We start from the raw sequence: 144,179 nt of genomic DNA, 5'->3' as shown, positions 1-144,179 counted from the left end.
CCTGGTCCTTGTTCTCTTATTCTCCTCATGTTCCGTGCTAATCCTTCTTTCCAATGGAGAATCAAGCTTCCTTTCGCTGTCTCTTCCCTGTGCCAGCAGACCCAGATCACTGTGGCCTGCTGCAGCACTTCCCTCTTCCATCCCTCTCCCGGGGATCTTCTCTTTCTCACACTCTGTCCTTCTACATCCTCACTCATTGACTGAATCAAAGACTGACTGACTGACTCGTGTTCCAAGCAGGGAGCTACCAAGGGGTGCTATGCTACACTCCAAGCAGGGAGCCGCCGAAGGTGCTTTGCTACACTACTTTGCCGTGTGGTGTGCAGGTGTTGGAGTGTGGTCAGGTGTCTCCACCTTACCTGGATAGTGGGGTACCACACCTCAGGAGGAGGTGCAGTTCCTCTGTGGTGACTGAACCCTCAGGGGCGCCACATACCCCCCGTTAAACACAGCACATCCGCGGGCTGCAAGAAAACAGAAGTTGACAAATACAGGAACATACAAAAAATTTTGTAATGCAAAACAAACAGTTCTTTTCTAATCTTCTCAATATGAGAGGCGCTGTCTCTTGAACGTTGCAAACAATTTTAACTACAGTCACTATCTTTAAAAAATATGCTACCTAATTTAAAGTGCTATTTCAAGCATTATCACTTCTCCTTACACATTTTTTACTTTCTTTTATTAACCCTAAGTGACAACCGTGGATGCCTGGTTCGTCTCCTGCATTTCTCAAATCTTCATCTTTATTCACATCTCTTTATTAAAACATTCCTATCTGTCATTGATACTAACTAGAGTCTATATGAAAGCTATTCTCTATTAATACTGTCATAAGGCACATTATAAAATACTTCACAATAATTCCTGTAAGTGCTGGACACCGCTCACAGCCAGGATCTCTTTCAGTGTCCTTAGGATGGAGCCATGCTCCGCGATGAGGTAGTTTTTATTTATAAAAGACCTATGTAAAACCAAGAAACGGCACCTAAGGTGGTGAAAACTATTTACAAACACAGTTCTGGATCATTCAGTGTTCATGATCTCTGCAGTTCCATGAAAAATATGCTGCCAACTCAACTAGGTAAAAACTTGTAAAACCAAAGTAAACATATAACAAAAGAAGGCACAACGGTGCAAATACCCTCCTGGGTAACAAAGTTAATGGAATGTTTCTTTATTGGGGATCCCCTCCTGGGGTACTGGAAGCTGGTTTTCTTGGCTGCAGCTACCCTGGAAGATGCTCTGGGTGTCTTCATCCTGTTGCTGGCGGTCCACAAATTGCAGGTACTCCTTTTCTCCTGGTCAGGGATGGGTTGCCACTGGCTCAGTTGGAATGGCAGCGATGGACATAGCTACCGGTACTGAGTGCGCATCAGCTGTTGCAGGTGGTATTTCTGCTGCCAACAAGTCAGCAAGGGCTGTAGTCAGTACCGATAGATGCTACTCTGCAATCCCAAGTGGTACCACAGTTGGCGGTACTACGGCCGGTTGTTGTGGGCTGGATGCCATTGGAGTGCCACCATTCGTGGTTTGAGTAATCACCAGGCCATTTCTGTCCACAGGCACAGCTCCTAGTAACAGGATCATGGCAGGGGTAGTGACCATACCTGGTGCTTCCTGGTGATGTTCTGACTCCTGCTTAGGTACCGGAGTGGACTGATGAACGGCCGGTAGTTGCATCCGTGTCGGCACAGGACAGGGGCATGCCGGTAAAAGCCTGCGCGGTCGCGCTAGAGCCGGGCTGGGACTCAGCTCCTGTCCCACAGCCTCCGGAACCCTCATGTACCTTCTCCTGACAGGCCGCATCCAGTGACAGCACCGACCTGGAGGTGGTGGCGGGCACTGTAAAGGGTGTCGCAGCGGCCGTATGCTCCGCGGTTTTTGCCTGGGGGAGGATGGCTTCTCCCCGCCATTTTCCTCTGACCTGCGTGCTCCTTCCATCATGGCATCTTGTCCTTCTTCTTCCTGTCTCTGCTCTTTTCCCGCCACTGGCTTCCGCTCCTCTTTCTGGGGGCGGCGTCTTCTTCCTACTCCTCCATACCATGCCAGTATATGAACCCCTCGAGGGGTGGGCCATATTGCTGTCGCATAGAAGTTCAGACAGGGGAGGCCCAGGACAGTTCGCGGTCTTTTCTTAGGACCACCCATGTTGTCACGCCCTTCTTCTCCGCGCTGGTGGCCATTTTTAGCATTCATTTCACAGTCTATCAAATTGGGTCTTTTGCACATTTCCACAAACTTTTTAAGTCCAATAAATTGTAGGTACACAGAACCCGATGGCATCGGGTCTTGTCATCCTGTTCGTGACACCAAAAATGGGTCGCCCTCACACCCAGGGCTGTGGGGTACTCGGTACTGGGCCCGATGAGCTTCAATGGAAGATGTCACAGCAGCTGGGACCCGGCTTGTGGCCCTGGGCGCCCATTGTAAAAGGGGAATGTTTCAGTGTGCTTATGGTGGTGAAAGTTTATAAGTTATTCGTGACGCCACCTATGGTGTTCGGCAATAGAGATGTAAGCCGATGCTGCAGACAGATCCTCTGGGACAGATGGTGTGGTGCAGCAGTGATGTTATAGCCCTCCACAGGCAGGGCTGTAGTCTCAGGGCAGTGTAGGTGAAGTGATACTTAGATGGTGTAGTGTCAGGCGCAAGGGATGTAGCAGTGCTGGGCAGGTTGACGCAGGAATAAGTGGAGGACACCAGGGCATGTAGTTCCAAAGCTTTACTCACAGTTTGTTGCAGGTACAGGTGCCCAAATCCGTGCCGTGTCCTCCGGGTCAGGAGCTCAGCCAACTTCCAGGCAAGATGAGGTACTCTTTCCAACACTCCGCCAACATATGTGCCTTTTCTGAACGTCTCCGCTTATAGCACCTTTGAATGAAGTACTCCTAGTACTGAGTTACACTGGAGTTCCTCTTGTCAGATGTTCCTATGAACTCTACTTGTACGGCAGACAGCTGTAGCCTGCTTCGGGGACTCCTTGCTACTAAGTCCCGACTCACCAATATGTTGCTGTTGTGCCCCCAAGTCTTGTGTGGGAATAAAGTGGTCACTACTTCTATTCCTCCGGTGTCTGCTGCAGGACCATTAGTATCCGTACAACCTCGGGGACCGGACCCCGGCCTTGCGCTTAGAACTTGAAAAGGGTTCTCCTCTAACCCTGGTCCTTGTTCTCTTATTCTCCTCATGTTCCGCGCTAATCCTTCTTTCCAATGGAGAATCAAGCTTCCTTTCGCTGTCTCTTCCCTGTGCCAGCAGACCCAGATGACTGTGGCCTGCTGCAGCACTTCCCTCTTCCATCCCTCTCCCGGGGATCTTCTCTTTCTCACACTCTGTCCTTCTACATCCTCACTCATTGACTGAATCAAAGACTGACTGACTCAACTCTTCCCGCTCTTTTGGTGCAAACTAAACTCCACCCACCTCCCAGCACGTTTCGTGTTCCAAGCAGGGAGCCACCAAGGGGTGCTATGCTTCACTCCAAGCAGGGAGCCGCCGAAGGTGCTTTGCTACATTACTTTGTGGTGTGGGGTGCAGGTGTTGGAGTGTGGTCAGGTGTCTCCACCTTACCTGGATAGTGGGGTACCACACCTCAGGAGGAGGTGCAGTACCTCTGTGATGACTGAACCCTCAGGGGCACCACAGAGAGGCACATAATCCAAGCTGCTTGAGGTCTAGTGTGAAGTTTCCACAATCAGTGATGGTTTGGGGAGCCATGTCATCTGCTGGTGTAGGTCCACTGTGTTTTATCAAGACAAAATTCATCGCAGCCGTCTACCAGGAAATTTTAGATCACTTCATGCTTCCCTCTGCTGTCAAGCTTTTTGGTGATGAAAATTTAATTCTCCAGCAGGACCTAGTACTTGTCCACACTGCCAAAAGTACCTATACCTGGTTTAAAAACAATAGTATCAATGTACTTAATTGGCCAGCAAACTCATCTGACTTTTATCCCATAAAGAATATATGGGGTATTGTCAAGAGGAAGATGAGAGACACCAGACCCAACAATGCAGTCGAGCTGAAGGCTACTATCAAAGCAACCTGGACTTCCATAACATCTCAGCAGTGCCACAGGCTGATCGCCTCCTGTTAGGGCACATAAGATGCGTGTGTTCCCATCTTAATTGTCTCGTGCCAAATTGTATGTGAGAGGTTTACGGCTATATAAATCACAAGGACACAATGAGTCGTGTTTCAAATGAAATCTGAGTTTATGGGCTGAAATGCAAAGTATTTATAGAGAAAAACAAGGTGTTTGTCCGCATATTACCTAATTACCTTATCTACAGCTTATGGCTAATGGTGCTGATTCCTGTGGGAAATGACAGGTGTGGAGTCTGATACTCCCTAGAACAGTTTCCATTAATTCTAGATAAGCTCTATAGATTAATCATGTCAGAGTCTAGTGAAGGTTAGCTTATAGGCAGGCATAAATTAAAGAACATATAAGCACTTCATTTAATACAGTTTCAGCAAAAGCCTCTATCTTGGATGTAAACGTCCATATTTTGTTTGTATATCTTCATAATCATCCTTAAAAGTTCCCCCTTTGGAGATATGCAAAAATCAAAACCCTAATCTCGTTGAGCCTATCGATCTGTCTTTCCATCATCATCTTCTTAAGGCATGGAGCTATGCAGCATAGAATTAAGGCTAATATCAAAACATATAAAATAGCTATTGTAAATTATTTGGGTCAATAAGTTCCTTTTGTGGCATCCCAAGTGTATTCTGTAAACTGCTGCTGATTATAGTATAGGTAGCTTATCCATTTTGCATTCTTGCCTATCCTAATCAAGGGAATGATGGATTCAACTCCAACTGATATCTTGTTTTTGGCTTTGAAGGTATGATGGATTCAAATCCAACTGATATCTTTTGGCTTTGAATTCAGGTACTCTCTGTGGGACTCCAATAACATCTATGTTTCTTAACCAAAATTTACCCATTTTGTCACAATTCCCCTCCCTTCCAAGTTCGGCACTTGAGCCTAATACATATAACCCTTGGTCAGTCTCTGAGAGATTGTCAATGGTGAGGTACAGAACTATCCATCCCTCCTTTGGGGCGATGAGTGTTAGGGTTGGGGTGTATTGAACCCGGAAGGCCCATCTCGCTCTTTAAGGGGGCTTTGGACAGGGTCATGCGGGTTAATAGGCTGGTTCCCCATTTGTCTCTGCATTGCAGGGCCTGGACTGGTTGATATCCCCAGTCACCGTCATCAGTATGCCACCCAACAAGTGACCAATCCTCACAGTTTAAACCTTCCCCTGTTTTAGTTGTGGTGACACAGATGAATTGTGTACCTAACCAGATATCGAACTGTGCCATGGGGCCTGGGAATTCTACTATGAGGCAATAGTCAAATTGATATATTACTCTTGGAGTAGAGACATTACATCAGGTCACTATACCCTCCTCATGAGTGACTGCCCCCTGTTGACTGGCTGTCCTTGGACTAGATAAAGGATAAGTGTTAGATTCCTTTCTAATGATCTTTTTACTCTTAAGGCCCGTCACACACAACGATCTCGCTAGCGAGATCGCTGATTTTGTGTGTGACGGGGATCAGCGACCGGCCCCCCTGCCGGGTATCGCTGATCGTGCTTGATCGGCCTGGGCCAATCTTGATTGCTGGTCTCCCGCTGGCCAGCATGCATCGCTGCATGTGGCAGCGAGAGACCAGCGACGCTGGACGCTGGTTTCTAATGTAAACATCAGGTATCCAGGAGCCGTGGCTCTTGGATACCTGCTGTTTACCCTGGAAAACGGCGTACACGCCGGTTTCCAAGGTAAACAGCGGATATCCAAGAGCCGCGACTCCTGGATACCCGATGTTTACATTAGAAACCAGCTTGCTCGCTGGTCCTAATCACTGGAGGGGCTGTCTAACGATGTCCCAGCGATCCCATCCATGTCGGATCGTTGGTGGATCACTGGGACATCTGTTGTGAGTTCATTCTCTGGTTCACCAGTTGTGAGTTCTCCTTCCAGACTCCCTCTGGTGGTAACAGGAGGTAGTGAGGCTGATTTGATCGGTGGAGATCTGCCACCTGAGAATGAGGATGACGATTGGACCTTAGGAATCTCAGATTGGATTTAAGACAGCCGACGCCCTATTCAGTTGCTGGTGATTCCTTCTGGCTTGTCAGCTCTTGGTTTTCAGCTCTGCTCCCGTCATCTAAAGCTAAGTTTTTCTGCTAATGTTCCCACTTGATTTTGTTGGTCTATTCAGTTTTTTGTGTGGTCAGCCAGCCCTGGCTGGGGGCTGTGCTGAATGTCCACTCTTATGTATTAGTATTTTGCCAATTTGCTTTTTGTCCCTTACTAGTTTGGTCTCTTTTTGCTCTGTCTCAGAATATTTCAGAGTACTGATATAGTGGGAGAAGTCTAGTGACTTCAGGGTTAATTTTGCTATCAGAAGTGTTGGACATTATTTTTGTAGGGTTTTTTGCAGGTTGCAGACAGTGTCTTTCCTTTCCTTTCTAGTTAGCTTGGGCCCCATCGTTTGCTCAGCCTATTTTCCAGCCTGTGTTTGTGCTTTTATCTTGTTTCACCGTCAATACATGTGTGGGGGCTATCTATTCCTTTGGGGTCGGCTCTGGGGCAGTTAGATTTCCCCTTTTCATTCTTCAGGCTTATTTAGTCCTCCGGCTGTGATGAAGTGTCTAGGAACATTGTAGGTACGCTCCACGGCTGCTGCTAGTTGTGTGGTAGGATCAGGGATCTGCAATCTGCATAGTTACCAACCTTTCTGGTTTTCTGTGACTTAGCTTATTTTGCTTTTTTCTCCTCGGTGACCCATTCATAGCAGACATCGTTATGTGTAACGGGGCCTTTAGACCTGTGACGGGGACAAGGGGGCATCCTCTATATCTGGAGGAAAGAAGGTTTAAGCATACTCACAGATGCGGATTCTTTACTGTAAGAGCAGTGAGACTATGGAATTCTCTGTCATATGATGTTGCAATGAGTGATTCCCTACTAAAATTTAAGAAGGGACTGGGTGCCTTTCTTGAAAAGTATAATATTACAGGTTATTTACACTAGTCTCCATGATATTGCGTTGATCCAGGGAGCTGGTCTGATCGTCGTATGTGGAGTCGGGAAGGAATTTTTTTCCCCAATATGAAGCTTACTGTTTGCCACATGGTTTTTTTTGCCTTCCTCTGGATCAACATATTAGGGCAAGTTAGGTAGCATATGGGTTGAACTAGATGGACTTAAAGTCTTCCTTCAACCTTAATAACTATGTTACTATGTTAGATGGATGAAGAGTGACTGCTGCCACTGGCTTCTGGATCTATCATCTCCTTGCAGTGGGAAGCGTGGATCCATGGACTGCTGTGGTAGTAGACAGGACTTGGAACGGGCTGTCATCTGAAGGCTTATGGGTACAGCTGTTGAAACTTTTGGTGGTGAGGACCCAGTCATTGGGCAGGATCTGGTGGGCTCCTTCTTGGTCCTCAGAATCTGGGATGGATGAAAGATGAGAACATATTTTAGTCACATGATTTAGTTAACAAACTTAGTCGGCATATGGACAATTATAGTGGGAAAGTATAATCCTAAACTGTGAGTATTTACAAATACTTGCTGGACCTCGCTACCATGTAAATTGTTTTTTCTTTGTAAGCTTATTCAGGACCATATTTTCTGTGTTCTTTATCTTTAAAGGTACTGTCACACTTAGCGATGCACCAGCGATCTCGACCAGCAATATGACGCTGTCAGGATCGCTGGTGCATCGCTAAGTGGTCGCTAGTGAGCTGCCACACAGGCAGATCTCACCAGCGACATCGCAGGGGTCGGGGGTCGCTACTTACCTGTCACACTAGGCAATCCTGCGTCCTCCCGCCCGGCTCCACGCTCGTCGCTCGTCTCTCCACAGGAAGCGCCGCAGGAAGCTGACGACAAGAAACAGTCCAGCCTGTACTCGCGCGATCAGCGATAAGCAGCGGGGGAGAGGGTCAGAGGTAAGTATCACACACAACAATATCGCTAGCAATATCGCTATAACGTCACAAGTTATAGCGATATTGCTAGAGATATCGCTTAGTGTGACAGGCCCTTAAGGCTCATTCAGAGGTCCGTGGCAATCGGTTCATGCACTTACCACTAATGCATGAACGTGACAGCTCCATATATTCCTATGACGCTGTAGTGGTTGTGTCTGGAGACCCAAGTGCAGTCCATGCACTACGTTCTGATCTCAGACTAATTTGCATGGATGTGTGAAAGGATCTACCTCACTAATGGATGTCAAGTCATACCTCTCTACTATGCAAACACATTTTAATAACTGGGTAACTTTAATGGTGGGACACCCACCATTGCACTGTCAAGGGGAACCACAGTGCAAATTAAAAGGGATGTCCACTACTAGTAAAACCCCTTCTTAAACTAAATGTTCAGCTCCTATAAAATAATAAAGCCTATACTCACCTCCCATGCTGGTGCCATTCCTCCCTGGTGCTGTGATGCGGTGTTATGATGCCGGCACCCAATCAGCACTGGCTCCATTGTCTCAGTCTTCGAACAAACTGAACATGAAGAGGAAACCAGGGCTGCAGTTGATCCTGGACATCCTCTTTATTTCAGGTTGTCTGCAGGCAGAGACCATGACACCAGCACTTATTGAGCACCTGGCATCACGTGTCAGACAACCGCATCATAGCACCAGGACCGTGAGTGCCGACATCACTTGAATGGAGCAGGTTTGGAGCTGGCATAACATTTAGTTTGAGAAGGGGTTGTCCTAGTTGTGGACAACACCTTTACGTTGGAGACACATCAATCAATCTGTCATGGTAGGACATATACACTTGTTCTCAAAAGTTTACGTACCCCGGCAGAATTTTTGCTTTCTTGGCCTTTTTTCATAGAATATGAATGATAACACCATAACTTTCTCCACACATGGCTAGTCGTTGGGTGAAGCCATTTATTGTCAAACTACTGTGTTTTCTCTATTTAAATCATAACGACAACCCAAAACATCCAAATGACCCTGATCAAAAGTTAAGATACCACGGTGATTTTGGCCTGATAATATGCACAGAAGTTGATACAAATGGGTTTGGGTGGGTACTAAACGTAACATTCTCACCTGTGACCTGTTTGGTTGCAATCAGTGTGTGCATAAAAACTGAGTGAGTTTCTGGGATCCAAACAGACTCTTGCATCTTTCATCTTCTGGATTGTGAGAATTATCAATGGATCTTCGGGAATAGGCAGCTTAACTGTTTAAAACAGGAAAGGGATACAAAAATACATCCAGGGAATTGATAATACTAGTCAGCAGTTTTCAAACTGTGATTAACAAATGGAAAATCAGGGGCTCTGTAAAAACAAAACCATGGTGAGGTCGACCAACAAAAATTTTGTCCACAACTGCTAGGAAAATTGTTCAGGATGCAAAGAAAAACCCACAAATAACATCAGCTGAAATACTGGACTCTCTGAAAACTAGCTGTGTGGCTGTTTCAAGATGTACAATAAGGAGGCACTTGGAGAAATATGGGCTGCATGGTCGAGTTGCCAGAAGAAAGCCATTACTGCGCAAATGCCAGTATCTCGCCTAAAATACTCAAAACAGCATAGAGACAAGCCTCAAAACTTCTGGAACAAGGTAATTTGGAGTGATGAGACCAAAATTGAACTTTTTGGCCACAACCATAAACATTACATTTAGAGAAAGGTCAACCAGGCCTATTATGAAAGAACACCATTCCTACAGTAAAGCACTTAAAGATTAGAGATGAGCGACTTTACCTTTATTCGGGTCGAGTCGAGTTTCATGAAACCCGATTTTCTCAAAAGTCGGGTCGAACGAAATAGGCCGATTATCGTGAAAAGTCGAAGGCCGACTGAAACACGAAACCCAATGCAAGTCAATGGGGAAGCAAAGTCGGCAGGGAGTGGAGGACAGGAAACACACCTACAGTGGCCATTTGAATGCCAAAAACATCAATTTTTATTACTGAAGCTTGTCAACCTTAATTTACTTCATAATAATAGTTACGCACTGAAAAATGGGGGTTATTTGGCTAAAGTTGTGGGGGGGTAGGGCTGACTCCAGGTTTTCATGTGCCCTGGGCCAAAGAGCGCCCCTTTAACACCACATACCACAACTCATGATGTTCCGATACGGCAGAGAAATAGCGGTATAGTACAATGAAAAATACTTCACTTTTTTACATTTCATGACTGATATCGATATTAAATTCTCCAATAGCTCCAAAAACGGACAGTATATTACGCCATACAGTATTATGGCCACCGCATAGTGCACTATACAGAGTAATGAGGCCCATATATTTCTCCATACAGAATCATTGGTCCCATATAATGTTTGATACAGTATATGATGAGCTCCACATAATGCTACAGTATATTTTGGTCCCCATGGATGAAGCTCCACTGTCTTATGGGCAAAAATAATGCTCCATATATAATGGGCCTCATTTCTAATGCTCCAGTGTATAATGGGCCCTGTACATGCTGCTCCAGTGTCTGATGTCCACCTTTGGAATGCTCCAGTGTATAATGGGCCCTGTAAATGCTGCTCCAGTGTCTGATGTCCACCTTTGGAATGCTCCAGTGTATGGTGGGCACTATATATCATTCTCCAGAGTATAGTGCTACCCAAAAATTGCTGTCCCAACATTGAAAACAATTAAATAAGTCTCCTCGCTAGGGAATCCCTGTACTAGTCTGGACTTCTCGTCGTCCCCATCTTCCATCTCACTGCACTTGGCTGTTTAGGCAGAGGGCATACAGACGTGATGTCATTGCGCTCTCTGATCAGAATATCACTGTCAGGACACACGGAAGATGTTATGGCGGTGGAGCAGGGAGAGGTAAGTATTTCAACTTTGCAAGTGCTGTGATCCGGAGCAAGCAGGGGGGCCCACTCATTGGCGACGGCACTGGCACAGGGCCCCTCATAGTACGGCGGTGTGTGGCGGTGTGTCTGATGGCTGGTGGGGGTGGGCCCGAGCCCTCCCTCCTCCCACCGGCAGAGACACTTTTGCGTACTATGAGGGGCCCTATGCCAGAGCCGTCGCCCATGAGTATGCCCCCCCACCTGCTCAAGGAACCTGCACTTTCATCTGCACCTTCCTGTTTGTCACCATATAAGGTGGTATAGTATGCGGGAAGGGGAACCTGAGTTTACTCAGGGTCAGATTCTGGCTGTGTAGAGTGTGAGGGGAATGTAGTGGTCTTGGTCAATGTACCAGCAGAATCATCTAGCAGTGGCTGGGCATCAGTGCACTTGTGGTGTCCCCAGGAGTACGGTCGCCACAGTACCTTCCTCCTAGGGAGTGTGATGTCACGCTTGGGAGCAACAAAGGATCTCTCTAGCAGTTAAACCAACACACAACACATTTCCCACTCCAGGCCAGCAGGGAGACCTCTGAACCTGACTGCTGAGGAGCTGCTCTCTGTGGTCGGGAGGAGGTAAGTTAGGGCAATCTGTGCAGGGAAGGGGAAGTGTGTGGACGTGAGAAGGGGAGCTGGAGGATGAGCAGAGTTAAGGCTCACTTCTAGCTGGAGCGCATGGTCCAGATTCCGGTCTCCGAGTTTGTAGGGACACTGACGTTCCTGCAGCTGAAACCGGAGGAAGTAGCAGCTGTAAATGCTCTGTACCCAACTAAGACTCGGAGGCCCCAGCATCGACGTGTTGGAGCCAGATGGAAAAGGCTATGGCTGCCTGCCATACGAGAAAGTTCCAAAAGAGAGTCAACAGGGGGAACTTCATTGAACTCAGCACTGCGAGTACCTCAGATAAGCGCTAGAACGGAGGCTGTTATGAGCTCATTTTCTCCTTCACCTTTGATGTCCGATGAACTCCCTCTGCTGGTGAAAGGAGGTAGTGAAATTGATTTGGATGGGAAAAACCTGTCATCTGAACAGGTGGAGTGTGATTGGACATCCGGAATCTCTGAGAGGATATAAGGCCGCCGACGCCCTGCTAGGTTGCTGGTGATCCTCTCTGCTCTGAGCTCTGGCCTCCAGTTTAGTCCTGTCTACTAAAGCTAAGTTTTTGCTCTGATATTGTTCCATGAGATTTTGTCTGGTTTACTTAGTGTTTGTGTTCAGCCAGCCCTGGTTAGGACTGGCTGAACTCCATTTTTGTCTCTGATCAGTTGATCTCTTTGCTCTGTTTTCAGAATATACCTGAGTGCTGATATAGTGATTTTGAAGTCTAGTGACTTCAGGGCTTTTTCTATCAGACGTGTTGGACATTATTTTTTGGCAGGGTTTTTGCATGATTGCAGACAGTTGCTTTTCTTTCCTGTCCTATCTAGTTAGTGAGGGCCCCATTGTTTGCTCAGCCTGTCTTTCTGTCTGTGTTTTCATCTGTTTTCACCGTCAATACATGTTGGGGGCTGTCTATTGCTTTGGGGTCTGCTCTGGGGCAGTTTAGATTTCCCCTTTCTTTCTTTAGGTTTATTTAGTTCTTCGGCTGTGAACGAGGTGTCTAGGACCACCGTAGGAACACCCCACGGCTACTGTTAGTTGTTGTGAATAGGTTCAGGGGTCTGCAATCCGCTAGCTACCAACTTCTCCGGTTTTCTGGACTTAGCTTGTATTTTTGTTTTTTTCCTCCTCCGGTGACTCATTCATAACAGGAGGCCACACTACCTATCTGCAGAGAGAGAATTCCAAATTGGCTTCCAGGCTGACCAACTCCTTCTCCATCTGTACTCTCGGTCCTGGACGGCACTTACCAAGTACAGGTAAAGGAACTGCACGACTGTGTCTGCCATCTTTCTCCTGCGTCTGGCACACGGCTCTGCTACATCCTGCACTAGACACCATCTACCAACTCTTTCATCTGCAATGCGACTACGGCCCTACCTGTGCAGGGCTTCTACATCTTAGCTGCACCACAACATCTGTCCCAGAGAAGCGACACTGCAGCGCTGGTCAATCTAATCAGAAACCACAGGTGGCGTCACGTATCATTCACCTATAAACGTAATTCACCCCTTTGCATGGATGCCCAGGGCCACGGAACGGGTCACCACCACCGTGACACATCCCTGTGAGACACCGGCTCGGTACCGATTAACCCCACTGCCCTGGCTGGCCACCCACACTCTGTGTCAGATTCAACTTGGACTTGGGAATTCACAATTTGACTTGATAACCCAGGCATGGTATGATAGAAAGAGCTACATGGACTAATGTGAAGTGTGGCCTGCTGCATCATTCACTTTTAGTGGGGGTGAAGCACACAAGGAAAGGGGTTCTTCCTGACCAGGAGCCAGCACTTGACGACTCAGTGCTTGCATTTTTTTGAAACTTCAGAAGAGGAGGGCATATTTGCTGGAGTCTGTTTCGGCAATGTAAGCCAAAACCAGTTCCTCATGCTCCGCCTTTAAAAGCGGTTAACATACTCCCAGAAAAGGTAGCCTTCCAGGCGTTCCGGAGCCAGACCATGATGCAGGCTCAACACCTCCTGCCTTAGCTGCTATTGTGCTTTTTCCACTACCAGCAGATGCACCAGCTGCCCCCCCTCGCCCACGTCCGCGGCCTCTTCCACCAAACTTCAAAATTTTGCAGAAAATAGACCCAAAATAATATCAGATATATGGCACTGTATCAGAAGCGTAAAGCTCTATTCAGTCAAAGGATAATTGTCAATCTCCCTATATATTCCATCAGTCACACAGAGACGCTCACAGGCTCAGTATGGATTAGACAAGAATATAAAAATTAGACAAAGTGTACATTATCATCAGATAGCAGGTATATATAGTATAGTTTAAACATTCTAAATCTCCGTAGATAGTTGAGGAGGCACACACAGACACTCTCAGGCTCAGTATTGGATTACAACACAATCTAAAAAGCTGTAAAACGGTAATGAATCTCAAGAGTACAGCTGTACACAGTGTCGGTGTCATTGTTGTCAATCTTAGTATTTATTTCCACAGTCAGAAAATAACTCTCACTTGGTCAGTTTAGATTAGACCAGAATATAACAAGCAGTAAATGGTTAATGTATCACAAGCGTAGAGCTGTATACAGTGTTGGGGTAATTTTTAAATGTACATCTAAATTGCAGGAGTAACCGATAGACACTCACACGCTCAGGATGGATCATACCACAATATAACAAGAAGATCCGCAAGAAATAATCACACATGTGGGACAAAGTTACAGGTGTCAATGATACACTTAGAGTGTTGGTTGGAGGAGGACTTCCTGGCAGAAAGGGTACAGTATCACCAGATACCAGGTATATATAGCATAGCTTAAACATTAACAATGTACCTCTATATATCAGGAGTAGTGTTGAGCCACACCGCTAGTGTTTTGGTTCGTCGCACAGGAGGCAATTTCGTCCAATGTTCGTCGAACGTTAGACAAACACCATCGAGCCCCATTGAAAACAATGGCAGACAAACAAAAACACATACAAACACATAGAAAACAATTACAAAACACCTTGAAAGGTGTCCCAAAGTAGACAAAATGCTCAGAAGACAAAAATAACATATGGAAAAGGGCAGCTACATTTAGAAAAGAGGTGGAGGAGTAAAAGGGGGAGGTGGAGGAGACACAGATATAGGCTTGTCATGCCCTTATGATGTCAAGAAAGACTGGAATAAAAATGTAAAATACAAACACAAAAAAAAAAAATTTCTGAAATCGAACACGATCATATACCGTCGGACTTCCCAACAATAAATTATGCCAACTGCCGATCGGGCGGCGTTATTACCACGAAGCTCCAAAACAGCGTCCATGAAGGCAAAATGTTTGGTTTCCAGGGGCAGTATGATTGCAAAGCTGAACCTTAAAGGAATGTCCAAAAGGGCACCACCAGGAGTGGAGCCTTTGGCTTAATTGGACTCCACCCGGGAAACCACAACTATACAAGTTACAGAAAAGATGGACAGATTGCAAGCTTTGTCGATTCTGTGTGTGGTATGTCCGGTTGTAGTTGTGCTAGCGATTTCTCAGCTTTATTCCGTTAACGACCGAGACTCCGGCATGCCCCCGCGGTACGCGTCAAGCTTACTAGAGGGATACGTGAGGCTCTGGCACGCGAGATCGAGCAATAACAGGTCTATCATGCCCTTAGATGTCCGGGGTTGCATGCGCTCTACACTGAAAGGACCAGCTTTTGTCGCTTACAGGTGCAGATAACCCGCTGAACACTGTTAGTGATGGGGATCTGGGATTCCAATTATTCCCCGCGAACGATGATTTCCCAGTAAGTGCAGGTCAACCGCAATTCCGCAATTAGGCCTAACCGGCATTCCTGAAAAAATGAAAAAATTACATGTCCAAACCACAGGTGCTGTAGCTTGCTTAACAGCTCGGCAGCCGTTCTCAGGCCCAGTATGGATTCGACAACATTGTAGAAAGTTGATAAAGGGTACAGTTTCACCGGATAACACATATATGTAGCATGGTTTACACATTATAAACCTATGTCTACCTATGTCTATAGATCAGGAGGCTGGCTCAGATGGTCTCAGGCCCAGTATGGATTAGACGTGATTGGACAATGTGACAAAGGTTACCGTATCACTGGATAACAGGTATGTATAGCATAGTTTACACATTAAAAATATATGTCTATAGATCAGGAGGCAGACTCAGACGTTCTGAGGTCCAGTATGGATTTGACCAGATTGTAAAAAGTTGAGACAGGGTACATTATCACTGGATAGCAGGTATATATAGCATAGTTTAAACATTTAAAATCTCCGAGTTCTCAGTATGGATTAGACAACAATCTAAAAAGTAGAAAAAAGGAAATGTATTTGAAGCGTACACCAGTATACACTTTTGGTGGTATTTTTAAATCTTCATATATATTTCTGTCTCAGGAAGACAGTCCAGCCTCTCCGCAATAGGAAATGAGATCCATACAATTACTGACATAAAGTCTAGTGATAGCAGAAATCTAGGAATTACTAATCAACTTCCATCACAATTCTCAGAGGCGATGCTGACCCTAAATTAATTTGTGTGTGGAGACAGCGGAAACATTTCTTTGTGAGGAAAGTGTTGCTGTATCGCAGTACCGTTGATCCCATCGCCGTTACTCATCTCCAACAAATTTTGATCACAGGGAGAGATGTAAACATGGTGCTCACTGCCTATCATGATCTGTCACGTAACTTTGGAATGCAAAAGACAGAAGCCACAGACCGTAGGCAATTCTATGGGATTGGCATGAGAGGGCACATTTAAAAATGTGCGCCGGAATGTCACACGTCTGTGAGTAGGAAAACTGTGAAAGCTGATGATGAACCACCACTGCTTGTCATTGTGAGTCGACGTCCATAAGAAAAGGAAGCCATTGATCATCTGAAGCTAGACCCTGGCCAGCGGGAAAGGGCATAGCTGTCTTAACCATCATCTATCAGTTCGACAAATTTGTAGTGGCAGTCCCAGTGAAGGATTTGACAGCCCAGAATACACAGCGGAGGAGCAGGGAGAGGTAAATATTACAAATGCTGTGGCCTTACCCAAGCAAGGGGGGCACACTCGTGGGCGTCGGTAATGGCACTGGGCCCCTCATAGTACGACGGTGTGTCTCACGGCAGGTGTGCACCCCCACCATCAGAGACACTTGATTGCACTATGAGGGACCCTGTGCAAGTGCCCGCGCCCAAGAGTCGGCCTACCCACATGTCCAGGGCAACGGCACTCGCACGGTTGCGTGCGCTAAGTGGTGACCCCATCCATGGGGGGGAGGCAGCCCAGTTAGGGAGGTTTACAAAATGGCATATGTTGATGTGGGACATTCAGCTGCTGCTAAAGGCGAAATTAGTCAAGTCCGATGAAGAGGAGGACCAAAGCAAGCCATTTTTCTGGCAACCTATGTGTCATCAGGGTAAGGTGGGACAAAATCCATGGAAACCCATGCATGGTTCATTTTAATAAAGGTTAGATAATCCACATTTTGGGTTGACAGACGGGTCCTTTTTTCTGTCAGGATTGATCCAGCTGCGCTGAAGACTCTTTCCGATAGCACACTTGCAGCTGGGCAAGCGAGCTCCTGTAAGGCATATTGTGCCAATTCAGGCCAGGTGTCCAGTTTAGCGGCCCAATAGTCAAATGGGAATGACCTGTGAGGGAGAACATTGATATGGGACGAGAAGTAGTTTGTAACCATAGTTGACAACTGATGTCTCCTGTCACTTTGAAACGATGCAGTATTACCAGTCGTATGAGCGGGACTTGAAAAAACAGTCCACAACATGGTCATGAAACCCCTGTCTCCAATGCCACTTCTGATGTGTGCACCACAAACCTCTTCCAAGCTGCCCCCAGCCCCTACGGCTCGTGTGAGAACCATCACCGCTGCTGTGTGCTGGGAATGCCTCAACCAACCGGTTTACCAGAGTTGCTTGTTTGTTAGCCAATATTAGCTCTAGATGCTCCTGTTGCATTATGTTTTGGAATTTACCTTTATAGCTTGGATCCAGGATGCTGGCCAACCAGTAGTCGTCATCGTTCATCATTTTGGGAATGCGGGGGTCCCTTTTTAGGATCTGCAAGGCATAATCTGACATGTGGGCCAATGTTCCCGGTGTCAATGATGCACTGCGAGTGCTGGGTGGAGGAGCACTTTCTGGCAAATCCACATCCCTCCAGTCATGCACAAACCCTGTATCAGACCTTGCCACGCCAACATTTTCTCTTGCCCCACGAGAAGCATCCTCCTCCCCTAAATAATTATCCCCATCATCATCCTCCTCCTCCTCTTCCTCTTCTTCCTCCACCTCATCCAGGAGAGGTCCCAGAGCAGACAATGGCTGCCTGTCATCAAGGCTTCCCTCCTCCTCTTCCTCCTCATCAACCTCAGCTGCAGATGCCTGCTCCTTAATGTGCGTCAACGTTTGCATGAGCAGATGCAAAAGTGGGATGCTCATGCTTATGATGGCATCGTCTGTGCTTACCAGCCGTGTGCATTCCTCAAAACACTGAAGGACTTTACAGAGGTCTTTCAGCTTCGACCACCGCACACCTGTCAACTCCATGTCTGCGCTCAAAGTGCCTGCCCGTGTATCCTCCCGCAATTGCATTATGGCCTGCCTCTGTTCGCACAGCCGCTCAACCATGTGCAGGGTGGAGTTCCACCTTGTTGCAACGTCGATAATTAGGCGGTGCATGGGAAGGTGGAGCAATCGCTGCAGCTTCTGCATACGACTGGAGTGTTGCGGCGACCGGCGGATGTGCGAGCACAGTCTTTGAACCGTATGGAGCAGGCCTGTTAACTCTGGATAATTATTGAGGAAGCACTGCACCACCAGGTTCAACGTGTGAGCCAAGCAAGGTATGTGTCTGAGTTTTGAAAGGGCTATGGCTGCCACAAAATTCCGGCCGTTATCACTAACTACCGTGCTTGCCTCAAGATGTAGACTGCCCAGCCATGACTCAGTTTGTTGCTGAAAGTAGTCAGCCAGTACCTCCGCGGTGTGTCTGCCGCCCAAACACATCATCTTCAACACAGCCTGCTGACGCTTTCCACTAGCTGATCGATAGGGGGACACCTCGTGTGCAACACTGGCAGCTGCGGATGGAGTTCTCGTGCGACTGCGCTCTGTGGACGAGCTTTCGCTTCTGGAGGAGGAGGAAGAAGAGGGTCGAACGCCTACAGCCAACTGTTTCCTATACCGTGGGCTAGGCAGCACTGTCCCACCACCGCTGTCCCTTGTGGACCCTGCATTCACCATATTAACCCAGTTTGCAGTGATGGACACGTAAAGGCCCTTGCCATGCCTATTGGACCATGCATCAGTTGTGAGGTGCACCTTTCCACTCACTGATTGCTTGAGTGCATGCACAATGCGGTCTTTCACATGAAGGTGGAGGGCTGGGATGGCTTTGAGAGAAAAGATGTGGCGACTGGGTAGGTCATAGCATGGTACTGCGTAGGCCATGAGTTCACGGAAAGCTGCGCTTTCAACCAAGTGATAGGGCATCATCTCTAACGAGATTAGTTTGGCAATGTGGGCGTTCAAACCTTGTGTACGCAGATGAGAGGATGAGTACTTTCTTGTCCTACTCATAGTCTCTGGTAGGGTGAGCTGGACTTGAGAGCTGCATATGGTGGAACTAGCGGTGGACATGGCGGACTGTGAGAGGGTTGATGATGGTGATGGATTTGGTGTTCTTTCTGATGGCTTAGATTCAGTCTTTCGTTGATATAACATTGTGATTCCCTGACTGCTTTGGGCTCGCGACGACACCTCAACATTTACTGCTGGTGGTGTGTTAATCAGTGGGCTTACAGTGGGGGAAACAATGTAGCATTGCTGACTACCTTCTTTGGGAGCAGTTGCACATGTGGTATGTGAGGTTTTGTAGTCCGTCCACGCTTGCAAGTGCATGGTGGTTCAATGTCTCAGCGTGCAACTGGTATTCAAATTTCTCAGATTTTGCCCTCGGCTAAAGGTCTTTGTGCACTTCTTACAGATAACCTTTGCCTGATCATTAGAATTTTGTTCAAAAAAGTGCCACACTGCACTCTTCCTACTATGGAAGACCTTTTGAGGCCTTGCACGCTGTGCTATTTTGACCGTCTGGCCAAGCTGTCCTGCAACTCTTTTGGTTTTTGTAACCCGTTTTTGGACTGCTCCGGGCCTGCCAGAAAACAGCTGTTGCGATGTCGATGCCTGCTCCGGATGCTCCTCCTCCTCTTCTGAACTATTGGCAGCGGCACCCTCTTCCCCCAATGGATGCCAATCTGGGTCAACAACTGGGTCATCCATCACCTCCTCTTCAATGTCATGTGCACCTTCCTCTGTGTCACCGTGTCTGGTGGTATAGAATGCGGGAAGGGGCACCTGAGTTTCATCAGGGTCAGATTCTGGCTCAGTACACTGCGAGGACAATGTAGTGCTCTGAGTGAATGTACCAGCAGATAAATCTAGCAGTGGCTGTGCATCAGTGCACTCCATGTCAGATTCATCTTGGCCTGGGTAATTCACGATTTGACTTGATAACCCAGGCATGGTATGTGAAAACAGCTCCATGGAGTAATCTGTAGTGTGGCCTGCCGCATCCTTCAATTTTGGTTGGGGTGAAGGACACAAGGAAAGGTGTGGTTCATGACCATGTACCTCCAATGACGACTCAGTGCTTTTATTTTTTAAAACTTCAGAAGAGGAGGCGATAAAGCTGGAGGCTGAGTCAGCAATGAAAGCCAAAACTTGTTCCTGAAGCTCCGGCTTTAAAAGCGGTTTACCTACTCCCAGAAATGGGAGCCTTCGAGGCCTTGTGGAGCCAGACAATGACGCAGGCTCAACACCTCCTGCATTTGGTGCTATTTTGCTTTTGCCACTACCAGCAGATCCACCACCAACACCATCATTACCATCTGGCAACCCACTTCCACGAACTCTTCCACCACATTTCCTCATTTTTGGGGAAAATGAACCCAAAATACCACCAACTATATGGTACTGTAAAACAAGGTGCAAGGTGTATATAGTAGTGGGGATTATTTGAATCTCTCTACAGACTTCAGGACACAGTTGGATTCTGTCAGGCCCTGTGTATTTTACACTTCAAAGTTAGAGGCAGATTCTGGATGGTGTAAAAAGGTGTATAGAGGACTGGGGAGAAATGGAATCTCTCTACAGACTTCAGGACACAGTTGTATTCTGTCAGGCCCTGTATATATTACACCTCAAATTAACAGGCTGATTCTGGATGATGTAAAAGAGGTGTATAGAGGACTGGGGAGAAATGGAATCTCTCTACAGACTTCAGGACACAGTTGGATTCTGTCAGGCCCTGGGTATATTACACCTCAATTTAACAGGCTGATTCTGGATGGGGTAAAAGAGGTGTATAGAGGACTGGGGAGAAATGGAATCTCTCTACAGACTTCAGGACTCCGTTGGAGTCTGTCAGGCCCTGTGTTTTTTACACCTCAAAGTAGAGTTGAGCGAAACGGGTTGAAAAAATTTAAAAGTCGCCGAATTTTGCCAAAGTCGGGTTTCATGAAATGATACCCGACCTTAGCGTGAGGTCGGCCACAAGGTCGGCGACCATCGCGCCAAAGTCCTGTCCTGGTGAGTTACTGATCATTCATTTTTTCACACACCGTACAGCGGTGTACGCTCCTCCCACAGTACCGTGTACCGGCTGTTATCAAGGCCAAATTGAAGCTATCTTTGTGTGACTCTGTATGGAAAAGCCGAGGAGTTTGTCCGTTCTTACAGACCTACACTCTAGGGAGATTACAATTCTGCCCAATTCTATATACACCTTGTAGTTAGTCATACACTAGGCAATTTCTGCCTGTCACATTGCGGTGTAATCTCTACTGGGCCTGAGACAATAGTTCAGCATCCTCCAATCTACAGTGAGATTCAAATTCTCACCAATACTCTATACAGCTTCTGTCTTCTCATACACCAGCCAATTTCTGCCTGTCACATTGCGGTGTAATCTCTACTGGGCCTGAGACAACAGTTCAGCGTCCTCCAATCTACAATGAGATTCAAATTCTCACCAATACTATGTACAGCTTCTGCCTTCTCATACACCAGCCAATTTCTGCCTGTCACATTGCGGTGTAATCTCTACTGGGCCTGAGACAATAGTTCAGCATCCTCCAATCTACAGTGAGATTCAAATTCTCACCAATACTCTATACAGCTTCTGTCTTCTCATACACCAGCCAATTTCTGCCTGTCACATTGCGGTGTAATCTCTACTGGGCCTGAGACAATAGTTCAGGGTCCTCCAATCTACAGTGAGAATCAAATTCTCACCAATACTCTATAGACCCGTTACCTTGTTTTACAGTACCATATAGCTGTTGTTATTTTGGGTACCTCTTTCAAAAAAATGAAGAAGTATGGTGGAAGAGGCCGTGGAAGTGGGCGGGGGTTGCCAGCTGGTCCTGAAGGTGGTGTTGGTGGTGCTGCTTCTGCTGGTTGTGGCAAAAACACAATAGCACCTAAGGCAGGAGGTGGTGAGCTGGCATCATTGTCTGGCTCCACAAGGCCTCGTAGGCTCCCTTTTCTGGGAGTAGGTAAACCGCTTTACAAGCCGGAGCTTCAGGAAAAAGTTTTGGCTTACATTGCTGACACAGCCTCCAGCTCTAACGCCTCCTCTTCTGAAGTTTCAAAAAATAAAAGCACTGCGTTGTCAGTGGAGGCTCCTGGTCAGGAACAACACCTTTCCTTGTGTACTTCACCCCTACCAAAAGTGAAGGATGCGGCAGGCTACTCTACAGATTACTCCATGTAGCTCTTTTCAAATACCATGCCTGGGTTATCAAGTCAAATCGTGAATTTCCCAGTCCAAGATGAATCTGACATGGAGTGCACTGATGCACAGCCACTGCTAGATTTATCTGCAGGTACATTCACTCAGAGCACTACATTGTCCTCGCAGTGTACAGAGCCAGAATCTGACCCTGATGAAACTCAGGTGCCCCTTCCCACATACTATACCACCAGACACGGTGACACAGAGGATGGTGCACATGACTTTGAAGAGGAGGTGATGGATGACCCAGTTGTTGACCCAGATTGGCATCCATTGGGGGAAGAGGGTGGCGCTGCCAATAGCCCAGAAGAGGAGGAGCATCCGCAGCAGGCATCGACATCGCAACAGCTGTTATCTGGCAGGCCCGGAGCAGTCCAAAAATGGGTTTCAAAAACCAAAAGAGTTGCAGGACAGCTTGGCCAGATGGTCAAAATAGCACAGCGTGCAAGGCCTCATAATGTCTTCCATAGTAGGAAGAGTGCAGTGTGGCACTTTTTTGAACAAAATCCTAATGATCAGGCAAAGGTTATCTGTAAGAAGTGCACAAAGACCTTTAGCCGAGGGAAAAATCTTAGAAATTGGAATACCAGTTGCATGCTTAGACATTGAACCACCATGCACTTGCAAGCGTGGACAGACTACCAAACCTCACGTACCACATGTGCAACTGCTCCCAAAGAAGGTAGTGAGCAATGCTACATTGTTTCCCCCACTGTAAGCCCACCGGTTAGCACACCAACAGCAGCAAATTTTGAGGTGTCGTCGCAAGGCCAAAGCAGTCAGGGAATCACAATGTTATATCAATGAAAGACTGAATCTAGGTCATCAGAAAGAACATCAACTCCATCACCATCATCAACCCTCTCTCAGTCCGCCATGTCCACCGCTAGTTCCACCGTATGCAGCTCTCAAGTCCAGCTCACCTTACCAGAGACTATGAGTAGGACAAGAAAGTACTCATCCTTTCATACACTGGGTTTGAACGCCAACATTGCCAAACTAATCTCGTTAGAGATGATGCCCTACCGGTTGGTTGAAAGCGCAGCTACCTACCCAGTCGCCACTTCTTTTCTCGCGAAGCCATCCCAGCCCTCCACCTTCATGTGAAAGACCGCATTGTCCATGCACTCAAGCAATCAGTGAGTGGACAGGTGCACCTCACAACTGATGCATGGTCCAGTAGGCATGGCCAGGGCCGTTACGTGTCCATGACTGCACACTGGGTTAATGTGGTGGATGCAGGGTCCACAGGGGACAGCGGTGGTGGGACAGTGCTGCCTAGCCCACGGTATAGAAAACAGTGGGCTGTAGGCGTTCGACCCTCCTCCTCCTCCAGAAGCGAAAGCTCATCCACAGAGCGTAGTCGCACGAGCACTCCATCCGCAGTTGACAGTGTTGCACACGAGGTGTCCCCCTATCGATCAGCTAGTGGAAAGCATCAGCAGGCTGTGTTGCAGATGATGTGTTTGGGCGACAGACACACCGCGGAGGTACTGGCCGACTACTTTCAGCGACAAACTGAGTCATGGCTGGGCAGTCTACATCTTCAGGCAGGCAAGGTAGTTAGTGATAACGGCCGGAATTTTGTGGCTGCCATAGCCCTCTCAAAACTCAGACACATACCTTGCTTGGCTCACACCTTGAGGCTGTGTGCACACGATGCAGATATCCAGCGGATCCGCAGCGGATTTTACCATGCAGAAGAGTTGCATATCCGCATTGTGATGTACAGTACCATTAACAGCAATGAAAAAAAAAACCGCTGTGCAGACGCTGCAGATTTTTCCGCGCGTTTTTCCTGCGTTGCAAAATCTGCAGCATGTTACTTCTTTTGTGCGGTTTTCCACCTCCCCTGTCTCCAAATCCGCAGGGAGGAATCCGCAGTGGAAAACCGCACAAAAACCGCAAGAAAACGGCAGGAAAAATGGAAGAAATCCGCAGGAAAAATGCAGGACATTTGACATGCGGATTTCTTGGATTCTGCGCGGAAAAATCCGCAGGGCTAAAAAGTCCGTCTGCACTCAGCCTGAACCTCGTGGTGCAGTGCTTCCTCAATAATTATCCGGAGTTAACAGGCTTGCTCCATAAGGTTCGAAGACTGTGCTCGCAGATCCGCCGGTCGCCGGTACACTCCAGTCGTATGCAGAATCTGCAGCGATTGCTCCACCTTCCCAAGCACCGCCTAATTATCGACGTTGCAACAAGGTGGAACTCCACCCTGCACATGGTTGAGCGGCTGTGCGAACAGAGGCAGCCCATAACGCATTTGTGGGAGGATACACGGGCAGGTACTTTGAGGGCAAACATGGAGTTGACAGGTGTGCAGTGGTCGAAGCTGAAAGACCTCTGTAAAGTCCTTCAGTGTTTTGAGGAATGCACACGGCTGGTAAGGGCAGACGATGTCATCATAAGCATGAGCATCCCACTTATGCGTCTGCTCATGCAAACTTTGACACAGATTAAGGAGCAGGCGTCTGCAGCCGAGGTAGATGAGGAGGAAGAGGAGGAGGGAAGCCTTGATGACAGTCAGCCATTGTGTGCTCCAGGACCTCTCCTGGACGAGGTGGAGGAAGAAGAGGAAGAGGAGGAGGAGGAGGATGATGATGGGGATGATTATTTAGGGGAGGAGGATGCTTCTCATGGGTCAAGAGAAAATGTTGGCGTTGCAAGGTCTGGTATAGGGTTTGTGCGTGACTGGAGGGATGTGAATTTGCCAGAAAGTGCTCCTCCACCCAGCACTCATTGACACCGGGAACATTAGCTCACATGTCAGATTATGCCTTGCAGATCCTAAAAAGGGACCCCCACTTTGCCAAAATGATGAACGATGACTACTGGTTGGCCAGCATCCTGGATCCAAGCTATAAAGGCAAATTCCATAACATAATGCCACAGGAGAACCTTGACCTAATATTGGCTAACAAACAAGCAACTATGGTAAACCGGTTGGTTGAGGCATTCCCAGCACACAGCAGCGGTGATGGTTCTCACACAAGCCGTAGGGGCCGGGGGCAGCTTGGACGAGGTGTTGGTGGTGCACACATCAGAAGTGGCGTTGGACACAGGGGTTTCATGACCATGTTGTGGACTGATTTTTCAAGTCCCGCTCACACGACTGATAATACTGCATCGATTGAAAGTGACAGGAGACAGCAGTTGTCAACTATGGTTACAAGCTACTTCTCATCCCATATCGATGTTCTCCCTCACAGGTCATTCCCATTTGACTATTGGGCCGCTAAACTGGACACCTTGCCTGAATTGGCACAATGTGCCTTACAGGAGTTCGCTTGCCCAGCTGCAAGTGTGCTATCAGAAAGAGTCTTCAGTGCAGCTGGATCAATCCTGACAGAAAAAGAACCCGTCTGTCGACCCAAAATGTGGATGATCTAACCTTCATTAAAATGAACCATGCATGGGTTTCCAAGGATTTTGTCCCACCTTACCATGATGACACATAGGTTGCCAGAAAAATGGCTTGCTTTGGTCCTCCTCTTCCTTGGACTTGACCAATTTTGCCTTTAGCAGCAGCTGAATGTCCCAGATCAACATATGCCATTTTGTAATCCTCCCTAACTGGGCTGCCTCCCCCCATGGCTGGGGTCACCACCTAGCGCACACAACCGTGCGAGTGCCGTTGCCCTGGACTGGTGGGTAGGCCGACTCTTGGGCGCGGGCACTGGCACAGGGTCCCTCATAGTGCAATCAAGTGTCTCTGACGGTGGGGGTGCACACCCGCCGTCAGACACACCGCCGTACTATGAGGGGCCCAGTGCCAGTACCGACACCCATGAGTGTGCCCCCCTTGCTTGGGCAGGGCCACAGCAATTGCAATGTTTACCTCTCCCTGATCCTCCGCTGTGTAGTCTGGGCTGTCAAATCCTTCACTGGGACTGCCACTACAAATTTGTTGAACTGATAGATGATGGTTAAGACGTAGCTATGCCCTGTCCCGCTGGCTGGGCTCTAGCTTCAGATGATCAATGGCTTCCATTTCTTATGGACGTCGACTCACAATGACATGCAGTGGTGGTTTATCATCAGCTTTCACGGTTTTCCTACTCACAGTCATGTGACATTCCGGCGCACATTTTTAATTGTGCCCTCTCATGCCAATCCCTGTGGCTTCTGTCTTTTGCACTCCAAAGTTATGTGACAGATCATGATAGGCAGTGAGCAACATGTTTACGTCTCTCCCTGTGATCAAAATTTGATGGAGATGATTAACGGTGATGGGCTCAATGGTACTGCCATACAGCAACACCTTCTTCACAAAGTTATGTTTTCGCTGTCTCCATACATAAATTAATTGAGGGTCAGCATCGCCTCTGAGAATTGTAACGGAGGTTTTTTTTTCCGTGATTATTAATTCCTAGATTTCTGCAATCACTAGACTTTATGTCAGTAATTGTATGCATCTCATTTCCTATTGCGGAGAGGCTGGACTGTCTTACTGAGACAGAAATATATATGAAGATTTAAAAATACCACCAAAAGTGTATACTGGTGTACGCTTCAAAAACATTTCCTTTTTTCTACTTTTTAGATTGCTGTGTAATCCATACTGAGAACACGGAGATTTTAAATGTTTAAACTATGCTATATATACACACCTGCTATCCAGTGATAATGTACCCTTTCTCACCTTTGTCCAATCACGTCTAATCCATACTGGGCCTGAGACCATCTGAGCCTGCCTCCTGATCTAAAGACATAGGTTTTTAATGTGTAAACTATGCTACATATATACGTGTTATCCGGTGAAACTGTACCCTTTATCAACTTTCTGCAATGTTGTCGAATCCATACTGGGCCTGAGAACGGCTGCAGAGCTGTTAAGCAAGCTACAGCACCTGTGGTTTGGACACGTATTTTTTTCATTTTGTCAGGAATGCCGGTTAGGCCTAATTCCGTAATTACGGTTGACCTGCACTTACTGGGAAATCATCGTTCACGGGGAATAATTGGAATCCCAGATCCCCATCATTAACGGTGTTCAGCGGGTTATCAGCACCTGTAAGCGACAAAAGCTGATCCTTTCAGTGTAGCGCACATGCAGCCCCGGACATCTAAGGGCATGATAGACCTGTTATTGCTCGATCTCGCGTGCCAGAACCTCGCGTATCCCTCTAGTAAGCTTGACGCGTACCGCGGGGGCATGCCAGAGTCTCGGTCGTTAACGGAATAAAGCTGAGAAATCGCTAGCACAACTACAACCGGACATACCACACCACACACAGAATCGACAAAGCTTGCAATCTGTCCATCTTTTCTGTAGCTTGTATAGTTGTGGTTTCCCGGGTGGAGTCCAATTAAGCCACAGGCTCCACTCCTGGTGGTGCCCTTTTGGACATTTCTTTAAGGTTCAGCTTTGCAATCATAAAGCTCCCGGAAACCAAACAGTTTGCCTTCATGGATGCAGTTTGGAGGTTCGTGGGAATAACGCCGCCCCATCGGCAGTGGGTTTTGGTTTGTATTTTACATTTTTATTCCAGTCTTTCTTGACTTCATAAGGGCATGACAAGCCTATATCTGTGTCTCCTCCACATCCTCCTTTTACCCCTCCACCTCTTTCTAAATGTAGTTGCCCTTTTCCATATGTTATTTTTGTCTTCTGAGCATTTTGTCTGCTTTGAGACACCTTTAAAGGTGTTTTGCAATTGTTTTCTATGTGTTTGTATGTGTTTGTGTTTGCCTGCTATTGTTTTCAATGGGGTTCGACGGTGTTCTTCGAACATTCGACGAACATTCAACGAACTTGCCTCCTGTGCGACCAACCAAAACACTAGCGGGGTGGCTCAACACTACTCCTGATATATAGAAGTACATTGTTAATGTTTAAACTATGCTATATGTACCTGGTATCTGGTGATACTGTACCCTTTCTGCCAGGAAGTCCTCCTCCAACCAACACTCTAAGTGTATCATTGACCCCTGGAACATTGTCCCACATGTGTGATTATTTCTTGCGGATCTTCTTGTTATATTGTGGTGTGATCCATCCTGAGCGTGTGAGTGTCTATGGGTTAATCCTGCAATTTAGATGTACATTTAAAAATTACCCCCACACTGTATACAGTTCTACGCTTGGGATACATTACCCATTTACTGCTTGTTATATTCTGGTCTAATCCAAACTGACCAAGTGAGAGTTATTTTCTGACTGTGGAAATAAATACTGAGATTGACAACAATGACACCTACACTGTGTACAGCTGTACTCTTGAGATCCATTACCGTTTTACGGCTTTTTAGATTGTGTTGTAATCCAATACTGAGCCTGAGAGTGTCTGTGTGTGCCTCCTCAAATATCTACGGAGATTTAGAATGTTTAAACTATACTATATATACCTGCTATCTGATGATAATGTACACTTTGTCTAATTTTTATATTCTTGTCTAATCCATACTGAGCCTGTGAGCGTCTCTGTGTGACTGATGGAATATATAGGGAGATTGACAATTATCCTTTGACTGAATAGAGCTGTATGCTTCTGATACAGTGCCATATATCTGATGTTATTTTGGGTCTATTTTCTGCAAAATTTTGAAGTTTGATGGAAGAGGCCGCGGATGCGGGCGTGGGGGGGCCAGCTGTTGCTGATGGTGGTGGTGCATCTGCTGGTAGTGGTAAAAGCACAATAGCAGCTAAGGCAGGAGGTGTTGAGCCTGCATCATGGTCTGGCTCCGGAACGCCTGGAAGGCTACCTTTTCTGGGAGTAGGTTAACCGCTTTTAAAGGCGGAGCATGAGGAACTGGTTTTGGCTTACATTGCCGAAACAGACTCCAGCAAATATGCCCTCCTCTTCTGAAGTTTCTAAAAATGCAAGCACTGAGTCGTCAAGTGCTGGCTCCTGGTCAGGAAGAACCCCTTTCCTTGTGTCCTTCACCCCCACCAAAAGTGAATGATGCAGCAGGCCACACTTCACATTAGTCCACGTAGCTCTTTCTATCATACCATGGTGAATGATACGTGATACCACCTGTGGTTTCTGATTAGATTGACCAGCGCTGCAGTGTCGCTTCTCTGGGACAGATGTTATGGTGCAGCTAAGATGTAGAAGCCCTGCACAGGTAGGGCCATAGTCGCAGGGCAGATGAAAGAGTTGGTAGATGGTGTCTAGTGCAGGATGTAGGTGAGCCGTGCGCCAGGCGCAGGAGAAAGATGACAGACACAGTCGTGCAGTTCCTTTACCTGTACTTGGTAAGTGTCGACCAGTTCCCAGAGTACAGATGGAGAAGGAGTTGGTCAGCCTGGAAACCAATTTGGAATTCTCTCTCTGCAGATAGGTAGTGTGGCCTCTGTTCTAGCGCTTATCTGAGGTACTCGCAGTGCTGAGTTCAATGAAGTTCCCCCTGTTGACTCTCTTTTGGAACTTTCTCGAATGGCAGGCAGCTGTAGCCTTTTCCTTCTGGCTCCCACACGTCGATGCCGGGGCCTCCGAGCCTTAGTTGGGTACAGAGCATTTACAGCTGCTACTTCCTCTGGTTTCTGCTGCAGGAACGTCAGTGTCCTTACAAATTCGGAGACCGGAATCTGGACCATGCGTTCCAGCTAGGAGTAAGCCTTAACTCTGCTCATCCTCCAGCTCCCCTTCTCATGTCCACACACTTCCTCTTCCCTGCACAGAGTGCCCTAACTTACCTCCTCCCGACCACAGAGAGCAGCTCCTCAGCAGTCAGGTTCAGAGGTCTCCCTGCTGGCCTGGAGTGGGAAATGTGTTGTGTGTTGGTTGAACTGCTAGAGAGATCATTCGTTGCTCCCAAGCATGACATCACACTCCCTAGGAGGAAGGTAATGCCACTGTGGCGACCGTACTCCTGGGGACACCGCAGTGCACTGATGCCCAGCCACTGCTAGATGATTCTGCTGGTACATTGACCCAGACCACTACATTCTCCTCACACTCTACACAGCCAGAATCTGACCCTGAGGAAACTCGGGTTCCCCTTCCCGCATACTATACCACCTTACAAGGTGACAAAGAGGAAGGTGCAGATGAAAGTGCAGGTTCCTTGAGCAGGTGGGGGGCATACTCATGGGCGACGGCACTGGCATAGGGCCCCTCATAGTATGCAAAAGTGTCTCTGCCGGTGGGAGGAGGGAGGGCCCGGGCCCACCCCTACCAGCCGTCAGACACACCGCCACACACCGCCTTACTATGAGGGGCCCTGTGCCAGTGCCATCGCCAATGAGTGGGCCCCCCTGCTTGCTCCGGATCACAGCACTTGCAAAGTTGAAATACTTACCTCTCCCTGCTCCACCGCCATAACATCTTCTGTGTGTCCTGACAGTGATATTCTGATCAGAGAGCGCAATGACATCACGTCTGCACGCCCTCTACCTAAACAGCCAAGTGCAGTGAGATGGAAGATGGGGACGACAAGGAGTCCAGACTAGTACAGGGATTCCCTAGCGAGGAGACTTATTTAATTGTTTTCAATGTTGGGACAGCAATTTTTGGGTAGCACTATAATTTGGAGAATGATATATGGGGCCCACCATACACTGGAGCATTCCAAAGGTGGACATCAGACACTGGAGCAGCATTTACAGGGCCCATTATACACTGGAGCATTAGAAATGGGGCCCATTATATATGGAGCATTATTTTTGCTCATATGACAGTGGAGCTTCATCCATGGGGACTAAAATATACCGTAGCATTATGTGGAGCTCATCATATACTGTTTCAAACATTATATGGGACCAATGATTCTGTATGGAGAAATATATGGGCCTCATTACTCTGTATAGCGCACTATGCGGTGGCCATAATACTGTATGGAGTAATATACTGTCCATTTTTGGAGCTATTGGAGAATTTAACCCTCCGTCAGGAACAATATTCGCACTAACTCGTAATGGAACAATGTGCCTGTCAAGCGCAGGCTACAAAAATGCCTAGAATATCTAATTTTCTCAATTTCAGTGATCTAAAAGTGATCAGAGACTTTCATAGGGATGTAATAAAAGAGACTACACATTATCAGGTGCAAAACAAACCCATTTACTCAACATAAAAGTAAGAACTTTGATATACACAAATTTCAAAACTCCTGAGAAGTACACTTTCATTTGTAAGAAAATCTGCCTTATTTATATGAAATATCCACAAACCTTTCTCTATCAATTCACAAAACAAGCTAAATAAACAATAGTAATGACTAAAAACATTACATACCATTCTTATAAAGTGTGATGTGTTCGGGACCAATGAGCCTGAGAAGCCAGCACAGCTATATCTTCCTTCCTGAAGCTCTGCAGACCAACTGTGGTATCAGGTTTCACACAGCAGCTAGAGCCAGGAGACTATCTAGAGGGAGGGGGTTTCCTGAAAATCTGGTGAGAAGGGAGAAATGAAAGTAGAAGAGCTGCGCCTGTCAGATCCATTGTTCCTGACGGAGGGTTAAAATCGTTATCAGTCATGAGATGTAAAAAGTGAAGTATTTTTCATTGTACTATACAGCTATTTCTCTACCGTATCGGAGCATCATTAGTTGTGGTATGTGTTAAAGGGGTGCTCTTTTGCCCAGGGCACATGAAAACCTGGAGCCAGCCCTACCACTCCACGACTTTAGCCAAATAACCACCAGTTTTCAATGCGTAACTATTATTATGAAGTAAATTAAGGTTGACAAACTTAAGTAATAAAAATTGATTTTTTTGCCATTCAAATGGGCACTGTAGGTATATTTAATGTCCTCCACTCCCTGCCGACTTAGCTTCCCCATTGACTTGCATTGGGTTTCGTGTTTCAGTCGGCCTTCGACTTTTCACGATAATCGGCCGATTTCTTTCGACCCGACTTTTGAGAAAGTCGGGTTTCATGAAACCCGACTCGACCCGAAAAAAGGCAAAGTCACTCATCTCTACCTCAAAGTAACAGGCTGATTCTGCATGGTGTAAAAAAGGTGTATAGAGGACTGGGGAGAAATGGAATCTCTCTACAGACTTCAGGACACAGTTGGATTCTGTCAGGCCCTGGGAATATTACACCTCAAATTAACAGGCTGATTCTGGATTGTGTAAAAGAGGTGTATAGAGGACTGGGGAGAAATGGAATCTCTCTGCAGACTTCAGGACACAGTTGGATTCTGTCAGGCCCTGTGTATATTACACCTCAAAGTAACAGGCTGATTCTGGATGGTGTGAAAAAAGGTGTATAGAGGACTGGGGAGAAATGTAATCTCTCTATAGACTTCAGGACACAGTTGGATTCAGTCAGGCCCTAGGTATATTACACCGCAAATTAACAGGCTGATTCAGGATTGTTATGAGTTCATTTTCCCCTTCACCATTGAGGTCTGATGAACTCCCTCTTCTGGTGAAGGAAGGTAGTGAGGCTGATTACCAAGCACCTGAGCTGGGAGAGGATGACTGGGCGACGGGGATCTCTGACTGATATAAGGCAGCCAACGCCCTTCTGCCTCGCTGGTGATTTCTCTGTGGAATTCTAGGAGACCAGTCTGATTCCTGCTCCTCAAAAGCTAAGTTCTCTGTTTTGCCTTTTTGCATTTGTGTTTTGGTTTTAGTTTGCCTTGCTTTTCTGGATTCTGCTATTCCCTGGTGGGGTGAGCTGAATTCCTTTTTGTCGGTTTGCTCTGTCTTCAGTAAATACCTGAGTACTGACATAGTCTTTTTGAAGCCTAGCGTCTTCAGGGCCTTTTTCCCTGTCAGTCTGTTGGCTCTTATTTTGATAGGGTTTTTCGCAGATTGCAGACAGCAGCCTTCCTATCCTGTCCTATCTAGTTAGCTTGGGCCCCATCATTTGCTCAGTATATCTTTCTATCTGTGTTAGTGTTTTTTCTTCTTGCTTCACCGTCATTATATGTTGGGGGCTGCCTATTGCTTTGGGGTCTGCTCTGGGGCAGTTTAGATTTCCCTTTCTGTCTTTAGGCTAGGCAGTTCTCCGGCTGTGATCGAGGGGTCTAGGGCATAGTAGGATCCCCCCACGGCTACTGCTAGTTGTTGTTGATAGGTTCAGGGGTCTGCAATCCGATAGCTGCCAACTTCTCTGGTTTTCTGGACTTAGCTAGTATTTCTGTTTTTGCCTCCTACGGTGACTCATTCATAACAGAATCACCAGCCTTACGCAGATCCTAGGGTACTCAATAGCAGGAAAGAATTAAAAAAAAAAAAAAAAAAGTGTGTATATTTTTTCCTCTATATCTCTGAGGCCGTAGGGGGAATTTTTTTTTCTCTCAATGGAGATAAAGCAATTGTCTGATCGTGTGGAGCAGCTCCCTGTGGAAGTGCGGGGAATTTCCGCCTATCTTGCTCATTCACATGCTGCTGAACCAAAGATCCCTACTCCTGATGTGTTTTTTGGGGATCGGTCTAAATTTTTGAATTTCAAAAATAATTGTAAATTATTTTTTGCCTTGAAGCCTAACTCGTCAGGGAGCTCCGCGCAGCAGGTTAAAATTGTCATCTCTTTGCTGTGTGGCGATCCCCAGGATTGGGCGTTTTCTTTGAAACCTGATGATCCTAGTCTGACTAATGTGAACGCATTTTTTCAAGCCTTGGAGTTGTTGTATGACGAACCTAATGCTATTGATCAGGCTGAAAAGACCCTGTTGGCATTGAGCCAGGGTCGAGATTCTGCAGAATGGTACTGTCAAAAATTCCGAAAGTGGGCGGTCCTTACTGCCTGGAATGATAATGCCTTGGCAGCTCTCTTTCGGAAGGGTTTGTCAGAAGCCGTAAAAGATACTATGGTGGGATTTCCTGTTCCCTCTGGTCTGGACGATTCTATGTCATTAGCCATTCAGGTTGATCGGCGTTTACGTGAACGCAGGACTGCACGAGAGGTGTGGCCACCTGTTGAACAAGTGTCTGAATCTATGCAATGTGATAGAGTTTTTTCCAGGGAGCAACGTCAGGAGTTCAGAAAGCGTAATAAGCTGTGGTTTTTTTGTGGAGATGCCTCGCATATTATTTCTGTCTGTCCTAAACGAGAGAAACGTTTTGCACACACGTTTTCTGTGGGTGGTGTTCAACCTAAGTTTCTTCTGGCAATTACTCTGATCTGCTCCCTGTCCACATTTTCTGCCAAGGCTTTTGTGGATTCGGGAGCAGCCCTGAACCTAATGGACTTGGATTTTGCTAAACGTTGTGGATTTCCTATGACACCTCTGCGGATGCCTATCCCTTTGACGGGGATTGATGCTACGCCTTTGGCGAAAAATAAACCTCAGTTTTGGACCCAGGTGGTAATGCGGGTCGCCCCAAACCATCAAGAAAATTGCAGATTTTTGGTGTTGCATAATTTGCATGATACCATTGTTCTGGGGTTTCCCTGGTTGCAAATTCATAATCCAGTTTTGGACTGGAAATCTGTGTCTGTGGTGAGTTGGGGTTGTCGGTGTGCACTTAGTGAGGCTCCGGTTTTTTCCACCTCTCCTCAGTTGCATGATGTTCATGACTATTTGGCGGACTTTTATGATGTATTTAGTGAGAATGAGTCTGCGTCTTTGCCTCCTCATAGGAGTTATGACTGTGCAATTGAACTGAGCCCGGGGTGTAAATTTCCCAAGGGTCGGCTCTTCAATTTATCTGTACCCGAGCATGAGGCTATGCGATCCTATATTAAGGAGGCGTTGGAGAAGGGTCATATTAGACCATCCTCTTCACCATTAGGTGCTGGTTTTTTTTTTCGTGGCCAAAAAGTATGGTTCATTAAGGCCTTGTATTGATTATCGTGCCCTCAACAAAATTACTATTAAATATCAGTATCCGTTACCCCTGATTTCGGATCTATTCTCCAGAGTTAAAGGTGCTTGCTGGTTTACCAAGCTTGACCTCAGGGGGCGTATAATCTTATCCGCATTAAGCATGGGGATGAATGGAAGACGGCGTTTAATACTCCAGAGGGACATTTTGAGTACCTGGTGATGCCTTTTGGGCTCACTAATGCCCCTTCTGTCTTCCATTGCTTCATGAACGACATTTTCCGAGACTTTGTGGATAAATTTTTGATTATCTATCTGGATGATATTTTGATCTTCTCCAAGGATTGGGATTCTCATGTGAAACATGTTCTAACGGTGTTCCAGATCTTGAGGGAGAATTCCCTGTATGTCAAAGGATCGAAATGCCTTTTTGGGGTACAGAGGATTTCATTTTTGGGATTTATTTTGTCTCCGTCAACTATTGAAATGGATCCAGCCAAGGTACAGGCCATTTATGATTGGGTTCAGCCCACTTCTTTGAAGGCCCTTCAGAAGTTTTTGGGTTTTGCTAATTTTTATCGGAAATTTATAGCAAAATTTTCTAATATTGCCAAGCCATTGACTGATCTGACTAAGAAGGGTGCTGATGTGTTGAATTGGTCTCCGGAGGCTGTTTCTTCCTTTCAGGAGCTGAAGCGAAGATTCACTTCTTCCCCGGTTTTGCGGCAACCTGATGTCTCACTCCCATTCCAGGTAGAGGTGGACGCTTCTGAGATTGGTGCAGGAGCTGTTTTGTCCCAAAAGGATCCTGTAACATCTAAAATGAATCCCTGTGCTTTCTTTTCCCGAAAGTTCTCTCCATCTGAACGTAACTATGATGTGGGGAATCGGGAACTGTTGGCCATGAAATGGGCATTTGAGGAGTGGAGACATTGGTTGGAGGGAGCTAAACATCAAGTCGTGGTCCTCACTGACCACAAGAATTTGATTTACCTGGAGTCAGCCAAACGCTTGAACCCTAGACAGGCTAGATGGGCCTTGTTTTTTTACACGTTTTGATTTTGTGGTCTCTTTTCTTCCTGGCACTAAGAATGTCAAGGCTGACGCTCTTTCTAGGAGCTTCTTTGCTGATTCTCCTGTGGTGACCAAGCCTGCTACCATCTTAGGCGAAGGGGTAGTTCTTTCTGCCATCTCACCCGATTTGAGACGTGCTCTGGAAGAGTTCCAGGAGGACAAACCTGAGCGTTGTCCCAGTGGAAAGTTGTATGTTCCTGACCAGTGGAAGAAGAGAGTGATGTCTGAAGTTCATTGCTCTGCATTGGCTGGTCATCCAGGTATTTTTGGTACTAGAGATCTGGTGAGTCGGTCTTTTTGGTGGCCCGTCTTGTCTCGTGATGTCAGGAATTTTGTACAGTCCTGTGGGACTTGCTCCCGGTCTAAACCTTGTTCTCGCTCTATTGGGTTGTTGATGCCTTTGCCGGTCCCCAGGAGGCCATGGACCCATATTTCAATGGATTTCATCTCTGATATGCCTGTCTCTCAGAGAATGACTGTTATTTGGGTGATTTGTGATAGGTTCTCTAAGATGGTTCATCTTGTACCACTCCCTAAGTTGCCATCTTCTTCTGAGTTGGTGCCCCTGTTTTTGCAACAGGTGGTTCGCTTGCACGGGATTCCTGAGAACATCGTATCTGACAGAGGTGTTCAGTTTGTGTCTAGATTTTGGAGGACGTTCCGTTCCAAGCTGGGAATTCAGTTGTCCTTCTCCTCTGCTTTTCACCCTCAGACCAATGGGCAGACGGAGAGAACAAACCAGACCTTGGAGTCGTATTTGAGATGTTTTATTTCCGCTTATCAGGATGATTGGGTTTCATATTTGCCCTTGGCTGAATTTGCTTTTAATAATAGAGCTAGTTCTGCCACTTTGATGTCACCTTTTTTTTGTAACTTTGGGTTTCATTCTCGATTTTCTTCAGGGCAGGTGGAGCCTTCTGCCTGCCAAGGTGTTGACACTGTGGTGGAGAGAATGCACCAGATCTGGGACCAAGTGGTGGATAAGTTATCTCTCTCCCAGGAAAAGGCCCAGCGGTTTTCCAACCGACATAGGACCGTTGGTCCCCAGTTTAAGGTGGGTGATATGGTTTGGCTATCATCAAAAAATATCACTATGAAGGTAGCTTCTCCTAAGTTTAAGCCTAGATTTATTGGGCCTTACAAGATTTTGGAGATCATTAATCCGGTCTCTTTTCGGTTGTCTCTTCCTGTCACATTTAAAATCCATAATGTGTTTCATAAGTCCTTGTTGAAGAGGTTTGTTGAACCAGTAGTTCCTGGGGTGGCACCTCCAGACCCTGTATTGGTTGAAGGTAACATGGAATATGAGGTAGAGAAGATACTGGATTCCCGTCTGGCTAGGCGGAGACTCCAGTATTTGGTTAAGTGGAAGGGTTATGGTCAGGAGGATAATTTCTGGGTCTCTGACTGATGTTCATGCCAAAAGATTGGTGCGTGCCTTTCATCGGGCTCACCCTGATCGCCCTGGTGGCGTGGATGAGGGTTCTGTGACCCCTCCTCAAGGGGGAGGTACTGTTGTGAGTTCATTTTCCCCTTCACCATTGAGGTCTGATGAACTCCCTCTTCTGGTGAAGGAAGGTAGTGAGGCTGATTACCAAGCACCTGAGCTCGGAGAGGATGACTGGGCGACGGGGATCTCTGACTGGATATAAGGCAGCCGACGCCCTTCTGCCTCGCTGGTGATTTCTCTGTGGAATTCTAGGAGACCAGTCTGATTCCTGCTCCTCAAAAGCTAAGTTTTCTGCTTTGCCTTTTTGCATTTGTGTTTTGGTTTTAGTTTGCCTTGCTTTTCTGGATTCTGCCATTCCCTGCTGGGGTGAGCTGAATTCCTTTTTGTCGGTTTGCTCTGTCTTCAGAAAATACCTGAGTACTGACATAGTCTTTTTGAAGCCTAGCGTCTTCAGGGCCTTTTTCCCTGTCAGTCTGTTGGCTCTTATTTTGATAGGGTTTTTCGCGGATTGCAGACAGCAGCCTTCCTATCCTGTCCTATCTAGTTAGCTTGGGCCCCATCATTTGCTCAGTCTATCTTTCTATCTGTGTTAGTGTTTTTTCTTCTTGCTTTACCGTCATATGTTGGGGGCTGCCTATTGCTTTGGGGTCTGCTCTGGGGCAGTTTAGATTTCCCATTCTGTCTTTAGGCTAGGCAGTTCTCCGGCTGTGATCGAGGGGTCTAGGGCATCGTAGGATCCCCCCACGGTTACTGCTAGTTGTTGTTGATAGGTTCAGGGGTCTGCAATCCGATAGCTGCCAACTTCTCTGGTTTTCTGGACTTAGCTAGCATTTCTGTTTTTGCCTCCTATGGTGACTCATTCATAACACTGGATGGTGTAAAAATAAAAGAGGTGTATAGAGGACTGGGGAGAAATGGAATCTCTCTACAGACTTCAGGACACAGTTGGATTCTGTCAGGCCCTGTGCATTTTACACCTCAAAGTTACAGGTTGATTCTGGATGGTGTAAAAAAGGTGTATAGAGGACTGGGGAGAAATGGAATCTCTCTACAGACTTCAGGACACAGTTGGATTCTGTCAAGCCCTGTGTATATTACACCTCAAAGTAACAGGCTGATTCTGGATGGTGTAAAAAAGGTGTATAGAGGACTGGGGAAAAATGTTTTCTCTCTACAGACTTCAGGACACAGTTGGATTCTGTCAGGCCCTGTGTATATTACACCTCAAAGTAACAGGCTGATTCTGGATGGTGTAAAAAAGGTGTATAGAGGACTGGGGAGAAATGGAATCTCTCTATAGACTTCAGGACACAGTTGGATTCTGTCAGGCCCTGTGTATATTACACCTCAAAGTAACAGGCTGATTCTGGATGGTGTAAAAAAGGTGTATAGAGGACTGGGGAGAAATGGAATCTCTCTATAGACTTCAGGACACAGTTGTATTCTGTCAGGCCCTGTGTATTTTACACCTCAAAGTAACAGGCTGATTCTGGATGGTGTAAAAGAGGTGTATAGAGGACTGGGGAGAAATGAAATCTCTCTAAAGACTTCAGGACACAGTTGGATTCTGTCAGGCCCTGTGTATTATTACACTGCAATGTGACAGGCAGAAATTGACTAGTGTATGACAAACTACAACGTGTATATAGAATTGGGCAGAATTGGAATCTCCCTAGAGTGTAGGTCTGTAAGAACGGACAAACTCCTCGGCTTTTTCTTACAGAGTCACACACAGATTGTCAAGCTCCGTGTTTTTGTATACAGAATGACACATGCTGTCTCTCTCTAGTTTTGAATGTAATCAAACAGCAGATATACAAAACTGTTTGAAAAACGGACAAAACTCTAAGGTGTAGGTCTGTAAGAACGGACAAACGCCTCGGCTTTTCCTTACAGAGTCACACACAGCTTCAATTTGGCCGTGATAACAGCCGGTCCACGGTACTGTGTGAGGAGCGTACACGTACACCGCTGTACGGTGTGTGTATGTAAAATTGTCAAGCTCCGTGTTTTTGTAAACGGACTGACACACGCTCTCTCTAGTTTTGAACGTAATCAAACAGCAAATATACGAAACTGTTTGAAAACGGACAAAACTCTGAGGTGTAGGTCTGTAAGAACGGACAAACTCCTCGGCTTTTCCTTACAGAGTCACACACAGATGGCTTCAATTTGGTCGTGATAACAGCCGGTACACGGTACTGTGTGAGGAGCGTACACCGCTGTACGGTGTGTGAAAAAATGAACGCTCAGTACCTCACCAGGACAAAACAATAAAATTTGGATTGCTTTTAAAAAAGCAGTTTGAACACCAGTGTGCACACAGCAATGCAGGTAGCCTTAAAAGGCAGCCTAATCACCACCAGCGCTGCTGCACAAAAGCAAAAATCTTCACCTTTCACTGCACACTAACTACAGTGAAAAGCGCTATCAGCAGAAGCATTTTTTTTTTTTTGGCCTTCCTAACGCTCTCCCTACACAATCCGCAGCAGCAGCAGTAGCAGCTCTCCCTATTGTGAGATCAACATAAGTAACATGGCGGTCAGCGTGCACGCCCTTTTATAGCCCCTGTGACGCCACACAAAGCAAGCCAATCACTTGTATGCCCTTCTCAAAGATGGTGGTGACCGCTGCCTGTGTCATCACGTTGCCCACAGTGTCCGTTCTTCCTGATTGGCTGAAAAAGGGAGCTAAAGAATCTTTTGAAACGCGACTTTGGTGTGATGGTCGCCGACCTCACGCTAAGGTTGGATTTCGTTTCATGAAACCCGACTTTGGCAAAAGTCGGCGACTTTTGAATTTTTTCAACTCGTTTCGCTCAACTCTAGTAAAGATGATATTTTGAGGATGTGTAAGCTACAAAGGCACAGGAAACTTGGTCAAAGTTAATGGAAAGATGAATGCAGCACGTTATCAGGAGATATTTGAGGCAAATTTGCAATCATCAGCCCAGAAGCTGCATGTGGTACGTTCTTGGACGTTCCAACGTGACAACGATCCAATAAACGATGCCAAGTCGACCTGTCATTGGCTACAGCAGAATAAAGTGAAGGTTCTGGAGTGACCATCTCAGTCTCCTGACCAAAATATCATTGAGCCACTGTGGGGAGATCTCAAGTGTGCAAATCATGCTAGACAGCCCATGAATTTACAGGAACTGGAAGCTTTTTGCCAAGAAGATTGGGCAGCTTTAGCATCAGAAAAAATAAAGAACCTCATCCACAACTACCACAAAAGACTTCAAGCTGTCATTGATGTTAGAGGGGGCAATACACAGTATTTAGAAATGGGGTATGTGAACTTTTGATCAGGGTCATTTGGATGTTTTGGATTGTCATGATTTAAAAAGAGTAAACACAGTAGCTTGACAATAAATGGCTTCACCCAACCACTAACCATGAGTGGAAAAAAAGTTTTGGTGTTATCATTCATATTGTCTGAAAAAAGGCCAAGAAAGTAAACTTTTGAGCACAACTGTACATAAGCAAAACATTATAGGTTGCAAATACCCTTTGTGAGATAGTGAGGGGAATTATATGCGAGGGCCATTATGTATCAAATAGAATGTGTTTAGAAGTATATTGCACCCGCTGGAGTGCATTGTCATTTCAGGTACAGCTGTGGTTGCAATGCAAAATTAAAGTGGGGACTTGGTAAAGTTATTTGACTATGTCAGATTTAGGATAACCTGACATGGGCTTTTATTTTTGGAGAGACCTATATGGTTAGTAGTGGAGCAAATCCTTCCCTCCACTCTGGATTTTAGGAGTGGTTGATGTCCATGATTTCCATTTAAACTTTCAGTTTAGCTTTGGGTATATCAGTGTGTTGTTTGTGAGCATCTGAATTGGGAGCAGCTTTATACAGTACAGGTCTGTGTGAAGACTGAACACAGACCAAAGAAGGCAGCACAACTGATGCACCCACTAGTGATACAGTGATGCAGTCGCCCACAGCAATGGCTTTAATATGGACTGTATTGGATGACCCAACTGCGATCCGGAGGATAATGTTTGACTTTAATTTGTGAGTATGAAAATAAGCACTTTTAAGCTGAAGTAACTTTGGTCTCTGCCTCTTTACCGCACCGCTGCATTACAACTTTTATGATGGAAATAAACTCCCTTACTGCCCTGTATCAGTGTGTTAGTTCTGATAAAACAGCACCAACAATTATAATAATTATATCCTGCTTAACCTAGAGACTACATGAGGTCACACCATTGATAGCTGTTGAATAAATAATGAATATTTTAACCATCATCGCCTTTATCCCTGCCTCTTAATAATTTATGTGTATGGCCTGCAATCAGTAGGGAAGGTATCTGCTCTCACAAAATCTTGGGTTGGAAAATGCATTTCTCTCTGTGCAGTCTACTAATAATTAAAATATAGAAAAATTCTCTTTTCCTTTGAATTCTCTGTATAGCACTTAAAAGTCTGCTAGACACCTTTGAATACAGCATGACATTCTAAAAAGTGACACTTTGAGGATCTAACTTTTATTTACAGTTCGAATGGCAAACTTAATTAAAACAAAAACAAAACATTATTTTAATGTTAATGCAACAAGTATTACAACAGAAACAATATTTAAAATTTAAACTTTATGCATATTTACATTTGCAGCTAAAATGCTCTTTTTATTTTTGCACAAATCGTGTACAGATATTATAATAAATATTCTGTATTATAAAATTCTGTTCTCCTGTCCAGTAGTCACTTTCATGTTTGGTTCCCCTTTGAGATCATAAAATAGAAATAAAATGTTCCAGTACAGGATTCATTCATCTGAATGGGAATTGAAGTATCTTAAAATGTCTTCCATGTTCCATTCCATCTGCTCTCCATACTTTAACTGAATCAAAAGACATAGCATGTTATTTTAACGTTTTTTTGTCTCAACCCAAAAAATGGATAGCAACTGTATCCTTTTATTGACATTAAAGTCTCATATACTGTATCACCTCACTAACTGAACTGTTCTCAATTCTTCCTTGCTATATTTTCTTCAGAATCCTCGTCCATTCTATGATTTGTTCCCACATACTGCATGCGCTCAGCACTGTTATCTGGACATACAGTATACAGTTACTGACTGATGAACAGTTCCTACAGTTTTTTGTGAATACCCTTTTTTATTATAAAAGTGGCTGGATTGTACACTACAGGCACTTTAGATGTTTAACCTTTTATGTTATCCTTACTTTCTTACACACTCCTCAACAATGAAATTACAACACAAATAAGGAGGAGCCATGGGATTATGAACATGACAGGATCAGCAGACATTTTAATGATATGCTAACAATAAAATAAATGGAAATAAAAATTTCAAAACATTAATTTAGTTTGCATTGCATATGAATACCTCACGTAGAAATATATGCACTTATCATAGAATCATAGAATTGTAAAATGTTGTAGTTGGAAGGGACCACAAGGGTCATCGTGTTCAACCCCCTGCTCAATGCAGGATTCACTAAACCATCTCAGACAGATGTCTGTCCAGCCTCTGTTTGAAGACTTCCATTGAAGGAGAACTCACAACCTTTTGTGGCATCCTTTTATACTCATTGATCACCCTTACTGTCAAATTTTTTTTTCTAATATCTGATCTGTATCTTCTCTCTTTCAGTTTCATTCCATTTCTTCTCATGTTTCCATGTGAAAATAAGGATGATCCCTCTACACTGTGACATCCCTTCAGAAATTTGTAGACAGCTATTAAGTCTCCACTTAGCCTTCTTTTTTGCAAGATAAACATGCCCAGATCTTTTAACTGTTCCTCGTAGGACATACTTTGCAGTCCACTTACTATCCTGGTAGCTCTTCTCTGAACTTGATGCAGTTTTTCAATGCCTTTTTTAAAATATGGTGTCCAGAACTGGACACAGTATTCCAGGTGAGGCCTGACCAAAGAGGAGTAGAAGGGGATAATTAATTTATGTGATCTAGACTATATGGTACATCCTAGAACTGCGTTTGCTTTTTTTGCTGCTGCATCACACTGGTGACTTATGTGCAGTCTGTGATCTATTAGTATACCCAAGTATTTTTCACACGTGCTGTTATTCAGTTCAGTTACTCCCATTCTATAGATATAACTTTAGTTTCTGCTGCCCAGATGTAGAATCTTGCACTTACATGGATTTGCTGCTATCAGTGAGGTTAATAATGGTTATCTGAGGAATTTTCTGCTGCATTTAAAGCACTTAAACAAACATAATAAAAATTCACTGCTGGAAGCTCCTTTTGCAATTGCTAACCAATAAAATCCAAGATTTACTTGATTGGAGGCAAGACCAGAGATGTTGCAGGCCTCAGTAGCACATTTAGGTCATGCAAACTGCTCATAGTAGTATGAGCAACATATGGCGGGCACTGTCATGTTGAGAGATGGCTCCTGGGTCACTTTAGAGAAATAGTCATACCTTTTGATTCCACCTCTAAATCAGTATAATTCTAAGATGTTAGATTGCGTAGAATGAGGACTAGAGAGGTCCAGTTAACCCCTCTCTGACATCGGGCATAAATTTCCAGAGGTGAGCCCACATCCTTCCCAGCACATGTCAGCTGCTTTGAACAGTTGACATGTGCCCGGAACAGTCGTGGGTCGAATCGCGATCCACCCGTGGCTATTAACCCATTAAATGCCTCTGTCAAACTTTGACAGCAGTATTTAACATGCACTTTCAGCAATCATGCTGGAAATCCACCCACCGGTAACCCCCATCATGTGATCGCGGATCACCGATGGGTTGGCATGACAACCGAACCTGCACTTTCATCTGCAGCTTCGTCTTTGTCACCGTGTAAGATGGAACTGTATATGGGAAGGGTAACCTGAGTTTCATCAGGGTCAGATTCAGGCCGTGTAGCGTGCGAGGGGAATGTAGTGGCCTGCGTCAATGTACCAGCAGATTCATCGAGCAGTGGCTGGGCATCAGTGCACTTATGTCGCCCCCAGGAGTACGGTCGCCACAGTGGCATTACCTTCCTCCTAGGGAGTGTGATGTCATGCTTGGGAGCAACGAAGGATCTCTCTAGCAGGTTAACTGATTGGGCGGCGTTATTCCCACGAGTCATGACCCTCCAAACAGCGTTCATGAAGGCAAAGTGTTTGTTTTACGTGGGCAGTATGGTTGCAAAGCTGAACCTTAAAGGAATGTCCAGAAGGGCACCACCAGGAGTGGAGCCTACAGTTAAATTCGACTCCACCTGTGAAACCTCAACCATGCCAGCTACAGAAAAGATGCACACATTGCAAGCTTAATTCCGTTAACGAACGAGACTCCGTCATGCCCCGCGGTCCGAGCCCGGCTTACTAGAGGGACACGTGAGGCTCTGGCACATGAGATTGGCCAATAACTGGTGTGTCATGCCCTTACATGTCCGTGGCTGCATGTGCGCTACACTGAAAAGGCCAGCGTTTGTCGCTTACAGGTGCAGATAACCCGCTGAACAACGTTAGTGATGGGGATCACTGATTACAATTATTACCCGCGAACGATGATTTCCCAGTAAGTGCAGGTCAACCGCAGTTCCGGAATTAGGCCTAACCGTCATTCCTGAAAAAATGAAAAACTTACGTGTGCAAACCACAGGTGCTGTAGCTTGCTTAACAGCTCGCCAGCCGTTCTCATGCCCAGTATGGATTACGCGTGATTGCACAAAGGTGAGAAAGGGTACCGTATTCCCGGATAACATGTATGGATAGCGTACACATTCAAAATATATGTCAATACATCAGGAGGCAGGCTCAGACGGTGTTAGGCCCAGTATGGATTGCACAAAGGTGAGAAAGGGTACTGTATTCCCGGATAACATATTTTGAATGTGTACGCTATCCATACATGTTATCCGGGAATACAGTACCCTTTCTCACCTTTGTGCAATCACGTGCAATCCATACTGGGCCTAACACCGTCTGAGCCTGCCTCCTGATGTATTGACATATATTTTGAATGTGTACGCTATCCATACATGTCAATACATCAGGAGGCAGGCTCAGACGGTGTTAGGCCCAGTATGGATTGCACGTGATTGCACAAAGGTGAGAAAGGGTACCGTATCCCCGGATAACATGTATGGATAGCGTACACATTCAAAATATATGTCTATATATCAGGAGGCAGGCTCAGACGGTGTCAGGCACAGTATGGATTTGACGGCCCAGATTACACAGCGGAGAAGCAGGGAGAGGTAAAGATTGCAAATGCTGGGGCCCTGCCCAAGCAAGGGGGGCCCACTCGTGGGCGTCGGTACTGGCACTGGGCCCCTCATAGTACGGCGGTGTGTCTGGTGGCGGGTGTGCACCACCACCGTCAGAGACACTTGATTGCACTATGAGGGACCCTGTGCCAGTGCCCGCGCCCAAGAGTCGGCCTACCCACCTGTCCAGGGCAATGGCACTCGCACGGTGTCGTGCGCTAGGTGGTGATCCCGGCCATGGGGGGGGGAGACAGCACAGTTAGGGAGTTTTAGAAAGTGGCATATGTTGATGTTGGACATTCAGCTGATGCAAAAGGTGAAATAGGTCAAGTCCCAGGAAGAGGTGGACCAAAGCAAGCCATTTTTCTGTCACCCTATGTGTCATCAGGGGAAGGTGGGACAAAATCCTTGGAAACCCATGCATGGTTCATTTTAATGAAGGTTAGATCATCCACATTTTGGGTTGACAGAAGGGTCCTTTTTTCTGTCAGGATTGATCCAGCTGCACTGAAGACTCATTCCGATAGCACACTTGCAGCTGGGCAAGAGAGCTCCTGTAAGGTATATTGTGCCAATTCAGGCCAGGTGTCCAGTTTAGCGGCCCAATAGTCAAAGGGGAATGACCTGTGTGGGAGAACATCGATATGGGAGGAAAAGTAGTTTGTAACCATAGTTGACAACTGCTGTCTCCTGTCACTTTCCATCGATGCAGTATTACCAGTTGTGTGAGCGGTACTTGAAAAATCAGTCCACAACATTGTCATGAAACCCCTGCCTCCAACGCCACTTCTGCTGTGTGCACCATGAACACCTCTGCCAAGCTGCCCCTGGCCCGTACGGCTCGTGTGAGAACCATCACCGCTGCTGTGTGCTGGGAATGCCTCAAGCAACCGATTTACCAGAGTTGCTTGTTTATTAGCCAATATTAGGTCAAGGTTCTCCTGTGGCATGATGTTTTGTAATTTTTGCCTTCATAGCATGGATCCAGGATGCTGCCCAACCAGTAGTCGTCATCGTTCATCATTTTGGCAATGCGGGGGTCCCTTTTTAGGATCTGCAAGGCATAATCTGACATGTGGGCCAATGTTCCCGGTGTCAATGATGCACTGCGAGTGCTGGTTGGAGGAGCACTTTCTGGCAAATCCACATCCCTCCAGTCACGCACAAACCCTGTACCAGACCTTGCCACGCCAATATTTTCACTTGCCCCACGAGATTCATCTTCCTCCCCTAAGTAATCATCCCCATCATCATCCTCCTCCTCTTCTTCCTCCACCTCGTCCAGGAGAGGTCCCTGAGCAGACAATGGCTGAATGTCATCAAGGATTCCCTCCTCCTCTTCCTCCTCATCAACATTGGCTGCAGACGCCTGCTCCTTAAGGTGCGTCAAAGTTTGCATGAGCAGACGCATAAGTGGGATGCTCATGCTTAGGATCGCGTCGTCTGCGCTTACCAGCCGTGTGCATTCCTCAAGACACTGAAGGACTTTACAGAGGTCTTTCAGCTTCGACCACTGCACACCTGTCAACTCCATGTCTGCTCTCAAAGTGCCTGGCCGTGTATCCTCCCACAAAAGCATTATGGCCTGCCTCTGCTCGCACAGCCGCTCCACCATGTGCAGGGTGGAGTTCCACCTTGTTGCAATGTCGATAATGAGGCGGTGGTTGGGAAGGTGGAGCAATCGCAGCTTCTGCATACGAACGGAGTGTACAGGCGACCGGCGGATGTGCGCGCACAGTCTTTGCACCTTCTGGAGCAGGGCTGTTAACTCCGGATAATTTTTGAGGAAGCACTGCACCACCAGGTTCAAGGTGTGAGCCAAGCAAGGTATGTGGCGGAGTTTTGAAAGGGCTCTGGCTGCCACAAAATTACGGCCGTTATCACTAACTACCTTGCCTGCCTCAAGATGTACACTGCCCAGCCATGACTCAGTTTGTCGCTTCAAGTACTCGGCCAGCACCTCGGCGGTGTGTCTGTCGCCCAAACACATCATCTGCAACACAGCCTGCTGACGCTTTCCACTAGCTGCTCGATAGGGGGACACCTCATGTGCAACAGTGGCAGCTGCAGATGGAGTGCTCGTACGACTGCGCTCTGTGGACGAGCTTTCGCTTCTGGAGGAGGAGGAGGGTCGAACGCCTACAGCCAACTGTTTCCTATACCGTGGGCTAGGCAGCACTGTCCCACCACCGCTGTCCCCTGTGGACCCTGCATCCACCACATTAACCCAGTTTGCAGTGATGGACACGTAACGGCCCTGGCCATGCCGACTGGACCATGCATCAGTTGTGAGGTGCACCTTTCCACTCACTGACTGCTTGAGTGCATGGACAATGCTGTCTTTTACATGATGGTGGAGGGCTGGGATGGCTTTGCGAGAGAAGAAGTGGCGACTGGGTAGGTCATAGCGTGGTACTGCATAGGCCATGAGTTCGCGGAAAGCTGCGCTTTCCACCAACCGATAGGGCATCATCTCAAACGAGATTAGTTTGGCAATGTGGGCTTTCAAACCCAGTGTACGCGGATGAGAGACTGAGTACTTTCTTGACCTACTCATAGTGTCTTGAAGGGTGAGCTGGACTTGAGAGCTGCATATGGTGGAAGTAGCGGTGGACAGGGCGGACTGAGAGAGGGTTGATAATGGTGATGGAGTTGGTGTTCTTTCTGATGGCCAAGATTCAGTATTTCGTTGATATAACAGTGGGATTCCCTGACTGCTGTGGCCTTCCAACGACACCTCAACATTTGCTGCTGTGCTAACCGGTGGGCTTACAGTGGGGGAAACAATGTAGCGTTGCTGACTACCTTCTTTGTGATCAGTTGCACATGTGGCACTTGAGGTTTGGTGTTGTGTCCACGCTTGCAAGTGCATGGTGGTTAAATGTCTAAGCATGCAACTGGTATTCAAATTTTTCAGATTTTTCCCTAGGCTAAAGGTCTTTGCGCACTTCTTACAGATAACCTTGGCCTGATCATGAGGATTTTGTTCAAAAAAGTGCCACACTGCACTCTTCCTACTTTGGCAGACATTTTGCGGCCTAGCACGCTGTGATCTTTTGACCCTCTGGACAAGCTGTCCAGCAACTCTTTTGATTTCTGGAACCTGTCTTTGGAGTGCTCCGGGCCTGCCAGATAACAGCTGTTGCGATGTCGATGTCTGCTGTGGATGCTCCTCATCTGAGCTATTGGAAGCAGCACCCTCTTCCCCCAATGGATGCCAATCTGGGTCAACAACTGGGTCATCCATCACCTCCTCTTCAATGTCATGTGCACCTTCCTCTGTGTCACCGTGTATGGTGGTATAGTGTGCGGGAAGGGGCACCTGAGTCTCATCAGGGTCAGAATCTGGCTCTGTACACTGCGAGGACAATGTAGTGCTCTGAGTTTATGTACCAGCAGAATCATCTATCAGCGGCTGTGCATCAGTGCACTCCATGTCAGATTCATCTTGGCCTGGGTAATTCACCATTTCACTTGATAATCCAGGCATGGTATGTGAAAACAGCTCCATGGAGTAATCAGTAGTATGGCCTGCGTCATCCTTCAATCTTGGTTGGGGTGAGGGACACAAGGAAAGGTGTGGTTCATGAACATGAGCCTCCAATGATGACTCAGTGCTTTTACTTTTTACAACTTCAGAAGAGGAGGCGATAGAGCTGGAGGCTGAGTCAGCAATGTAAGACAAAACTTTTTCCTGATGCTCTGGCTTTAAAAGCGGTTTGCCAACTCCTAGAAAACTAATCCTTCGAAGCCTTATGGAGCCAGACGATGACGAAGGCTCAACACCTCCTGCATTCGGTCCTATTTTGCTCTTGCCACTACCATCAGATCCACCACCAACACCATCATTACCAGCTGCCAACCCCCGCCCAATTCCATGGCCTCTTCCACTAGCCTTCCTCATTTTTTGTAGAAATGTAGACAAAATCCAACAAACTATATAGTAATGTAAAACAAGGTACAAGGTGTCTATAGGACAGGGGAGATTTTGAATTTCTGCACACACTAGTGGACACTGGACACTTTTGGATTGTGTGAGGCCCACTGAATATCAGAGCGCTATGTCACAGGCTCGATGGCACAGGTGTGAAAAAAGTGACTACAGGATAAGGGAGATTTTGAATTTCTGCTCACACTAGTGGACACTGGACACTTTTGGATTGTGTGAGGCCCACTGAATATCAGAGCGCTATGTCACAGGCTCGATGGCACAGGTGTGAAAAAAGTGACTACAAGATCACAGAGATTTTGAATTTCTGCACACACTAGTGGACACTGGACACTTTTGGATTGTGTGAGGCCCACTGAATATCAGAACGCTATGTCACAGGCTCGATGGCACAGGTGTGAAAAAAGTGACTACAGAATCACAGAGATTTTGAATTTCTGCACACACTAGTGGACACTGGACACTTTTGGATTGTGTGAGGCCCACTGAATATCAGAGCGCTATGTCACAGGCTCGATGGCACAGGTGTGAAAAAAGTGACTACAGGATCACAGAGATTTTGAATTTCTGCTCACACTGGTGGACACTGGACACTTTTGGATTGTGTGAGGCCCACTGAATATCACAGCGCTATGTCACAGGCTCGATGGCACAGGTGTGAAAAAAGTGACTACAGGATAAGGGAGATTTTGAATTTCTGCACACACTAGTGGACACTGGACACTTTTGGATTGTGTGAGGCCCACTGAATATCACAGCGCTATGTCACAGGCTCGATGGCACAGGTGTGAAAAAAGTGACTACAGGATAAGGGAGATTTTGAATTTCTGCACACACTAGTGGACACTGGACACTTTTGGATTGTGTGAGGCCCACTGAATATCAGAGCGCTATGTCACAGACAGAAATTGGCTAGTGTATCACAAACTACAAGGTGTATGTAGAATTGTTCAGAATAGGAATCTCCCTAGAGTGTAGGTCTGTAAGAACGGAACAAGTCCTCCACTTATCCTTCCACAGTGACACACAGATAGCTTCACTGTGGCTGTGATAACAGCCGTTACACGGTACTGAGAGGAGCGTGCACGTACACGGCTGTCCGGTGTACGTAAAATTGTCAAGCTCCGTGTTTTTTAAGTATACGGACTGACACACGCTGTCTCTCTATAGTTTTCAATGTGATCAAACAGCAAATATATTTAACTGTTTGAAAGCTAGACAAAACTAGTAGGTGCAGGTCTGTAAGAATGGAACATGTCCTCGACTTATTCTCACAGAGTGACACACAGATAGCTTCACTGTGGCTGTGATAACAGCCATTACACGGTACTGTGTGAGGAGCGTACACCGCTGTATGGTGTGAAAAAATGCACGTTCAGTACCTCAGCAGGACAAAACAAAAAATTGGGATTGCTTTTAAAAAAGCAGTTTGCAGAGCAGTGGGTAAACAGCAATGCAGCTCTCAGTAAGCCTTAGAAGGCAGCCTAACAACCAACACCGCTGATCCACCACAATATAGCCTCCCCTTGCACTGCACACACAGTGACTGGTGTGTTGTACAGGCCAAATCGCTAGCAGCAGAAGCAGTTTTTTTTTTTTCTTCTTCCCTGCCTAACGCTCTCCCTACAGAATCAGCAGCAGCAACCTCTCCCTATGCTAAGATCGGCAGAAGTAAGATGGCGGTCGGCGTGCACGCCCTTTTATAACCCCTTTGACGCCCATCAAAGCAAGCCAATCACTTGCATGCCCTTCTGAAAGATGGTGGTGACCCCTGCCTATGTCATCACGTTGCCCACAGTGTCCGTGGATCCCGATTGGCTGAAAAAGAGCGCAAAACAAACTTTTGAAACGCGACTTTGGCACGTAAGTCGCCGACCTCGTGGCCGACCTCATCCTAGGGTCGGGTTTCGTTTCATGAAACCCGACTTTGCCAAAAGTCAGCGACTTTTGAAATTTTTCGACCCGTTTCGCTCAACTCTAGTAAGAAGCTAAAAAGTGATAGTGTTGGCCCCCTTAAAAATGGTCTGGGTGAAATGGTGGATGAGGATGGGGAAAAAGCCAATATGCTAAATGACTTTTTTTCAACAGTATTTACACAAGAAAATCCCATGAAGGATAACATGATCAGGGATAAAAATTCTCCATTAAATGTCACCTGCTTAACCCAGCAGGAAGTACGGCGGCGTCTAAAAATCACTAAAATTGACAAATGCCCGGGCCGGATGGGATACACCCCTGAGTACTGCAGGAATTAAGCACAGTCATAGAAAGACCATTATTTTTAATCTTTAAAGATTCCATAATAACAGGGTCTGTGCCACAGGACTGGCGTATAGCAAATGTGGTGCCAATATTCAAAAAGGGGACAAAAACTGAACTTGGAAATTATAGGCCAGTAAGTTTAACCTCAACTCTGGGTAAAATCCTAGAGGGTTTTCTAAGAGATACTATACTGGAGTATCTGGAGAAGAATAACCTCATGACTAGTGTTGAGCATTCCGATACCGCAAGTATAGGGTATCGGCCGATATTCGCTGTATCGGAATTCGGATACCGAGTACCGATATTTTTTCAACATCAGATACCGGATTCGGAAGTCCTCATAATGCAATGAACCACTGTTGTGGCTGTGATTGGCTGCTGAAATGATGTCATCATGATGCGCGGTCTGTGCGCATCTTGATGCGCGGTCTGTGCCGACTGCGGGGGGTCTGTACGGGCCTCTCAGGGGTCTGTGCAGGCCTGTCGGGGGCCTGTGCCGGCTGCCGGTGGTCTGTACGGGCCTCTCGGGGGCCTGTGCCGGCTGCCGGTTGTCTGTTCAGGCCTCTCGGGGGCCTGTGCCGGCTGCCGGTTGTCTGTACAGGCCTGTCGGGGGCCTGTGCCAGCTGCCGGTGGTCTGTACGGGTCTCTCGGGGACCTGTGCCGGCTGTCGGGGGCCTGTGCCGGCTGTCGGTGGTCTGTGCCGGCTGCCGGGGGCCTGTGTTGGCCTACCGGGGGTCTTGTGTGTGCAGGCATCGTCCGATGGGACTACAAGTAGTAGTCCCATCATCCGGCTAATGTGTTGAATGTAAAAAAAACAAAAAACACATACTACATACATGCTACATATATACTACATTCATACAACATACATACTACATACATACTTCATATATACTACATTCATGCATACTACATACATACTACATATATACTACATTCATACAACATACATACATGCTACATATATACTACATTCATACAACATACATACTGCATACTACATACATACTACATATATACTACATTCATAGAACATGCATACTACATACTACATACATACTACATATATACTACATTCATACAACATACATACTACATACATGCTACATATATACTACATTCAAACAACATACATACATACTACATATATACTACATTCATACAACATACATACAACATACATAGTACATACTACATTCATACAACATGCTACATATATACACAACATACATACATGCTACATATATACTACATTCATACAACATACATACTACATATATACTACATTCATACAACATACATACTACATATATACTACATTCATACAACATACATACTACATATATACTACATTCATACAACATACATACATCATACTACATATATACTACATTCATACAACATACATACTACATATATACTTCATTCATACAACATACATACATACTACATACATATTTCATATATACTACATTCATACAACATACATACTATATACATGCTACATATATACTACATTCATACAACATACATACTGCATACTACATACATACTACATTCATACAACATACATACTACATATATACTACATTCATAGAACATGCATACTACATACATACTACATATATAATACATTCATACAACATACATACTACATACATGCTACATATATACTACATTCAAACAACATACATACTACATATATACTACATTCATACAACATACATACATACTGCATGCTACATACATACAACATACATACAACATACATAGTACATACTACATTCATACAACATGCTACATATATACACAACATACATATATACTACATTCATACAACATACATACTACATATATACTACATTCATACAACATACATACATACTACATATATACTACATTCATACAACATACATACATCATACTACATATATACTACATTCATACAACATACATACATACTTCATTCATACAACATACATACTACATACATATTTCATATATACTACATTCATACAACATACATACTATATACATGCTACATATATACTACATTCATACAACATACATATACTACATACATGCTACATATATAAATACTACATTCATACAACATACATACTACATATATACTGCATTCATACAACATACATACTACATATGTACACTACATTCATACAATATACATACATACTACATACATGCTACATATATACTACATTCATATAACATGCATACATGCTACATATATACTACATTCATACAACATACATACTACATACAATACATTCAGACCAGGGAGACTATTTTTTTTACAGTGGCGGAGGAATACAGTGCGGATGGATACCTACCTCCCGTCACTGGATTCCTGGAGCCCCATAGAGAGCAGTCGCATCAGCTGATGCTGCTGTTCTCCACGGAAGATCAGCGTGGGACATGTGTGGATTTCTGAGGATCAGGGAGTATTTTGTTTGTTATTTTCATATTTTTCCACAGATGACACTGGCTTTGGGGAACAAAGTGACAAGTATTGGTGAGTATGTACTCTATGTTATATGTACTGTATGTCTATGTATGTATTGTATGTATGTTGTGTGTCTGTAGCATGTTGTATGTATGTAGTATGTATGTATTGTATGAATGTATTGTATGCAGTATGTATGTAGTATGTATGAAGTATGTATGTAGTATGTCTGTAGCATGTTGCATGTATGTATGTAGTATGTATGTACTATGTATGTATGTAGCATGTATGTAGCATGTATGTATGTAGTATACATGTAGTATGTAGTATGTATGTTGTATGAATGTAGTGTACATGTAGCATATGTAGTATGTATGTTGTATGAATGTAGTATGTATGTAGTATATATGCATGTTGTATGAATGTAGTATATATGTAGTATGTATGTATGTTGTATGAATGTAGTATATATGTAGCATGTATATAGTATGTATGCTGTATGAATGTAGTATGTATGTATGTATGTATGCTGTATGAATGTAGTATATATGTAGCAAGTATGTAGTATGTATGTATGTTGTATGAATGTAATACGTCATACATACATGCTACATATATATTACATTCATACAACATACATACATACTACATACTTGCTACATATATACTACATTCATACAGCATACATACATGCTACATATATACTACATTCATACAACACATATATACTACATACATACGTCATACATACATGCTACATATATATGTATGTAGTATATATGTGTTGTATGAATGTAGTATATATGTAGCATGTATGTATGCTGTATGAATGTAGTATAATGTAGCATGTATATAGTATGTATGTATGCTGTATGAATGTAGTATATATGTAGTATGTATGTAGTATGTTTTTTTTTTTTTACATTCAACACATTAGCCGGATGATGGGACTACTACTGTCCCATCATTGGCTAATGTATTAATCACTGTCATTGTAGCAGGCATCGCCTGATGGGACTTGTAGTCCCATCGGACGATGCCTGCACACACACAAGACCCCCGGCAGGCCCGCACAGACCACCGGCAGCTGGCACAGGCCCCCGGCACAGGCCCCCGAGAATCCCGTACAGACAACCGGCAGCCGGCACAGGCCCCCAGAGGCCCGCACAGACCACCGGCAGCCGGCACAGGCCCCCGGCAGCTGGCACAGGCCCCCGAGTGGCCTGTACAGACCACCGGCATTTGGCACAGGCCCCCCAACAGCCGACACAGGCACCCGAGAGGCCCGTACAGACCACCGGCAGCCGGCACAGGCCCCCGGCAGCCAGCACAGACCACCGAGAGGCCCGTACAGACCACCGACAGCCAGTACAGGCCCCTGAGAGGCCCGTACATAACACCGGCAGCCGGCACAGACCACCCACAGCCGGCACAGGCCCCCGAGAGGCCTGTACAGACCACCGGCAGCTGGCACAGGCCCCCGGCAGCCGGCACAGACCCCCGGAGAGGCCCGTACAGACCACCGGCAGCCGGTACAGGCCCCCCGACAGTTGGCACAGACCACCACCTGCAGCCGGCACAGGCCCCCGACAGTCGGCACAGACCCCCGCGAGGCCTGCACAGAGCCCGCCCGCACACACAGACACGCACAGTGTCCGCCCACACTCTTCCCCCCTCCCAAACAGGATGTACAAGGCAAGAAAGGGTTTTTTTTAATTTATTTCTGTCCCATTGACTTGAATGGGACTTCTGAGATCGGAATCGGCGATACCCGATACTTTTTTCATATTGGCCGATCCAATCCGATCCAATATTTTTCAATATCAGATGGTATCGCTCAACATTACTCATGACCCAATATCAACATGGATTTACAAGGGACCGTTCCTGTCAGACTAATCTTATAAGCTTTTATGAAGAGGTAAGTTCCGGACTGGACCAAGGGAATGCAATGGACGTGGTTTACATGGACTTTTCAAAAGCTTTTGATACAGTGCCACACAAAAGGTTGATACATAAAATGAGAACAATGGGGGTAGGGGAAAATATGTGTAGGTGGGTTATGAGCTGGCTCAGGGATAGGAAACAAAGGGTGGTTATTAATGGAGCACACTCAGACTGGGTCACGGTTAGCAGTGGGGTACCACAGGGGTCAGTTTTGGGCCCGCTTCTTTTTAACATATTTATTAATGACCTTGTAGGGGGCATAGAGAGTAGAATTTCAATATTTGCAGATGACACTAAACTCTGCAGGGTAATCAATACAGAGGAGGACAATTTTATATTACAGGAGGATTTATGAAAACTAGAAGCTTGGGCGGATAAATGGCAAATGAGCTTTAACCCCTTCCTGACATCCAACGTACTATCCCGTCCATGGGACCCGGGCCCCTATGCCCATGGATGGGATAGTACGTCTACCGCGATCAGCGGCGCCCACGTGGTGAGCGCCGCTGATCGCGGCCGGGTGTCAGCTGATTATCACAGCTGACACCCGGCACAATGTGTCAGGGGCGGTCACGGACCGCCCCCGACACGTTAACCCCTTGCACAACGCGATCAAACATGATCGCGGTGTACCGGGAGTTAAAGGGAAGCATCGGCAGGGAGGGGGCTCCCTCCGTGCTTCCCTGAGCCCCCCACAGCAGCGCAATGTGCAGCGCTGCTGCGGGGGGCTCCTTTCCTCCAGGCCCCCGAATCCAAGATGGCGACGGGGGCCTTCGGGGGCCTGGAGGAAGCTGGCTTCCTCAGTGCCTGCAAAGCGCAGGCAAGAGGAAGTCTTCTTCAATGCCTGTGACAGATTGCTGATCTGTCACAGTGATCTGTGATGTGACAGATCAGCCATCTGTCACAGGACAGTGATGTCCCACCTGGGACTATGTAATAAAGTAAAAAAAAAATAAAAAAAAGTGTAAAAATATCGCCAAATAAAATTAGTAAAAAAAAAAAAAAAATATTCCCCAATAAATTCATTTTTTGAAAATAAAAAAAACCCAAAACAATAAAAGTACACATATTAGGTATCACCGCGTCCGTAACGACCCGCCCTATAAAACTGTCCCATTAGTTAACCCCTTTAGCGAACCCCTTAAAAAAATAAAAAACGAAGCAAAAAATAATGATTTATTATCATACCGCCAAACAAAAAGTGTAATAACGCACGATCAAAAAGATGCATATAAATATCCATGGTACCGCTGAAAACGTCATCTTGTCTCGCAAAAAACAAGCCGCCAAACAGCATCATCAGCGAAAAAATAAAAAAGTTATAGCTCACAGAATAAAGCGATATAAAATAGTTTTCATTGCATAAAACCGACAAAACATAAAAAAACGACCTAAATGAGGTATCACTGTAACCGTAGTGACCCGAAGAATAAAACCGATTTATCAATTTTACCGCACGCGGAACGGTGTAAACGCACTCCCCCAAAAGAAATTCATGAAACACTGGTTTTTGTTCATTATGCGTCCCAAAAATCGGAATAAAACGCGATCAAAAAATGTCACGTGCCCAAAAATTGTACCAATAAAAACGTCAACTCGTCCCGCAAAAAATAGGACGTCACATGACTCGGTGGGTCAAAATACGGAAAGATTATAGCTCTCAATATGTGGTGATGCAAAAACTATTTTTACAATAAAAAGCGTCTTTTAGCGTGCGACAGCCGCCAAACATAAAAACCGCCATAAATAGTAAATCAAACCCCCCGTTATCACCCCCTTAGTTAGGGAAAAATAATAAAATTAAAAAAATGTATTTATTTCCACTTTTCCATTAGGGTTAGGGTTAGGGCTAGGGGTGTGTTGGGGTTCGGGTTGGAGTTAGAATTGGGGGTTTCCACTGTTTGGGCACATCAGGGGCTCTCCAAATGCAACATTGCGTCTGATCTCAATTCCAGCCAATTCTGAGTTGAAAAAGTCATATGGTGCTCCTTCCCTTCCAAGCTCTGCCATGCGCCCAAACAGTGTTTTACCCCCACATGTAGGGTATCAGCATACTCAGGTCAAATTTCAAAACAATTTTTGGGGTCCAATTTCTCCTGTTACCCTTAGGAAAATAAAAAATTGGGGGCAAAAATATCATTTTTGTGGAAAAAAATGATTTTTTTATTTTCACATCCGAGCGTTATAAACTTCTGTGAAGCACTTGGGGGTTCAAAGTGCTCACCACACACCTAGATAAGTTCCGTGGGGGGGTCTAGTGTCCAAAATGGGGTCACTTGTGGGGAGTTTCAATAGTTTAGGTACATCAGGGGCTCTCCAAACGCACATGACACCCGCAGACCATTCCATCAAAGTCTGCATTCCAAAATGGCACTGCTTCTCTTCCGAGCCCCGACGTGTGTCCATACAGTAGTTTTCTCCCACATATGGGGTGTCAGTGCACTCATGACAAATTGGACAACAACTTTTGGGGTTCAATTTCTCCTGTTACCCATGGGAAAATAAAAAAATTGGGGAATAATTGATCATGTTTGTGGAAAAAATACGATTTTTTTATTTTCATGCCCTGGCATTATAAACTTCTGTGAAGCCCTTGGGGGTTCAAAGTGCTCACCTCACATCTAGATAAGTTCCTTAGGGGGTCTAGTTTTCAAAATGGGGTCATTTGTGGGGGGTTTCCACTGTTTAGGTACATTAGGGGCTCTCCAAAGGCAACATGACACCCGCAGACCATTCCATCAATGTCTGCATTCCAAAACGTCACTACTTCCCTTCCGATCCCCGACGTGTGCCCATACAGTAGTTTTCTCCCACATATGGGGTATCAGCATACTCAAGACAAATTGGACAACAACTTCTGGGGTCCAATTTCTCCTGTTACCCTTGGAAAAATAAAAAAAATGGTGACTAAAAGATCATGTTTGTGGAAAAAATACGAATTTTTTATATTCACGCCCGGGCGTTATAAACTTCTGTGAAGCACTGGGGGGTTCAAAGTGCTCACCACACATCTAGATAAGTTCCTTAGGGGGTCTAGTTTCCAAAATGGTGTCATTTGTGGGGGGTTTCCACTGTTTTGGTACATCAGGGGTTTTCCAATCGCGACATGATGTCCGATCTCAATTCCAGCCAAAAACGTCAAATGGCGCTGCTTCCCTTCCGAGCTCTGCCATGCGCCCAAATAGTGGTTTACCCCCACATGTGGGGTATCAGCATACTCAGGACAAATTGCACAATAACTTTTAGGGTCCTGTTACCCTTGGGAAAATAAAAATTGGGGTGGTCTAGTTTCTGAATTCCAGCCAATTTTGCATTGAAAAAGTCAAACGGCGCTCCTTCCATTCTGAGCTCTGCCATGCGCCGAAACAGTCGTTCCCCCCCACAAATCAGGTATCAGCGTACTCCGGATAAATTGCACAATAACTTTTGCAGTCCAATTTCTCCTGTTACCCTTGGTAACATAAAAAAAATTGAACCTGAAGTATTTTTTTTGTGAAAAAAAGTTAGATGTTCATTTTTTTTTTAAATATTCAAAAAAATTCCTGTGACGCACCTAAAGGGTTAATAAACTTCTTGAATGTGGTTTTGAGCACCTTAAGGGGTGCAGTTTTTAGAATGGTGGCACTTTTGGGTATTTTCTATCATATAGACCCCTCAAAGTGGCTTCTAATGTGATGTGGTCCTAAAAATAAAATGGTGTTGTAAAAATGAGAAATCGCTGGTCAACTTTTAACCCTTATAACTTCCTAACAAAAAAAAATTTTGGTTCAAAAATTGTGCTGATGTAAAGTAAACATGTGGGAAATGTTAGTTAAAGTTTTTTGTGTGCTGTATCTCTGTGATTTAAGGGCATAAAAATTCAAAGTTGGAAAATTGCGAAATTTTCAAAATTTTTGCCAAATTTCCATTTTTTTCACAAATAAACGCAAGTTATTTGAATGAAATTTTACCACTAACATGAAGTACAATATGTCACGAGAAAACAATGTCAGAATCACCGGGATCCATGGAAGCGTTCCAGAGTTATGACCTCATAAAAGGTACAGTGGTCAGAATTGTAAAAATTGGCCCGGTCATGAACGTGCAAACCACCCTTGGGGGTGAAGGGGTTAATGGGGATAAATGTAAGGTCATGCACTTGGGTAGAATGAACAAGATGTATAATTATGTGCTTAATTGTAAAACAATGGGCACAACTGTCACTGAAAAAGACCTGGGTGTATGGGTGGACGACAAACTCACATTTAGTGGCCAGTGTCAGGCAGCTGCTGCAAAGGCAAATAAAATAATGGGATGCATTAAAAGAGGCATAGATGCTCATGAGGAGAACATAATTTTACCTCTATATAAGTCACTAGTGTGACCACACTTAGAATACTGTGTACAGTTCTGGTCTCCGGTGTATAAGAAAGACATAGCTGAACTGGAGCGGGTGCAGAGAAGAGCGACCCAGGTTATTAGGGAACTAGGGGATCTGCAATACCAAGACAGGTTATTACACTTGGGGTTATTTAGTTTGGAAAATCGAAGGCTTAGGGGTGATCTTATTACAATAAGTATAAATATATGCGGGGACAATACAAAGACCTTTCTAATGATCTTTTTACTCTTAGACCTGTGACGGGGACAAGGGGGCATCCTCTACGTCTGGAGGAAATAAGGTTTAAGCATAGTAACAGATGCGGATTCCTTACTGTAAGAGCAGTGAGACTATGGAACTCTCTGCCATATGATGTTGTAATGAGTGATTCCCTAATAAAATTTAAGAAGGGACTGGATGCCTTTCTTGAAAAGTATAATATTACAGGGTATATACACTAGTTCCTTAATATTGCGTTGATCCAGGGAGCTAGTCTGATTGCCGTATGTGGAGTCGGGAAGGAATTTTTTTCCCCAATGTGAAGCTTACTGTTTGCCACATGGTTTTTTTTGCCTTCCTCTGGATCAACATGTTAGGGCAAGTTAGGTAGCATATGGGTTGAACTAGATGGACTTAAAGTCTTCCATCAACCTTAATAACTATGTTACTTGCAGCGACAAACTGAGTCGTGGCTGGGCAGTCTACATCTTGAGCCAGGCAAGTTAGTCAGTGATAACAGCCGGAATTTTGTGGCAGCCATAGCCCTTGCAAAACTCACACACATACCTTGCCTGGCTCACATTTTGAACCTGGTGGTGCAGTGCTTCCTAACTAATTATCCGGAGTTAACAGCCCTGCTCCAAAAGGTGCGCAGACTGTGCTCGCACATCCGTTGCTCACCCGTACACTCCAGTCATATGCAGAAGCTGCAGCGATTGCTCCACCTTCCCAAGCACCGCCTAATCATAGACGTTGCAACAAGGTGGAACTCCACCCTGTACATGGTTGAGAGGCTGTGCGAACAGAGGCAGGCTGTAATTCATTTGTGGGAGGATACACGGGCAGGCAGTTTGTGGGCAGACATGGAGTTATCGGGTGTGCAGTGGTCAAAGCTGAAAGACCTCTGTAAAGTCCTTCAGTGTTTTGAGGAATGCACATGGCTGGTAAGCGCAGACGACGCCATCATAAGCATGAGCATCCCACTTATGCGTCTGCTCATGCAAAGTTTGACGCACATTAAGGATCAGGCGTCTGCAGTGGAGGAGGAACAGGAGGAGGAGGAGGGAAGACTTGATGACAGTCAGCCATTGTCTGGTCAGGGAACTGTTCTGGACGAGGTGGAGGAAGAGGAGGAGGATGAGGGGGATGGTTATTTTGGGGAGGAGGATGCTTCTCTGGGGGCAAGAGAAAATGTTGGTGTGGCAAGGTCAGGTACAGGGTTTGTGTGTGACAGGAGGGATGTGAATATGCCAGAAAGTGCTCCTCCACCTACCACTGCATCATTGACACCTGGAACAATGGCCCACATGTGTGATTATGCCTTGCGGATCCTAAAAAGGGACCCCCGCATTGCAAAAATGATGAAAGATGAGGACTACTGGTTGGCCAGCATCCTCGATCCATGCTATAAAGGCAAATTACACAACATTATGCCACAGGAGAACCTAGAGATCATATTGACTAACAAGCAAGCAACTCTGGTGAACCGTTTGTTTGAGGCATTCCCAGCACACAGCAGCGGCGCCTTTTCTCCCAACAGCCGAAGTGGGCAAAATGGAAGAGGTGTTCGTGGTGCACACAGCCGAAGTGGCGTTGGAGACAGGGGTTTCATGACCATGTTGTGGACTGATTTCTCAAGTACCGCTCACACGACTGGTAATACTGCATCGATTGCAAGTGACAGGAGACAGCAGTTGTCAACTATGGTTACAAACTAATTCTCCTCCCATATTGATGTTCTCCCTCACAGGTCATTCCCCTTTGATTATTGTGCCTGTAAACTGGACACCTGGCCTGAATTGGCACAATATGCCTTACAGGAGCTCGCTTGCCCTGCTGCTAGTGTGCTATCTGAAAGAGTCTTCAGTGCAGCTGGATCAATCCTGACAGAAAAAAGGACCTGTCTGTTGACCCAAAATGTTGATGATCTAACCTTCATTAAAATGAACCATACATGGGTTTCAAAGGATTTTGTCCCACCTACCCCTGATGACACAAAGGTTGCCAGAAAACTGCCTCGCTTTTGTCCTCCTCTTCCTCGGACTTGTTAAATTCTTCCATTTGCAGCTTCTGAATGTACAGCCTACACATGAACATATGCCATTTTTTAAACTTCCCAAACTGGGCTGCCTCCCCAAGGGATGGGGTCACCACCTGGCGCACCCAGGCAAGTCCCGTTGCTCTGCACAGGTGGGTGGGCCCACTCTTGGCCTACGGCAATGGTACAGGGCCCCTCATAGTACAATACAGTGTCTCTGACGGTGAGGGGGCCCACTCGCCATCAGACACACCGGCGAACTATGAGGGGCCCTGTGCCAGTACCTTCGCCCACGAGTGGGCCCCCTGCTTGCTCATGGCCACAGTACTTGCAAGTTGCAATACGTACCTCTCCCTGCTCCACCGCTGTGTAGTCTGGGCAGTTAAATCCTTCACAGGGACGGCCACTACAAATTTGGTGAACTGATCGATGATGATTAAGATGTAGGTATGGCCTGTCCTGCTGGCCTCTTCCTTCAGATGATCAATGGCTACCATTTTTAATGGATGTCAACTCACAATCGGATGCAGTGGTGCTTTATGATCAGCTTTCACAGTTTTCCCAGTCACAGACGTGTGACATTCCTGCCACCATTTTTCAAGGTCTCCTCTCCTGCCAATCCAATAGAATCGCCTACGGCCTGTGGCTTTTGCACTCCAAAGTGACCAGACACATCATGATAGGCAGTGAGGACCATGTCTACATCTCTCCCTGTGATCACAATTTGATGGAGACAAGCAACGGTGATGGGATCCACGTTACTGCGATACAGCAATCCTTTTTTCACAAATAACCGTTTTTGCTGTCTCCACAGACAAAGTAATTGAGGGTCAGCATCGCCTCTGAGAAATCTACCGGGAGGTTTTCCCATGATCAGTAATTCCCAAATTTTTGCAAACACTCGACTTTCCGTCTGTACTTGTATCCATCTAGTTTGCAGTAGCAGAAAGTCTGGACTGGCTTACTGAGACTGAAATATATACGAAGATTTAAAAGTACCCCAGCAATGTATACTGGTGTACGCTTCAAATACATTTCCCTTTTTCTACTTTTTATATTCTGGTGTAATCCATACTGAGCCTGTGAGTGTCTGTGTCTGACTCCGGAAATATAGACGGAAATTTACAATTACCCCTAGACTGGATGCACCAGGTATCTGCTGATACAGTACCTTTGTTCTACATATTTTATTACGGTATAATCCATACTGAGTGAGCGTGTGTGGTTTCCTCCTTCTATATATACGGAGATAAAAATTTTACCCTATACTATATACAGCTTCTATCTTGTTTTACAGTACCTTTGTTCGACATTTAGTATTACGGTCAAATCCATACTGAGTGAGCGTCTGAGGGTGACTATGGGAATATCTATACAGAGATTTAAGTTGTACCCTATAATATATATACTTGCTATCTTGTTATCCAATACCTTTTTTTCAACATTTTGTATTATGGTCAAATCCAGACAGTGTCTGAGGGTGACTCCGGAAATATATACCGAGATTTCAAATTTGCTCAACACTGTATACAGCTCTACGCTTCTGATACAGTACCCTTTTTTGCTATTTTGATTTTGGTGTAATCCATAATGAGCCTGTGAATGTCTGTCTGCTACTCCGGAAATATAGATGGAGATTTAAGATTACACCCACACTGTATACAGCTGTATGCTTGTGATACATTACCCATTTACTGCTTTTTTATATTCTTGTCTAATCCAAACTGGGGCTGAGAGCATTTGTGTCTGCCTCCTGAAATATATACTGATTCAGAATGTTTAAACTATACTATATATACCTTGTATCTGGTGATACTGTACCCTTTTTCAACTTTTTATATTTTTGTGTAATCCATACTGAGCCTGTGAGCATCTGTGTATGACTCATGAAATATATACGGAGATTTACAATTATCCATAGACTGTATAGAGCTGTACGCTTCTGATACAGTACCAAATATCTGCTGGTATTTTAGGTCCATTTTCACAAAAATTAGTAAGTATGCTGGAAGAGGCCGTGGACGTGGGCATGGGGGGGCCAGCTGGTACTGATGGTGATGGTGGTGCATCTGCTGGTAGTGCCAAAAGCACAATAGCAGCTAAGGCAGGAGGTGTTGAGCCTGCGTCATGGTCTGGCTCCAGAAGGCCGGTAAGGCTCCCTTTTCTGGGAGTAGGTAAACTGCTTTTAAAGCCAGAGCATTAGGAACTGGTTTTGCCTTACATTGCTGAAACAGCCTCCAGCTCTATCACCTCCTCTTCTGAAGTTTCAAAAAATGCAAGCACTGAGTCGTCAGTGCAGGCTTCTGGTCAGGAGCAACCCCTTTCCTTGGGTCCTTCACCCACACCAAAAGTGAAGGATACGGCAGCCCACAGTTCAGATTACTCCATGGAGCTCTTTTCACATACCATGCCTGGGTTCATTCTAAATGGGGCACATTATATATGGAGCATTATTTGGGCCCATCATACACTGGAGCATTATCCATGAGGCCTGTCATATACTATTGCATTCCAAATGGGGGACATCAGACACTGGAGCAGCATTTACGGGGTCCATTATACACTGGAGTGTTAGAAATGGGGCTCATTATATATGGAGCATTATTTGGGCCCATAAGACACTGGAGCATCATCCATGGGGCCCATAATATACTGGAGCATTCTAAATGGGGGACATCAGACACTGGATCAGCATTTACGGGGCCCATGATACACTGGAGCATTAGAAATGGGGCTCATTATATATGGAGCATTATTTGGGCCCATAACACAATGGAGCATCATCCATGGGGCCCATCATATACTGGAGCATTCTAAATGGGGCAGATTATATATGTAGCATTATTTGAGCCCATCATACACTGGAGCATTATCCATGAGGCCCATCATATACTGGAGCATTACAAATGGAGGACATCAGACACTGGAGCAGCATTTACAGGGTCCATTATACAATGGAGCTTTAGAAATGGGGCTCATTATATATGAAGCATTATTTGGGCCCATCATACACTGGAGCATCATCCATGAGGCCCATCATATACTGGAGCATTCCAAATGGGGGACATCAGACACTGGAGCAGCATCTATGGGGCCCATTATACACTGGAGCATTAGAAATGGGGCCCATTATATATGGAGCATTATTTGGGCCCATAACACAGTGGAGCTTCATCCATGGAGACCATCATATACTGTAGCATTATGTGGAGCTCATCATATACTGTATGGAACATTATATGGGACCAATTATTCTGTATGGAGAAATATATGGGGCTCATTATTCTGTATGGTGCACCATGTGGTGGCCATAATACTGTGTGGAGTAATATACTGTCCATTTTTTGAGCTTTTGCAGAATTTAAAATAGATATATCAGTCATCAGTCATGTCATGCAAGAAGTGAAGTATTTTTCATTGTACTATACCTATATTTCTGTGCCGTATCGGAGCATCATGAATTGTGGTATGTGTTAAAGGGGCGCACTGACATTCTTTGGTCCGGGGCACACGAAAACCTGGAGCCAGCCCTACCCCCCCATACCTTTAGCCAAATAACCCCCATTTTTCAATGCGTAACTATTATTACAGTATAAAGTAAATTAAGGTTGACAAGCTTAAGTAATAAGAATTGATGTTGTTGGCATTGAAATGGGCATTGTAGGTGTGTTTACTGTCCTCCACTCCCTGCCAACTTTGCTTCCCCATTGACTTGCATTGGGATCGTGTTTCAGTCAGACCCCCGACTTTTCACTATAGTGGGCCGATTTCGTTCGACTCGACTTTTGAGAAAGTCGGGTTTCATGAAACCCGACTCGACCCTATAATAGGTAAAGTCGCTCATCTCTACTTAACATACATTATGCCACCCAACACCATAATCCCAGAAGTAGGACTGGTGTGAAATTTACTCATGAAGGTCTCTCCATGACTTGTCCTACGTGGTCTCCAGATAGCAACTGGAGGGAGAAATGGAGCAATAAAAACTAGAGCAAAGAGTCCCACTTTTGTGCTGGATGCAATGGTAGCTAGCGATTGTACTGGAGACCACATGGGCAATACTAAGAAGAAGCCTTCAGGAGAGAATGTTGCACTAATCAAACTCACAGCATTATGATGTGGGGTGGCATAATGTATGGTGGCCAGACTCCTCTAGTCTTGCTTCTAGATAACTAACAGATCAGCGTTATGTTGATTTGGTTATGGGCCCAGTGGTACAGTTATTTCTCCAAAATGTTCCAGTGCCTGTTTTTCAACACACCAACAATAATACCAGGCCACATGTTGCTTGTGTTACTGTGAGCAGCCTATATGGCCTAAGAGTGAAATTATTGTCTACACAGTATCTCTGGACTTGTCTCCCATTGGGCATATCTAGTACACCATTTTTCAGCAACTGCAATTTGAGCTGCCTGCCAGAAGTGGATCTAGATAATTTACGTGGCCAAGAGCATTCAGTGTGGAAGAATAGTCCTCAGATAACCGATTAATGACCTCATTTAAATCATGCTAAAGCAATTAAGTGGATATATTTTTGTGTTTGATGCTCATACTCTATAATGGATAAATTGAGATGTTTTGAAAATTTTATTTCCATTTTTTTCATCATTACATAGTATTAATATATCGATCAATTCTGTGATTTCAATAATTCTTTGATTTTTCCTTCTTGGTGTTGTGATATTCAAGAGGGTAGATTGTAAGCTTTTGTGAGCAAGGCCTTCTTTCCTCTTGTTTGAATTGCTGAATTATGTGTTACTCAGTAACGTCTGGTACATTCTCTGTATACTGTGAAATATGTTACATATAAGTAAATAGGGTGCCCCACTAATTGTACAAAATATCAAGAGTACGATGCTGCATCACGTAGAAAAACAAACTATAAGGAACGAAGAAGAGCGACCAGAATTGTGACCGGTCTGTAAACCATGTCCTATGAGGAATGGTTACAGAATATGGGAATGTTTAGCTTGCAAAAAAGAAGACTGAGAGGAGACTTAATAGCTGTCTACAAATATCACAGAGGCTGCCACATTGTAGAAGGATCATATTTATTCTCATTTGCACAAGAAAGACTTGAAGCAATGAGATGAAACTGAATGGGAGAAGATACAGATTAGAAATTTGCTCTGTCTCTGACATCTAATTTCTAATCCTTGATTATCTGCTTGTTAATGTTTTCAGTGTTTTTGGCTCCATCTAATGACCATAGTCATAACCGCAGTGTTTTTGTGTTATTTTACTGTCACTTTGATGCTTCAATTTTTCCCTCCGTTGCAGTGCATTCTGGTAAGTTTGCAGTGCATCCTGGTAGCCTTTTGCAATGCATTATGGTTAGTTCAGCCTCCATTTCCCTCCAGTTCTCCATTTTCCTTCAGCCTGCATTCAGGAAGCATCTCATTTCTCTTCTCCCCCTTGTGATAGCATCGCTGGTATGTATTTATGCTTCTTGTAACTAATTCATGTCCCATATTAGCCTGGTTAATCAGTCCTTCCCCTGGTTAGCTATTAGTGCAGATGTTGATTTATAATGTATTATGCATAATGTATTCCTGATGTACCCTGTATTGACTGAGTGTATATATATATATATATATACGTTTTGCTTGTAGTTTCACCGCGCATCAATATACCATCACGTTCAATAAAGCACAGATTCAACCACAGTCTCCGTATTGGACCCCGGTATAGCGGTTTAGCTGCTTGTATAGCTACATGAATTCTGCTTCATTTAGTGAGGACAGAACAGTGAAACAGCGGCCATCCAGCTAGTGGAATTCAGGGAAAAGACAGCCTTCCATCCATCTTGCAGGAACTAGTGAAACTGCAGCCATCCCCCTAGTGAGATTCAAGTCACCGGCTACACAGAGACTTAATACAGCTACAGCAATCTCTGCACAGTCAAGCATTCCCCTAAGACACCATGTCTCACAGATCACAACAGGACAAAATCTGTTACTTCCATCTCCTCAAAGACTATGTCCATCAGCAGCGCGGTCGCCATTGCCTGCACAAATGCTGAAGCTGCCAAAATACGAGCAAGCTTTGCTGTAAAAGATGGAACTTAAATTAGAGAAAGCACGCCTAGAAGACCAAGAGAGAAGGTCATGCATAGAGAGAGAGGATCAAGAGAGAAGGTTACGCTCAGAAAGAGATGACCAAGAGAGAAGGATACGCTTAGAGAGAAAAGAGCAAGAGAGAAAGTTATGCTTAGAAAGAGATGAGCAAGAGAGAAAGACGCAGTTAGAGAAGGCACGCGTGGATGCCACCTTAGAGAGCCTAGCAGTAGAAAGAGAAGCTGCAGCAGCCCTAGCTGAAGCAGAATCGCTAGAAGCCGCGCAAAACCCTGAGCTGCATAGCCGAAGTATTACGTCAAGTATGAAGTTGCCACTGCAAGATTCATCACAATGCACATCTCAAAATGTTAATGAACTTCCTGATCAAAACTATAATCAAGAACACAACACATCCAGTGAAGTGAGTGAGAGTCATCATGAGGCTCAGCTCCAGGAAAACATGGAGCTAAAAAATTCTGCTATGACTACCTTGCCCCTCACCAGGTAACTAATGTGAATCACCTTGCTGACACACCGCACGTCAGATCGAAGCAATATGAAACTGGCTGGCACCACCCTAACAAGTATGAACACACCTCACATCACTATCAGGGTGACCCATCACCAGTATACTCTGCTGACAACCGGTTCACAACAGAATTTGCTAAGTTCTTCACACGACGTGATCTAGTTGCCAAGGGACTCATGTAATTCACTGACCAAGCTGAAGGTTACAGAGCATGGAAAGCTTCCTTCCAAAATGTCACTAGAGACTTGGGGCTACAAAACAGGGAAGAGATAGACCTCTTAGTCAAATACCTGGGAGAAGAGTCAGTCAAACACGCAATAGTGATCAGAGACATTAATATAAATCACCCTGAGATTGGCCTCAAAGAGATCTGGAAGAAGTTGGATGAGTGTTACGGCTCAGCAGAGGTAATAGAGCTTTGTTCAAAAGAATCTATGACTTTCCTAAAATATCTAACAAAGGTCTCCAGAAACATGGAGAACTAAGTGACCTGCTAAAAGAAGTCCTAGTTGCCAAATGTGAAGGTGACCTACAAGGACTTGCATTCCTTGACACTGCCAAAGGTGTTTACCCTATAGTCCAAAAGTTGCTCTACAATCTACAAGAGAGGTGGCTCACACATGTTTCCATGTACAAATACAGACACAGTATTCCATTCCCTCCCTTCTCCATTTTTGTAGACTTTGTACACAAACAAGCGACAATTAGAAATGATCCCAACTTTGACTTTGCAATGTCATATGCCACACAGTCACCAGCTGCAAATCCACAAAGAACATCTGTGGCAGTGCACAAGACTTATGTTTCTTCTACAGGTTCCAATTGCAGGTCTACTGGCTGCTCTCTGAGACAAAGGTGCAGGACCCTGACAAGCAGTGCCCGCTCCATCAGAAGCCTCATCCTCTCCTGAAATGCAGAGCCTTCAGAGGAAAATCTATGCCAGATCGCAGAAGCTTCCTGAAAGAGAACGGTATCTGCTGCAAGTGCTGCTCATCCAAAACTCATCTCGCCAAGGATTGCAAGGTCAATGTAAAATGCTCAGAGTGTGGCACCACAGATCATAACACTGCTCTACACCCTGGCCCAGCTCGATGGAGTGCATAAAACACGCCAGCTGACAGTGAGCATGGCAGGGAGGAAAGGAACACTGATGCAGCTATGCCAGAGATCACTTCACAATGTACTGAAGTCTGTAAAGGGACAAAAGACAGTATGTCCTGTTAAAAAATATGCCTCATCAGAGTGTACCCAAAGGGTCATAGAGACAAAGCTGTAAGACTGTATGCTATCTTGGATGATCAAAGTAATCGATCCTTGGCTAGATCAACATTCTTTGACCTATTCAACATCAAAGGGTCAAGCACTCCCAACTCATTAAAGACATGTGCAGGTACTGTGACAACAGCAGGCAGGAAAGCCACTGATAACTAAATTGAGTCCTTAGACAGACAATTCTGCCTACCACTACCTACAATCTTTGCGTGTAATCAGATCCCAGACAACAGATCTGAAATACTTACGACAGATGAGGCAATCCATCATGCTCACTTGAAATGCATAGTGTTACAACGGAGATAACGGTCTACAAGAGTGGACACTCTGGGTCATGGCACCGAACTCTCCCCGAGCGAGCATGCCAGGTGGAACCAACCCCTATACAGGGACTATTGGGGAAAAGCTCAGGGAACTTAAGTACCATGACTGCCAGGACCAGAGATCGGCTCAAGTAGTACAAGAGCAGTGGTGAGACAAGATGACAGGGAGGAATTCAGAAGGAGACGAGAGACTAAGGAGAGCGGGTATGGCGGAGTGTGGAGGAAGGAACAGAGCAGGACACCAGGAGGCTGTAGGACTGGAGCAGGCTTCTGGAAGAAACAGAGGGAGACACGGTTAGGAGACACTGCTAGCAAGAGGTGGCAGGAGGACGCTAGATGGCAAGCCGAAGCAGGGAGAGGCAAACTAGCGGAGGCAAGCGGGGCCTAAATATCAAGTTGGAAACTTAATAGTCAGGTGCCTCCACTAAGGGAGGGCGGCCTGAAATACCTGGTGGTGGTCCCTGATTTGACCAGAGGTGCTGCTGGAATCGGTCAGGAAAGGGCATTAATGTAATGAATGGGTGCGCGCTACTGCCCTAAGGTGCATGCGCAAGGACCCTGTGCGCGTGGCCGTCAGGACTGAGGAAACGCGCTGAGGTGCTGCATGTTGGGGAGCGCTGAAAGGAAAGGTGCCCGGCAGAGCAGGTGCAGCGGCGGAGTCCAGCACAGCGGCGGTGAGCACAGAGCTGGTGGCGGCAGAACCCGGAGTGGCGGTGGTGAGCATGGAGTTAGCACGGTGGAGCCCGGAGCGGCGGCGGTGGGCAGGGCAAGGGCAGCAGTTGTAACACATAGCACACCTTATACCGGAACTCGACCATCAGGTACAGATAATACTGCTGTTGGGAAGAGATATCCTACAGGTTCATAAAGTGAGAGGTTATATCAATGGACTCCACAATGCTCCCTATGTCAAAAGCTAGACCTAGGATGGGTCATAATAGGAAACGTATGCTTGGGACACATGCACGCCCCATCTTCTGTGACAAGTATGCTAACAAATACATTGGAGAAAGGGCGCCCATCTCTGTTTCAACCTTGCAACAACGAGGTTCATGTCAAGGAACTACCACACAGTATCCAACTGCCAAATCATTTAATAGACTTCACTCATGACAGCAGTATGGTGTCAGGAAGCTACGAGGATCAGTTGGGGTGCACAGTCTTCCAGAGAACTAAGCAAGACAATCAAGTAGCAATGTTGGTAGAGAACAAGTTGTTCTTAGAGGTAATGGACAAGGACTTGTAAAAGATGATACCAACAGCTGGGTCTCACCTCTTCCCTTCAAAGCCCACAGACCACACCTACCGAACAACAGAAATCCGGCACTTTACTCCTCTCTCAAACATAGTTTGCAAAAGAAATCGGAGATAAAAGATCACTTTTTCTCCTTCATGTCAAAGGTATTTGAGAATTGTCATGCAGAGCTAGCTCCTACTCTAAAAGACTGAAGAATGCTGGCTCCTACCCATGTTTGGAGTATACCACCCTAAGAAACTGGGCCAGATAAGAGTGGTGTTTGACTCCAGTGCTAAGGTTGAAGATGTATCCCTGAATGATGTTCTACTGACAGGACCAGATCTCAATAACAAACTGCTAGCAGTACTTATGCGCTTCCGTAAGGATTCCATTGCCTTCATTGCAGACATCCAGCACATGTTCCATTGTTTCCTTGTGAGAGAGACAGGAACTTCCTAAGATTCTTTTGGTACTGAGACAATGATCCCACTAAAGAGGTCACAGAGTATCGTATGAGAGTGCACATCTTTGGCAATAGTCCTTCACCTGCAGTCGCCATTTATGGACTCAAAAGGTCGGCTCAAGAAGGAGAAATGGAATACGGAACAGATGTCAGACAATTCATAGAAAAAGACTTTTATGTTGATGACTGTCTGAAAGCCATGTCTTCAAATGAGACTGCCATCAGTCTTCTCAGGAGAGGCCAAGAGATGCTTGCTTGCTCGAACCTCAGACTTCACAAAATAGCCTCAAACAGCCAAGAACTTGGGTCGCCCTCACACCCAGGGTGGCGGGGTACTTGGTACCGGGTCCGTGGATCTCCAAGAGTGAGGTTGTTGTCACGGCAGCTATGACCCGGTCCATGACCCTGGGCGCCCATTGTAAATAGCAGAAATGTTCATTGAATGATTTGTGACACCACCTGTGGTGTTGGGCAAGAAAGGTGTTAAGCCGACGCTGCAGACAGATCCTCTGGGACAGATGGTGTAGTGCAGCAATGATATTGTGGCCCTCCACAGGTAGGGCAGTAGTCCCAGGGCAGTGTAGTTGAAGAGATAGGGGAGAGACGTAGATGGTGCTGTGTCAGGCACAGAGATGTAGCAGTGCTGAGGGTGTTGGCGCAGGAATAAGCGGAGGACACCAGGGCATGTAGTTCCAAAGCTTTACTCGCAGTCTGTTGAGCATACAGGTGCCCGCATCCGTGCCGTGTCCTCCGGGTCAGGAGCTCAGCCAACTTCCAGGCAAGATGAAGCACTCCGTTCCAACACTCTGCCAACATATGTACCTTTTCTGAACATCTCCCTTTTGTGCCTATAGTGAAGTACTCTCAGTACTGAGTTACACTGGAGTTCCTCCTGTCAGATGTTCCTATGAACTCTACTTGTACGGCAGACAGCTGTAGCCTGCTTCAGGGACTCCTTGCTACCAAGTCCCAGCTCACTCACGTTGCTGTTGTGCCCCCAAGTCTTGTGTGGGAATAAAGTGGTGACAACTTCTATTCCTCCGGTGTCTGCTGCAGGACCATTAGTATCCATACAACCTCGGGGACCGGACCCCGGCCTTGCGCTGTGAACTTGGGAAGGGTTCTGCTCTAACCCTAATCCTCAGTCCTCCTTTCGTTCCGTTCAAATCTATCTTTCTTATGAAGAGTCAGGCTTTCCATCAATGTCTCTTTCCTGTGCCAGCAGACCCAGGCCACTGAGGTCCACTGCAGCACTTCCCTCGTCCATCCCTCTCCAGGGATCTTCTCTCTCCTTCTGACCCCGTCAGACTCACTGACTGACTGAGTCAGACTGACCCAATCCTAAACTCTTCCCAATCTTTTGGTGCAGACTAAGCTCCACCCACCTCCCAGCACTCTTAGTGTTCCAAGCAGGGAGCCACCAAAGGGGCTTTGCTACACTACTATGTTGTGTGGGATGCAGGTGTTGGAGTCTGGTCAGGTGTCTCCACCTTACCTGAATGGTGGGGCTCCACACCTCAGGAGGAGGTGCAGTACCTCTGTGGTGACTGAACGCTCAGGGGCGCCACATACCCCCCGTTAAACACAGCACGTCCACGGGCTGCAAGTGAACAAAGTTAGACAAACAAAGGAACATACAAAATTTTTTGAATGCTGATAAACAATTCTTATCTAAACTTCCCAATGTGGGAGGCACTCACTCTTGAACGTTGCAAACAACTTAACTATGATTTATTGCATTACCTTATCTTAAAGTGCTATTCAATACCCTTTATCACATTTCACATTTCCACTTCTTCTTAACCATAAGTGACAACCGCTGGTACCTGGTTCGTCACCTGAATATTCTTTATTTAAATTTTCATCTTAATTAAAGTACTACCATTTAGTCAAAATATTCACTCCTAATCAGATACCTAGTCATTACTATCAGTTTAAACTTTATATAAAAGCTATTCTGTAACTATGAATACTCTCATAAAACACATTATATAACTCTTCACATTAAAACATCAATAATTCTTGAAAGTGCTGGACAACGCTCCCAGCCAGGATTTCTTACAGTGTCCTTAGGTTGGAGCAATGCTCCAAGTTGAGGTAGTCTTCACTCTTGGAAAGCCTACGTAAAACCAAGAAAGGGCACCAAAAGAGGTGCAACTATATACAAGAAAGTTTGTGATTCACTCCAAGTTCGTGATCACAGCAGTTCAATTTTTCATAATAAAGGCTGCCAATGCAACTCGGCAACTTGAAGAAAACTGGAACATAATTGTAAACAATGGGGAAAAATAACAAGGCAAACGTGCCAATACCCTCCTGGGTAACAGTTAGCTAGTTTTGGGCATGTTCTTTAATGTGGGTTCTCTCCTGGGGTGATGGAAACTGGTTTCTTGAGCTGCTTCCAGGGGAGAACTTGTGGACATCCTCTTCCTGCTTGTTATCCACAAATTGCATATATTCTTTTTCCCATGGAGTGAGATTGGTCTCTGCTGGTGTAGATGGAGTGGCAGCTGACGCAACTCTGGCTGATGATTCTACAGGGACCATGGTAGGTACTAATGGCTGTTGCCTTTCGTTTCCAGATGATACGACAGCCAACTGTGCTGCTGCCTGTCGCAGCTGGTATGGTACCATTGGGATGCCACCGCTTAATGTCGGAGCAAGTATAGGACCATTTCTGTCCACAGACGCAGCCCCTAACACCAGGATCATGGCAGGGGATGTGATCCTACCTGGTGTTTCCCGCGGATGTTCTAGGTCTTGCACAGGTGCCGTTTGGTGAACGAAGGTAGAGGCACTCTCCGGGGCTGCCTGGTGAGTGAGCGGCAGTGGGGTCCTTCCCTGTACAGGATTGGGGCATGCTGGTAGGAGCCTGCGTGGCCATACCAGGTCCGGGCTGGGACCCGGTCCCTGCCCCACAGTTTGCTCCAGGACTCTCATATACCTCCTCCTAGCAGGCCGCATGCAGTGGCAGCATCGGCTTGGGGCTAGAGATGGGCGCTGCAGATGGTATTGCAATGGCCGTATGCCCTGCGGGGGCTGCCTGGGGGCAATTGGTTTTTCTCCATCACGTTTGCCTGACCCCCATCCTCCTATCATTGCGTCCTGGTGTTCTTCCTTCCCGGGCTTCTTTCCCACCACAGGGCCTCGCTCCTCCTTCTGGGGGCGGCGTCTTCTTCCTACTCCTCCATACCAAGCCAGTATACAAACCCTTCTGGGGGTGGGCCATGTTGCATAGAAGTTAAGGCAGGGGAGGCCCTGGACAGTCCGCGCTCTATTCTTAGGACCACCCATGTTATCACGCCCTTCTTCATCGCGCCGGTGGCCATTTTGTGAGTCCATTTTACAGTCTATCAAATTGGTTATTTTGCACATTCTCAGCAATTAAGTCCAATAAATCTTCGGCACACAGAACCTGGTGGTACCGGGCTTCGTTATCCTGTTCGTGATGCCAAATAATGGGTCACCCTCACACCCAGGGCGGCAGGGTACTTGGTACCGGGCCCGCGGATCTCCACGAGTGGGGTTGTTGTCACGGCAGCTATGACCCGGTCCGTGGCCCTGGGCGCCTATTGTAAAAAGCAGAAATGTTCATTGAATGATTCGTGACACCACCTGTGGTGTTCGGCAAGAAAGGTGTTAAGTCAACGCTGCAGATTCTCTGGGACCGATGGTGTAGTGCAGCAATGATGTTGTGGTCCTCCACAGGTAGGGCAGTAGTCCCAGGGCAGTGTAGGTGAAGAGATAGGGGAGAGATGTAGATGGTGCTGTGTCAGGCACAGAGATGTAGCAGTGCTGAGGGTGTTGGCGCAGGAATAAGCGGAGGACACCAGGGCTTGTAGTTCCAAAGCTTTACTCACAGTCTGTTGAGCATACAGGTGCCCGCATCAGTGTCCTCCGGGTCAGGAGCTCAGCCAACTTCCAGGCAAGATGAAGCACTCCATTCCAACACTCCACCAACATATGTGCCTTTTCTGAATGTCTCCCTTTTGCTCCTATAGTGAAGTACTCTCAGTACTGAGTTACACTGGAGTTCCTCCTGTCAGCTGTTCCTATGAACTCTGCTTGTACGGCAGACAGCTGTAGCCTGCTTTGGGGACTCCTTGCTACTAAGTCCTGGCTCACTCACATTGCTGTTGTGCCCCCAAGTCTTGTGTGGGAATAAAGTGGTGACAACTTCTATTCCTCCAGTGTCTGCTGCAGGACCATTAGTATCCATACAACCTCGGGGACCGGACCCCGGCCTTGCGCTGTGAACTTGGGAAGGGTTCTGCTCTAACCCTAATCCTCAGTCCTCCTTTTCTCCTTACATTCCGTTCAAATCTATCTTTCTTATGAAGAGTCAGGCTTTCCATCAATGTCTCTTTCCTGTGCCAGCAGACCCATGTCACTGAGGTCCGCTGCAGCACTTCCCTCATCCATCCCTCTCTGGGGGTCTTCTCTCTCCTTCTGACCCCGTCAGACTCACGGACTGACTGAGTCAGACTGACCCAATCCTAAACTCTTCCCAATCTTTGGTGCTGACTAAGCTCCACCCACCTCCCAGCACTCTTCGTGTTCCAAGCAGGGAGCCACCAAAGGGTGCTTTGCTACACTACTATGTTGTGTGGGATGCAGGTGTTGGAGTGTGGTCAGGTTTCTCCACCTTACCTGAATGGTGGGGCACCACACCTCAGGAGGAGGTGCAGTACCTCTGTGGCGACTGAACCCTCAGGGGCGCCACAAACTCATGAAAGCATTCCTTTCACAAGACTTGTGTAACAGTCTCCGAGACCTGGACCTGGGGTCAGACCCCACACCAATGCAACGCAGCCTCGGGCTTCTCTGGAATCTACAGTCAGACACTTTTACCTTTCAGGTCAGCCAGAAAGAAAAGCCTTTCACATGTAAAGGTGTCCTGTCTGCATCAACAGTCTGTACGATCCCCTGGGGTGTGCAGCTCCTGTTACTATACAAGGCAAAGCCTTACTAAGAGACTGAACTAAGGAGACTTCTGACTGGGATGCACCTCTGCCACCTGATAAGAGAATCCAGTTGGAAGTATGGAAGAACTCTTTAGCAGCCCTCTCCAACCTGAATGTGCCAAGATCATACACCCCTATGCCGTCTACAGAAATACAGAACCAAAGACTGTATGTATTTGCAGATGCTTCTGTCAAAGCAATTGCTGCTGTTGCCTATCTCAAAACTGTAGACTCCAAATGTCAGAGCCACATTGGGTTCGTTATGGGGAAGGCCAAATTTGCTCCACAGCCAGAGCACACTATACCCAGGTTAGAGCTTTGTGCTGCAGTCTTAGCCATTGAGTTAGCAGAGTTCATCGCATCCAAGATGGATATTGACCTGACACAAGCCAAGTTCTACTCAGACAGCAAAGTAGTCCTGGGATATGTCCATAATGAAACTAGATGATTCTGCATTTATGTCAACAACAGAGTGCTACTGTGGCTCCCCAGGGGGTTCGGTCGCCACAGAGGTACTGCACCTCATCCAGAGGTGTAGTATCCCACTTTCCAGGTAAGGTGGGGACACCTGACAGTACCCTACTCCTGCATCCAACATCCACCCTATAGCAGCAGGGCATTTGGATGGACTCCATGAGAGGAGGATCTCAACTCTGCCTGGGTGGTGAAAGGGTGTTAGGAGTAAGGTGGAGCTTAGGTTGAGAGCAGGAGAACTGTAGAAAGTGAGTTTCAGTTTCCACCTTGGGGGAGAAGTGAGAGGACTTGTGGTCCAGCAGCTCGTATGCTGGAGGAGCTACTGGGAAAAACAGAGACTGAGAAAAGCTTCCTGGAAGAGGGAAAGGATCCTAGAGGCATGGTACAGCGACCATACTGTCCGTGGTGCTCATTCCAGGCTGATAGCCGTCAGGTGGAGGATTCAGGTCGCAGTATAGGGACTGGACCTATAACTAGTGGAGTGAACAACGGACTCAGCTAGATTAACCAGAGGTTGTGAGCATTGCAGTTGCTGCAGCCAAATCCACAAATACATCGCTGAAAAGGCAGACACATAGGATCCAGGGACCTAGAGGTTATGCCCGACAAGATCCGAGTCTGCTGGCTTAGGACACTGTTTGTGAAGGTGCTGGAAGGAGGGAGGAAATCAGCACAGGGAGATGGCCAGGAAAGGAACACACTGAAGGGAGTTCTGGAAAGGTGTTCTCCATCTACCTGGAAGTTTGCTAGACCCCTCACCTGGAGGACGTAGCACTAAGCGGGCAGCTGTGCGCACCAGAACTGTGAGTAAAGCTTTGAGAACTACATGCAATTGTGTCTTCTGCCTTCTTCCTGCTTCACCAACTCAACACTGCTACAACCTTTACCTCAAACTACATCATCATCTTCCTTAACATCTACTGCAACTTCCCTGGGATGACTGCTCTGCTTGAGGAGAGCTATTCCAACTTTATTCCAATATTATACCATGTATAGGAAATTTATATTGACAGTGTATATAATAATTATTGTAGCAATGTATATTAATAGTGATAACGATATACAGTCATATGTTAAAGTTTGGGCACCCCTATTAATGTTAACCTTTTTCTTTATAACAATTTTGGTTTTTGCAGCAGCTATTTCAGTTTCATATATCTAATAACTGATGGACTCAGTTATATTTCTGGATTCAAATGAGGTTTATTGTACTAACAGAAAATGTGCAATCTGCATTTTAACAAAATTTGACCACTGCAAAAGTATGGGCACCTCAACATAAAAGTGCCATTAATATTTCGTAGATGCTCCTTTTGCAAAAATAACAGCCTCTAGTCGCTTCCTGTAGCTATTAATGAGTTCCTGGATCCTGGATGAAGGTATTTGTGACCATTCCTGTTTACAAAACAATTCCAGTTCAGTTAAGTATGATGGTCGCCGAGCATGGACAGCCTGCTTCAAATCATCCCACAGATGTTCAATGATATTCAGGTCTGGGGACTGGGATGGCCATTCCAGAACATTGTAATTGTTCCTTTGCATGAATGCCTGAGTAGATTTGGAGCAGTGTTTTGGATCATTGTCGTGCTGAAATATCCATCCCCTACGTAACTTCAACTTCGTCACTGATTCTTGCACATTATTGTCAAGAATCTGCTGATACTGAGTTGAATCCATGCGACCCTCAACTTTAACAAGATTCCCGGTGCCGGCATTGGCCACACAGCCCCAAAGCATGATGGAACCTCCACCAAATTTTACTGTGGGTAGCAAGTGTTTTTCTTGGAATGCTGTGTTTTTTAGCCTTCATGCATAACGCCTTTTTGTATGACCAAACAACTCAATCTTTGTTTCATCAGTCCACAGGACCTTCTTCCAAAATGTAACTGGCTTGTCCAAATGTGCTTTTGCATACCTCAGTCAACTCTGTTTGTGGCGTGCTTGCAGAAACGGCTTCTTTCGCATCACTCTCCCAGCTTCTCCTTGTGCAAAGTGTGCTGTATTGTTGACCAATGCACAGTGACACCATCTGCAGCAAGATGATGCTGCAGCTCTTTGGAGGTGGTCTGTGGATTGTCCTTGACTGTTCTCACCATTCTTCTTCTCCGCCTTTCTGATAGTTTTCTTGGCCTGCCACTTCTGGGCTTAACAAGAACTGTACCTGTGTTCTTCCATTTCCTTACTATGTTCCTCACAGTGGAAACTGACAGGTTAAATCTCTGAGACAACTTTTTGAATCCTTCCCCTGAAAAGCTATGTTGAATAATCTTTGTTTTCAGATCATTTGAGAGTTGTTTTGAGGAGCCCATGATGCCACTCTTCATAGGAGAATCAAATAGGAGAACTACTTGCAAGTGGCCACCTTAAATACCTTTTCTCATGATTTGATACACCTGGCTATGAAGTTCAAAGCTCAATGAGGTTACAAAACCAATTTAGTGCTTCAGGAAGTCAGTAAAAAGTAGTTAGGAGTGTTCAAATCAAGATCAAGAAAATGATAAGGGTGCCCATACTTTTGCACAGGTCAAATTTTGTTTAAATGCAGATTGCACATTTTCTGTTAGTACAATAAACCTCATTTGAATCCAGAAATATAACTGAGTCCATCAGTTATTAGATATATGCAACTGAAATAGCTGTTGCAAAAACCAAAATTGTTATAAAGAAAAAAGGTTAACATTAATAGGGGTGCCCAAACTTTAACATATGACTGTAGGTAGGAAGTAAAAGCATTTTTGTAGGATGTGTAGTATAAAAATAAGGTAATATATGATAACCATATTGTTGCAGGTGGAGAACCAAAGCAGCGGTTGTCACCCAAGGGGTTTAGTAAGTGTGAAGTTTTGAGCTGGAGTGAATGACAAACCCCTTAGTTGGTAGCAGTAACTGACAAAAAGCACTTTGTAATATAGTAGGTGATAATAGTGAAAATTACTTAGGATGTGATATAGAAGATAGTATACAAGTAGCTGGTTATATAGAATATAAATAGGTAGGACTTAGATTTCTATTGTTAAAATATGTAAGTGGAGAATTGACAATGTAAGAAGGAAAAAGTAGTGTTGCAGGGACAGTGTGTCCCGATTTGATAGTGAAATTAACGATGGCTGGATGCACTACAATATAACTAGTGACAATCACTAAAAGTTGCAAGGTGCCACCAGATGCATGGAAGAGGAACTAGAGAATGTGTGCAAAAAAAGACCATGACATATAACCAGTGCACACTTGTAAATCCATCAACATATTATCCTATTGACATCACAAAAAAGCACTAAAGGGTTAAAAACAATTAAAACCAACAATCTGTGCCCATGTCCAATTGGGGATAGCTATAAATATTAAACTAAGTGCAAAAAATACAGATATACAGAATTACATAGTCTGAAATACACCTCTCAATTAGAAAATAACCATGTTTCTATGTATATACACACACATAGCACAGGGAGACGGCCAGGAAAGGAACACAATGAATGGAGTTCTGGAAAGGTGTTCTCCATCTACCTGGAAGTTTACTAGACTCCTCACCTGGAGGACATAGCACTAAGCGGGCTGCTGTGTGCACCAGAACTGTGACTAAAGCTTTGGGAACTACATGCAATTGAGTCTTCTGCCTTCTTCCTGCTTCACCAAATCAGCACTGCTACAAACTTTACCTCACACTACATCATCATCTTCCTTAACATCTACTGCAAATGCCCTGGGATGACAGCTCTGCCTGTGGAGAGCTATTCCAACTTTGCTACATCCTACCATCCATCACAGAGCATCTGCACTGCAGCGCTGGTCCCTATTTGATCAGATACCACAGGTGGCGTCACAAATTTATCTACACATAAACTTTATTCCTCACTTTTCATGGACACTCAGGGCCACAGATCGGGTCACTGCCAACGCGACACTTCCCCTTTAAGACACTGACCTGGTACCGAGTAACCCACAGCCCTGGGGTTGCTCCACTACGAATTAGGAGATCAGTTCATCCAAAGTAGTGGCATTACATTCCCACGGACCAAAATCCTGCAGATCACGCAAGTAGAGCAGTTGACGCAAGTTGACTAGGAAGTACAACATGGCTCTCAGGACCAAAACTATTGTACCCTGAGGAACGTTTTACAGACACCTTTGAACTAGTTGGAGAGAACTCAGATGCAGAAATTCACCCTCAAGTGTCTACACTTCACACAATGACTTCTGCTATCCAGCTTGGATCTCACAGATTTGACAAATTTTCAAGTTGGAAGTCACTTACTCGAACCATTTCTTGCCTGACTCATATTGCTCGCTCATTCAAGATCACCAGAGCTTGTGACACAGAAAAATGTAAATGATAGCATCTTTGCAAAAATACCTATGTTACCACGGACTTTTAATTCTCTAGAAACCACATCATCTTCACTGTTCAAAGCGAAACCTACTCTGTGGAAATCCAATGTCTCATTAAGCTCCAATGCCAGCGAGCAGCGCATTGAGAAAACTCAACCCCAAGGTACCCTTGTTATTGACTCCAGTTACCCTTCTCACCCGCAGAAAAGGGACTGTCTAGTGCTCCACCAGGAGGATTCGACGTTAAGGACGTCTACAAGCGCCAATGGAGACAGGTACAAAGTCTTGCAAATACTTTCTGGGACAGGTGGCGCAAACAATATTTGTCTACCCTGCAGCCATGAACAAAGTGGCAATCTACTAGGCCTAACCTGGGCATTGGTGACCTCATCCTTGTGAAAGACTTGTCAAGTCCACTGAAACCAGTGGCTACTCGGTCTAGTAACCGCAACATTCCCGAGTAAGGATGGCGACGTCCGCAAGGTTGAACTGAGGATGGCCAAAGGGAATAAAATTAAGACATTCTTCAGACTAGTAACTGAGCTGGTCCTATTGTTGTCTTTGGAGAAAAAGGATAGTGACATCCGTTTGATGCCAGACGGGGAGTGTTCTGTCTCTAACATCTAATTTCTAATCCTTGATTACCTGCTTGTTAATATTTTCAGTGTTTTTGGCTCCATCTAGTTACCAGAATCATAACTGCAGTGTTTATGTGTTATTTTACTTTCACTTTGATGCTTGCATTTTGCCCTCCTTTGCAGTGCATTCTGGTAAGTTTGCAGTGCATCCTGATAGCATTATGGTTAGTTCAGCCTCCATTTCTCGCCACTTCTCCATTTTCCTTCAGCCTGCATTCAGGAAGAATCTAATTTCTCTTCTCCCCTTGTGAGAATGTGACACCCCAGAGTCCGGTTGTCACAGTGACATTTCCTGCCTCTATGAGTTGAAGTCATGCTTGGAGGCAGAAAGGGGACCCCCCATGCCAGGTAACATAGATTAAATCACAATTCCTGCTACAGGTCAGAAAAGGGAGCTGCCTTATAAATTCTGGCCAGCAGAGGAGGTTGGTGAGTCAGCTAGAAATGAGCTGAGGGGGTTGTCATGGAAACGAGAGCAGCTGTGAGGAAAAATAAAAGGACAGTAAAACTTGAAGTAAAAAGATCTTTCTGGAAGATCCTGTCAGAGACGGAGAGCTGATCTGACAGGAGGGGAAGGACGATAGCAGAGAGAAGGGGCTTTGGGGAAGCTAAAACTGCATATAGCAGACCCCAGAGTGAAGCGATAATAGAGAGAAAGGGATGCTAGAGTCCTGGGTGGGCAGGAGCTGTATGTCCTGCCATCGAATCTGAAAGTACAGGGAACTGTAAGTTCCTGTGAGACATTGAACACATGAGGGCATGGCAGCAGATATGGAACCCAGGGCTGACGGTGAAAAGGATGGTACCCGTGGAATAGGCTCATGCTGACAGCCGTACAGGTTAGTGAAATCATCACGCAATTGAGGGTCTCAGCTTAGTTACAAACAGCAGAGTCACACACACAAAGCGCAGAAGGAAGGTCCTAAACCCCACCTGGCAAGGTGGATCCCCTGAATGCCTCCAAGCGAGCCGGACTCATTCCATCACCTGTACGTGGTACTCCGGATTGCAACCAATAACCAGTAAAAGGTAAAGAAACTGCACCTCTCTGTGCCCTCCTCTCATTTCTCTGCACCCCAACGTTCACAGCCATTTTGACTATTAATCTAACATTTTTGCCCTGGGACTATTGCTCTACCTGTGGAGAGCTATTTTCACCTCAGCTGCGCCACATCAACAGTCTCAGGGGAACAACACCGCAGCGCTAGTCACTTCTAATAAGAATACCACAGGTGGCGTCACGTATTTAACCATCTATAAACTTTATCTTCATTTTTAACAACATCACCAGCAACTTTTCCCCTTCCCCTTTCATCATTTTTTTATTTAATGGACGCCCCAGGGCCACTGACCAGGTCGATGCCACAGTGACACCGTCCCCCATTGAAGTCAACGGGCCCGATGCCGCGTACCCCACGGCCCTGCCTGCGCTGCGCTCCAAGGCGCACCAATAGCATCACTGGTACGTATTTATGCTTCCTGTACCTAATTCCTGTCCCATATTAGCCTGGTTAATCAATCCTTCCCCTGGTTACATATTAGTGCAGATGTTGATTTATAATGTATTATGTATAATGTATTCCTGATGTACCCTGTATTGACTGAGTGTATATATGTTTTGCTTATACCTTCACTGCGCATCAATATACCATCACGTTCAATAAAGCACAGATTCAACCACAGTCTCCTTATTGGACCCTGGTATAGCGGTTTAGCTGCCTGTATAGCTACATGAATTCTGCTTCATTTAGTGAGGACAGAAGAATATTAGAAAAAAAATTTTTGACAGTGAGGGTGAGCAAAGACTGGAACAGGCTGCCACGAGAGATGGTGGTTTTTCCTTCAATGGAAGTCTTCAAACAGAGGCAGGGCAGACATCTGTCTGGGATGATTTAATGAATCCTGCTTTGAGCAGGGGGTTGGACCAGATGACCCAGGAGGTCCCTTCCAACTCTACCATTCTATGATTCTATAGTTCTATGAGAAGAGAAAAGACACTGCCTAATGATGAGCACAACTGGATATTAGTAAAATGTTTATTGATGAACACACAACCACTTAAAATAATTTAAAATCATATAAATTCATAGTATCACCCCCTAGGCATATAGAGTGCCAAATATTTGCACCAAAATGTATTTATTAATTATTGGTTTCAGTTCTTTTTGATAACATTGTGACTACAATTTTGTAACATTAGGAACCTGATTGTGATCTTATCCTTTATTATTATCTGTAATAAATTTTGGTGCAAATATTTGACACTACAGTATTTGCCCATGGGGTGGATACTATGGAATTGTATGGTTTTAAATGTTTTTGGTGGTTGTCTATGTTCCTCAATAAACATTTGCATACTTTGCTAATATCCAGGTGTGCTCATCACTATGTAGAGTCTCTCTTTTCTGCCTTGCTTACTTTTGAATATTTTGACACTATAAAAATATCTGTAGGAAATGGATCATGACAAATTATTTCCATTTTGCATGTGTCTGATCAGTTTGAAATGTTTTTCGAGTTCTGCATGTTGTGACGTGGGTCTTCCATCGATCAGGTTTTTTTTTTAGCACATTCAGTAAATGCTTGCTGCAGTTAAGATCTGCCGAATTTGAAAAACAAGCCAGCACTTTCAATTTTTGTCACATTCCTTAAATATTTAATAAACAATTTTTGCAGCATAACAGGGGCACTGTCCTGTTGAAGGAGGCCACTGCCATTAGAAAATATCATTGCCATGAAGAATGGTCTTTATCAATGTTTTAGGTGGGTTGTACATGTCAAAGTATGAGGGAAATTAAATAACTTATCTGCAAATTGAATTTCCCAGTTAAATCTGGGCAAACAAGTGAATTTGAATCTTGTGTGATCCACTCATCTCTGTTGACCATCCATTACCATATCGCCAGTTAATCAGTTAGCATTCCTTGGATTATTTTGGTGGGTACTAACCATTGCATATTGGGAACACACGACAGGAATTGCTGTTTGGAGATGCTTTTATCTGATCCAAAGTAGTGGACAACCTCTTTAACCTTGACACAAGACAATGTCATTCACTTTATGTATAAGTTTTACTGATCGATGTATACAGCAGCTTGTGGAATAGTTAAGGCAGCATAAATCAATAGTACATGTAAATTCATTAACTATAAAGTATTAGAAGAAAGTGACATCTTTTTCACCTTCCAGCAGCCAAGTTCTTCTGTAAAAACACTCCTTTTACTTGAAGCTAATAAGTCCTTTTTTAACAAAACAGTGATTCTGATTACAATAGAGATGGGATTTATGATCATGGTGGATCTAATATACATTTACACACATTCATAGCCGCATGTTATGAATTTGGTAGTTAGGCTTTAAAAAATTGTTCATGTAGTTTATAGTCTTAAAAAGTCATGAGGATTTTAAATATGTCAAATTGAAAATTTGTAAAATATGCAAGAAGAAGTAAAATAAAATTGACTTCTAATTGTCTACATTAAATTATTATATCTGCATTGGTATAGGTGTAATGTGTATTTGTACTTTATTGTGCATTGTTTGCTTCTTCTAGCACACACGAATATAAATATCTGCACAGATAATTATAAGATTCTGGTATTGGGTGTGTTCCATTTTCTAGCTAATGTGTCTGAAGTACTGTATCTCTAAAAAGCATTTTAATCCCAAATGCATAAATTCCCTAAGCATTTATTTATTGAAAACCATCATAGACAATTTGCCATGACAAGGTGCCGTCCACAAAGCTGCCTTTGTAGTTCTAGAAACCCATGGGATATTACAGCCGTCTGTTGAAATGGAACAAAAAATTGGATTTAGCTGTGCCTTTAATCAATTAGGTAAAAAAAAAATCTGTTATCAAAGCAAAGGATATGTTATTCAGCTTTGACCAAATCAAAGAGCCTTTGAGAGCTCTCCTGTTAGGAAATTGTTCAGTAACCAGAAGGGTTGTCATCTGCTCGCTGCTGCAGCGTTTACTGGATAACAATAAACCTATATCACAAAAATGTATGCTACACTATGACACAGCTTTTTAAAAAGACAAAAAAAAACAACTCTGAATCACATTTTTGCTAGCACCTGGCACTGATCCAGTAAAGCTTTCACATCCTTCACCAGTAAATGTATACCAATTAACCCAATGTCTGCCCGCCAACATAGGCTCCGGAGTAGCAAAATGTACCTTTGAACAAACTATATTCTCTACTGGATGATTACTTTTAAGATTTTTAATTGTAGTAATACACAGATTTTTTTCATCTTTACTTTAGGAAAACATACTGAAATGTTCAAGGAATTTGTGAATAAAATTCATTAAAAAAACAGTGTAAATTGCATTGTGTCAATTTGACTTCCTAAAAGCTTATGACATATTTATCCAACCATATGTGTATAGGAGGCTTGAAACTAAAGGTACTGTCACACTTAGCGATGTACCAGCGATCCCGACCAGCGATATGACATGGTCAGGATTGCTGGTACATCGCTAAGTGGTCGCTAGTGAGCTGCCACACAGTCAGATCTCACCAGCGACATCGCTGGGGACGGGGGTCGCTACTTACCTGTCACACTAGGCGATCCTGCGTCCTCCCGCCCGGCTCCACGCTCGTCACTCGTCTCTCCACAGGAAGCGCCGCAGGAAGCTGGTGACGAGAAACAGTCCAGGACGTTCTCGCGCGATCAGCAATAACCAGCGGGGGAGCGGGTCGTAGGTAAGTATCAGACACAGCGATGTCGCTAGCAATATCGCTATAATGTCACAAGTTATAGCGATATTGCTAGCGATATCACTTAGTGTGACAGTACCTTAACATTATGTTCTCAATTATATTCACAGAATATTTTTAAAACCTCAGTATGTGAATTAAGGCACAGTTAAACGGCCTTATAACTCGGACATTGCACTGCTCGGACTGGCCGGCAGCTCTCCTGGCCTGAGGATGACAGCTGAATAGAATTACATGCTGTCTCACTCAGGTCAAGAGAGCCTTTGACCAGTTCGACAAATGAGATGTGATTGTTGTCCATGTTATATGGCCGGCTGATAACACCCTTAATATTTTTTTCATGTTTTGAGGAGATGAAAGAACCTAAGTAAGGGTATGTTCCCATGGTCAGTAAACGCTGCGTATCTCTGCAGCATCAAACCCGTAGCAGCCAGATGTTACAGCATAGTGGATGGGATTTCATGAAATCCCATCTCCACTGTGCGTCCCGAGACGCCTTCAGCTTACCTGAGGAGAGGGACATGCAACTTGCCTTTCCAGACTGCAGCATGTCAATTTATGTAGCGGAGACGCTCCATCTCCTTTGCATAAATTAACCATTCGCTATAATTAAATGTGGTGAAACCGCATTATCTTCTTAGTCACATGCGTATTAAGTGTGGGAACGTAGCTTACTATGCATGTGTAGTAATTTATATAATGTCGTACCCTGTTTCAGATGGAAGTTCGTGTACACTGCAGTTCTCATGATGAGCTGAGCTGATCATGAGAGCTGTCGTGCTCATGACCGTCAAGGACCGGGTTATATCTGGTTACTAGCCAGGTTCTCACGGTCAGCTGACCACGAGAACTGCAGTGCCCGTAACCGCCAGGGACCGAGTAATCTCCGGTCATCACAGGTCATCATCTTCATGCTCTGCTGTGTCTGGATGTCAGCCTGAGTGGTGGCATAATGCCACCATTTAGCTAAAGGCATCCAGATATAGCAGCGCTGGATTCATCGTGGGACAGTATGTATATCTGCTTGGTGGACAGGTATGGTATACTGTTGCTTTTTGATTTTATTTCTCTTACAGGAGAACGAGGGCTTCAGTGGAAGTAGGCGATGCAGTAAGTATGGATTAATTAATTAAAGGAGTCGGTGTCATTATTTCAATTAAAGGACTTTATTATGGCTGTGTCTTTATTTACCACGTAACTATAGGATTAGTAATGGATAGGTGTCTTATAGTCGCTTCTCCATTACTAAGCCATGGGCTTGATGTCACAGGACAATATAAAGGTGACATCAACACCACGAATATTACCCCACTTGCCACCACTACAGGACAAGTGGGAAGAGCCGGATAAAGTGCCACAATTGGCATATCTTTAGATACACCAATTATGGGGTGGCTGCGGGCTGCTATTTTTAGACTGGTGAGGGCCAAAATCCATAGGTCTCACCAGCCTGAGAATGCCAGGCCGCAACTGTTTGCTTTTTCCTTGGCTAGCTAACAAAAATAGGGGGATCCAACACTATTTTTTTGGAGGGGATCCCACTAATTTTGCTAACCATCATGCAGGGGGCATTTATGCACATGTAATCGAAGTACATGTATCAAAGTACTACTGGCAGTTATAACATGGATGAATATGACACACATCTCTATTCTCTTCATACAGGTAACCAGCTTTTCCAATCTCTGCTCTGAATCCACTCCTGTGTGTCTCCATTCAATGTCAGCAAGCAGTTAATCCTGAATGCTATGTGTTTTCAACTATGCAAGCTTATATCTGGTATATATAATTTTTTTCAACTTACTCTGCTTGTCCCCTTATGTTGTGACGTCAAGAAACTTTTCAAAGTACTTTATGATCCATGTAGTGCTGGACATGTGTTTATCTGACTACAACATTTTATTGGGTCCTGGTGTTTCAATTTAGTGTGATTGATTAACGAGAAGAGAGAGAGAAAAAAAAATCTTAGCCTTAACCTCCTATATATTCAGACATAGCTAGGGGGAGCATTTATGCAGGGGGCATTTATGCACATGTAATCTAAGTACATGTATCAAAGTACTACTGGCAGTTATAACATGGATGAATATGACACACATCTCTTTTCTCTTCATACAGGTAACCAGCTTTTCCAATCTCTGCTCTGAATCCACTCCTATGTGTCTCCATTCAATGTCAGCAAGCAGTTAATCCTGAATGCTATCTATGTGTTTTCAACTATGCAAGCTTATATCTGGTAACCAGCTTTTCCAATCTCTGCTCTGAATCCACTCCTGTGTGTCTCCATACAGTGGCAGCAAGCAGTTAATCCTGAATGCTATCTATGTGTTTTCAACTATGCAAGCTTATATCTGGTAACCAGCTTTTCCAATCTCTGCTCTGAATCCACTCCTGTGTGTCTCCATTCAGTGTCAGCAAGCAGTTAATCCTGAATGCTATCTATGTGTTTTCAACTATTCAAGCTTATATCTGGTATATATAATTTTTTCAACTTACTCTGCTTGTCCCCTTATGTTGTGAGGTCAAGAAACTTTTCAAAGTGCTTTATGATCCATGTAGTGCTGGACATGTGTTTATCTGACCACAACATTTTATTGGGTCCTGGTGTTTCAATTTAGTGTGATTGATTAACGAGAAGAGAGAGAGAAAAAAAAAAATCTTAGACTTAACCTCCTATATATTCAGACATAGCTAGAGGGAGCATTTATGCACATGTAATCTAAGTACATGTATCAAAGTACTACTGGCAGTTATAACATGGCAGTTAGACAGGGCAGGAGACAGGTAAGACATTTATATACATCTACTCCCTGTACATTTGGAGTACAACAAATGTGCATTTGTGTAATTTATATCCTGGCTGCTGCATTCACACACATCCACCGCCCTGGTATTAACTCTCTACACTCCATCCATTTCAGCCCCTTGCTCCTTTCCTCTCCTATGTATAGCACTCACACTCTTTTCACACTGTTAAATTGCACAGATCCAGTCAGTCCCACCATTCAACATAAGAGACGCTCTCACAAATCACTTAACCATCTGCTCACTCTTTCTATCCTCCTCTTAGTCGCAGGAGACATTGCTCCCAACCCTGGTCCCCCATGTTATAGAAAGTCAAACCCCCCGACTGCTACACTCAGAAACCCCTCTAATCTTATTAATATTCCCTGCATGCCATCTGTCTCTCTTAATTGTGCACTTTGGAATTCTTGCTCAGTGTGTAACAACCTCTCCTTCATCCATGACTTCTTCCTTTCTAATTCTCTTAACCTCCTGGCTCTTACTGAAACCTGGATCCAGCAGTCAGACACTACCGCTGCTGCTGCTCTTTCATATGTACATTTCAGGTTATCCCTCAACTACCCTCACTAGTCTTCCCTTCTTTTGAGGTCCATGCCATCAGACTCTACACCCCCTTCTCCATGCGAGTGGCGGTGGTATATCGTCCTCCCGGCCCCTCCCATCAGTTCCTGGATGATTTTGCCACTTGGATTCCACATTTTCTCTCCTGTGACATCCCTACCCTCATCATGGGAGATTTCAACATCCCCATGGCTCTTCCAGTCTCACCATCTGCTACTCACCTTTTATCTCTAACCTCCTCATTTGGTCTTTCGCAGCTTACTAATTCTCCAACGCATGAAGACGGAAACTCCCTCAACTTGGTCTTCTCTCGGCTTTGTGCAGTGGATGATTTTGCAAACTCCCCTCTCCCGCTCTCTGACCACAATCTTCTGTCACTCTCTATCAAGAACTGCCAGGCTGCTCAGGTCACCCCCACTGTCCATACTTATAGAAACACAGGCCATTAACACCCAGAAACTTATGAAGAACTTGCAGTCTTCATTGGCCCTATCTCCTCCCTCTCATGTCCTGATTCTGCATTGAAGCATTACAATGAAACACTTCAAAGTGCCCTGGATGAATTTGCACCCCCTATAAATAGAACACCACAACGCAGACGGCGACAACCCTGGCACACGGTGCAAACACGTTTCCTGCAGCGGTGCTCCAGGTGCGCCGAACGTCTGTGGAGAAAATCCAATCTACACGAAGATTTCATCCATTTTAAGTTTATGCTTAGAACATACAACACTGCACTTCACCTCTCCAAACAAGCCTATTTCAACACCCTCTTCACCTCACTGTCCAATATCCCAAAACGTCTCTTTGACACTTTTCATTCTCTACTCAACCCAAGAGTACAGGCCCCAACCACGGAGCTCCGAGCTGACGATCTGGCCAATTACTTCAAAGAAAAAATTGACCAGATTCGACAGGAAATTATCTCCCAATCACCTCATACCATGCACTGTCCTCCCTCCCCCACTGCAGCTAGCTCACTCTGATTTTGAACCAGTCACAGAAGTAGTAAGCACGCTCCTTGCATCTTCTCGCCCAACTGTTCTCGACCCTCTCCAATCCGGTTCCGTTCTTTACACTCCACTGAAACTGCCCTTACTAAAGTCTCTAATGATCTGCTAACAGCTAAATCAAATGGTCATTACTCCATGCTAATTCTCTTGGATCTCTCTGCAGCATTCGACACTGTGGATCATCAGCTCCTCCTCACTATGCTCTGTTCCATTGGCCTCAAGGACACCATTCTCTCATGGTTCTCCTCCTATCTCTCCGACCGCTCCTTTACTGTGTCTTTTGCCGGTTCCTCATCCTCTCACCTTCCCCTTACTGTTGGGGTCCCTCAAGGATCAGTTCTAGGCCCCCTCCTCTTCTCCTTCTACACTGCCCCTATTGGTCAAACAATCAGTAGATTTGGTTTCCAGTACCATCTCTATGCTGATGACACCCAATTATACGCTTCTTCTCCTGACATGACGCCAGCCTTTCTAGAAAACACCGGCGATTGTCTAAACGCTGTGTCTAATATCATGTCCTCACTATATCTGAAACTGAACCTGTCAAAGAGTGAACTACTCCTGGTGTTTCTTCCCTCTACTAATGTACCTATACCTGACATTGCCATTTCTGTGTGTGGTTCCACTATTACTCCCCAGCAAGAGGCCCGCTGTCTTGGGGTCATACTTGATTCCAAGCTTTCCTTTGCCCCCCACATTCGATCACTGGCTCGCTCTTGTCATCTGCACCTCAAAAACATTTCTAGAATTCGACCTTTTCTTACTTTTGACTCAGCAAAAACTCTTTCTGTTTCTCTTATTCATTCTCGTCTCGACTATTGTAACTCTGTTCTAATCGGTCTCCCTCTTACCAAACTCTCCCCTCTCCAATCTGTCTTGAATACTGCAGCCAGGATCATATTCCTCACCAATCGTTACACCGATGCCTCTACCTTGTGCTAGTCATTACACTGGCTACCCATCCACTCCAGAATTCAGTATAAACTTATTACCCTCACCCACAAAGCCCTCCATAGCTCAGCACCACCTTACATCTCCTCCCTTGTTTCAGTATACCACCCTACCCGTGCCCTCCGTTCTCCTGATGACCTGAGGTTAGCATCCTCAATAGTCAGAACCTCCCACTCCCGTCTCCAAGACTTTACACATGCCGCGCCAATTCTTTGGAATGCACTTCCCAGGTCAATACGATTAGTCCCCAATCCCCACAATTTTAAGCGTGCCCTGAAAACGCATTTATTCAGACTGGCCTATCGCCTCAACACATTAACCTAATCTATCCCTGTGTGACACAGCCAAACGTTTTACCATAACCAGATTTCCCGCATCATGTTCCCACATGCTTTATGCATCCATTAGCCCTCTGTGTTTGTACTGTTACACACTTAACATTATGGCTGGTCCATACAATCAGGGCAACTGTTACCACCCACCTTTCGTGTCTACCTCTTTCCTCATAGACTGTAAGCTCGTGAGCAGGGCCCTCATTCCTCTTGGTATTTGTTATAATCTATGTGATTATGTCTATTGTCAGTACAAATCCCCTCTGAAATGTAAAGTGCTGCGGAATATGTCAGCGCTTTAAAAATAAAATGTAATATTATCCAAGGTAAGCAGACTGCTGCGGCCTGGTATTATCAGGTTGTAAGGTTCATGGATAGTGGATCCTTATCAGCCTGAAATACCAGTCCCAGTAGTCTGCTTTACTCTGGGACTCCATGCCATTTTTTTTTTTTAAATTATTGTTTCTTTATTAAAAAGGAAGGGACCTCTCTCTGTGCTTTCCTCCACTTCCTGTGTCATGTACTTCTGGCTGTGTCACAAGATTCTCCATTATGTAAATTAATACACATGTGTACTGTAGTATAGAGTTGAGCGAAACGGGTCGAAAAAAATTCAAAAGTCGCCGACTTTTGGCAAAGTCGGGTTTCATGAAACGAAACCCGACCCTAGGATGAGGTCGGCCACGAGGTCGGCGACTTACGCGCCAAAGTCGCGTTTCAAAAGTTTGTTTTGCGCTCTTTTTCAGCCAATCAGGATCCACGGACACTGTGGGCAACGTGATGACCTAGGCATGGGTCACCACCATCTTTCAGAAGGGCATGCAAGTGATTGGCTTGCTTTGGTGGGCGTCACAGGGGGTATAAAAGGGCGTGCACGCCGACCGCCATCTTACTTCTGCCGATCTTAGTATAGGGAGAGGTTGCTGCTGATTCTGTAGGGAGAGCGTTAGGCAGGGAAGAAGACAAAAAAAACTGCTTCTGCTGCTAGCGATTTGGCCTGCACAACACACAAGTCACTGTGTGTGCAGTGCAAGGGGAGGCTATATTGTGGTGTATCAGTGGTGTTGGTTGTTGGGCTGCCTTTTAAGGCTTCCTGACACGCTGGCATTGCTGTTTACCCACTGCTCCGCAAACTGCTTTTTTAAAAGCAATCCAATCTCACTTATCCTCTAGTCACTTTTGTCACAGCTGTGCCATCGAGCGTGTCACATAGCGCTCAGATATCAGTGGGCCTCACACAATCCAAAAGTGTCCACTGTCCACAAGTGTGTGCAGAAATTCTAAATCTCCCCTGTCCTATAGACACCTTGTACCTTGTTTTACATTACTATATAGTTTGTTGGATTTTGTCTACATTTCTACCAAAAATGAGGAAGGCTGGTGTAAGAGGCCGTGGAATTGGGCGGGGGTTGGCAGCTGGTAATGATGGTGTTGGTGGTGGATCTGATGGTAGTGGCAAGAGCAAAATAGGACCGAATGCAGGAGGTGCTGACCCTGCGTCATCGTCTGGCTACATAAGGCCTCGAACGCTTAGTTTTCTAGGAGTTGGCAAACCGCTTTTAAAGGCAGAGCATCAGGAAAAAGTTTTGTCTTACATTGCTGACTCAGCCTCCAGCTCTATCGCCTCCTCTTCTTCAGTTGTAAAAAGTAAAAGCACTGAGTCGTCATTGGAGGCTCATGTTCATGAACCACACCTTTCCTTGTGTCCTTCACCCGAACCAAGATTGAAGGATGACGCAGGCCATACTACTGATTACTCCATGGAGCTGTTTTCACATACCATGCCTGGATTATCAAGTCAAATGGTGAATTACCCAGGCCAAGATGAATCTGACATGGAGTGCACTGATGCACAGCCGCTGATGGATGATTCTGCTGGTACATTCACTCAGAGCACTACATTGTCCTCGCAGTGTACAGAGCCAGATTTTGACCCTGATGAGACTCAGGTGCCCCTTCCCGCACACTATACCACCATACATGGTGACACAGAGAAAGGTGCACATGACATAGAAGAGGAGGTGATGGATGACCCAGTTGTTGACCCAGATTGGCATCCATTGGGGGAAGAGGGTGCTGCTTCCAATAGCTCAGATGAGGAGCATCCACAGCAGACATCGACATCGCAACAGCTGTTATCTGGCAGGCCCGGAGCACTCCAAAGACAGGTTCCAAACATCAAAAGAGTTGCTGGACAGCTTGTCCAGAGGGTCAAAAGATCACAGCGTGCTAGGCCGCAAAATGTCTGCCAAAGTAGGAAGAGTGCAGTGTGGCACTTTTTTGAACAAAATCCTCATGATCAGGCCAAGGTTATCTGTAAGAAGTGCGCAAAGACCTTTAGCCGAGGGAAAAATCTGAAAAATTTGAATATCAGTTGCATGCTTAGACATTTAACCAGCATGCACTTGCAAGCGTGGACACAACACCAAACCTCAAGTGCCACATGTGCAACTGATCACAACGAAGGTAGTCAGCAACGCTACATTGTTTCCCCCACTGTAAGCCCACCGGTTAGCACAGCAGCAAATGTTGAGGTGTCGTTGCAAGGCCACAGCAGTCAGGGAATCCCACTGTTATATCAACGAAAGACTGATTCTAGGCCATCAGAAAGAACACCAACTCCATCACCATCATCAACCCTCTCTCAGTCCGCCCTGTCCACCGCTACTTCCACCATATGCAGCTCTCAAGTCCAGCTCACCCTCCCAGACACTATGAGTAGGTCAAGAAAGTACTCAGTCTCTCATCCGCGTACACTGGGTTTGAACGCCCACATTGCCAAACTAATCTCGTTTGAGATGATGCCCTTTCGGTTGGTGGAAAGCACAGCTTTCCGCGAACTCATGGCCTATGCAGTACCACGCTATGACCTACCCAGTCGCCACTTCTTCTCTCGCAAAGCCATCCCAGCCCTCCACCATCATGTGAAAGACCGCATTGTCCATGCACTCAAGCAGTCAGTGAGCGGAAAGGTGCACCTCACAACTGATGCATGGTCCAGTCGGCATGGCCAGGGCCGTTACGTGTCCATCACTGCGCACTGGGTTAATGTGGTGGATGCAGGGTCCACAGGGGACAGCGGTGGTGGGACAGTGCTGCCTAGCCCACGGTATAGGAAACAGTTGGCTGTAGGCGTTCGACCCTCCTCCTCCTCCTCCTCCAGAAGCGAAAGCTCGTCCACAGAGCGCAGTCGTACGAGCACTCCATCTGCAGCTGCCACTGTTGCACACGATGTGTCCCCCTATCGAGCAGCTAGTGGAAAGCGTCAGCAGGCTGTGTTGCAGATGATGTGTTTGGGCGACAGACACACCGCCGAGGTGCTGGCCGAGTACTTGAAGCGACAAACTGAGTCATGGCTGGGCAGTGTACATCTTGAGGCAGGCAAGGTAGTTAGTGATAACGGCCGTAATTTTGTGGCAGCCATAGCCCTTTCAAAACTCAGCCACATACCTTGCTTGGCTCACACCTTGAACCTGGTGGTGCAGTGCTTCCTCAAAAATTATCCGGAGTTAACAGCCCTGCTCCAGAAGGTGCGAAGACTGTGCGCGCACATCCGCCGGTCACCTGTACACTCCGTTCGTATGCAGAAGCTGCAGCGATTGCTCCACCTTCCCAACCACCGCCTCATTATCGACATTGCAACAAGGTGGAACTCCACCCTGCACATGGTGGAGCGGCTGTGCGAGCAGAGGCAGGCCATAATGCATTTGTGGGAGGATACACGGCCAGGCACTTTGAGAGCAGACATGGAGTTGACAGGCGTGCAGTGGTCGAAGCTGAAAGACCTTTGTAAAGTCCTTCAGTGTTTTGAGGAATGCACACGGCTGGTAAGCGCAGACGACGCCATCCTAAGCATTAGCATCCCACTTATGCGTCTGCTCATGCAAACTTTGACGCACCTTAAGGAGCAGGCGTCTGCAGCCACTGTTGATGAGGAGGAAGAGGAGGAGGGAATCCTTGATGACATTCAGCCATTGTCTGCTCAGGGACCTCTACTGGACGAGGTGGAGGAAGAAGAGGAGGAGGAGGAGGAGGATGATTACTTAGGGGAGGAGGATGCATCTCGTGGTGCAAGTGAAAATGTTGGCATGGCAAGGTCTGGTACAGGGTTTGTGCGTGACTGGAGGGATGTGGATTTGCCAGAAAGTGCTCCTCCACCCAGCACTCGCAGTGCATCATTGACACCGGGAACATTGGCCCACATGTCAGATTATGCCTTGCGGATCCTAAAAAGGGACCCCCGCATTGCCAAAATGATGAACGATGATGACTACTGGTTGGCCAGCATCCTGGATCCACGCTATAAAGGCAAATTACAAAACATCATGCCACAGGAGAACCTTGACCTAATATTGGCTAATAAACAAGCAACTCTGGTAAATCGGTTGCTTGAGGCATTCCCAGCACACAGCAGTGGTGATGGTTCTCACACGAGCCGTACGGGCCGGGGGCAGCTTGGCAGAGGTGTTCGTGGTGCACACAGCAGAAGTGGCGTTGGAGACAGGGGTTTCATGACAATGTTGTGGACTGATTTTTCAAATACCGCTCACACAACTGGTAATACTGCATCGATGGAAAGTGACAGGAGACAGCAGTTGTCAACTATGGTTACAAACTACTTTTCCTCCCATATCGATGTTCTCCCACACAGGTCATTCCCCTTTGACTATTGGGCCGCTAAACTGGACACCTGGCCTGAATTGGCCCAATATGCCTTACAGGAGCTCGCTTGCCCATCTGCAAGTGTGCTATCGGAAAGAGTCTTCAGTGCAGCTGGATCAATCCTGACAGAAAAAAAGGACCCGTCTGTCAACCCAAAATGTGGATGATCTAACCTTCATTAAAATGAACCACGCATGGGTTTCCAAGGATTTTGTCCGACCTTCCCCTGATGACACATAGGGTGACAGAAAAATGGCTTGCTTTGGTCCACCTCTTCCTGGGACTTCACCTATTTCGCCTTTTGCATCAGCTGAATGTCCAACATCAACATATGCCACTTTCTAAAACTCCCTAACTGTGCTGCCTCCCCCCCCATGGCCGGGGTCACCACCTAGCGCACGACACCGTGTGAGTGTTGCCCTGGACAGGTAGGTAGGCCGACTCTTGGGCGCGGGCACTGGCACAGGGTCCCTCATAGTGCAATCAAGTGTCTCTGACGGTGGTGGTGCACACCCACCGTCAGACACACCGCTGTACTATGAGGGGCCCAGTGCCAGTACCGACGCCCACGAGTGGGCCCCCCTTGCTTGGGCAGGGCCCCAGCATTTGCAATCTTTACCTCTCCCTGCTCCTCCGCTGTGTAATCTGGGCCGTCAAATCCATACTGTGCCTGACACCGTCTGAGCCTGCCTCCTGAGACATATATTTTGAATGTGTACGCTATCCATACATGTTATCCAGGGATACGGTACCCTTTCTAACCTTTGTGCAATCACGTGCAATCCATACTGGGCCTAACACCGTCTGAGCCTGCCTCATGCTGTATAGACATATATTTTGAATGTGTACGCTATCCATACATGTTATCCAGGGATACGGTACCCTTTCTAACCTTTGTGCAATGACGTGCAATCCATACTGGGCCTAACATCGTCTGAGCCTGCCTCATGCTGTATAGACATATATTTTGAATGTGTACGCTATCCATACATGTTATCCACGGATACGGTACCCTTTCTAACCTTTGTGCAATCATGTGCAATCCATACTGGGCCTAACACCGTCTGAGCCTGCCTCATGCTGTATAGACATATATTTTGAATGTGTTCGCTATCCATACATGTTATCCAGGGATACGGTACCCTTTCTAACCTTTGTGCAATGACGTGCAATCCATACTAGGCCTAACATCGTCTGAGCCTGCCTCATGCTGTATAGACATATAATTTGAATGTGTACGCTATCCATACATGTTATCCAGGGATACGGTACCCTTTCTAACCTTTGTGCAATCACGTGCAATCCATACTGGGCGTGAGAACGGCTGGCGAGCTGTTAAGCAAGCTACAGCACCTGTCCAGACAAGTACAGGGATTCCCTAGCGAGGAGACTTATTTGATTGTTTTCAATGTTGGGACAGCAATTTTTGGGGAGCACTATACTCTGGAGAATGATAGATGGGGCCCACCATACACTGGAACATTCCAAAGGTGGACATCAGACACTGGAGCAGCATTTACAGGGCCCATTATACACTAGAGCATTAGAAATGGGGCCCATTATGTTTGGAGCATTATTTGGGCCCATAAGACAGTGGAGCTTCATCCATGGGGACCAACATATACTGTAGCATTATGTGGAGCTCATCATATACTGTTTCAAACATTATATGGGACCAATGATTCTGTATGGAGAAATAGATGGGCCTCGTCATGAGATGTAAAAAGTGAGGTATTTTTCATTGTACTATACCGCTATTTCTCTGCCGTATCGGAGCATGATGAGTTGTGGTATGTGTTAAAGGGGCGCTCTTTCGCCCAGGGCACATGAAAACCTGCAGCCAGCCCTCCCCCCCCACAACTTTAGCCAAATAACCCCCATTTTTCAGTGCGTAACCTATATTATGAAGTTAATTAAGGTTGACAAGCTTAAGTAAGAATTGATGCTTTTGGCATTCAAATGGGCACTGTAGGTGTGTTTCCTGTCCTCCTCTCACTGCCGACTTTTATTCCCCATTGACTTACATTGGGTTTCGTGTTTCGGGACGACCCCGACTTTTCCCTATAATCGGACGATCTTGCTCGACCCGACTTTTGGAAAAGTCGGGTTTCACGAAACGCGACCCTAAAAAACCAAAAGTCGCTCAACTCTATTGTAGTAAGCTGTGTTCCCGCACTTAATACACATGTGACTAGGAAGATAACGTGGTTTTAAAGCATCTAATGAAAGTGTATGGGTAATCTCCGCTACATAAATTTACATGCTGCATCTGGAAAGAAGTGCCGCATGTCCGTATCTGCAGGTGAGCCGCGGGCATTGGTGCACACATAGTGGGCATGGGATTTCTTGAAATCCCATCCACTATGCTGTAACAACTGGACACTGCAGGTTTGATGCTGTGGATGTATGCAGTGTCCAACCTGCAGAGTTTACTAACCATGTGCACATGAATTTTAGCAAAAACACCTCATGAAAAATAGCCTTGCCAAACCTTGTCCAAAGACTAGCAGGACGCAGGAGGCTCCCAAAGATAAAGGCTGGAGCAGTACAGGTGCCCTCCACTGATGAAAACAGCCACCCTATCACTATAGCAGTGATGATGAAGGTGTTAGCTGCCTAGTGGAAAAAAGCACCCAGATGGAGCTTGCTTAGGTCATAAGGCGAGGCTATTTTTCTTGATGTGTTTTTGCTAAAATTTTACAGGATTTTTAAGCCCTTTTTCCCTGTCTGTGAGCTGTGAATTGATGTTTAGTTAGGTACTCACAATAAAATGGGGATCCTTGACGCTGGGCTGCGAGCTTATCTCTTTTGGCCAAAATAATAACCAGTACCTCATTGAATGTATTTATCATATACATTTTTTGTAGCTTTTTATTGCACTTTTTATAATTTTTTTCAGGATGCAGCTGGGCTCCTTTTTGATGGCTGTGTTTTCTGTGTGATGCATATATAGTGCTGAACAGCCCGCTTTCCATTATAGAAAAAATAAAGACGCGCACTCGTGCTGTAGGAGGAGGTGCTGACTGAACGTGGATATACCACAGGTAAAAGTCAACGGGTAGACAGTCGCACTCAAAATTGAATGTCACTTGCATCAGAGTCATTAAAGGAATTATGATTTTTATTTATTTTTTTCAATAAAACAGAGATCAGATTCCAAACATGAGTATCACACGGTTACGTTTTGACCTATACCTAGGTCTTTCTCAAACCATACTGCAAGATAAAAATGCAAAGAAAAACCACACTAAACAAAGTGATCAAGATAATGTACAAAAGACTAGAGACATAGTGGACATAAATATATATAAAATGAATAAAATTTAAAAAGGGTGTATGCTGAAAAACCCTATAGATACAAAATATATAAACATCTATATATGCACACATAGGACTACACATGGATCTGCGCATACTAACCTCAATAGGAGTGTCAAGGTATATGGAAAGAGGACAATTTTTCAGAGTCCCAAAGTAAGGGCTATGGGAAAAAAAGGAGAGAAAATAAGAAAAAAAAAGGAGAGATAATAAGAAAAAAGGAACAGAGGGTAAAGCAGGGCGCCAGGGGGTGCTGCTGTACTGACCTGTGGCAAGAGAGCGGCAGGGATCTGCGGTGTTGTGGGTGGAGGCAAGAATGCCTCGGTTTATATATGTTGAGAGTCACTATGAGGCTGGGAGGAGGGGAGATTAGTCCCTTACTTTGGGACTCTGAAAAATTGTCCTCTTTCCATATACCTTGACACTCCTATTGAGGTTAGTATCTCATGTTTGCTATACTTTCCTGAGCCAGCCGCTCTCCTCCACCACCCAGCTTTGTTTTCCATTTATCCAAGCACATTATGATTAGTATTGTATATTTGTTTGCCAATAGTCTGCAATATCTCCTATGACCATCTTCTTGTCTTACACTGCATTCCTGTTAACGCGCAGATCCATGTGTAGTCCTATGTGTGCATATATAGATGTTTATATATTTTGTATCTATAGGGTTTTTCAGCATACACCCTTTTTAAATTTTATTCATTTTGTGTGTGTGTGTATATATATATATATATATATATATATATATATATATATATATATAGTCCACTATGTCTCTAGCCTTTTGTACATTATCTTGATCACTTTGTTTAGTGTGGTAAATTTTTTTTCTTTGTATTTTTATCTTGCAGTATGGCTTGCGAAAGACCTATGTATAGGTCGAAACGTAACCGTGTAATACTCATGTTTGGAATCTGATCTGTTTTATTGAAAAAATAAATAAAAATCATAATTCCTTTAATGACTCTGATGCAAGTGACATTCAATTTTAAGTGCGACTGTCTACCCGTTGACACTTTCCATTATAGGCATTTTTAAATAGTCTGCCATCCAGACACTGTGCATCGCACTTTCCTGTGTGACTTATGACCTAAGCAAGCTCCATCTGTGTGCTTTTTCCACTAGGCAGCTAACACCTTCATCACTGCTATAGTGATAGGGTGGCTGTTTTCATCAGTGGAGGGCACCTTTACTGCTCCAGCCTTTATCTTTGGGAGCCTGCTGCGTCTTGCTAGTGCATTAGACAAGGTTTGGCGAGGCTATTTTTCCTGATGGGTATTCACCATAGTGGAGTTTGACGTTGTGGACAGGTGTCTTTTATACCAATAACAAGTTCAAACAGACTACAGGCAATGAGTGGAGGACCGAAGAGCCTCTTAAAGAAGTTACAGGTCTGTGAGACAGAAATCTTGCATGTTTTTAGGTGACCAAATACTTATTTTCCACCATAATTTGCAAAATAAATCTTGCCAAATCAGACAAGGTGATTTTCTGGATTTGCTTTCTCATTTTAACTCTCATAGTTGTGGTCTACCTATGATGTCAATTACAGGCCTCCCTCATCATCTTAAAATGGAGAAATTGCACAATTAGTAGCTGATTAAATACTTTTTTTCCCCACTGTATCATTACCAGTAGAAAAAGTGCACAGTGCAATGTAAGGGGGTGAAGTACAGGAAGAGCCAGGGGAGGGTTGCCTCCTCTGCTCTGTGTCTGGAACCATTGAGCAGGGCAGCAGGTTCCCCGGGGGGACAGAAAAGGAGCCGGGTACCGGAAGAGAGCCGACCACAGAGCAGGAAAAGTGCGCACGCTTTCCTCAGAGCAGCCTGGGCAGCAGTCAGGAGAGGATGCTGATGCAGACCAGGAGAGGGGCAGACCTCCTGTTCACAAGGCAAAGACTGGGGTACTGCACAGAGACTGTAGACAGTGAGTATGTGAGGCGGGGTACTGCAGTGAGAGCAAAGGTGCGTCCTGATCCCTGTGGAAAGACTGAGACCCGCGCAGAGGCCGGTGATGAGACTGTGCCCTGTGCGAAGTCCCGGTAGCCGTGGTGTTAGTGCAGAGCCCCTGATTCCTGTGGAAAGGCTTCACTGTAGAGTTGGAGAGAAGGACTCGGAGCAGAGGGGACCTCGTTTGTCTCATACCCCTCTGGCTCCCACAGTAACCCCTCAGACCCTGGCTGGGGACTGTTAAAGACCACAGAATACAGAGAGACTTCAGATGACAAGCGCTGCTGGTAATTTGGCGCAAACATGGGAGAAGTTCGACTCTTCAATCAAGATCCCCTCCAGACTGATAAGTTCCTTCATAAGAAAACTCCGTTTAATACTGTTTATACCTTTTTGACTGCTTTCAGAACTTGTTCTCATATTACCAATACTTGCACTGTTATCTTGCCAGTATTAATCCCTGTAAATAAACCCCCTCTTTAACTGTTGGTCCATCTGTTCCTTGGTGACATACCTAACACCTGCACTTCATTACATTTGGCGTAGTCGACAGGATGTCACATGATTGCATGGAAGGGGCGGACAAAGCAGTTAGGGAAGGCCCCAGAACCAGCAATTCCCTGGGAGCCATGTTGAATAATTTGCTAAGGTTTCTGGAAACAATGTGATGTTGTGGAGTTGGATGAAGAAAATCCAGGAGCTGTTGCAGATACACCCCCTGGCACCAGCACTGGAGGCAGAGATAGCATTGATGGCCTTAGAGGGGGAGGCACGGTCTCCCCGGGAAAGAAACACTCTGGACAAGGTGCTGCGCATACTTGAGGAGACACATGGGACCCCACTGACAGGGGGACTCCGCATGCAACTGTTTCACCAGGTGCAAAGAGAGGGAGAGACCGTGACTCAGTTCATGAACGCCCTGCAAGAGCTCCATGCTGCTATTAGATGGAAGGACAGTGTAGGCATAGGGTCAGTAGATGTGGTGCTCGGGGATCAGATGGTGATGGGGCTGCGTGATAGAATGATGAAGCAGGCCATGCTATAGTGCCTGCGGGTAAAGCCAGACATGACCTTCTCTGAAGTTGGTAGTGAGGCACGTGCGCGTGAGCAAAAACAGGACGTGATAAGGCCAATGGGAAAGGTACAGAGGAGGGAGGCAACCACCACCGCAGACAAAGTACCCCGATGGGTAGAAGACCTGAGATTGGAGATCAGTCAGTTCTGTGAAGAAATGGCGGCTTCAAGGAGAACTCAGGCAGAGAGACCTGGTCCTATGGTGCGAGACAGAGGAGCTGTTCCCCCAAGAGAAGTTACAGTTACCCAGAGGAGACGTTCTCTTACAAGCTAAACCTGTGGAGAGCCCGGTCACATTGCCCGGTGGTGTCCCAAGCGGAGCCGACCATCCCCACGGCCACCGTGAAGCTAGGTGGCTCCGAGCATGAGGGACACTGCCCGGAGCATGAAGAGCAGAGGAGGAGTAGTAAAAGTCCCACCAGCCTTGTTTCCACGTGTCCCCTGGTCTTGGGCCAAAATCAATGGAAGAGCAGTGCGGTGTCTGGTGGACACCGGTTCACAAGTGACTACCATGCCGGAGGGATATTTCTACCTCACTTCGCAGAGGCACTACAGCCCGAGTGGGGCCCCGTAATCAAACTCATGGCGGCTAATCACTTGCCCATCCCGGTCACAGGGGTGGTATGGATGAACATCAAGGTGTGTGGTAAAGATGTCGGGAGGAAGGGAGAGGTACTGGTGGATGGAGAGGCCACTAAGGACCATACCGTGACTCTGGGCTTGAATGTGTAAAAAGACCTCGGAAGTCATATTTTCAACGAATCCCCAGAACAATTTTTACAACAATGGAGCGACCAAACCCCCCAGAGAAGGGTCTTCCAGCAATTGATACAATCGGCCCAGGTTCAAGAAGCATGTGGTGGTGGCAAGGAACTCGGTAAAGTTATCGCACCTGTCTCTGTCAATCGGGTGTTGCCTCCTGGACAGACTGTACTTCCCCTGCCTATACGAACTGGTATCCCGCTAGAAAGGGTGGAAGTACAAATTGAGCCTAGCAGAGCTGACCAGCTGCCATCAGGAAAAATGGTCGCGTGGTCCCTGGCCACTGTACGGGATGGAACTGTCCTTGTGTGCTGCATAAATCTGGGGGAGACGGATGCCATCTCCCCCCCCCCCCCCAAGAGCGAAGTCGCCCAAGTTCTGGGCCTCACGGATGAGCTGATTCCAACTGAGATAGCACAGCTGACTGCAAAGTCAGGAGACTGGTGGTTGGTGACCATCAAAGCAGAGGAAGTCCTGGATCCCTGACTACTGCAGGAAGGGCGCCGAATTCTGGGTTGCATGCGGGCAGAACTCTCAAAACTGGACCCGCAGCAGGTCCCTCATGTGGAAGCCTTGCTGGAGAAATATTAGGAAGTGTTTGCTAATTATGAAGATGACTTTGGGTGCACCACGGCCATAACCCACGAGATACCCATTGGAGATGCGGCGCCGATCCGGGAACGGTACCGTCAGTTATACCACAGATGTACTAGGAAGTGAAAGGAATGCTGTCACACATGTTGAAGAAGGGAGTTATTCGGGAAAGTCAGAGACTGTGGACTGCTCCCATAGTCCTGGTGAGGAAGGACAGGTCATTACGGTTCGGTGTGGACTATCGCCAACTCAATGCCTGCACCGTGTGTGGGGCCCCCAGGAGTATGGTCGCCACAGTGGCATTACCTTCCTCCTAGGGAGTGTGATGTCATGCTTGGAAGCAATAAAGGGTCTCTCTATCAGTTAAGCACAACACACAGCACGGTTCCCACTCCAGGCCAGCAGAGGGAGCTCTGAACCAAAACTGGGGGAGGATCTGCTCTCTGGGGGCCAGGAAGGGGAAGTGAGTCAGTTCGTGTGAGGAGGGAGAAGTGTGTGGACAGGAGAAGAGCCGGAGGATTGAGCAGAGTTCAGGCTCACTTCTAGCGTAGGGCATGGTCCGGAGTCCGGTCTCCGAGGTTGTATGGATACTGATGTTCCTGCCGCAGAAACCAGAGGAATAGGAAGCTGTAAATGCTCTGCTCCCACATAAGACTCGGAGGCACAACAGCAACGTGTGAGCCAGAAGATGGAGGCTACAGCTGTCTGCCATACGAGGGGGTTCTAAAAGAGAGCAAGCAAAAGGAACTTCAGTGTAACTCAGTACTGCATGTACCTCAGATAAGCGCTAGAAAGGAGACTACACAACCCATCTCCATAGAGAGATTCCAAGGTGCTTCCAGGCTGGCCAACTCCTGTTCCATCTGTAATCTGGATCCTGGACTGTGCTTGCAAAGTAAAGGTAAAAGAAACTGCACCCTGTTGTGTCATTGCCTTCTTCCTGCAACCCCTTCAGCACTGCTACATCTCTGTTTCTAACACTGCACCCTCTTCTTCAACACCTATATTTACTGTCCTGGGACTACAGCTCTACCTGTGGGGAGATATTACATCTTGCTGCCTTATACCATCTGTCCCATAGGATCTGCCTGCAGCGTCGGCTTAACCCCTTCATTGCCGAGCACCACAGGTGGCGTCACGTATCATCCACTTATAAACTTTAATCAGCCATGCTCAACCCCTTTTTACATGGACGCCCAGAGCCATGGACCGGGTCACCGCTACTGTGACACTTCCCTCTGAGATACCGGCCCGGTACCGAGTACCCCACTGCCCTGGCGGGCGATCCATTTTGGCATCATGAACAGGATTTACGAAGACCGGTGCCACCGGGTCCTGTGTGCCAGAGACTGTGTTGTGTGCCGTGGACTTATTGCGCATTTGCTGCCATTGCCCGCCGCTTGGCGCGCGCGGGAAGTCAAAGGGGCGGGCCGTCGTGGGTGGAGCCTGCCAGAGAGCGCGAAAAGTGAAGTGCTGCGTGGGAGGAGACCAGCGCGCAGGAAGTGAAGAGCAGAGGCCTGCAGTCCCAGCGTCCCCCGATCAGCCAGCGGAGCGGCAACCAATAAGCCAGCGCAGCACAGGGCCTGGCCAACATTAACTAGGGGGGGAAGAGAATGTCTGAGGCAAGAGAAGATGCTCCAATGGCACTGCAGAATCCAGCGGCAGTACCGCTTTCAGAGCACAGCAGGAACAAGCGCCCATCACAGCAGTCCCCATAATGCCGCTGTCCATGCCCTATATACCAGGAGTGGCCTGTTTACTCAGGGGAGTCACATACCCTGAGTGAATTTAAAGAGAGACTGTGCAGTTTGTTTGAGGTGTATCCTCTGTCTGAAAGACAGAAAGTGAACATCCTTATTGGGCAGCTAACTGGTGCAGCATAAAGGGAAGTAAAAGCCTGGCAGGACACGGATAAAGAGACTGTTAAAAAGATTCTGGCTAAGCTAAGAAGCACCTTTGACACCCGCTAAGCAGCTGAAATAAAAATGAGATTCTTTGGGTGTAAGCAGAGAGTGCAGGACAGTATATGGGACTATGCTCTTAACCTGCAGGAGGCGCTATGAGTCATAAAGCAGATTGACCCAGACAGTGTGAAAGATGGAGACAGACTGTTAAAGGACCAATTTATTGAGGGACTCCTATCCAGTACCCACAGAGCACAGTTGCGCATCATAGCCCTACAGAACCCTGATCTAGACATTGCAGACTTTAAAGACAGGGCTATCCGGGTGCTGCATAAACCAAATGTCAGCCGTTCAGCGCCAACTAGGCGCCCAGCAATCACATACCACCAAGGAGCAGCATCTTTCCCTCCAAGCCTTGTGGAGGCTGATGCACAGACTCTGGATAATGATCCATCTACAGAACTGCGCCTTCAGGTCCAAGAGCTGACCAAAAATATGGCTGCACTTGCCAAAACTGTGCAGTCCATGCAGGTGTCCTCAAAGGAGAAGATCCAGCTGGCATCCAGTACAGAGGATGTCCCGTGGCTACGGAAGAAGAGGATCCCGCCACTCCGAAGGAGAGACAACGATCGTTATGACCAAAACGGACGTCTCATCTGTCGTCACTGCCACAAGGCAGGCCACATCACAAGGTTCTGTTATTTAAACGAGCAACCCCTGGGGCAGAGGGCCAACCCCCCAGGAGTAGGACCACAAGGCCCAAAGAACTGGCGAGCCAAGTATGTTGGAGGGCGATCGGTCCTCCCAGTAGTGATTGACGGCATCCTCATGAACGCTTTGCTGGACACTAGCTCTCAAGTGACAACTATGCCATATATCCTTTACAAGTGGGCTGACTCTGAACTTACTCACGGCCCAAGTGATGAACTGACAATAGTTGCCAGCAATGGTCAGTCTTTGCCGCAAGTAGGATGTAAAGAGATTACTATTAAAGTGGGGCGAGTAGAGTTAAAATCTCAAGGTCTGATAGTTGTAGACATTGATCGACGAGAATGTAACCCAATGATGACCTTATGTACTAATGTGATTGAAAATTGTCTTGCCGAGATTATTGTATTGTTGCAACAGGTAGCCGAGACTGCTGGTTCCAGTGAACGAGTCCTGCAGAAGGAGATCAAGGCCCTGATGCAAAGACAGCAGGTAGAACTGTTTGGCGGAGAAATTGGCAGCGTCAGAGTGAGTGATTCTTTCCCCATTGCGATACCCCCCAGATGTGAAATGTTAATTTGGTGTCAGACAGCCATAGGCCTCAGAGGAAAAGATTACCAAGCCTTGGTAGAGCCAGTGTACTTGATAGCTGGCCCACTGTCCTGACAGCCAGAGGGGTAGTTGATGTTCGCAAAGGGAGAGTACCTGTACGCCTTTTGAATTGTGGGGAAGAGGAGGCCAGAATACCTCGGTATGCCTCAGTTGCTAAGCTGTTTGCTGTCAGTAACAACGCAATACAGGCAGCAGAGCCCTTTGTCTCATCCGACCAGGTGGAGGACAATGGCTCTGTAAAGCAGCTGGAGGAGTGGTGTCAGCAGCTGCACGTGGGAACTGACTCCACCCCTTCAAACCAAAAGAATGGGATTTACCGAGTGGCTCAGGAGTATGATCGGGTATTCAGTAAACACCCTCTAGAGTTTGGGAAGGCAAAAGGGGTTCAACACCATATCCCCACTGGAGATCATCCACCCATTAAAGAAAGGTACCGGCCTATACCCCCAACACAATATCAATGTGCCAAAAGTATGTTGCGGGAAATGAAGGAAGCTGGGGTGATCAGAGACAGTTGTAGTCCCTGGGCAGCCCCAATAGTCTTTGTGAAAAAGAAAGATGGTACCATGAGAATGTGTGTTGATTACAGAAAAATTAACAGCATTACACATAAGGATGCCTACCCATTACCCAGAATTGAAGAGTCATTAGCTACACTTAAAACTGCTAACTATTTTTCCACCTTAGATCTCACTAGTGGGTATTGGCCCGAGCGGGGTACAAAAATGCCAATGCCGATGCGCTGTCCAGAATGCCCAATCTGGCAGATGCAGGAGAAGACCCTGAGGCACTCGAAGCCTTCCACCGGCCAATTGCGGCCCAACGTGCCCAAAGAGTGAAAAACAGACGATCTATCGTGAAAGAGGCCACCCTAAATCCATTGCCCCATCATGACTGGGCAGAAATGCAGGATAACGACCCTGCAGTCCACCTGATAAAGGAGTTTATTGTGAGTTCACTTTCCCCTTCACCGTCGATGTCTGATGAACTCCCTCTTCTGGTGAAGGAAGGTAGTGAGGCTGATTACCAAACACCTGATCTGGTAGATGATGACTGGGTTACAGGAACTGCTGACTGGACATAAGGCAGCCGACGCCCTTCTGAGTCTCTGGTGACTTCTCTGCTGGATTCTTGGAGACCAGTCTGATTCCTGCTTCCCAAAGATACGTTTTTGCTCTGCTATTGAACTTATTAGTTTTGTTTTGTTTACCTTGTTTTTTAGAGTTCAGCCATCCCCGGTCGGGGGTGTGCTGAGTTCCATTTTTGTCTCTGATCAGTTTGTCTCTTTGCTCTGTCTTCAGAATTTACCTGAGTGCTGATATAGTCATTTTTGAAGTCCTAGCGACTTCAGGGCCTGTTTTTCCTATCAGACGGTTGGGACATTTTTTGGTAGGGTTTTTTGCGGATTGCAGACAGCAGCTTTTCTATCCTGTCCTTTTTAGTTAGCTTGGGCCCCATTGTTTGCTCAACCTATCTTTCTATCTGTGTTAGTGTTTTCATCTGCCCTCACCGTCATTATATGTTGGGGGCTGCCTATTGCTTTGGGGTCTGCTCTGGGGCAGTTTAGATTTCCCCTTTCTTTCTTTAGGCCTATTTAGTTTTCCGGCTGTGATCGAGGGGTCTAGGGCATCGTAGGAACCCCCCACGGCTACTGTTAGTTGTTGTGGATAGGATCAGGGGTCTGCAATCCGATAGCTACCAACCTCTCCGGTTTTCAGGACTTAGCTTGTATTTTTGTTTTTTCCTCCTTCGGTGACTCATTCATAACAGGACATACTGTCACATGCTGACTCACACCCAAGTCCAGATGCTCCTGAGGAAGTCCAACAGTTGTGGAAGGAAAGAGGCTGGCTGTTCATCTATGAGGGAAAGCTGTGTTGGAGGAGTATCAATTCCCGCACTCATGAGTTGGTCTGGCAGGTGGTAGTCCCAAAGAGGGAGGCATTAATGGTCTTGGCAGTGTACCACAATGGAGCAGGACTCTTTGGATGGAAGAAGTTGGAGGCCTTGCTCCGAGAGAGATTCTACTGGGCTGGTATGAGGAAGGCAATTGAAATTTGGTGCCGGGAGTGTGGACAATATAACCTGCACAGAAAGGACTGTAACAGCCAGCGAGCTCCATTGCAGCCAATAATAACAAAACAGCCACTCGAGTTGGTAGCCCTGGACCATGTGAAGCTGGTTCCAAGCCGTTCAGGCTACATTTATGCTCTTACCATCATTGACCACTACTCGAGATTCCTGGTAGTCGTGCCTGTCAAGGATCAAACAGCCAGGACAGCAGCCAGAGCATTCCAACAGCACTTTTGTCGACCACACGGATATCCCGAGCAAGTGCTTACAGATCAAGGTCCAGCCTTTGAGGCAGAAGTGTTCCAGTAATTCTGTAACTTGTCTGGCTGCAAGAAGATCAGGACAACACCGTACCATCCACAGACCAATAGCATGTGTGAAAAGATGAATCAGGTGGTGATCGATCTACTGAAACCTTGCCTTTGGAAGAGAGGAATCTGTGGCCAGAGAAGTTGCCAGATCTGGTAGACCTCTACAATCACATTCTTGTGAATTCCACCAACTGCACTCCAGACTACCTAAAGAGAGCGAGGCCTGGCAAGCTGCCTATTGATTTGGATATGGAAGTCCTTACACCTGAGGTGACATCACCAGATGCTGACTGGGATACAGAGTGGCAGCAGCTGTAACGCAAAGTGCAAGAGTGCGTGGAAAAGAGTCTAGCGCAGGCAAGACAAAAACAGGAAAAGCACTACAATCAACATGCACCTGCAGTTCCCCTGTCACCAGGGGAACAAATCGTAAAGAGGAAAAGGAGGATGCATAAATTGGATGACCAATGGGAAGCTGGACCCTACACCATCCTACCATCAAACTTTGACAACACCAAAGTGTGCCTTATCAGTAAGGATGGAGGAGAAACCTCATCAGCAGAGTCGAGGGATCATCTGAAATTGTGCCCTGACCAACTAAAGGACAGAATGGAAGAGCAGTACAACCTTCAGCCCATAGAGGAAGAAGAAAAGGTCAACACTGTACTCAGAGAATTCCCTGCAAATTGGACTAGAGCGAATCAAGCCATAGTGGTGCCAGTTTTGACCTTTCCCCAACTGCTAGTGCAAGAAGAAGTGACCAAAACCACCCTGAAAACCAGCAAGTACAGGTAGCGGATGCCACACCAGCAGTGGAACAAGAGAATTCTCACCCTGCCAGTGGTGAATCTGTCATGCCCACAGTGAGTAGAAGTGGTCCGAGGAAATCTAGTATTCCTGCGCCACGCAGAACCAACAGTAATGCAGCCAGTACAACACACACTACATCAGTAGTTAACACAAGGCATCCAGTAAGGTCCCCAACAACACCAGTGCTACGTAGGTCTGCCCGTAGTACCCAAGGTATACCATCCCTAAGGTTTCGTATATGAATAAGTTAATGTACATGGTAAACTGTAAATATGCAACTTTTCAAGCTTACGTGCCTACAGAGACTCCATAAGAATCTTTTGAGCAATCTCAGTTTGTTTTTGATGGAGAATTGGGCCACAGGACTATGTGTGGCCAAAACAATCCTTGCATATAGTTACCAACTTGATCAGGAATTGGACCATGGACATTGGCGCATGGACTAATCGTCATAGGGACTATTTTTGAGCTTTGGTTTTTGTAATTTTTTGTTTTTGAAATCTTGTAACAGTTACAATTGTTCATTTGTTAATATGTTTGCATGTTTTCTTCAGTCCGGGAGTACTGAATTGCACTAGGGGGATGTGGCGCCCCCAGGAGTATGGTCGCCTCAGTGGCATTACCTTCCTCCTAGGGAGTGTGATGTCATGCTTGGAAGCAATAAAGGGTCTCTCTATCAGTTAAGCACAGCACATGGCACGGTTTCCACTCCAGGCCAGCACAGGGAGCTCTGAACCAAAACTGGGGGAGGATCTGCTCTCTGGGGGCCAGGAAGGGGAAGTTAGTCAGTTCGTGTGAGGAGGGTGAAGTGTGTGGATGGGAAAAGAAGAGCTGGAGGATTGAGCAAAGTTCAGGCTCACTTCTAGCGTAGTGCACGGTCCGGAGTCCGGTCTCCGAGGTTGTATGGATACTGATATTCCTGCAGCAGAAACCAGAGGAATAGGAAGCTGTAAATGCTCTGTTCCCACATAAGACTCAGGGGCACAACAGCAACGTTTGAGCCAGAAGAAGGAGGCTACAGCTGTCTGCCATACGAGGGGGTTCTAAAAGAGAGCAAGCAAGAGGAACTTCAGTGTAACTCAGTACTGCATGTACCTCAGATAAGCCCTAGAAAGGAGACTTCACAACCCATCTGTATAGAGAGATTCCTATGTTGCTTCTAGGCTGGCCAACTCCTGTTCCATCTGTAATCTGGATCCTGGACTGCACTTGTGAAGCAAAGTAAAGGTAAAAGAAACTGCACCCTGTTGTGTCATTGCCTTCTTCCTGCAACCCCTTCTGCACTGCTACATCTCTGTGCCTAACACTGCACCCTCTTCCTCAACACCTATAATTACTGTCCTGGGACTACAGCTCTACCTGTGGGGATCTATTACATCTTGCTGCTTTATACCATCTGTCCCAGAGGATCTGCCTGCAGAGTCGGCTTAACCCCTTCATTGCCGAGCACCACAGGTGGCGTCACATCTCATCCATTTATAAACTTTAATCAGCCATGCTCAACCCCTTTTTACATGGATGCCCAGGGCCACGGACCGGGTCACCACTACTGTGACACTTCTCTCTGAGATACCGGCCCGGCACCGAGTACCCCACTGCCCTGGTGGGCGATCCACGTGCGGGACTCATACCCGCTGCCTAGGATGGAAGAGTCCCTATCGGCACTGGGAAATGCCAGGTACCTCTCCACATTAGACTTGGCCAGCGGATATTGGCAGGTGCCCATGTCCGAGCAAGACCGAGCTAAGACGGCTTTCATCCTCCCAATGGGACTGTACGAATTCGACCGGATGCCTTTTGGTCTAGCGAATGCTCCAGGAACGTTTCAGTGACTCATGGAAAGGGGACCTGAATTTTGAGGACACTTTGATCTGTTTGGACGATATTATTGTCTTTGCCCCCACCTTTGAGGACCATCTGCAGAGACTGAAATAAGTTCTGAGTCGATTACAGAAGTATGGCCTGAAGGATAAAACCTCAGAAATGTCACCTCTTCCGGACTGAGATTGAATATTTGGGACACGTTGTCTCTGCAGAGGGGGTGAAGCCTTCTCAGGAGAAAATCGCTGTGGTACAAGAGTAGCCGACTCCAATGACTGTAAAAGATGTGCGTGCATTCCTGGGACTCACAGGGTTCTTCAGACGCTTCGTAAAAGACTTCACCCACTTGGCCAATCCACTTCTGGAGTTGTTGAGGGGAGTGCCCTCTTGCGCAAAAAATAGGAGCATACTGTGGGGAAAGTGTCAAGAAGAATCTTTCCTAGCTCTGAAGAAGGCTTTGACAGAAGCCCCTGTGCTGGCCTATGCAGACTTCACGCAGCCGTTCATCTTGCACACTGATGGAAGCCTACAGGGGCTCGGGGCAGTACTCTCGCAGATGCAGGACGGGAAAAAATGTGTCATAGTGTATGCCAGTCAATCCTTGCATGACTCAGAAAAGAATCCAGAAAATTACATTCATTCAAGCTGGAGCTGTTGGCTCTGGTATGGGCTATGACAGAGAAGTTTGTGGAATTTCTAGCAAATTCAGAAGTTCATGTATGCACCGATAACAATCCGCTGGCTCATCTCGAGACAGCCAAGTTGGGGGCCCTGGAACAACGCTGGGTAGCCTCAATGGCCAAGTTCCAAGTTCTGGTACCAAATCTCATACAAAAGAGGGGCCGAAAATGTCCATGCAGATGACCTCTCCCGAGTAAATTATCTCAGGCCAACAGCCGACCCGAATGAAGAACGGGAGGATGTAGAATTTCCCAGCTTTGGAGAGACTGCCAGGACTGTGGCAAATATGTGGGAGACTGAGAAAGAAGAGGCTGGTGTGAATTTATTGGAGCAACCTCGGGATGAGTGGGTTCGAGTACAGCAGTAGGATCCAGAGGTAACTCAGCTGAGACAGTGGGTCGCATCTGAGCAAATGTCTAACTGCAATGAGAGGGGATCCAAATCACCTGAGGTGTTGAAGATATTATGACAGTGGGAGAGGCTCCCGTTGCGGGATGGTATCCTATACCAGAATGTATACCTATAATCTGACCTTAATCTTGTTTGGCAGACGATCATCCCCTTGTCCTTGGTAGAACAGGTGGCTAAAGAAGCACATGAGAAAGGAGCACATTTCGGGCCAGAGAAAGCATTCCACTGGCTGTAGCACTTATTTTACCACCCCCACTTGAGAAACATCATGGAGAAAGTATGTTAACAGTGCCGGAATTGTGAGCTGGTCAAGCCGCCAGAACAGCGAGCTCCCACAGAGATGGTGAGATCTTCTGGCCCCATAGACCTACTGGCCAAAGATTATCTGACGATTGGACCAGCGAATCAGGGCTACGAGCATTGCATAATAATGATAGACTACTTTTCTAAATTTGCCGTTGTGACGCCCACGTTGGACCAGACTTCCGAGTCTGCGGCGTATGCAATCTGCAAACACTTCATCCAGGTGTCCCAAGCGCATCCATTCTGATCAAGGAACCTGCTTCCTCGGGAAGGTGATGGAGGAGTTGCATCAGCTGTACAAAATTGATAAGTCCTGGTCCACCCCTTATCATCCACAGAGGACCGGGGCTTGTGAAAGATTTAACCGCACCCTGATTCAAATGCTGAGAACACTGGAAGAGGACCAGAAAGCACGATGGACTGAGTCTGTCCCCGAATTGGCGTGGGCGTACAACAACCGTAAACACAGCACCACAGGATTCACACCCTACTCACTTGTCACGGGGCTGGATACGAGGGCAAGAGTGGACCCACTGGACCGTGACGCTGAACTCTCCCTGGGCGAGCGCACCAGGTGGACCGACCCCTATACAGGGACCGTTTTGGGAGCAGGCTCAGGAAGCTCAAACGTCACGGCGGCCAGGACCAGGGGTCGGCTCAAGAGGGTGAGCAGCAGAGAGGAGGATGAGAGATCCGGGGTAACCAGGGTCCAGGGAATGGAGGTTGTTGCGGAAGGGTGAAGGAGAGCAGCGGGAACCAGGTGGAAGCAGGGCACAGGGAGCTGTAAAAGGAAGACACAGAGTTAGCAGGGAGACATGGGGCTGAAGCAGCTACGGGAGCCGGGAGAGCGAGCGAGAGCTGGGGACCAGCAAGGGCAAGCAGGGCCTGAGTGCAGCGAGGAGAACTCGATAGTCAGGCGCCTCCCCTAAGGGAGGGCAGCCTGAAATACCTGATGGTATCCCCCGATTGGCCAGGCGGAGGGTCCGGATCAAGTCAGGCAGCGGGCGTCCATTCGGCAGGGACGCGCGGTCAGGCCCCCCGGCGCGTGCGCAGAGGCACAGTGCGCGCGGCCGAGGGCAGACGGGGAGCGCGCCGGGAGACCGCCCGCCGGAACGGAGGACGACTGGAGGTGCGCGCAGGGAGCGAGATGCAGGAGGAACCCGGACCGGAGGCCGAAGCAGCGGCGGTGAGTATGGGGACGGCAGGGACAGTGGGACCCGTTGTGGCGGCGCTAACATCACTGTTCTTCTGCCGACCTGGGAATGGGCTGACAGAATTGGCGCTGGAACCTGAGGAGGACTTGCCGCGGACGGGGGTGTACTCCTGGGTTCAAGAACATCGTTGTCGGCTGCGGACCATTCAACGGCTGGTGCAGAACTGACTCCAACAATTGGAACATTTCCAAAGTCACTCCCCAAGAAGGGACAGCTCTACGACCTGGGGATCTAGTCTTGGTAAGGGAGAAGCTCCCACACAACAAATTGGAGTATTGGTGGGAGAAAAGACTGTATAGGGTGAAGCGATGGATCAGTGGCAAGGGTCCCGTCTATGAGATTCAGCCTGAAATGGGGGAAGAGTAACCCACCCGCATACTACATCAGAATATGTTGCATCCATGCTTGTCTCAGGATACTCCCATGGTACTATTGGCTCCAGTGCCCCCCCACCAGCTGAACCAGTGATCAATGCTGATGAAGAAGACAAGGGAGACTTCCAATCCCTCTCAGGGGAACCCGGAAACATGGCTGGTGCCTGAAACTACTGATGTATCAGAGGGGGCTTCGACCCCCGCTCCTCCAGTGATTGACACCACAGCCTCTGCTGATCTGAGACACTCTAAACATTCAACGGCAGGTGTACCCCCCACCTGCTACAACCAGGACGAGTTCATCTGGTAGCAGATTGTACAAGGACTGGAAGATTGACAACAGGAGCTCCAGAAACTCTTGCCGGTGGAATGGCAAGCTAAAAGAGAGGGGGAATGTAAGGGGGTGAAGTACAGGAAGAGCCGGGGAGGGTTGCCTCCTCTGCTCTGTACCAGAACCATTGAGCAGGGCAGCAGGTTCCCTGGGGGCCAGAATAGGAGCCGGATACAGGAAGAGAGCCGACCAGAGAGCGGGAAAAGTGCACATGGTTTCCTTAGAGCAGTCTGGGCAGCAGTCAGGAGAGGACGCTGACGCAGACTGGGAGAGAGACAAACCTCCCGTTCACAAGGCAAAGACTGGGGTACCGCACACAGAGACTGCAGACCGTGAGTACGTGATGTCGGGTACTGCAGTGACAGCAAAGGTGCATCCTGATCCCAGTGGAAAGACTGAGACCCGCGCAGAGCGGAGGCTGGTATAGAGACCATGGCCCGTGATGAGACGGTGCCCTGTGATGAGACTGTGCCCTGTAATGAGACACTGCCCTGTAATGAGACTGTGCCCTGTCTAGAGAGACTGACCTTCGTGTGAAGTCCTGGTAACTGCTGTGTTAGTGCAGAGCCCCTGATTCCTGTGGAAAGGCTTCACTGTAGAGTTGGAGAGAGAGACTCAGAGCAGATGGGACCTCGTTTGTCTCGTACCCCTCTGGCTCCCGCAGTAACCTCTCACACCCCGTCTGAGGACTGTTTAAAGACCACAGAATACAGAGAGACTTCAGATGACAAGCGCTGCTGGTGATTCGGCGCCAATGTGGGAGAGGTTCGACCCTTCAATGAAGATCCTCTCCAGTCTGATAAGTTCCTTCATAAGAAAACTCCGTGTAATACTGTTTAATTCTGTTTATGCCTTTTTGACTGCTTTCAGAACCTGTTCTCATAATACTAATACTTGCACTGTTATTAAGCCAGTATTAATCCCTGTAAATAAACCCCCCTTTAACTGTTGGTCCGTCTGTTCCGTGCTGACATACCTAACACCTGCACTTCATTACAGCAGTATAGCATAATATTATATTTTCCATAGGTATAAATGTAGGAAAAAGTAATACTAACCGGAATTCATGCTGCATGTGCTGGCACCACCACCCCACACTCCATTGTGCGTTTCACATGTTGCTTTGCCAGGGAGTGATGGGGTGGGGGGGCCATGTACTAGTTTATACACACAGCACACTAGGCATGGGCCAATAATTACGGATTTATCCAGGTGCAGGCTATCAGGCGCGTCGCTGATTGCCACGGCGATGGCATCCCTGCCACAGGTCTCACGTCAGCATCACTGGAAGGACGGTCGCACCGTTCATGACATCACAGGCGAGGCACATGACAGGGCATGTGCACACAGCGGAGACAAGCGATGCGCACAGCACTAGCACGGACATAATTTATGAGGGCAGAAATGTGGGCAAAAGTGGTGTAGGTGTAAATGAGTGTAACATAACACCACACATGATACAAAAGTGTCCATAACACATGCAAGTAGGAAAATGAAGGGAAAAGATATATTAAGAAGTATAGCATAGCACAGTACATAGCACCAATATAGCCATAGTATAAAGGTAAGAGACTGGGCAAAAACAATATGTATAAAAAGATGTAATATATCATCATAGAGCACAGCGTCAAGTGGTCATAATACAGTGTATAACAGCAAAAGGTATAGGCAGAAAAAAATATATAAGTATAAAGAAATATATGCGGTATTTTGTTGAGAAGTGGAAATGCTAAAGTTAAAAAATATGCATAAAAAGGAAAATATATGTTAGTGTAAAAATTACAAAATAAGTGAAAGGGATAAAAACTGATGAAAAAAGGGGATATATATTTAAGTTTATGTGTTAATGTGTGTATGAAAAAATCTGTAAATATATTTAAATTGTGTTAGACGTACAGAGGAACCAAAAAATTGTATAATGTAAACATGCTTTTAAAAAAATACAAGCAATAAAATTCAGGATTTGGTAATGAAAATTACTGTATATACTTGTGTATAAGCCGACCCCCCCTAATTTTGCCACAAAAAACTGGGAATACTTATTGACTTGAGCATAAGCCTAGGATGGAAAATGCAGCAGCTACTGGTAAATTTCAAAAATAAAAATAGATACCAATAAAAGTCAAATAATTGAGACATCAGTAGGTTAAATGCTTTTGAATATCCATATTGAATCAAGAGCCCCATATAATGCTTCATACAGTTCATGATGGCCCCATAAGATGCTCCATACAAAACACACCCCATATAATGCTGCACAAAGGTTAATAATGGCTCCATAAGAAGCTACATAGAATAATATGCCCCATATGCTGCTCCATAAAGGTTATGGCCCCATAAGATGTTTCATAGATTATGCCCCATGTGCTTCCCCATAAAATGTTCCATAGATTATGCCCCATAAGATGCTCCATAGATTATGCCCCATATGATGCTCCATAGATTATGCCCTATATGCTACTCCATAGATTATGCCGAATATAGTGCTGCTCAAAAGATTATTCCCCCATTAGATGCTTCATAGATTATACCCCATATGCTTCCCCATAAGATGCTCCATAGATTATGCCCCATATGCTACTCCATAGATTATGCCCCTATAAGATGCTCCATAGATTATGCCACATAAGATGCTCCATAGAATAGGCCCCACATGCTGCTGCAAATAAAAAAAAAAAAAAGGGCATACTCACCTATTGTTGCTGGGGGCCAGGTGCCACTGTCCTGAGCATCCGGGGACACTGGCAGGTGCCTGTGTCACCACTGGCTCAGGGCCCCGGCACCTGAGATATTCACCTGTCCCCGTTCCACCGTTGTACTCTGCCCTGTCTTCCGGGTCCTCTCTCAGTGACTGTTCAGGCAGAAGGCGCGGCGCACACTAACTCTGTCATCACACTTTCTGACCTGAAAGTCAGCGGACTGCAGAGACGCGCCAGGGGGGTAAGTATGATCTGACACCCACGTTCCCCCTCCCCTGCCAATCCCCTGGCGTATATGACTCACATATAAGCTGAGAGGGGGACTTTCAGCCTTAAAAAATGGGCTGAAAATCTTGGCTTATACGCAAGTATATACGGTATTCCAATTCCTTTCAAATACATAAAAAGTGTTCCAACAATTCACAAAAAACATACATTATAGATGATAAATTCAATAAATATAATAAGCATAATTATGACAAATATTTAATAAAATGAAAATTTGTTACTCCTGTGAACCACCTGAAGGGTTCATAAACTTCTTGAATGTGGTTTTGAGCAGGGGTGCACATTTTAGAATGGTGTCACATTTAGGTATTTTCTATCATATAGACCCCTCAAAGTCACTTCAAATATGAGGTGGTCCCCAAAAAAATGGTTTTGTAAATTTTGTTAGAAAAATTTGGAAATCATTTGTGTTTTCTTAACCCTGATAACTTCCTAATAGAGATGAGCGACTTTGCCTTTTTTAGGGTCAAGTTGGGTTTCATGAAACCCGACTTTCTCAAAAGTCGGGTCGAACGAAATCGGCCGACTATAGGGAAAAGTCAGGGGTCCGACTGAAACACGAAACCCAATGCAAGTCAATGGGGAAGCAAAGTCGGCAGGGAGTGGAAGACAGTAAACACACCTACAGTGCCCATTTCAATGCCAAAAACATCAATTCTTATTACTGAAGCTTGTCAACCTTAATTTACTTTATAATAATAGTTATGCACTGAAAACTGGAGGTTATTTGGATAAAATTGTGGGTGGGTAGAGCTGGCTCCAGGTTTTCATGTGCCCTGGGCCAAAGAGCGCCCCTTTAACACATAACACAACTCATGATGCTCTGATGCGGCACAGAAATACAGGTATAGTACTGTACAATGACTAGTGTTGAGCATTCCGATACTGCAAATATCGGGTATCGGCCGATATTCGCTGTATAGGGGTTACGATAACGAGTACCGATATTTTAACAATATCGAATACCGGAATCGGAAGTTCCCATAATGCAATGAGCCAGTTGTGTTAGCCATGTTAACTAATGGCATAGCTGTGATTGGCTGATGAAATGATGTCATCATGATGCGCGGTCTGTGCGGGCCTGCCGGGGGTCTGTGCGGGCCTGCCGGGGGTCTGTGCGGGCCTGCCGGGGGTCTGTGCGGGCCTGCCGGGGGTTGTGTGTGTGTGTGTGTGCAGGCATCGTCCGATGGGACTACAAGTCTTATCGGGCTATGCCTGCTACAATGACAGTGATTGACACATTAGCCAATGATGGGACAGTAGTAGTCCCATCATCCGGCTAATGTGTTGAATGTAAAAAAAAACCCCATACATACGACATACATATTACATATATACTACATTTATACATACATACTACATACATACTTCATATACACTACATTCATACAGCATACATACTGCATAATACATACATACTACATTCATACAACATCCATTCATACATATTACATACATACTACATATATAATACATTCATACAAAATACATACATACTACATTTATACAACATACATACTACATACATACTACATATATACTACATTCATACAACATACATATATACTACATTCAAACAACATACATACATACATACTACATTCATACAACATACATACATATATACTACATACATACATACTACATATATACTACATTTATACAACATACATACTGCATACTTACTACATACTTACAACATGCTACATACATACTACATACAATACATACATATAGACATACAGTACATATAACATAGAGTACATACTCACCATCACTTGTCACTTTGATCCCCGAAGCCAGTGTCATCTCACTGTAAAAAATATTAAAATAATAAACAACCAATATACTCCCTGATCCGCAGAAATCCACGAGTATCCCATGACGATCTCCTGCAGTGCATCACTGAGAGGTTACTATAGTTCTCTGGTCTCACTTTATGTCAAAAGCTGCGTGGGAACTTTCTCACACAGCAATGCCAAAAGTGAGACTAGGGACTATTTTTTTTACAGTGGTGGAGGAATACACTGCGGAAGGATACCTACCTCCTGTCATTGTATTGCTGGTGCCCCTAGAGAGCAGTCACATCAGCTGATGCTGATGTTCTCCACGGGAGATCGGCGTGGGACACTCGTGGATTTTTGCGGATCAGGGAGTATATTGCTTGTTTGTTATTTTAATATTTTTTACAGATGACACTGGCTTCGGGGATCAAAGTGACAAGTGATGGTGAGTATGTACTCTATGTTGTTTGTACTGTATGTCTATGTATGTATTGTATGAATGTATGAATGTATTGTATGTATGTAGTATGCATGTTGTATGTCTGTAGCATGCTTTATGTATGTTGTATGTCTGTAGTATGTATGTAGAATGTACTATGTATGAATGTATGTTGCATGAATGTAGTATATATGTAGTATGCATGTAGTATGTATCTATGTTGCATGAATGTAGTATATATGAAGTATGTATGTAGTATGCAGTATGTATGTATGTTCTATGAATGTAGTATGTATGTATGTTGTATGAATGTAGTATGTATGTGGTATGTATGTAGTATGTATGTATATTGCATGAATGTAGTATATATGTTGTATGTATGTAGTATGTATGAATGTAGTATATATGTAGTATGTACTATGTATGTATGTATATTGCATGAATGTAGTATGTATGTATGTTGTATGTATGTAGTATATATGTATGTTGTATGAATGTAGTATACTGTATATGTAGTATGTATGTGTTTTTTTTTTTTTGTTTTTTTTTTACATTCAACACATTAGCCGCATGATAGGACTACTACTGTCCCATCATTGGCTAATGTGTCAATCACTGTCATTGTTGCAGGCATCGCCCGATGGGACCCAGCAGGCCCGCACAGACCCCCGGCAGACCCGTACAGACTCCCGGCAGGCCCGTACATACCCCGGGCAGGTCCGCACAGACACCCCGGCAGGCCCACACAGACCCCCGGCAGTCCACACAGACCCCCGGCGGCCCGCACAGACCCCCGGCAGTCCTGTACAGACCCCTGGCAGGCCCATACAGACCCCCGGCAGCCTGCACAGACCCCCGGCAGCCTGCACAGACCCCCGGCAGGCCGCACAGACCCCCGGCAAACCCGCACAGACCCCCGGCAGCCCGCACAGACCCCCGGCAGACCCGCACAGACCCACGATATCGGATGGTATCGCTCAACACTAACAATGACAAATACTTCACTGCTTACATGACATGACTGATCTATTTTAAATTCTACAATAGCTCAAAAAAAGGACAGTATATTACTCCACACAGTATTATGGCTGCCACATGGTGCGCCATACATAATAATGAGCCCCATATATTTCTCCATACTGAATAATTGGTCACATATAATGTTCCATACAGTATATGATGAGCTCCACATAATGCTACAGTATATGATGGTCCCCGTGGACGATGCTCCAGTGTGTTATGGGCCCAAATAATGCTCCATATATAATGGGCCCCATTTCTAATGCTCCAGTGTATAATGTGCCCCATAGATGCTGCTCCTGTGTCTGATCTGCCCCATTTTTAATGCTCCAGTATATGATGGGCCCCATTTTTAATTAACCCAGGCATGGTATGTGAAAAGAGCTCCATGGAGTAATCTGAAGTGTGTGCTACCGCATCCTTCACTTTTGGTGTGGGTGAACGACACAAGGAAAGTGGTTGCTCCTGAACAGAAGCCTGCACTTACGACTTAGTGCTTGCATTTTTTTAAACTTAAGAAGAGGAGGCGATAGAGCTGTAGGCTGTTTCAGCAATGTAAGCCAAAAACAGTTCCTGATGCTCTGGTTTTAAAAGCAGTCTACCTACTCCCATAAAACGGAGCCTTACAGGCCTTCCCGAGCTACACCATGATGCAGGCTCAACACCTCCTGCCTTAGTTGCTATTGTGTTTTTGACACTACCAGCAGATGCACCACCAAAACGATCAGTACCAGGTGGCCTCCCCACGTCCGCGTCCTCTTCCACCATACTTCCTCATGTTTTAGAAAATTGACCCAAAATACCAGCAGATATATGGTACTGTATGAGAATACAGTCTAGGGATAACAGTAAATCTCAGTATATATTTCATGAGTCATACACAGATGCTCACAGTATGGATTACCCAATAAAAAGAAAAGGTGAAAGAAAAAGGGTACAGTATCACCAGATACAAGGTATATATAGTATAGTGCAAACATTCTGAATCTCCATATACATTTCAGGAGGCAGACACAAACGCTCTACGGACCAGTATGGAGTACACAAGAATATGAAAAGCTGTAAATGGGTAATGTAACACAAGTGTACACCTGTATACAGTGTTGGGCAAATTTGAAATCTCGGTAGATATTTCCGGAGTCACCCTCAGACGCTCACTCAGTCTGGGTTTGACCATAGTAAAAAATGCTGTAAAAAAGGTACTGGATAGCAAGTATATATATTATAGGGTACAATTGAAATCTCTGTAAATATAGTCCCATAGTCAGTCTCAGACACTTACTCAGTATGGATTTGACTGTAATACTAAATCTCGAACAAAGGTACTGTATAACAAGATACAAGCTGTATCGAGTATAAGGTAAAAATTGGTATCTCCGATTCACCGTATGTATAGAAGGCGTAAACCACACACGCTCACTCACTATGGATGATACCGTAATGCAAAATTTGGAACAAAGGTACTGTATCAGCACATACCAGGTGTTTCCAGTCTAGGGGTAATTGTAAATTTTCGCCTATACTTCCAGAGTCAGACACAGACACTCACAGGCTCAGTATGTATTGCACCAGAATTTAACAAGTAGAAAAAGGGAAAGGTAGTTGAAGCGTACAACAGTACACAGTGTTGTGGTACTTTTAAATCTTCATATACATTTCTATTGGATTGGCATGAGAGGAGTCATTGAAAAATGGTGGAAGGAATGTCACACATCTGTGACTGTCACAACTGCGAAAGGTGATTATAAAGCACCACTGCATCCGCTTGTAAGTTGACGTCCATTACAAATGGTAGCTATTGATCATCTGAAGGTAGAGGCCAGCAGGACAGGGCATAGCTACATCTTAACCATCATCAATCAATACACCAAATTTCTAGTGGCCGTCCCTGTGAAGAATTTAACTGCCCAGATTACACAGCAGTGGAGCAGGGAGAGGTAAGTATTGCAACTTGCATGTGCTGTGGCCATGACCAAGCAGGGGGGGCACACTCATGGTCGACGGTACTAGCACAGGGCTCCTCATAGTACGCAGGTGTGTCTGACGGTGAGTGGGCCCCCCCACAGTCACAGACACTGTATTATACTATGAGGGGCCCTGTGCCAGTGCCGTCGGCCATCTGTGGGCCCATCCACCTGTTCAAAGCAACGGCACTTGCCCGGGTGTGCCAGGTGTTGACCCCAGCCATTGGGGGGGTGGGCAGCCCACTTAGGGAGGTATAAAAAATGACATATGTTGATGTGTTGGCTGGACATTCAGCTGCTGCAAAGGGCGGAATTGGGCAAGTCCGAGGAAGAGGAGGACAAAAGCAAGGCAGTTTTCTGGTAACCTATGTGTCATCAGGGGAAGGTGGGTCAAAATCCTTTGCAACCCATGCATGGTTCATTTTAATGAAGGTTAGAGCATCAACATTTTGGGTAGACAGACGGGTCCTTTTTTCTGTCAGGATTGATCCAGCAGCACTGAAGGCTCTTTCAGATAACACTAGCAGCAGGGCAAGCGAGCTCCTGTAAGGCATTTTGCGCCAATTCAGGCCAGGCATCCAGTTTAGAGGCCCAATAGTCAAAGGGGAATGACTTGAGAGGGAGAACATTGATATGAGAGGTGAAGTAGTTTATAACCATATTTGACAACTGCTGTCTCCTGTCACTTTTAATCGATGCAGTATTAGCAGTCGTGTGAGCGGTACTTGAGAAATCATTCCACAACATGGTCATTAAACCCCTGTCTCCAACACCACTTCGGCTGTGTGCACCGCGAACACCTCTTCCATTGTGGCCACTATGGCTTGTGGGAGAAACAGCAACACTGTTGTGTGCTGGGAAAGCCTCAAAGAAATGGTTTACCAGAGTTGCTTGATTGTTGGCCAATATTATCTTGAGGTTCTCCTGTGGCATGATGTTGTGTAATTTGCCTTTGTAGCGTGGATTGAGGATGCTGGCCAGCCAGTAGTCGTCATCTCTCATCATTTTGGAAATGCGGGGGTCCCTTTTTAGGATCCGCAAGGCATAATCGCACATGTGGGCCAATGTTCCAGGTGTCAATGATGCACTGCCAGTGGTGGGTGGAGGAGCACTTTCTGGCAAATCCACATCCCTACAGTCACGCACAAACACTGTACCTGACCTTGGAGCGTCAACATTTCCTCTTGCCCCCTGAGAAGCATCTTCCTGCCCAAAATAATCATCCCCCTCATCCTCCTTCTCCTCCTCTTCCTCTTCTTCCTCCACCTCGTCAAGGGACAGTTCCCTGACCAGACAATGACTGACTGTCATCAAGGCTTCTCTCCTCCTCCTCTGCAGATGCCTGATCCTTAATGTGCGTTAAACTTTGCATGAGCAGACGCATAAGTGGGATGCTCATGCTTATGAAGGCATTGTCTGCGCTTACCAGCCGTGTGCATTCCTCAAAACACTGAAGGACTTTACGGATGTCTTTCAGCTTTGACCACTGTACACCCGACAATTCCATGTCTTCCCTCAAACTGCCTGCCCGTGTATCCTCCCACAAATGCATTACAGCCTGCCTCTGTTCGCACAGCCTCTCAACCATGTGCAGGGTGGAGTTCCACCTTGTTGCAACGTCTATGATTAGGCGGTGCTTGGGGAGTTGGAGCAATCGCTGCAGCTTCTGCATACGACTGGAGTGTATGGCCGAGCAACGGATGTGCGAGCACAGTCTTCGCACCTTATGGAGCAGGGATGTTAACTCCGGATAATTATTAAGGAAGCACTGCACCACCATGCTCAAAGTGTGAGCCAGGAAAGGTGTCATGATCCATGCTGGATTATGACAGGTTTTGAATAAGTAACCTTTTTTTCCTTTGAACTGGCTGCTTGGAGTTAGTTTTGCCCCGGTGGCCATTAGGGTTATTGCACGGTGGTGTCTTTTGTTCTAGTTTGCCCCCGGTGGTGGCTAGTGTTATTGCACATGATAATGAATCAGGTGTGATTCCTTGGGTCCTGCCTATAATGGTGTAGCTGGTGGTTTCACTCACGGTTGGTGATATTGGTCTTTTCCAACCATCCTTGGTGAAGGAAGGAGCTAGAGAGAGTTCTGGGCAGCCCAGTCAGAATCCTGGAGTGGCAGCTATGGTGTCAGTGTGGAGTTCTTGCAAAGCTTGGTGGAGTGGCAGCTATGGTGTCAGCGAGGAGTTCTTGCAAAGCTTGGTGGAGTGGCAGCTATGGTGTCAGCGAGGAGTTCTTGCAAAGCTTAGTGGAGTGGCAGCTATGGTAAAAGCTGCACTCAGATGCTGGGCTCTGTTGCTGGAAGAGAGCTGCACTCAGATGCTGGACTCTGTTGCTGGAAAGCTTCACTCAGATGCGGGACCCTGTTGCTAGAAAGCTGCACTCAGGTGTTGGATCCGGTTGGAGGAAAAGATGTACTCAGGTGTTGGACTCTGTTGCTTGGAGCATTAGCAACAGAGCAAAGCTAAGAGGTGTTTCTCTGTTTGTCACTTTCCTCAATGTGTGTTTTAGTGCAGTGGTGGGATTAGTTTCTGCACTGTCCACTCCACTAGTAAGGGATTGGTTCAGGGCGAGCTAGTGATTTCAGGTATCCTGATCCGCGCCCGGTGCGGAACCGGCCTAGGGATTGTTAGGAGTGTAGAAACACTGACTCATGGGAGTGCAGGAGGTCTACACGTCCCCGTTCCCTATCGCAGGGCCACCATTGTAATTGTTTCCCCTTCCCTTGTGTCTTGTTGTTTTAGTTACTGGCCTGCGGGTTGTGTCACACAGGACAGTTACACATGCCGTGTCTTGTTGTTTTAGTTACCGACCTGCGGGTCGTGTCACACAGGACGGGTCCATGTGACATTATCACCAACCTTACATTTTTTTTTCAGGTAGGCCTTTGGCCAGGTTGAGGCCGGTGAATAATTGCTGCTGGGCCTCACTGAGGTGAGTGAGGAGCCACATGGTGTGTTGAAGCAGTTCCAGCGGCAGCTATCAGTGTCTGGGGCCTTCCCTCTGGCTCAACCAGAAAATCAAATTGCGGCTCTGGCAAAGAAGCCCCCAGAGTCCCTGATGGTGAGCGGGACTTGCTCATGCACGCAGACGCACCCAGGCAGGTGGGAGGAGTGGGTGTCCCCATGGTGCTGCCTGGTATTCCCCGAGATGAAGGGGTTCTTCCCTGTGGTGGGTGGATTTGTGTTATAGTCCGCGGGGCTCTCGCCAAACCTTCCATACCACCAAAGAAGCCGCCCCCTCCTGGTCGTGTGGAGGAAGGCGACCAGGGAGTGTATATTTCCTCCATACCCCCGTCCCCTTTTCCTCCAGTTATGGCTGCAGGGGTGCTGCCAGGGAGTAGGGGCAAGTCTCAACCCTCGCCAATAGCCAACCCAGAGAGGCGCAGGCCTCATAGTAGGAGGGGTTGGAGGGTGGTGTTTCCCTTGGTGAATAGCGGGAATGTGAGTGTGGTGACACAGGGGGACGCCTCTGTTGTCAGATCCAGTAAAAGTTCACAGTATTTGACAAAGTAATGGGTGGCTATAAACGTTCTGGTCCGGACCAGTGTGTAAACGAGCGTGTATGGATGTCCACCAAATAACATCCAGTGGAAGTGTGTGCATAGTCTTGTCAGCTTTTTGCCTCCAAACATGCTCATACACAACTCGCTCCCCAGGACGGTGCTCTGGGGATGTGTAACGCCGCCAGAACATACATTGCCAATACCAGTGGTGCCCATTTGTCATTAACCTGAGGTACAGGTAGTTGCAGAGGTGAACTCTGTATCTGGGCGTCCCCTCTGTAGGTGGTTCCCTGATGAAGAGCGGTCTTGAGGGTCCGGAGGCCCCTCATTAAGGGGAGGGTACTGTCATGATCCTTGCTGGATTATGACAGGTTTTGAATAAGTAACCTTTTTTTTTCCTTTGAGCTGGTTGCTTGGAGTTGGTTTTGCCCCCGGTGGCCATTGGGGTTATTGCACGGTGGTGTCTTTTGTTCTAGTTTGCCCCCGGTGGTGGTTAGTGTTATTGCACATGATAATAAAGCAGGTGTGATTCCTTGGGTCCTGCCTATAAAGGTGTAGCAGGTGGTTTCACTCACGGTTGGGGATATTGGTATTTTCCAACCATCCCTGGTGAAGGAAGGAGCTAGAGAGAGTTCCGGGCAGCCCAGTCAGAATCCTGGAGTGGCAGCTATGGTGTCAGCGAGGAGTTCTTGTAAAGCTTGGAGGAGTGGCAGCTAAGCTGCACTCAGTTGTTGGATTTGGTTGGAGGAAAAGATGCACTCAGTTGTCGGACTCTGTTGCTTGGAGCATTAGCAACAGAGCAAAGTTAAGTGGTATTTCCCTGTTTGTCACTTTCCTCAATGTGTGTTTTAGTCCAGTGGTGGGATTAGTTTCTGCACCGTCCACTTCAGTAGTAAGGGATTGGTTCAGGGCGAGCTAAGGATCTCAGGTGTCCTGATCGGCGCTCGGTGCGGAACCGGCCTAGGGATCGTTAGGAGTGTAGAGACACTGACTCAGGGGAGTGCAGGATGTCTACATGTCCCCGTTCCCTATCGCATGGCCACCATTGTAATTGTTTCCCCTTCCCCCGTGTCTTGTTGTTTTAGTTACTGGCCTGCGGGTCGTGTCACACAGGACAGTTACACGTGACACAAGGTATGTGTGTGAGTTTTGCACGGGCTATGGCTGCCACAAAATTACGGCCATTATCACTGACTACCTTGCCTGCCTCAAGATGTAGACTGCCCAGTTATGACTCTGTTTGTCGCTGCAAGTAATCGGCCAGTACCTCCGCGGTGTGTCTGTTGTCGCCCAAAGACATCATCTTTAACACAGCCTGCTGACGCTTACCACTAGCTGTTCCATAGTGGGACACCTCATGTGCAACACTGCCAGCTGCAGATGGAGTGCTTGTGCGACTGCTCTCTGTGGACGAGCTTTCGCTGATAGAGTAGTAGGAGGAGGAGTGAAAGCCTACAGCCAACTGTTTCCTATACCGGGGGATAGGCTGCACTGTTCCACCGCCGCTGTCCCCAGTGGAGCCTGCATCCACCACTTTAACCCAGTGTGCAGTGATGGACACGTAACGGCCCTGACCATGCCTACTGGTCCATGCATCTGTTGTGAGGTACACCTTTCTACTCACTGACTGTTTTAGTGCATGGACAATGTGGTCTTTCAGATGCCGGTGGAGGGCAGGGATGGCTTTTCGAGAAAAGAAGTGCTGACTGGGTAGGTCATAGCGTGGGACAGCGTAGGCCATGAGGTCGCGGAAAGCTTCGCTTTCAGCCAAACGGTAGGGCATCATCTCTAATGAGATTAGTTTGGCAATGTAGGCATTCAAACAAAGTGTACGCGGATGAGAGGATGAGTACTTTACTTTACTCAGTGTCTGGTAAGGTGAGCTGGACTGGAGAGTTGCATATGGGGGAAGTAGCGGTAGACTGGACGGAGTGAGAGGGGGTTGGTGATGGTATTGGTGGTGATGGCCTAGATTCAGTGTTGTGTTGCAAAACCATTGTGATTCCCTGAGTGCTTTGGCCTTGCGACAACACCTCCACATTTAGTGCTGGTGGTGTGCTTAACGGTGGCGGTGGTCTTACAGTGGTGGAAGCGATGGAGCGTTGCTGGCTACCTTCAGTTGGAGCAGGTGCACACGTGCTACCTGAGGTTTTGTAGTCCATCCACGCTTGCAAGTGAATGTTGATTAAATGTCTAAGCATGCAACTGGTATTCAAATTTCTGAGTTGTTTACCTTGGCTAAAGGTCCTTCCGCGCTTCTTACAGATAATGTTTGCCTCATCAGCAGGATTTTGGACAAAGAAGTGCCACACTGCACTCTTCCTACTATGGTATACATTTTCTGGCCTTGCACGCTGTGCTAAGTTGACCGTCTGGCCAAGCTGTCCTGCAACTCTTAGTTTTTGGTCCATGTTTTTGGACAGCTACGGGCCTGCCAGATAACCGCTGCTGCGATGTCCATGCCTGCTGCGGATCCTTCTACTTATCTGAACTATTGCCAGTGCCATCCTCCTCCCCCAATGGATGCCAATCCGGGTCAAGAACTGGGTCATCCATCACCACCTCTTCAAAGTCATCTGCACCTTCCTCTTTACCTTCCTCTGTATCACCGTGTAAAGTAGTATAGTATGCGGGAAGAGGGGCACCTGAGTTTCATCAGGGTCAGATTCTGGCTCAATAGACTGCGAGGGCAATGTAGTGCTCTGGGTCAATGTACCGGCAGAATCATCTAGCAGTGGCTGTGCATCAGTGCGCTCCATGTCAGATTCATCTTGGACTGGGGAATTCTGGATTTGACCGGATAACCCAGGCATGGTATGTGAAAAGAGCTCCATAGAGTAATCTGAAGTGTGGGCTGCCGCATCCTTAACTTTTGGTGGGGGTGAAGGACACAAGAAAAAGTGTTTTTCCTGACCAGAACCCTGCACTGGCGACTCCGTGCTTGCCGGTTTCGAACTTTCAGAAGAGGAGGCAATAGAGCTGGTGGCTGTTTTAGCAATGTACGCCAAATCCTGTTCCTGATGTTCCGGCTTTAAAAGCGGTTTTCCTACTCCAGCCGATGCACCACTACCACCATCAGTACCAGCTGCGCCCCCTGCCCACGTCCGCGGACTCTTCCACCATACTTCCTCATGTTTGGAAGCAAACAAAAGGAAAAAGGGGGGAAAATACAGCAGCTAAACACCCCCTGACGAAGGCTACAAGCCGAAATGAGCGTTGGGGAGGGGCAGCTATCCCCGGCGTCCAGGAGTTTTACAACCTGTAAGTTATAACTCTATATATTAATGATGCTCTGAATTTTATGCTGTGTTTTTTATACTAATCCTGAGCCTAGATAGGTCCTGCCTATACATGTATACTGATTGCTGTTTGCGGGTAGTTTGTTTGATATACCCCATACTGAGACACCTGCTGGTCTTTGATGTTTACTGCACTTATAATTGCATTTTATCGGCTTACATTTTTTCACTTTTTTAAAAGTAAATAATCTGTTTTTTTTGTATATATAAGTGGCAAATATATTTTTTTTGTGGCAATAATTATTTTATTTTTTCACTCTTAATATTGTACACACCTGTGTTGCACTTTATTTCCAGCAAAGTGTTCATTGTATTAGGCATGGTCCATTATTAGTGGACAGCACTGCCCCCTCTGCTTATGTAGTATAACATTATGTTGACATTGCTGCTTTGCTTTTTATAAAACTTTGTTTTTATTAATTATTAATAAAATATACAATTTCATAACAGGACTTATGGTCATATGTTTTTTGGTGGTATGCTTTCCTCATGTTGGGGAAAATGTACAAAAAATACCAGCAGAGAGATGGTACTGTATGAGGAGCGTCCAGCTGTGTAAGGTGTATTAAAAAAATTAAAACTACGTATATATTTTGCTAGTCACAGACGCTCTCACAGTATGTATTGGACCGTATTCCAATAAGCAGATATACAGAACTGTATCAGAAGTGTACAGTTGTATACGCTCTTTTTGTAACTAGCAATCTCCGTATATGTATTTACGGAGTGTCACATACACGCTGACTCTGTACAGATGTGACTGTAATGCGAACGGCAGATATACAATACTGTTTGAGAATCAGACAGCTCTATATGGTGTGTGTATTGAAAATTGTCAATCTCCGTCTATTTGTATAGGGACTGACACACGCTGTCTCTGTCTAGTTTTGACCGTAATCAAACAGCAGATATATGAAACTGTTTGAAAAGCGGACAGCACTAACTCTAAGGTGTAGGTCTGGAAAAACAGAAAAAACTCCTCTGCTTTTTTTTTCAGAGTAATACACAGATAGCTTCTATTTGTCCGTGATACCAGCCGGTACACGGTAGTGTGTGAGGAACATGCACCACTATACGGTGTCTGTATGGAAAATTGTCAATCTCCATCTATTTCTATAGGGACTGACACAAGCTGTCTCTGTCTAGTTTTCACCGTAGTCAAACAGCAGATATACGAAACTGTTTGAAAAGCGGACAGCACTCTAAGGTGTAGGTCTGGAAAAACGGACAAACTCCTCGGCTTTTTCTTCCAGAGTCACACCCAGATAGCTTCTATTTGTCTGTGATACCAGCTGGTACATGCTAGTGTGTGAGGAGCGTACACCGCTATACGGTCTGTGGAAAAATGAATGCTCAGTAACTCACATGACAAAATAATAAAAGCTGGAGTGCTTTGAAAAAAGCAGTTTGAACACCAGTGTGCACACAGCAATGCAGGTAGCCTTACAATGCAACCTCATCACCACCAGCGCTGCTGCACAAAGCAAAAATCCTCCCATTTCACTGCACACTAACTGTACAGTGAAAAGCGCTATCAGAAGAAGCAGTTTTATTTTCTTCCTCCCTGCCTAACGCTCTCCCTATTCAGAATCAGCAGCAGCACCTCTCCCTATGCTAAGATCGGCAGAAATAAGATGGCGGTCGGAGGTCACAGCCTTTTATACCCACTGTGATGCCACACAAAGCCAGCCAATCACTTCAATGCCCTTCTCTAAGATGTTGGTGGCCGCTGCCTATGTCATCGCGTTGCCCACAGTGTGCGTCCTCCATCATTGGCTGAAAAAAGGCGCTTGAAGCATCATTTGAAACGCAACTTTGGCGCTCCGGTCGCCGACATCATGGCCGACCTCACGCTATGGTCGGGTTTCGTTTCATGAAACCCGACTTTGGCGAAAGTCGGCGATTTTTGAAATTGACCGACCCATTTCGCTCAACTCTACTTCCTAACCAAAAAAAGTTTCAAAAATTGTGCTGATGTAAAGTAGACATGTGAGAAATATTATTTATTAACTAATTTGTGTGACATGTCTCTCTGATGTAAGGGCATAAGAATTCACAAATAAACATGTTATTTTGAAGAAATTTTACCACTATCATAAAGTACAATATGTCACTAAAAAAATCTCAGAATCAGTGGGATCCATTGAAGCGTTCTAGAGTTATTACTTCATAAAATGACAACAGTCACAATTGTAAAAATTGTCCTGGCCATTAGCATGAAAACCACCTTGGGGGAACACCTAAATCTTTGACGAAGCAATTCAGGACTGTTAGCCCTCTGTGGAGCAGTTACCCGTCTTCTCCCTCTGGTCTCCCCACTGCCTCTTCCTGTCAGTTTTGGTACTGCCGATCTCTCCCTCTCAGCGATGCTAGCCTCACTCTGTATGCCAGCTTCCGAGATTGGGTTGGTGACTTCGTCTTTCACCTCCTCATCTTCCATGGCTGCAAGCTGGTCCTCTTGACTTTGTAACTTAACAACTGCAAGACTTAGCGGCAACTATGTCGCATCATCATCTTCCTCCTCCTTATTACAAATTTGTCATTCCCCACAGTCATGTTCTTGTGACCGTGGCTGCTCTAAGTTTTGTGCATCACTAAACAGCATGTTGTCCTGTCCCTCTTGGAGCCTGTGGGTTGAGAGGCCACAATTAAGAAATGTTGTGGTAAACAGCTCCTCAGAGTTTCCTAGTGTGGGATCATTAGTCTCCTGGGGCTCAGCATGGTGGGAGGAAAGAGGATCAAGGTGAGGATTAAATGATCCAGACTTTAGGCTGGTGAGACTGGAACATGTGGAAGACTGGGTGGTGCTGCCAAGCATGTTGGAAGCATTATCTGCTATCCAACTAACCACCTGTTCACACTGCTGTGGCTTCAGAAGTGGCGCACCGTGCCTCCCTGCAAAGCTGGACAGGAACTTATGTGTCATGGATGGGCATGTTTTTGCGCTCCAGCAACAGGCATAGTCGCACCTGCCCCTTGTCCTCAGCATCTGCGTGCACAATCATCAACACATCCACTTTCACATACCTTGACACACGCCTTACACATTTTGTGATTGCAAGGTCTCTTGAAGCCTTGTTTACTTTTAATAAAAGAAAAAACTTGGTCACCTGCAGCAATCAAAGCGATTTTTGTGAGCTTACTTCACCGTAATGTACACACCAAGAGAATGGAGTACAGAAACACCACCAGAAGTGTAAAAAACAAAGGTTATTTTTTTACCCATAGAAGGTGGCAGTGTGGCAGCAAGGAGACAAGCAGACACTGCCACTTTCTATGAGTAAGTTGGGTTAACTCTTTATGACCTATGAGTCTGGTGACTTTTCATTATGTTGGAGAAAAAAGGATTTTGTTCAGCTCACCCCTCATTGATGCTGCAGCAAAGTCCAAGCAAGGACACATCTCCATTTGGACGTCTTGGAATACTTCATAGAAAAAGGAAAGTCCAGCTCAAGGAGTAAAATCCAGAATTTTCTTCATTTATTTCATTAAAATACAAGCATGGCTGCTATAGTCATCATTGCGCTTTTTACCCTGACATGGGATAGCCGCACAGAAAGTGCCCAGGAGGTTCTGTACGCGTTTCGAGCGGTATACGCTCTTAGACTCAGATTCTGATTAATGAAATAAATAAAGAAAATTCTGGATTTTACTCCTTGAGCTGGACTTTCCTTTTTCTATGAACTTTTCATTATATGCATATTGATTGCTCACAAGCCTCTTTGTTGTTTATGCATTATTTCTAGTTACTATATGTACTCTGTCATATATTCCCACTTACCCTTGGTTACTTAGGTGCCCGCACTCTCCTTGCTTTACCAGTTTGTTTCCTCATCTTTTTCTCCTTTCTGTGCCATATTGTATGATACATTTTGATATCTTCATATGTCATATTGCCTAATAATAAAATAACTTTTATTTTTTATGCTTCAGGTGGTGCTTCTGTACGCCATTCTCTTGGTGTGTATACTTTTTGGTAGTATTCCACTTTTCTTTCTATGAAATTTGGTGAATTTATATAGGGAGGTATTTTTCCTCTCTTGGCTGTTGTGATATATACTGCTTATTTGACTATTATCTCAAGTCACCATAATGTAGCAGAAAAAACACAAAAGTGTATGGATGACAATAAAATTCAATTCGGAAAATATGCGTCAATGCTTTTTCTCAGTTTTAGAGATGACCAAAATGTTCACAGACAACAAAACACTGTATGGCTGAGAAATGGAGGCCTACCAAGTTTTCTAAAAGCTTATTTTGCAGTTTTACAGATCACACAACTGTTCACATATCTGAGAAATGGAGGCCTACATAATTTTTAAAATCTTTTGTTCACCGAGATCCCAGTAATTTACTGCACACTATGGAATAGTGTAGATATCACAGGAATTTTTTCCACACTACGGAATAGTGTATCGCTGAGAATGTAGCCAAGGTAAATGTTTCAGTGAATTTTGTGTGTGTTATTTAACACAAAAAGGACCTAAAAGCAGATAATACTTGATGAATCAAAATACATCACACTTTTCCAACACCCAGAAATAAAAACTGCAGCTATATATTTGCCAATGGACTGCACATACCTAATCCCTGTCCACAGACTGGATTTCGTGACTCTTCTTACTCCTGTGACTCTCTCTCCCTCCTGAGACTAAATGTAGATTGTATGTGCTGCAAACGATTAGCCCTTAGAACTGCTGTTAGTATGACAGTTCAGCTTTAGCACCTTTATCAACACAACAGGCCCCTGATTCGTTATACTGTGCAGTGTGCACACAGGTCTTGACAAGCACTCTCTCCCTCCAAAACGAAGTGTCACAGAGCTGTGCAATGGTGTCAGTGTGACTAGCCTGGTGGTCCCTGTCCTTTTATAACCTCTGATCATGTCACACAGCCAGCAAATCACAGTGATGCCACAACCATGCTTAAAGGCTGTGTAACAGGTACCAAAGATGCTGGGCGAGGATTCGAGTTTTACATCGAGCACTGCCCATTACTCCCCAAGTAACGAGCACATCCGAGCATGTGATACTCGAGTGATAACCAAGTTTCACCGAGCACGTTCGCTCATCCCTATAGTTTTTTTTCTATTCTCTTCCACCTGTAAAAATGCAATCACTAAATTATATGTGTGGTGCCCCTGCGGACTCAGTTGCCACAGGATACTGCACTTCATCCAGAGGTGTGGTACACTGCTCTCAGGTAAGGAAGGGACACTGCCAGGACTCACACACCAGCACCCAACACTAGTCCTCATCTGGTCAGGGGGGAGTTAAGTAGAGGGTGTGGATGGAGAAAGTAGATAAGGGGTGGAGCTTAAGGGAGTGACAGGTGGTGGGAGGAGTTAGTGCCGAGGTAAAAAGATTGTTCTGGAAAGAGTCAGTCAGTCAGAGAGTGGTGTGAGAGGACAGAATTCAGTCAGGAGGGAGAGAGAATGAGTCGTTTGTGGCTATTGAAGCTGAGTGCAGCTTGTCTCCAGACTAAAGAGAGTGAGAGAGACGGAGTGAAGATAGAGAAGAAAGGAAGGAAAGCTCCAGGAGGAGAGGAAAAAGAGGTCTTAGGGGCATGGATAGTGAGCAATCTATCCTTGGGGCCCGCATTCACCTGCATGGTTGATGGAGGGACCAGGTCACAGTTAGGGGACCGGCCCCAAAACAAGTGGAGAAACTAAGGACTCAGCTAGGAAACTGAAGGTGGCAGTATCTTTAAGTGCTGTAGCCGACCTCACACTCATTTGCTGAAAAGGCAGACATAGGATCCAGGGGTCTGACCAACGTCGCCCGACAAGATTCAAGTCTGCTGGCTCGGGACACTGTGTGTGAAGACGCAGAGCAGGAGTGGTAGTAGCCAGCATAGTGAGATGGCAAGGAAAGGAATATCAATGGGAGCCCTGGCAGCGTACTAAGCAAGCTACCTGAAAGCTGTCTTGGACCACAAGCCTGGAGGACACAGCACCCTGACTGGGGACTGTTACAACAGAACTGTGAGTAAAAGTGTAAATACTGCACCCTGTTGTGTCCTCAGTTTATTTGCTGAGTCATCTGCCCTGCACTACAGCCACCATTATCTTCCACACCATAATCTACCCTGGGGAATAGCTCTGCCTGTGGAGAGCTGAACCATCTCTGCTGCATCAACAATTGCCCCAGTGGACTGAATCTGCAGCGTCGGCTAACACCCTACTTGCCGAGTACCACAGGTGGTGTCACAAATCTTTTATAAACTTTAAAGTCCTTTTCAACATTTTTATTGGACGCCCAGGGCCATGGACAGGGTCACTGCTGCCGTGACACATCCCTTTAAGAAATGACCGGGCCTGGTACCTAGTATCCCCACGCCCCTGGCAGGTGCACCATATGCATTACAACTTTATGCACCCAAAATGGTACCTTTGAAATATGAAACTTATTTAATAAAAAACAAGATCTTATACAGCTAGCTTGAAGGAAAAATAAAGTCTGTTAACAAGACAACATAAAAAAGCAAAACTACTTTTGTAGCCTTTAACTCTAAAACAGGCTTAACACATTTTGCTTTCTACGTAGAGAATTTAGGACATTCAGTTTTCAATTTGAAATTTTGTCATAGAGGTTACAACAACATAGGCCAATAGAACAACTAAAGTGTTATTCATCATGCAAGGAAAGAAACCCATGTTCCCCATTCCTCTGGCTCCATGCTTGGTTATTTAAAAGTCTGCCATAGACTTTAAGTGGAGTGACTAGATGCATAATGACTGCTCCATGCAAACTCCTCCTAGACATAGTCCTGTGGGTCGGGAGAATAGGTGGGACGTCCTTTGTTCTGGTGATCTATAGGGCTCCCATTTCTCCTTCCACCATTGAATAGGTAACAAGTCAAATGCTTCTGTCCAGAATCTGGTTTTTAGGAGATTTTTTCAGTTGCACCATCTACCTTGTTGCTTTTGTACAGTCTCTGCTCTCCTACTTGTTTTTAAGGTATTTTTAGATTACTGTATATTCAACAATGAATCCTTCCAAAGAACAGTACATTGGCTGTTCTACTCGGATTATCTTTTTTCGAAGTGAGCAGAATTTGATTAGAAAATCCCAGCACAGATAAATATTTCTAAATTTAAATAAACATTTTATTATTTATAGTGTGTAAAATATAAATTATGTTCCACTCCTTGTCATTCCTTTGGTCATATATACTCTTCTTTAATCTCTGCTACTAGACAGTACTCTTTTTTTCTTCATGTCAAATATTCTTTCTGGAAGGGAAATAAGCTAAATATTTATACAACTAGTAACAGTTCCCTGAGGCTAAAGGCTCTGATAACGCAGATTTCCAGACCACACATCTACTCACCATTCCTGTAAATTCATAGCAAAGGGCTAATTGTTTTACTGTGCTTTTTACTAAATCTCCATAGACTAACAAACTCTGTCTTGCAATAATATACCAAGCCAAGGGTTTGGAATAATGATAATAAAATCTAATTTAGAAAAAAAGAACATCTTATTATGAATGTGTTTGATGACGTACAGTAAATAAGTCAAATGGCAAATTTATAGCACCTCTCTCTTTTCTTCCTTTTACAAGGTAGAGTATGGACATGATGTACAACAGACCTTACAAATTACAATTTGGAGATCTTAAGGTATTTCAATTGCACTGGCTAAACATTCACATATAGCCTTGTTTTTTAACAGAAAAGGAAGGAGATTTTTGAGGGAAACTGAACAGTTCTGAAACATAGTTTTTTGCTTTTTCATTGAATTGCCAACTTAATTTCACATCAATTATTCTTGACTTCCTCTTCTAGATATGAATAGGTGTCACAAAAATGTTGCAAAAAAAACATAATACACAAAATTTTGTTACCCATTTTAATAGATTCAGGGGTTGGAAAGTGAAGCTGCTAAAAGAAGTGACATGCTAATTTTTCAGCTGGGTTTGCTGGGAAGCCCCCTCTTTTGAAAGTATAGGGAAAATAAACTGCCACAAAAAACTATGTCAAAACCGCCAGCAATGCCACTTCAGGAGAAAGACTCTAAGTGAATGGCTAACTTTTCTATGTATAACATGTGTCAATTTATGTAGTAATAACTCTGAAATGCGTCAATATATCCTATTGATTTTGATGTTTTTTTTATGACACAGTATACTTTATAATAATGGTTAATTTAGGTTGATATGTTTTACTTTCATTTATAAAAAATATCAGAAATTTGACAAATATTTTTTAAAATTTGTAATTTTCAAACTTTGAATGATTATCCCTTTAATCCCTTTAATCCTCTAACCTTGTGCCAATAAACAACAGCAGTGGGTTCCTCTAAGAAGCTGCCTTGCACTCTGAAAATGAAATGAAAATGGTGGAAGCCCACAAAGCAGGAGAAGGCTATAAGAGAATAGTAAAGTGTTTACAAATTGCCCTTTCCTCAGTACAAAATGTAATTAAAAAAGGCCGTTAACAGAAACAATAGAGGTTAAGATAAGGTCTGGAAAACAAAGCAAAACTCTAGTGAGAGTTGCTCGTGGGATTACTAGAGGCAAATCAAAATCCTTGCTTGAGCGCAAAAGCCCTTCAGAAAGATTTAGCAGACTCTGCAATTGTGGTACATTGTTCTACTGTTCAGAGACACCTGCACAAAAATGGATTTCATGGAAGAGTCATCAGAAAGAAAACTCTCCTGTGTCCTCACAATAAAATTTAGTGTCAGAAGTATGCAAAAAAACATTGAAACAAACCTGATACATTTTCTAAGCAAGTCCTGTGGACCGATGAGTTTAAATATAACTCTTTAACCACAATGATCAAAGGTATGTGTGGAGATAAAAGGGCACAGAATTATAGGAAAAGAACATCTTGCCAACCATTTAGCATAGGGGTGGATCAATCATGGTTTGGGGATGCATTGCAGCCATTGGTACAGGGAACATTTCACCGGTAGAAGGAAGAATGGATTCCATGAAATTTCAACAAATTCTTGATGCAAACAGAACACCATCTGTAAAAAAAAGCTGAAGTTGAAAAGAAGATGGCTTCCACAAATGGAAAATGATCCTAAACACACATAAAAATCCACAATAGACTACCTCAAAAAAGTGCAAGCTGAATGGTTTACAATGGTTGTCACAGTCCACTGTTCTGATCATCATTGAAAGTCTGTGGTTAAACCTCAAATTAGCCATGCATGCAAGACGACCCTCGAATCTCACAGAACTGGAAGAATTTTCCAAGAAAGGATGGATGAAAATATCTCAGACAAAAAATTGAAAAACCTGTCACGCCGTTCTGTCCGTTCCTGGTTGTCTGCGTGACAATGCATGTCTTTGCTTTTAACTCTTTGCTCCTTTCTCCCTAATTGAGCTGGGATACTCTTGGCTGTTACCTGTATGGAGCCTGCTCAGTTCCTTGCTCTGCTGCTTAGCCGTGCATGTGTTGCTAGGTATTTACTCTGCTGCTTGACCATCCGCATGTGCGGTCCCTGGTTGCTGCTGTGGAAGCTGTCCGTGGGTTGCGAGGTCATTTGAAGCTGGTGCATGACTTTCCACATGTGTCTAGGCTTGCAGATGCTGCCAGGTGCTCTAAGCCTCAGTTCCTGCACTGACTTTGCTCTAATGATTTCTGTTTGTGCTTAGAGCGTGCACGGCCACACCTCCCCTGCTTTTATCAGGGTTAGTGTGTGTACTTGAAATGCTGTCCCCAGCCAATTGTTGAGGGGCAGTTCCTATATAATCTTACCCTTCCCTGCTGGGCGGGGCCAGAGCTACTCTCAGAGTTCCTGAATCCTTGATCCTGTACCTGATCTTGTCTGAACTGTGTCTGCTATGTTTTGGCACCAAAGTCCCTGCCTTGATTCCTGCTTTGTCCTGTTCCTGTGCCCTGCCCTGGAGGCGGTATATCCAGGCCTGAATCCTTGATCATGTACCTGTACCTGAGCCTGTCTGAGCTGTGTCCGCTGTTATGTTCCTGGAATCCCTCTGTGTTTGGAGCCTCGCACCCAGTGACTGAGTCTTTTGTAGCCGGTGATCCTGCGAACATCTTCTACTCTGTACTTTGACTACCATGCGATGCTAGCTCCATGCAGGTCCAGCAATCTTGCAGTTCTAGCACCATCATGCTTTAGTTCCTTCCTAGGTCCGATGCCCGGAGCCTGACGACCGCAGTCTGGAACCTGATGACCGCTGCCTGGAGCCTGGAGCTTGATGACTGCATTGGTGCCTGTAGGTCGTGTCAGATGTCCAGAACTGAACGACTCCTGTCTGATGTCTGCCGGTGACTCTGATGTCCTGTGAGTGATCCTGATGTCCTGCCTATGTCCTGATGTCCTGCCTGTGTCCTGATGTCCAGCCTGTGTCCTGATGTCCTTATGTCCAGCCTGTGTATTGATGTCCTGATGTCCAGCCTGTGTACTGGTGTCCTGATGTCCAGCCTGTGACCCGTGTTCCTGATGTCCAGTCCATGTTCCTGATGTCCAGCCTGTGTCCTGATGTCCTGATGTCTAGCCTGTGTACTGATGTCCTGATGTCCAGCCTGTGACCCATGTTCCTGATGTCCAGTCCTTGTTCCTGATGTCCAGCCTGTGTCCTGATGTACCCTTATGTCCTGCTTGTGTCCGGATGTCCTTCCTATGTGTGCCTCGGTGACCCGTTGGTATCTGAGGGTCCATTGGGTGGTACCCTTCTGGGAGGTGTGGAATCAGGAGCCTGGAATAGCCCTGTTTCGTCTATGTACTGTGTGACTTTACTTTAGTAAACTTTATGTTCTTTATACTTGAAGTTGTGCGGTGTTATCGAGTCCTATGTGTCTTCTTTGTCCACATGCTCAGCTGCCACAGTATCCTGGCCGCTGCCCTTCCCTAGTTTGGGTAGGCTCGGGTCCCCATCTGTGGTATAGAGGGTCCATATTGCGTCCCCCGGGGACGCCTGCCCCTCGCCGTCGGCATGGAGGCACCTGCTGGTTCGGGTCCACGGCCGCAGTCTGTGACAAAACCCTTGTCTGGCTACAAAAAGCATTCACAAGCTGTGATACTTTCAAAAATGATTGGTACTAGGTATGAACCATACAGGGTGGCCATACTTTTGCATCGGCCCAAGTCCTTATTGTTATTTTTAAAATATAAAAAATGAAAATATATATATTTTTGCCTAAAAAACAAAGGAAATGTATCATCTTTAACGTTAGGATTTTTAGAGATCATTTCATCTTCAACTTGCCTAACTTGTTCACAATAACAGTAATTTTGACCAGGGGTGCCCAAACTTTTACATGCCACTCTATAAAGCAACATTATAAAGGGGGCAACTTAAAAGAAGGATAAAGTTCAAATGAATAATATGTGAAAAACAATAATAATGCATTAATGCATTAATAAATCAGGCCCATAGTGGTCAAAATGTAACAATCACCAAAGACGGCAAAAACTCCATGGTCATAATAAGCCATATATGAAATAAAGAGTATATAAAAGTGATGCAATAGTACAAAGACCTGTTCTAAATGCATAGACAAATTCATATATTTTATTGGAAAGTATGTTGTTCCTGTATGGCATATCATCATTGACAACTAGATTTGATTAAATATTTTGAAATTCAAATTCTCCAGTTTCATCGTAGTGTTTGATTTGCTGGGAATCACAAGTAGTGCAAAGTAGTGTGGAGCATTCCGATACCACAAATATCAGGT

At 45.7% G+C, this 144,179-nt stretch overlaps 1 long non-coding RNA gene across 1 annotated transcript; it reads right to left on the bottom strand.

Annotated features, from left to right (window-relative positions):
* Positions 1 to 41,954: 41,954 nt before the first annotated feature.
* LOC141047021 (uncharacterized) lies at positions 41,955 to 101,944 on the bottom strand. Its single transcript, XR_012219732.1, has 4 exons — positions 101,848 to 101,944; positions 101,684 to 101,744; positions 86,162 to 86,244; positions 41,955 to 42,332 (listed from the first exon to the last, which is right to left on the bottom strand). It is a non-coding gene; the product is annotated as an uncharacterized lncRNA (long non-coding RNA).
* Positions 101,945 to 144,179: the final 42,235 nt, after the last annotated feature.

The sequence above is a fragment of the Dendrobates tinctorius genome, unplaced genomic scaffold (genome assembly GCF_039654945.1).
Source record: "Dendrobates tinctorius isolate UK_male_01 unplaced genomic scaffold, ASM3965494v1 ptg000125l, whole genome shotgun sequence".
Classification (NCBI taxonomy): domain Eukaryota; kingdom Metazoa; phylum Chordata; class Amphibia; order Anura; family Dendrobatidae; genus Dendrobates; species Dendrobates tinctorius.
Note: the sequence above shows the minus strand (reverse complement) of the source record. Positions and strands in the feature narration are given on the sequence as shown.